Source organism: Sinohyriopsis cumingii, chromosome 6, assembly GCF_028554795.1.
Source record: "Sinohyriopsis cumingii isolate HCF-2022 chromosome 6, ASM2855479v2, whole genome shotgun sequence".
Lineage (NCBI taxonomy): Eukaryota > Metazoa > Mollusca > Bivalvia > Unionida > Unionidae > Sinohyriopsis > Sinohyriopsis cumingii.
The window spans coordinates 95,113,828-95,254,546 of record NC_142966.1 but is presented as its reverse complement, the minus strand read 5'-3'; the positions used below and the strand labels follow the sequence as shown (position 1 = coordinate 95,254,546).

The 140,719-nt window shown below is 37.1% G+C and overlaps 3 protein-coding genes across 3 annotated transcripts; 1 reads left to right on the top strand and 2 right to left on the bottom strand.

Annotated features, from left to right (window-relative positions):
• Positions 1-28,832: 28,832 nt before the first annotated feature.
• LOC149797475 (transforming growth factor-beta-induced protein ig-h3-like) lies at positions 28,833-40,798 on the bottom strand. Its single transcript, XM_089960421.1, has 6 exons — positions 40,563-40,798; positions 39,804-40,012; positions 37,644-37,830; positions 34,758-34,856; positions 34,118-34,231; positions 28,833-29,115 (listed from the first exon to the last, which is right to left on the bottom strand). Exons 1-6 carry the CDS (start codon positions 40,714-40,716, stop codon positions 28,991-28,993), a joined length of 888 nt encoding a protein of 295 aa, XP_089816547.1. The 5' UTR covers positions 40,717-40,798; the 3' UTR covers positions 28,833-28,990.
• A 7,874-nt stretch (positions 40,799-48,672) lies between these two features.
• LOC149797474 (periostin-like) lies at positions 48,673-63,287 on the top strand. The gene is made up of 6 exons (XM_089960420.1): positions 48,673-48,893; positions 49,840-50,048; positions 50,658-50,856; positions 58,198-58,302; positions 59,811-59,924; positions 63,107-63,287. Exons 1-6 carry the CDS (start codon positions 48,743-48,745, stop codon positions 63,229-63,231), a joined length of 903 nt encoding a protein of 300 aa, XP_089816546.1. The 5' UTR covers positions 48,673-48,742; the 3' UTR covers positions 63,232-63,287.
• A 10,107-nt stretch (positions 63,288-73,394) lies between these two features.
• On the bottom strand, positions 73,395-134,559 carry LOC149797473 (DNA-directed RNA polymerase I subunit RPA49-like). The gene is made up of 12 exons (XM_089962285.1): positions 134,415-134,559; positions 128,612-128,721; positions 126,722-126,798; positions 122,041-122,126; positions 113,143-113,201; positions 108,114-108,273; positions 104,670-104,753; positions 96,773-96,869; positions 84,733-84,872; positions 82,240-82,336; positions 76,902-77,024; positions 73,395-73,603 (listed from the first exon to the last, which is right to left on the bottom strand). The coding sequence occupies exons 1-12, from the start codon at positions 134,464-134,466 to the stop codon at positions 73,450-73,452; spliced, it is 1,239 nt and encodes a 412-aa protein (XP_089818411.1). The 5' UTR covers positions 134,467-134,559; the 3' UTR covers positions 73,395-73,449.
• Positions 134,560-140,719: the final 6,160 nt, after the last annotated feature.

The window sequence follows — 140,719 nt, the reverse complement described above, 5'->3', positions numbered from 1 at the left end:
GAAGAAGTAGCAGCAAAGAAACAAGAGGGTGAAAATCAAACGGTCACGGTACTGTTGGACATTTTAGCGGAGTTAAGAAGTCTGAAACAAATGTATCAGACTTCTTTATCACGACCGAAGAGAATACGACCTTCCCGAGCCAAACACTTCAACCCTGTGACTAAGCCTACCGTACCACCCTTAGTGATTTCAACCAAATCAACATCATCAACAGTACGCAGTCCAGAAGTAGGCCTTGGCCGTGGCAAAGGCTTAAGGCAGTTAAAGTTGATTGCTTTAACTCACCCCTACACCAAAATAGGCCCTTTTCAGGGCCACCCACGTCTCTCGAAAAGAGATACACTTTCAATTGCCAATAACTCAACAAAAAAAATAACCATTTTACCCTTATAGTACGTGTCTGTGTATGAGTGTGAGTGTAGGTTCTTATTTTAAAATCAAAACTCAAAGACACTTACCTTATACAATTAATTTATTCTTTTCTCAATAGTTACAATACAATTCACAATTCACAACAGAACACTTTAAAAAGTTCATTGACTTCTTCTATCTCATTGTTTACTCTCTCTGTTTTTTTTTTAAATTTCTTCACCCTCCTGTCTTTTCCTCCTCTTCCTCTTCACTTTCTTCCCTTCTTCTTTTCTTCTCCTGTTTCTTTTTCTTTACCTGGCTGCTTTCTTCCTCTGAAGAATCCCTCTCTTCTTCTGAAGAATCCCTCTTTTCTTCTGACTCCTCTTGTTTCTTTTTTGGGCAATCTGGAGACCAATGTCCTTTTTCTTGACAATAATAACAGGTATCTTGACTTTTGTCTTTTCTAGCCCCTGTTTTTTCTCTTTTTGACGGTCTGGACACTCTGAAGACCAATGCCCTTTCTTCTGACAGATATAGCAAGTATCTTGACTTTTATCTCGAAAGGAAGGAGAATAGTCCGTCGGCTGGTCTGAAGAGAATTTTCTAATGACCCCTCGCAAAGCTCTGATGAAACGTTCGATTTGGCTAGTCTCTTCCATCGTTGTGCAAGGTTAGAGAGTGAAATGAATAGTGAAAGGACAAGACACACACCCTTTTATATACGCTGGTTTGCTATGACTATAAATTAGCCCATGGTGTTTAAACTTGAGTTATTTGACGTTTTGCACTCAAGATGAAACGATCCTATTCATTCGAGAAGAAAGAAGAAGAAAGTAAGAGGCAGAAACGTGATCTATCGCCTCGTACCAGGGCTGAAGTCTTGGCACAAATTCATGCCAGTGATTTTGAAGAGGACATGAGTGAACCAGAATCCGAACCCTCTAAACAAAGTTCACCACCCTTAGTCAACCCTGAAAAGTACTATTCCATTCGAGAGACAGAAAAGCGCTTCTCTAGAAAATTTAGAACCACGGCTTACAAATACACAGTGAAGTTTAAAGATTTCAAGTCCGACGTACCGTTAGAGAAAGCAGAAGGGTTCATTACTGGGGTGTGGGATTCTTTGCTCACCGCACTCAAGCGACAATGTCAACCCAAAGAAGACGATCGCTTGAGACTTTCCATACAACACGACGGTTTGAAATCCCCTGTTTGGATCGAGTTTAGCAGACCCGCAGAACTAACTGCTTCCAAAGTCATGGACAAGATTCAACACGTGCAGCAATCCAATGACCAGTTTGACATCACCGATGGAAAAGCCACACTGGACATGACCCACGTCTCTCCTCCTCAAGGGACTGGACGCAATAAGGTGTTACTGGTGAACGACCTTCGCAGTACCAAAAAGAGTCTCGTCCAAATTCACAATTCTCAAGACCAGATGTGTTTAGCCCGAGCCATCGTGGTGGGACGAACCTATGCCAACAAGAACGACACGACAGAATGGAAAAGAGCCTGGAAAACTATTCAGCGATCGGACCGAGCCAAACAACGAAACGAAGCAGAACTCATGTTACAACAAGCTGACCTATCCAAAGACACACCCTGCGGCATTCCTGAAATGCAAAAATTGCAAGATGTCCTAGCTCCACGCTACACCTTGAAAGTGCACACTAAAGAAGAGCGTGGGCCTCTGTTGTTTCGAGGGAAAGACTTTAAGGTCGGAAAATACATTCATGTCTATTATCACGATGAACATTTCGATACCATTACCAGTATCACTGCATTCCTGGGATACGGTTATTACTGTGAGAAATGTGACCATGGTTATAATAATCGAGAGCAACACAAACATTGCGGATTGAAATGCTCAGGATGTTTGGCCTCTTCACCCTGTCTGAGCGAAGGACAAGAAAGAGTACATTGTCCTGCTTGTCTGCGCACGTTTGTCAGCCCTGCCTGTTACCAACAACATCTGAAGACGCAAGGTTCACAGCAGAAATGTGCTTGTCAACTCCTGAGATTGTGCCCTACCTGTGGACAAGGCCTATGTACCAATACTGTCAAGGCACACGTATGTGGTGGAAAGAAAAAATGTCACATTTGTCATCACATCGTGGACTTGGAACACCAGTGCTACGTGCAAAAATACCAACCCCCACCAGAGAAAGAGGACGGTCACAAGAAGAAAGGCAATTTCATCTTTTTTGATTTCGAATGCATGCAAGAGACCGGCATTCACATTCCTAATTTCTGCGTGACTCATCGAGCGTGCGAGAAGTGCATTCAGGAACCTATCTTCAGTCATTGCCCTCACTGCAGCAAGATTCCCGGAGGGCGTGAAAAAATCTTTCGAGGACCGAACACGTTAGCCGATTTTGCACAATGGATCTTAGATCCCATCGACAAGACGTGGAGCCAAGAGGACATCGAACGTTACGGAGATTGTCATCGTCATGCCACAGTGATGGCTCACAATTTCTCCGGATACGATGGACAGTTTCTTTTGAGGTACTATACGGAACATGGCACCGAACGTCCTAAAGTCACTTTGAACGGAGCCAAAATCTTTTTCATGCAAGTGGGACAAGTGCAGTTTAAAGATTCGATGAGTTACTTAGCTATGCCTTTGAGCCGAATGCCTAAAACGTTTGGAATGACAGAAATGGCTAAAGGGTACTTTCCACACTTTTTCAATACGGAAGCCAATCAACACGCCGTTCTACCCCATTTACCTGAGGCTCACTATTACGACCCCGACAACATGGATACCGAACAACGAGAAGCTTTCTACGCTTGGTACCAGGCTCACGCCTCCGACCCTTTCGACTTTCAGGAAGAAATGTTAAAGTATTGTCGTTCCGACGTGGACATTTTACGACGTTGCTGTGGAAAATTTCGAGAACTGTTCATGGAACACGGAGGGGTCGATCCTTTGAAAGAAGCTTGCACCATTGCCAAAGCGTGTTCCTTAGTGTATCGACAACGATTCATGCCTGAAAACACCGTAGCTGTCATCAGTCCTCAAACGACCCACTATGTCAAACGTCAATACTCGGTCAAAGCGCTACGTTGGTTACATTACTTGTGCGACAAGGAAGACAAATGGATTCAGCATGCCCGCAACGGAGGGGGCGAAAAGACCATCGGAACGTATTCGGTCGATGGCTGGGACTTAGAAAACCCCAAGATCGTGTACGAGTTTAACGGTTGCTTATTTCACGGATGTCCCGTCTGTTACCCTGACCGTGGCACTAAAAATCAGTTTTTAGAACGAACCATGGAAGATTTGTACCAGGACACTTGTCAGCGACGCCTAAAGTTAGAACAGGAAGGATACCAAGTGGTGGAAATGTGGGAACACGAATACGATCACCGTTTGACAACCGATCCCGAATTTAAACGCCTCGTGGAAAGTTACCAGTTCATCGACCCCCTGAACCCAAGGAATAGTTTGTACGGAGGAAGGACCAATGCCACCTGTTTGCTGTACCAAGCCGACGAAGAGAAAGGAGAAGAAATCAAATACTTGGACGTGTGTTCGCTGTATCCCTACGTGTGCAAATATTGTCGCTTTCCTACAGGGCACCCACAATTGTTCACGGAACACATCGACCTGAAAAACATTCGACAATACGAAGGTTTGATCAAGTGTAAAGTTTTGCCTCCCACGGACTTGTACCATCCCGTGCTACCTCACCATTGCCAAGGCAAACTGATGTTTCCTTTGTGCTGTACTTGTGCCGAAACGTGCAACCAAGATCTGCCTTGTCAGCACACCCAGGAAGAACGTGCCTTGACGGGAACCTGGGTCAGCGTAGAATTGTTCAAAGCTCTGGACATGGGATACCAAATGTTAGAAGTGTACGAAATTTGTCACTTTCCCAAGACACAACAATACCACAAGGGTGACCCCAGTCAGAAAGGCATTTTCGCAGACTACGTGGATGCCTTTTTGAAACTGAAGCAAGAAGCCAGCGGCTATCCTTCCTGGTGTCACACTCCCGAAGACCAAAAGACATTCAAAGAGAAATACTATGAACAAGAAGGCAACACTTTAGATCACATCGAGAAAAACGAAGGCAGGCGATCGTTTGCCAAAGTGATGTTAAATTGCTTGTGGGGAAAAATGGCACAACGTCCGTGTTTACCCAAGACGGAATATTTGACAGAACCTTCCCGCTACTTTCAGATGATTCACGACAAAACCAAATACATGAAATACGTGGACGTCGTTCGTGAGGATTTGATCTTGGTCAATTACGAAGAAGATCTGGACTTTGCACAAGACGACCCCTTTGGAAATGTCATCATTAAGGCTTACGTGACAGCCCATGCTCGCTTAAAATTGTACGAAGCTTTAGAACTGTTAGGGGAACGCGTCCTGTACTTTGACACGGACAGTTGCATTTACATCCATCACCCGAGTCAACAGCACCCTGATATCGAAGGAGACCGTTTAGGAGCCTGGACAGACGAGCATCCCAACGACAAGATTCTAAGTTTCGTCAGTGGCGGTCCAAAAAATTACGGCTACGAATACCGGGACCCACAAGGAGAAGTGCACACGAAGTGTAAAGTGAAAGGATTGACTCTGAATTATCGTACCAGTCGAGTGGTCAACTTTGGGGTACTGAAAGAAGCCTTGCAGTCTGGAAAAGATCAACACTTTAAAGTGACCACCTATCAACCGAACAAGATTGTACGTTTACCCACTCACCACATCGTCAGTCGACCCTTGGAAAAAGTCTATCAAATCGTGTGCCAGAAGCGAGTGCGACTACCCAACCACTTTACTTTGCCGTATGGACACGTTGGTATAAAACATTGGTTGTAAGAGGATAGCCACCCAGCAGAAGAATGACTTCGCCACAGCAAGAATCGAGTGAGAAACCCGATGAGAACTCCAAGTTCAAATCCTACCATTTTCCGGTTTTCTTGCCTGACTATTGTGATTGTGCCCGTCGATTGGACACGTTTCAAGCATGGCCTACGGATAGGGAAGGATTACCTTCTTCGCATGTTTTAGCTAGAACAGGATTTGTCTACTTGGGACCTGAGTCAGGATTGGGATATGAAGTACAGTGTTTCGCTTGTGGCCTGAAGTTACGAATGGATCTATGTATCTATAAAGATTCAGCTACTTTGGAACATACTCGATGGTCTCCGCACTGCCTTTACCTTTCTATGGCCTTTCCACCCATGACATTACGGTACAATGATGACGGTACCTTAGAGACGGTACCTTCCAAAACAAGACATAAAAAACAAAAAAGGAACGATGTACAAGCTTGAGACTGCATTGCGACTAGTATAAAAAGGGGCTATGGTCAAGATCGATAGTTCATTGGGACTACCAAGACCAAGCGAACAAGATGAATACTTTCAGAGAAACACAAAACAAGTTTAGACAGGCACAATTCAAGTGTGGGGCTTCGGAAGTGGAATGAGATTGTGAGCCTTGCGATGGGTACGATGCTGTACGTTGTGACCTTAGCGATGCCGTAAAGCATCATGGGAACTTTGTTCTCACTACCCCTATCATGGAAAGTGATGCTGTGCGTGCCAAACCTGAGGGATGAGAAAGCGATGCCGCTCGTCCTCTTGGACACTTTACTGGGTTTCGTTTTAAAGGGGAATGTTCACCTTCACGTCTTTCCCCCAACGGATGTCATCCAGCCCTGAGCAAACTCCTGCCCATGTCACTCAACCCTCATCGAAACGAACCTGTGAAAGACGAATATTCGTTCCCTGTACGTTTGTCGGAATACTGCGACTTTGAAAATCGTCTTCAATCGTTCAAAGGAAAATGGCCTAAGTATCTGGGAGGACCGACCCCCGAAGAATTAGCCAGAGCCGGATTCTTCTACTTGGGCGAAGGAGATAAAGTCAAGTGCTTCAGTTGCGGTGTGTCACTTCACCACTGGGAACCGCAAGATTCGGCCTACCTAGAACATGCTCGTTGGTCACCGAATTGTCATTACTTACCCTTAGTGGGACCGAGACATTGAAGGAACTTACCATGTCGTTGACGAAGAAGAAACCAGTTTGGCTAGGAGTCAAATGTTGGACATCACCGAAACCAGTATTTAAACTTCATTTCAAAAACGATATTGAATCATTACCTAAAGAACTGCAAGAGAAGATTTACAAGGAAGTTTGGCAGGGGTTTGCCAGAGAGAAATCTCAATGGGTGACTGTAGAACTTTTGTGCCGAGAAATTCACAAGAGGAAAGTGAAAAAAGTCAACCAGTGTATTAGATTTCTCTGGGTCAAGGGTGCATTCGTCTTATTGTATTACTCTAGACCGTTTACATCAAAAGAGTTCAGTGACATTCTTGGACGTTACCCTGAATGGCAGTGGTCAGAAATTACTCACTATGTGGATTACTTTTGCTCTAGGAGAAGATTGTGAATTGTACTGACTGACCTATTCGTGGATACTTTACAAGAGAACATTCGTGCTTTACCTGTGGAGTTGAGACAACGCATTTACCGAGAGCTGGTCAAAATACAAGTCAAACGTAAAGAACAATTGCATCCGTTACGTCACCAGATCTTTAACCACTGGTACCTGAATGGTATAAGAGAACTGAATCGACAGAAATTGTTTCAGTGGTCAGACCTTGTTAGTGAGTTAGTGAATGAACGAAATGTTCATCATTTAGGTTACCTCGAGATTCACCTAGAGCAACGCATTGAGGAAGACGAGTTAAAGGATTACGAACATATGTTACGTGGAATCTGCTTAGTGGAAGAGAAAACTTCTAATCGAAGTTTGAACTGTAGGTTACAGTATTCTAGACTTCCTACTGGAGAACGAAGATGTCTGGGTAGAATGTACGTGTATTGCTTCCGAAAAAAAGACAGTATAAAAACAGGAATCCATGCCACGTCTTATGTCACAAGTGATTGAACAGATTCCGTGGAAGGAACTCAATGAACATATTCAAACCGTGGATCATTACCATCGATTATTACAAGAACTGTATCCATTCAATTTGGGTAGACAAGTGGTGTCTGTCTTAGTGACTTGTTTTCTGGAATTTCGTATACCAGCCGATTCTTTGTGGACTCTTTACGAACAGTACTTACCACCCCATTCAACATGAAAGTGGTGCCTTTAAATGTTCACGAGAGACTCCTTTTGCTCAAAGCCTTACGTTTTCATCTGGATACTTCTCGACCTCTACGAGAAAAAAAGATTCGTCAACTTTTAGCTACCCAAGACGTGTATGACGATGTGTATGTAGCTTGTGACTTATACCCCCATTGGACAGATGTCCGTGCCTGGAAAAAATGGGATTTTGAGGCTTGGACCCAAGAAGTGGCCAGTATGCTCGAGAGTTGTGATCCTTCCTTTCAACGTCCAAAGAAAAAAGTTAATTTTCAACCCGTGTTAGTGACGGTGCCAGAAGAACCCGTCACCCAGGACAGGACTGTCGCGGACAGGCCTGAAAGACCCTTTCGGTAGGACACTTGTGTGACCTTACCCCCTATAGAACTGGTCAGAACTTTACCCAAAACATGTTCTTCAGACACTCCTTTTTATTCCACGTTAATGATTTTCATGTGCCTTTTATCCTTGTACTTAAGCCTTTGGCTTTTATGTATTTTTGTCTTTCGTATTCATGTTTAAAACATTCAATAAACGTGTTCTGAGAAAAGTGTATAAACTCTCGTCTTGTTTGTTTTCGTGTCACAAGTGACATTCCTGACACTATGGCTACCTCTGCTGTCTCTGCTCCCTCTTCCTCCACTGTCAAAGTCATCGACGAACACTTAGATCGTGCCAGTTGGGAGGCTTTGTATCTTCGCCATCCCTTTAACATGCTCATTGCTGGACCTAGCGGTTCAGGCAAAACCGAATTCGTCAAACGTTTGATCGAACATAAACATCATTTGATCGATCGACCACCTCAGCGGATCGTGTGGTGTTACAAAGAGTGGCAATCGGCGTACAGCCTCTTGCGAGAAAGTCAAGGCGATTCCATCGTGTTTGTGGAAGGCATTCCTAAAGAAGACGACGGCATCGTCTCTGACTCCCGTCAAACCCATTTGGTCATTTTCGACAACATGTTAGGAGAAGACGAAGAAGAAATTAAACTGTGGTTTACGCGCAAAGGGCATCACCGTAATGCCAGTGTCGTTTACATCACCCAAAATTTGTTTCAACAAAGTAAAGCCCATCGCACCATCAGTCTCAATGCGCATTACGTGGTCTTGTTTAAAAGCCCTCGAGATAAATCGCAAGTGCAAGTCTTAGCCAAACAGTTTGGAACGCCTTGGCTGACTCAGGCGTACGACGATGCCACTCAAACGCCACACGCCTATTTACTCGTCGATTTGAAACCTACGACCCCCGATGATTTGCGATTTCGTACCCACTTGTTTCACCACTGGTGCCAAGACGGAGGGCCTGTCTTGTATACGTCTCCGTCCTCGACTTAACTTCACTCCACAAAAAATCTATAAAAACCTCAGACCCTTTTCGTCTGTCTCACACAACGTCAACATGACGTCCCTTCAGTCGCATCTTCCCGTCAAATTGATTCGTGCCTTGTATGGCATCAGTCGAGAAAAAAATCCACAAATACGAGCTCGTGTCTTAGAAGCTAGTCTCAAAGAAGTCTTACGATGGTTCACGGTGACGGCACGTCAATTACTCCAAGGAATCATTCAGATTCCTCATCAAACCAAACGCTTTTTCGATCGAAACAAAGTCGCTTTGACCCAACTGGCCGATCCCCGCATCGACACTCAAACCAAAAAACAAATCATTTTGAAACCTGGAGGGAGCGGTACTCTAGGAGGGGTCATCATTCGCTCTCTCTTAAGATGGGATCCTAATGCCTCCAAACTTCTCCCCAAGAAAAAAGTCAAACGAAGCTCCAAGAAAAAGAAAAAGACCAGGTCCCCAAGGAGAACTTCTCCAGTGGCGGGACCCTCCTCTTACCAGACACCACCCCGGAAAAAGAAAAGAAACCCCCAGAAAAAGAAACAGAGAAAAAGTCTCCAGAAAAAGGATAGTCCACAAAAAACTAGTCGCAAGAGAGGCACTTTGGCCAGGACGCAACCTTACACTCGCAAACCACGACCAGCCACGGCGGTGACTGCGTCTCCGGCAGCCTCACGTTCATCCACTTCCCCGTTGATGACACCAAGAACTGAAGAGTACTTGGAGACGTTGATCACACCAAGAACTTCTCCGTTGATGACCCCAAGAACTTCTCCAGTGGCAGGACCCTCCAATTTAGTGATAGTGGCTGCTGCTCACAAAGTACCTTCTCCCAAAATCAAAGTCCAAGAAAGATCGGGCATGTTACAAAGTTTACTGGATTTGTCCAAGCAAGAACTGGCTCGATTTAGTCCGTTACGTACCCCTGCACGACGTGTCATGCCTGTCCTGAAGTTGATACGACGTAAAGACAATCAGTGGCGACGCGTTCCAGTATAAAAAAGGTGTGTGACCAAGTAGGGTATCAGTGTTTTGGTGCTCCTGAAGATGTCACCCTCCAGAAAACATCCCTCTTCTAAACAACCCCAAGGAAAGAAAAGGAAAGGACTGCCTCCTCGTTTAGTCAAGCATGGGGACATGTTATCTGTCCTGTCCAAAGCTTCTCCACCTCTACGAAAAAAACTCATTCAATCAGCCTGCAAAGAGGTCATCGATACCGTGTGCGAATGTTGTTTGAACGTCTTGAAAGGCACGTTCCCTTTGTCCAAACACCAGAAACAATGCTTAGGCAAACATCGTCACGTTCTTCGCCAAATGGTTCAAAAGAAAATTCCCATTCGTCAAAAGAAGAAGATGTTGGTCCAACGTGGAGGCATTTTACCCCTCTTGTTAGGCCCCTTACTGAAAGGAGTCTTGGGAACCATGTTGGGAGGACTGGTGGGAGCAAGATAAAAAGGCCCTCGGAAGTCCCAAGATCTCAGAATCGACCCCTGACAACCCCATGGAAGGACGAAAACTAGCTTTAGTGCCTTACAAACGATGGATGGAATACCATCGTTGGCAAGAACAACGCACCCCGCATTTACCTCCCAATCCCAATTTGAGCGAGATGTCCCAGTTACAACACGAATTGCAGTCCTTGATGGATCGCCAAGATTTGTCCGAAACAGAAATAACGCAAAAGTACGGTCAACTCTTGCAACGACTGCAACTCTTTCACCAGAAAGCTTTAGACGAAACAGCTCTACCCACTCTGAAAGATTTTAAGACCTTGATGAAAAGTCCAGCACCATCACTAGTACCACTACCACCACTACCAGTGACCAAGACAGAAAAAGGAGAAGAAGAAGAAGAAGGGTTTCAAACTCCACCAGAAAAAGTACGCAAGTTAACAACACCACCTACCTCCAGACTTGGATGGATTAAAAAGATGATGGCCACCCCTTCTTCATCACAAGAGAAAGAGAAAGTGAAGACAGAAGTGAAGACAGAAGTGAAACAAGAACCGATATCCCCTGTTCACACATCCTCCTCTGCGACACCTATTGCCGGTCGCACACGCAAAGCATTGCAATCCAAGAAAATACACCAAGAGAAAAAGAGTAGCATCCTCCAAGAGTGGGTGTCCGATTAACACACAAACACAAAAAAATGGAAAAAGTCTTAACCAGCATTTACTACGATCCCTCGCATCCTACAGGTTACGCAGGAGTTTAAAAATTGTATCGTGCTGCCAAAATGCGACTGAAAAGTCTCCGTTTACCTCAAGTGCAACGATGGTTACAAGAACAAGCTACCTACACTTTACACAAACCCATTCGACGCAAGTTTGCCAGAAGTCGCACCCGAGTGGAAGGCATCGATCATCAATGGCAAGCCGATTTAGCCGATGTCTCTCATTTGGCCAGCTACAATTGTTTTGTGTCATCGACGTCTTTTCCAAATTTGCCTGGGTCGTGCCCTTGACTTCCAAATCGAGCAGCGAGTTAGTGCGAGCCCTGCAACGGGTGTTGAAACAAAGCGGTCGTCACCCTCTTCGATGGCAAAGGCACCGAATTTCTGAACCAAGCTTTCCAAAAAGAATTAAAGAAACGTGACATTCATTTTTTTTTACCACCGAGAATCCCGAAACCAAAGCCAGCATCGTGGAACGTTTTCAACGCACTTTGAAAGAACGCATGTGGAAATATTTTACGCATCACCACACTCTGAAGTACATCGACATCTTACCGCACCTGGTGCAAGCGTACAACCAATCTTACCATCGAAGCATCGGACGTGCCCCGCAAGAAGTGACTCCCGACAACGAAGTGCTGGTGTTTGAGCGCCTGTTTGGTACGTCCCCGACGAGGGCTGTCCTCAAGAAAAGTGGAGAGTTGACCGTAGGAGATTGGGTGCGCATTGGCAAAACCAAACGCACTTTCGACAAAGGTTACTTACCTAACTGGACCACCGAATTGTTTCGTGTCACTGGACGAGTGCATGGCCGTCATCCTACCGTCTATAAATTGGAAGACATAAACGGAGAAGTGCTCAAAGGAACGTTTTATTTGCCCGAGTTACAACGTGTCACCAAAAAAGAAGACGACGTGTACGACATCGAAAGCATTCTCGAACGCAGAACCCGTAAAGTGGGCAAACGACGTGTCAAAGAAGTCAAAGTACGTTGGAAAGGATATCCACCCAGTTTTGATTCTTGGATCGACGCTTCGCAAGTCATCGACTATGAAAAGAAATGACCATCATGCCCTTTCACACAGACGCAGCCACGTCGACCACTCCTTCACCTAGTTCTTCTCTGCAAGATTTACAAAAACAACCTTTGTGGGTGTGGTGCGGAGAACGTGTGCCTAAAACGCAAATCGTCTTTTTCTGCCAAATCTTCGTGGTGTATTGTGTCATCGGGGCAGCCATCGCCAATTTGAGTTTGCAACAAGGAGACAAACAATTGTGGACCATTTTATTGAGCAGTTGCATCGGTTACCTGCTTCCCAATCCCTCCCTGAAATTCTCCTCGAACGGGAACAACGGGAACCTTGTTTCCAGTGCCAGTGCCAGTCACCACTCCAATAACAATAACAACCCTTTCTTGGGCGGAGACAATCCTCTGACTTCCAGTAACCCCTGGGACATCCACAGAACTCTGGAATTATGAGTCACCAAAACCAATTTTACTTAACCTTACCCAGTGACAGTTCCATGGAGGTGTTTCCCCACAACACGTTGTGCTGTTACACGGCCAAATTACCTCAAGCCATCCCATTAGATCACGAAGCCCATTGGGAAGTGGCTTTGGTAGAAATGATTCACCCAACACAAATCAAAAACATCACTGAAACTCAAAACACTTTTGACGTCGAAATTCTGGACCCGACAGTGCAGCAAACCATTATGACCACTTCTCAACATAAATCACTTCCCAAGACCCCAATACCCCGCAGCAGCAGTGACCCTTCTCCTCCTTTTTACGTTTATCACTTTAAAATTAACTCAGGCCATTATTTTAGTGGTCAACATCTGGTGGAGGCCATCTCTGACAAATTCTATGCAGTATTTGACAATGTTCTGACCGGACTAAAAAAACGTGTCACCATTGAGTACCATAAACTGTCTCACCGTCTACTCATCAAATTTGAAAGTGAGGATAGAAGTACACGTATTAAATTTTGCCCTGAACTGTATGACATTTTGGGTGGAGACCTCAATATGGTCACGGATAAGCACTCCAAAAAGATTGAGAAAGCAGAGATTGACAACAACGGGCATTTTGCGAGGTATTTTCGTTTCCCGGTAGAACTGAACTTGAATTTGATCTTTGTGTACTCCGATGTGGTGGAGTACAACGTGGTGGGACACACCTCCGTGCCGCTACTGCGTGTCATTCCTTTCAAAGTAAATTCTGCCACGGTCACTGACGAGGAAGGTGGAAACATTTACCACGTCCACCGCGAATTTGTACATCCTCATTATTTGCCTGTCAGCAAGTCGTATTTGGACACGGTCAACATTGCTATAAAAAGAGATCTGGGACAAAATATTCCATTCACCAAAGGAAAAGTCACGGTGAAACTCCATTTTCGAAAACGGTTCTCTAGCGACTCGTAAGTCATGTATCCAGTGTACCGAGGGGTTGCTCGACAGCGAGGACACGGTTTAGGAGATATGTTGAAATCGGCCTTTCGTTCGGTGGCTTCAGTGTTGAAACCGATGGTGACACGCGGATTGCACGCCTTGAAAGATGCGGCACTGACGCAAGGCAAAGAATTTCTCCAAAATGTTATCATCGACAAACAAAACCCCAAAGAAGCCTTCATGAGGGCAGGCAAAAATGTCTTGCTGAAAACGGGCAAAGACCTTTTGGGCCGACGAGACACACCTATAAATGCCCTGCACGCTACCGAGTCAGGCATTCAGCAAGGACAAGGCAGAAAGAGACGACGAAGAAAACACCCTTTCACCAGACTTCACACGTCTAAAGCTAGAAAGGCCAAGAAAAGAAGAACCGTCCGAGACTTAGACGTTTTCGATTATTGAGAAACAGCAACAAAAAAATGATGCACCGAGAGTCATGCGCCTGTTCCAAGTCGGAACTGGATCTGTTTGCCATGCCCCCCACCATGATGACGATGCAAGAATCCCAATGGGTGGAATTTCACCCTGTCTCCTCATTGACAGATTCCGCTCCCATTGAGTTTGAAATCAAGGGACAGCCCGAAGATTACATCGATCTGAATAGCAGTTACTTGTACTTGAAAGTCAAAGTTCTAGATAAGGATAATGGTGGAATAGATGCCACTGAGGATATAGCTCTTGTCAACAATTTCATGCATTCCTTGTTCAGATCAGTGGACTTGTACTTGAATAACAAACTGGTCAGCAGCAGCATGGATACTTACCCTTACCGTGCCTACCTGGAAAATCTCTTGACGTACGGAATAGATGCCAAGAATACTCATCTCAATGCCTGTGTGTTATGGGAACCTGACGAAGCGACCAAGTTTGACACATTAGAAAAAGACAATGACGGCTTTGAGGAAAGACGAAACAAAATCAAAGATGGAAAGAGTTTAGAACTGATGGATCGTTTGCATTTGGACATGTGGTTGCAAGAGAAATATTTGCTGAACGGTGTAAATGTCCGCTTGAGACTGAATCGCAGCAGTGCCGCTTTCCATTTGTTGGCTGATGATGATGCTACTAAGACTGGCAATCCTAAAAGCAAAATCGAGGAGGCCAAACTCTACGTACGACGCGTGGAAGTGTTACCTAAAGTGGGAAATGACATCAGTCAAACGTTGAGCAGAACGACCGCCAAGTATCCCATCCGACGCGTGGAAGTGAAAACGTTGACCATTCCCCGTAACCATCAATCCATAATCGAAGATCATCTGTTCCAAGGACAGTTACCCAAGCGTAAATCCTTGGTATGGTCCTGAATTCAGCCTTCAACGGAGACTTCAATGAAAATCCTTTCAACTTTCAACACTTCAACGTGAAGAAAATCGAAGTCAGTCGCGATGGCAAAACCTTGTGTACCCGACCCTTTGAGCCTAACTTTACCCAGAACAATTACTTGAGATCGTACTTGTCCCTGTACGAAGCCACCGGACAATTAGGAACCAACACCAGTCACGATATTACGTACGACAATTACGCAGGAGGCTACGCTTTGTGGACTTTTGATTTCACCCCTGACCAGGGCAGCGACGAGGGACATTTTCACCGTATAAAATCAGGCCAGATTCATGTGGAACTTCAGTTTGCAGACCCACCCCCTGATGTAACGGTGAACGTCATCCTGTATGCAGAATTCGATAATACCATAGAAATCAACAGTTTGAGAGAAGTCATTCTAGACTATTAGAAGCCATGGAAGACTGTTATCCCTCTTTACCTAGTGGAGAAACTTTGGAGATGGAATGTGAGGAGACCGTGGAAGAAGAATCTCAAGACAAAGACGAAGAAGTTGTCATGATCAAGTCGAGATGGCCAGAACAAGAAGCGCATTTAGTCTCCTGTTTTGCCAAACACTTGGTGGAAAAAATGACGGAATTGATCAAAAAAGAGTGCTATGGATGTTAAAACGATCATCCCAGTCAAATTCAACACGATAAATGCCTGATGTTGAGTCAAGAAGAAAAATTGGACGAGTATCTGGACGAAGCTTGGAGTCTCATCCCAGACGAAGTCGTGTTGCATCAGTGGTATAAAGACTTGCGTGAACATTCTTGTCCACCATTAACCACTCAAGAGATCGATCGTATCGAAGCTCTCCTGAATCAAAGTGAGGAGACGAAACGAAGAAACGGTTATTTGTCAGACATTTTCAAGCAAAAGGTCAGGATCGAATTGATGACTTATTATTACCTGTGGAGAAGAAAAAAAAACATGGATACCTGGGAACTTTATTACCTTTTGAACCACAGCTCGTATACGGCTTCTTGGAATCCTGTCGTCTGTGCTAAAGATGAACTCCCTCATCGCAAACCTCAAGACCATCTAGCTTATGTGATCAACACGGACGACAGTCATCTCCCAGGAACCCACTGGGTAGCCGTTTACTTTCCTCAAGAAGGATGTGTGGAATATTTCGATTCGTACGGATTGCCCCCTTTGGAAGACGATATCATTGACTTTATGAGAAGAAATGATCAGACCACCCGATTCAATAATGTGAAATTACAAGGCACAGATTCCTTGGTGTGTTGACAATATTGTGTGTATTTTCTGCATCATCGCAGCCTGGGTTATTCCTTAGAACATTTAGTGACTCATTTTGATCCTCGTTCTTCTTCTAGAAATGATGTGAAAGTAGATCAATGGTTTTGTAACCATTATGTTTATCTTTTGTCTCAAGCTAGGAAACGTAGTGTCCATCAATGGCCTAATGACTTCCAACAGTGGAAATCACAATTTCATTCACAACGTTGCCAACCCTGTCCAAAATAATGTGTAAATTGAAAAAAATGTTTGATGTTATATTGTTGGATTATTGTTAAAAATGTTAGAGTTGTTGGTTAGTGTTAAGTGATTTTGAATAAAGAAAATGTTGTGTTTTGAAAAAAAAATGCCTTTGTCTTTTGTTTGGCTATAAGAATGTTGATTCATGCTCTTTGACTTCTTACTATCCCTCTCATGACACTCATTGAACGTTGCGGCTCGAAAACTGTAGAGGGATGTTTTCCTTCACGTCCGCGCTTTGACCGGGGTAATTTCCAGTCTAACCATCCATTGTCGACTCATCCTCCTACGAAGATGTGCTCCAAACTAGCTAAGCTAAACGAAGCCTACGTGAATTTGCATAGGGTCAGACACAGTCTGATACCGAAACCAGAAGAGATAGAGAATGTGAGAATGCTAAAAGTCACTGAAGACCTGATAGAAGAGCTCTTCAGAGAAGAAGTGAACAGGGAGATAGAAGAATGACAGAGAAGTACAGACTTCAGAGAGAGCAGCAACAGCAACAACAACAACAGCAGCAACAACAGCAGCAGCAGCAGCAACCTGAACCTGACAGAGGCTTTGTCGATTGTCGTATCGACACCAAAGAGTTCTTCTTCTCTTTCCGAAGAAGCAGACCTATCGTCAGAAAGTCTATCCTCAGAGGACGTCGCATTCTTAGAAACTAAAAGATTGCCATAGCAAACAAAAAAAAACACAGCCCTTTTCAGGGCTACCCAATACTATAGAAAAGAAATAACAATCGATTTGCCAATGTGTGTAGGTAGAGTAGTGTGAATATAAACACTGACTCTTTTTTCTTGTGTGTGTGTGTGTGTGTGTGTGTGTGTGTGTGTGTGTGTGTGTGTGTTTGTTTGTAAGCGCTGACGTAGGTTTGTGTGGATAGTAGATTTGGGTTTCATTTTAATGCTTTGCGTGTGTAAATAGTAGATTTGGGGTTTGTTTATTGCTGCTTTACGTATGTGGATAGTAGATCATATGAAATGAGAAAAATAGGGATGTTTTCCTTCACGTCCGCGCGTTGTTAGGTGATGATCTAGGTAATATCAATTTTATGTCTTAGGGGGATGTTTTCCATCACGTCCGCGCTTTCACTATAAGAACCCACAGTATTCGTCGTTCAAACCATTCCACAAAGAATAAAAAAGAAGATGGAAGTGTCCCAACTGTTCAATGATTTAAGGCATGTTTATTTTTGGATGGTGGATGGTGAATATGGAGTTGAAAGTATTGAAAGAGATTGGAGGTTAAGAACCAGTGTGCACTACGTGAACGAACTAAAATTAGCCAGAGAGATGATAGAAGTATTAATTGAAGAAGAAGTGAAGAGACTGAGAGGGCTAATAAATCCCCCTTATGTGAGAGTGGGGACATTAAAAGAGGCCCTGGAGAAGGTAGAAGAAGTAAGAAGGTTTTTGGAAGAGATAGAAAAAAGGTCAGAGTGGCCCTTTGTCAAAAGGAGTGTTGAAAGATTGAAAAAAGGGGAAGAAAAGATGAGAAAGGTGATAGATGAAGAAGTGGAGAAAATAAAGGACAGGTGGGCAAAAGATAGAAAAGAAGAAGAAAATAGAAAGAAAAAGGAAGAACTAGAGAAACTGAACGCTAACTGGATAAAAATCCAACAGAAGTTCCGAGCCATGGGTCACCCGGACTGGATACCGGAAAATGAAAAGAAGAAGAAGAAGAAAGGAATGATGGAAAAAATAAGGGGATGGATAAAGAAGTGGAAGAGTTAGAAGAAGAAGAAGAAGAAACCCAAAGGCCCTTTTCAGGGCCACTCATAGGTCTCGAAAAGAGAATGACTTTCCATTGCCAACCCTTTTTTTTATTTACTTATTTTTTTTTTTTAAAATCCCATGTTCATTTCCCATTGTCGCTATATAGTCCCACCCTGTTTAAATTCCCTTGACGCTATACAGTCCCATATTCCCATGTTCAATTCCTCTTGTCGCTCAACAGTCCCAAAATATATTTCCCATGTTAATTTCCCTTGTCGCTAAACAGTCCCACGATTTTTCTCCATGTTAAATTTACATAGTCGCTAAACAGTCCCGGGGGGAGTCTGTAATGCTAATTCCCATTGTCGCTAGGGTATCCCTATTCACTACCTACATTTCAGTATTACACAATTATTGAGATCACATCAGTTTAAACAATAGAAAGCCTGTGTGGCCAATGTACAATTTGTTTCATTTGTATTCTTTAATAAAAGACAGAACTAGCAACCACGTCATATTTCTAGCAGCCCCATGTTTTTTTTTGATGATGTTAAAAATGAACGAAATGTATTCCAGATTAAATATCTTGTTTCAGCTTTTCTTAAACACAGTGTAAATTATCAAGATATCTCTATTAAAACCAAAGCTATTGCAACTTTAAGTGACAAAACTAATAAATTAGTATAGCTGGTTGTGTCTGATTTGGATTCTTAATCTAGCTTTAACATATTTTCAGTCATATCGGTACGATATCTGCACTGGGGCATCATGCCGCAGATATGTAGCATCATGTCCATCCCAGTCACATTATCCTGACAGCAGGTCAATCAGTTCTAACATGAAACTCAATACTGAGCGTGTTAATATTACAATCAATCTCTCCCGGAGTTTGTATAACCATTGATGCACCTTCGTAAAACGTGACATTTTATTCAAGACATCATAATGTAGCTATTATGTTATTTCGATCTAAGCAGTAAGAACTGACTTTACAATGTGGGTAACTTTAACATATGTATGTCTATTGCACTGATTTTAGAATGTGGGTAACCTTAACATGTGTATGTGAATTGCACTGATTTTACAATGTGGGCAACCTTAACATGTGTATGTGAATTGCACTGATTTTACAATGTGGGCAACCTTAACATGTGTATGTGAATTGCACTGATTTTACAATGTGGGCAACCATAACACGTATCTATGAATTGCACTGATTTTACAAGGTGGGCAACTTTAATATGTGTATGCAAATTGCACTGATTTTACAATGTGGGCAACCTTAACAAATGTATGTGAATTGCACTGATTTTAGAATGTGTGTAACATTGACATGTGTATGTGAATTGCACTGATTTTATAATGTGGGCAACCATAACATGTGTCTATGAATTGCACTGATTTTACAAGGTGGGCAACCTTAACATGTGTATGTGAATTGCACTGATTTTACAATGTGGGCAACCATAACATGTGTCTATGAATTGCACTGATTTTACAAGGTGGGCAACTTTAATATGTGTATATAAATTGCACTAATTTTACAATGTGGGCAACTTTAAGACATTTGTGTAACATGCCCCAAGCATCACCACATAGTCGTGACATACTGTGCCAGTAAATAATGGTGTGTGCTGTTCTACTAATGATTTCATGCACACATCATGGACTCTAACCTGCCAGTACATTATATGATTTCACACAGACATGATGGCCCTAACCTGCCAGAACATTGTATAATGCAATAGTGGGGTCAACACTTGTGCCGGTTGTTGTTTGTTGTACGAGAGTACATAAGGTACATTCGAAGGAAGTCCAAGCTTTAAATGGAAATTAATCTGTAAGGATATATCCACCTTTTGGTACATAAGGAAATGCTTAACAAAGTAAAGTGTAAACATTGAATTGTCATGTATGACGAAGCCACATGTTGCAATGCAAAACGTTTTAACTTCACTAAGGAAATATTACAACTTTAATCTTAAGATTTTAATGACAGCAAGTTGACCTATAAGTGTTTTGGTTCTTTATTTTGTTTTCATCTACAGTCAACACAACTTAGCTGACTTTAGAAAGCTTAGTCTAGTTTGGTAGCAGATGCTGCTTCCATATTTACCTTTGCAATGAACACCCGAGAGTTACGTATTGGTAAGTCATTGTCTTTTGAATATATGTGTGTAGTTTTTCAGCCTTCTTGCGATTCTGAACCGATAACAGACACGCGAGAAAAGTCGAATCGAGAGGAGGGTTGTGGTCACGCTTGCACCCCTTGTGTTCATTTATATTACCGATAAGGTGAATTCATGTTGTCGAGATTATGCCGTACTTTATTGATAAAACGTCTGACTCCTGTGACTACTGGGTCCATTAAATACTGACCACAGAGTAAACAATGTGGCAAGTTACCGAAAGTTGAGGGGTTTAGCGCTGTCTTTTTCAGTTTTAGATAGGTCAATGTTTTCTATCCCTCATGACCATATTTCATTTTAGCTAAAATGCCACATACTATGCGCAACCTGTGGATTAATAAATGAAAATGAAGTTCCCAAAACAAGTGGCCAGAGTAATGAAGGATAGAATAGCAGTGACCTATATAAAACCGAAAAATATCCCCAAAAACTCCCATTATGCCTCTACTTCAGTCATACAAGATAGCCACGGTGACCTGGATCAGAAGAAACTATTACACTACTGTAGACGTTTAACTCGACTTTGTGTCTGTGAATCCACTACTACCCTGTTCTTATCTGTGCTCGGAGTTGTCAGTGATTTTCCTTTTCATCCAACACGGGCGCCTCGTACTCGGCCATTCTAACAGACCTTTACTCGAGATGATAGATCGGTCTGCCTACCAAATTTCGTGCCATGACGATCTGCTAACTTCCGACAAACATACAGCATTTGGCACCAAAAAAAAATAATGTTTCAGCTTAGGTGATATGTTTTTTTTAAAATGATTTGTATTAGTCTTAAAAATGTGAAATTACAAAGTTATATAAATTATACTGCAGCAGACAATATTTATATTTGTACTTAAAGTATTTTTTCTGGCTTGTATTTATGTTGCCGTGGAAGTAAATAATTTAAAAACTTAATAACAAAATCGTAAATAATTACTGTTTAGAAGTATACTATTGTAGATACTGAGTTGAAAGTTCTACTGTTAGTCAGATTGAATTTTGATCAATGATGTATGTTGATGTAAACATGAAAATGCATGTTTAATATATCGAACGATAATCATCCGAAACCATTGTTGTTGTATTTCTTTATTATTACATTATCGTATCTCCACCTCTCGTCCAGCCCAATTCCATAGTAAAGAGTCACTCAAGTGTCTGAAAGATCGAGATGATAAATCATTATCTTTCGTAAAAGCGGACAGGCAGTCCGCGGTTCAGTGTTTCCTATACAAGAAAAAATAATATTCATCAAAGCCCGAAAGTTAGGTTGTTGTTGTTGTTGCTGTAGGGTTTAACGCCATTTTTCAGCACACGATAGGCTATACGTGGCGGCCAGTATTAATGGTGGAGGAAGAACCCGGGAAAACCCCGGAAAGAACCACCGACCCACGAGAAGTTACTGGCAAGCTTTCTCACATACCCACATTAGCCGAATCCGAGACTCGAACCCACGCAGACAGAGATGAGATGGCAGTGATCCATAACGGAGAGCGCTTTAGACCACTCGGCCACTCGGCCACTCGGGTCCCCCGAAAATTAAGTAGTTCTCCACCCATATTGCAAGTTTGTTTTCTTCAAGCCATCGACGGGACTTACGTTTCTACATACTTTTATGCAAACAAACAGGTTGTAATTTCCGTCAATCGGTTGCATATTCAGCTGATCGGGCACGCGACCACAATAAAAGTCTTTATCCATCGAAGTTTAATCTATGTTTCGGGAAAAGGATTAAATCTATTTCCTCCGTTTAGACGATCTGACGAAGGCTCCCACTGACTTCTTTTCATCCTTTCGGATCGAAAATTCAACAAATCATTGCGAAATATTTAAATGATTATCGTAATCAAATTCATTATTGCCACAAGCAGCTTGTCGGAGTAAAATGCCGGACGTAAGCATTGCGTGGAGCTGTTTCTAATTTACGCTCGCTGATTGGTTAATTGACCATCATGATTGACAAGTGGCGATAGGTCAATCATTTTATCATCGATAGCAAGTTTACTAATCGTGTTGAGACTAATTTATGCCGCTACAAGCAGATCTGAATAGACATATGCTCGTGAATTATTTTACCTCACCACCCACAACGCCTGTTATCATCGATGTATCCCCGACAACAATTCCTATTGGTGCATATTATTGTTGCCGTGGTTCAAGCCGCACCCAGACCAACAGTTGTTGCCGCGGTGCATCCACGATTCATTAGCGACAAAACGTGTGTTTGTATTTTACAAGTATCGCGGTATTTTTTATCATTTCATTTTGCGGTTGCAATTCCGCCTCATATATTTTTTCACGTAAGTAACTTTGAGATTCCATCATCGTTCTTTTATTAATAATGTAACTGTATAATACAACTGTTAGATAGGCTGAACTTGATCAAGTGCAACACGTACAAGCTCTTCTAACCAACTGCTCATTTTTTACTAGCAAAACTGTCATACAATTATAGAAAATATCTGATTGGAAATTCCGGGGATTGTAGGTTCTGTTGGGTCTAGCACCCTTTTCATTTAAAAGCAGTCTGATTGCACCACTGAATGATGTCTGAAATGAGTGTTTCTTGCTAAATAACATTCGATATATTTTTGTCACCGGTGAGTCAGTGATGGTGTAACATCGTTGGTGAACGTGACCGGGGATCGTACTGTGGTGAATTCCAGTTAGTAGTTGTAGAAATAATCCCTAAGTGTTTTCATAGCTAGTGGTGCCGCCAGCAATTAAATGCTTTCACGTGCTAATGGGATTACTCGAAGATGGTCTCGAGTTGGTAGTGACGTATCAGGGTGGTCCAAATGGTCGATTTCTATTTTGTGTTTAACAAGATTATATTATAGTGTACACGAGGGTCTGGTAACTCCACTCTGACGCAGATGTTCATTGACAAGTGGAACAAAATTATTGTCACCGTTAGCATCCGCTGTCAGCTGATACAACACCCCATCGGTAAATTCCGCAACCTAGTCAAAATTCATTACTGGTATTTAATGACAAATCTAGTTTTAAACACAAAGATGTTTAGGTATCCTCTTGAGTAAATTTTGAATACGTCGAACTTAACTTTATCACCGAAGTTTAATGTTGTTGATACTGTAAATGTCAAAAATTATTGGAGTGTTTCGTATTTTACTAGCTATTATCAGCCATAAAAGACCAGCACCCCGATTTCTTTCTTTTCATCGACATAAATATTCTACCTAAAAACAAACTGAGTTCGGTTAAAATAAACTTATATGATCCGGACTCAATTACCTTGAAAACAGGATGTTCATGTCCATCAAAACCATTGGGGGTAGACTGGAAAACAAGTAGAAATCTTAATAAGGTTAATTGTTCAGCCTTTTTCTGTCCTTTTGTTACTATTCCTTTAATTCTGTGCCATGAAGTCATCATTAGTGGTAGTGGGGACAAGTCAGGAATTTATTCATGCAAGTATTGTTTCGTTGTACAACAGCATTATGAACATAATCTGATAAACGCAACCGACACACCAGAGGCTCTGATTCGACCATTTAAGTTAATCACAGCAAAATTATGTGCGAGAACGCCTCTCAACCTGAGAACAATATCTTGAATGTCCAACTTAGTCGTTGACAATTTCATCAGTCCTCTATCTTGGAAAATCACAACATCGCCTGTTTTAACATCTCCAACAATCCGGCTGGTAAACACGGCCAAATCCGTCTTGGTGGCATACCTACTTATATCAACATTATCACGTCTTCAGGCTGAGAACGTTGGTAAATGTTAAAATACATTTTGTATAATATTAAACGTGGTTTAATGTGAAATAAAAAAGTGTGTGCGAGGTTGGGCGTAATGAAGTTTTGCTTCCCGCCAATTCATGCAGTGCTTCAGCAAAAAGATGACCACATGTGGGGCCATCAACGACGAGTCTGTAACAGCAGAGTCGAATAAAACATTAATTGTTATATACCATGAGCGCTAATGGCCTTCGTTAAACAAATAACTTCAGCTGGTGGTACAAGTCCATACGAGACAAAATACAAAAGATGTTGACGTGTTACAACGTATGCAACCCAATGAGATCCAGGTCATGTTGTCAAATCAAATTTGACATTGCCAGTTTCACGTGTGCATGCAAACATTGATGCAGGTTGATTTCTCATGAAGACAATATAAAAATGGTTGATTTTTCCATCGCGATTTAATCAAGATTGGTCAATGGATCGGTTAACTGCGTGGCCTTCAGTCTGTTATACCGGGAAATCAAAGACATCTAGTAATCCTTTGCCACCAGCCTTTTTTAAAGCCTTCCCAGATGGGGTTCCAACAACCCTAATGCGACCTCTTTTGCAACCGTTGGAGCCAATACTGGAATAGCTCTATGGAATGGAAATATTCCACCAGTCTAATTCAATTGCATCATCTCTGATATGGTTAATTTCAATACCACTGAGGTACTATTGTGTTTAGCTGTATTAATCTGATCGAGCTGTGTTTGAGTCACCACATTACGCTAAACTGCATCGTTGAAGTTGTTCTTACGGGTTAATGTAACAGTATGTTTAGCTCCAAAATTAACCTTGCGAACAATTTCTTTACAAACCCCAAATATGTGACTGATGGGAACTTATACATACAAATCCTAATGAGACTGCACGAAGATGTCCATGACACTGTGCGAATCCATTGCTGAAAGTATCGTTAGGACCTATAATTACAGCTTGTACATCAACAGTAGTGTTTCCTGCAAAGTTTCTAGGTCGTCTAATACTGCTGAGAATCCACATTATCAGATGTATCATTGATAAACATCATAGTTGGACCCGCTAACCTTGAATCATCACTGTATCTAACAATTCCAAGAATTGTCGTGGCAACATCGACGTTTTCTCGAATTGATTCGATTTCTTTTGAATCGATGGAATAATAATATGCGCTTTAAACTACGCCATTATTCCTTTGTTAACAAATCCGACTGATGTATTAGCTGGAAAATCGGTACAGCCAGCGCCATACAAATTTTCCTTCAATTTCCAAGAGTACCTCACATAAAAGTAAAACCTTAAACTTTTCCTGCACTTGTAATTATATTATTGTTGATCAGGTACCCTAGTCGGGTATAAGTAATACTGAAAATCATTTTTGCTTCGATCTACTAACACAGGCGTGGCGATGTCATATGGGGGATTTAATGTATCTTTGAACTGAGACATTGATGATGCATTATTGATTTAGTCTAAATATGCAGTCCAAATGCACTTCCCATTGTCAGATTTGCAATCACCAAATCGAACGGTCGTTGTTGAGCGACTTCATTAAGAATTTTACTAACCACAGCCTGCATTGTTTCCGTCGATGGTAACGTCATCGCTTTTAGTGGAATGTTTTTGGAGGGATGTTGTTCTTGTTCATCTGGCAACTGTAGCTTTGCCCACTTTTTCTTTGTTCGTTTATCTATTTATATTGTTCTACCATTGCCTAAAATGCGAGATTAAGGTGTTGCACTATCAAATTCATACTTTTTTCGTGCTCTCTATCAATTTAGCTTGTTCTTCTGGTGTATTTGCAGGTAATACTAGTTTGTGGTTTCTTATATGCATGTTATCGTTACTGTTGCTCATTAAACTCACTAAATACCATTTTAGATCATTCAGTGTTCATGTATTTATCATGTGCCTTCGATATTAATTTTACCATCAATTCTTTCCAGTTGCCGGGTCTGTGAAGAAAAAAGAATATGGGATGAAAGAAACATGGGGAAGTTCTTGAAAGTATTGAGATGGTTTCTTGCAACTGCGACTTGTACTAAGGTTGTACGTCTTTATCAAAGCAACAGTCTCATCTTCGTCTTCTTTGATTTCAGTCATCGTCTGTAGCAAATACGTAATAGTTTTTGCAGGTTTTCTTGTTGCTTTCTTCATATCTTTTTTCCGTTTAGCAATTTTCACTAATTGGACTATGTTCTTCTTCTTTTTCCGTTAGAGCTGCCACCTATTTCACCGTTTCTGTTGTTGCCTTTTCAATATCCTCGGCACGTTCGGCAATTTCCTTTGTGGGTTTAGTCAGCGGCGCAAATGTTTGTTCAAAGCCCACCTTGAGGTCCTCTCGCGCTGTTTATCGCGACTGTAACATGTCTTTGACACTTTTGCGACCTTCTATAACTTTGTGAATCAGTTCCTGGTATTCAAGAGAGGTTTTACGGCATTGCTTTCCGTACCATTTAATAACATCACTGCTGGAAAGTTTTTTTTTTATTATAATATATTATTTTATTAAATTTTGTGAGACACGTTTTCATCCAGACCCGCCCGATATTTTTATTTCGGTCCATTTGTCAAAACTATACGGGTCCATAGTGATCCTTGCAAATATGTCATGAATTTCATCCCACGAGTGGTAGAAAGCAAACGAAGTCCAATGAATATTTGAAAGGTCATGATCGTCAGTGCTTGAAATATCAAAGGAACATAACTAGCCATGATTATTGCCGTGGGCAAAGTCGACCTATTTACCACCACAACCCCGCCCCCGACCCCGTGTTGAAGTTCGAACCGATATGAATTCAAACGACGGGGGTGGACCAATCAAATGTTGTCAAATGCGAGCGGATCTAAAGTTTTTAAGCTCGAAAAGGCACCACTCGTAAGGAAAAATTTCACTCAGATTTCAGTGGGTTGAGACTTCTGGAAGAGTTAAATCACAGTGTTCCAGGAAAAGGAAACTGTGTGGTTGAAGTGAATTCTAAAGAAAGTCCACCCCGAGATTTGTTTTTACTAATCTCATATAAGGGAATTACAATTGGAATTTAAAAGTGTCGAAAGGTAGGACGATATATTGGCCAAATTTTGTTCTTGGTTTGAGTTAATTACATTGTGTACCTTCAATTACTTGTAATTATCTTTTGAATTATATTTATTGGATTGTCTGAGGTCTGAGTTAGGATGTGGATTTGTGTGTATGGGAAAGTAAAGCTAGACCTGATTAATATATAGAAATGGGCACGAAAATAATAATGCGTTGTTTGGTAGAATTAGAACACTGGAAGAGAACACGATAATAACTAAAATTAGTTTAATGACAAAATCAAACGTATGCCAGGATATATATTGCATTAAGAATTTCTCATCGTACCGAATTATGATTATTCTGGTGATATTGAATTAACTATGTATCAATCCGAGGTGGGGTATGAAGCCATACCAGCATTACCTTGTCTAGCCCCAAATATTTATATAATAAGGTATCTTTGATATTGTTTTAAGCTAACGATTTGGACATTCGGTAATAGGTATGGATTTATTTATGCTCCGTCGCGATTCGTTAAATACAAGTATCATACGATAGATGCCTTACAGCAGACTGTTACTCAAGTAAAAATAATCAAGATTATATAAAATTCTTGCGAATTTGGTGACATCAAGTATTAGTATTAAAAGATAAAACTCATAAATACAACAAATTACAACAGCATCGTTTTTGATTGGAGGAACAATAGCTAACAGTCTATCAAAGCAACTATTTGTTCAAGTCTTTGTTATTTTTTATTTCTTTCTTGTTTTGTTTCTTTAAACTTTATTGTAATGGAACTAATGGAATGATGTAGTTATACCAGAAAGAAATCTCATAATTCAATGCAAACATAACTCTTTACTGAATAAGGACTAAGTAAACAATATTTCTTGATTGAGTAATTGAACAAACTGGATAATGCTTTTTCTCCATGCTCAAAGTAATGGTGCCTAATACGATTCGAACAACCTGGACGGTAACAAAAAACTTAAAATAAACAACCAAGTCAACAAACACCAGACGATTTCTACAAATGTTTTGCCGATCGAGTAAGGTGCAAATACATTTTCATTGCACTTATAATGGGTATTGGTGTATATACAATAAAGTATAAGAATACCTATTCACGATTGTTACGTTAGTAGTAATAAAAAGTAAAAATGTCGTGCACCTTTGGTGCAGGCTCGCTGCGCAGCGAAAACGTTGAGTGCCGACGTCACGTTGTGTGCTGGACACTTCGCTAATTATTTTTTTTTTCGATCTTATTTTATTCTTTCATTCGATCTGTTTCTTTAACGTACCATCTGTATACAGCGAGGCGGTTTGCAGTTATTATTTTTGAGGTTATTTTTTTTTAAGAGCAATTTAATCCTTTATTTTGTAGTGTTTTTACTTCCTCGATCTTCTTATTGGTTTCTTGTTGTTTTTATAGAAATTGTTATAAAAGATATAACCGAGTGACATCTGCACCAAAAGTGAAAACTTTATATACCAGTAACAAGTTAATTAAGTTGTAAAACAAACGTAATCATTACACTCAAATACGTTTCTCCGTCTAATCAGTACTTTTATTGCATAAAATAATCAAGTTATGCCGTGTTTATCATCGTGGAAGAACTAATCTGAAATTAACGAACCTGCTCGGGTGTCTTTTTTTTAAAACCCTTGCACGAGATGGCACTGATTTAAAATTTACAAGTATGCTCACTCTGTCAATATACATAGCCAGTACAGCAAGTGTTCTCACTTTGTCAATGTACATAGCCAGTACATCAAACGTGCTCACTGTCAGTATACACAGACAGTACAGCAAGTGTGCTCACTTTGTCAATGTACATGGACTGGTTAATTAGGATTTATCAGAGGATTATTTTATAATTTTATTTATTGTGCTTGGACCAAGCCCACGCGTAAGCAATGGTGCTATTTAAATATGTTTTAGTGTTAAATAAGATAAATAATTTCAAGTAGGATAACTCTAACATGAAAATGATTTCCATATCGGGCTGTTTCTTGTTGATAACTATTTTGGATTTATTGATAAATTAGTACAGCGGCTCAGTCTAAAGAGCACTTATCTCGATTTTCAGGGAGGACGGGATTAGGACGTGGTCGATCATATGAACCACTCCGTTGGTGGCACTTATGTCGCTCATCAGAACACGGCTTCCATCAATAGCAACATGGCCTGAAATAAATAGGCTGACATATGATCAACCATCGGATTGCCTCATGAACAAAAAATACAATACGAACTAGCTGCATGTAACTAACTAAATAATCAACTAACTAGCTAAATAACTAAGAAATCAGCTAAGTATTCAATTCAGTAATTAATCAACTAAGTAACAAATCTGCTACTTGAATATTAATATACGAACTTAATGTAAAGCTAACTAAATATTAGAAACTCATCAACTAACTAACCAACTTGCTCTCTAACTTACTCTTAAGACGAATGTTTAGCTAACTGATTGACTCACGATCTAATAATTGAACCAGTTATATTCAACTGATAGGCTTACTAACTCGTACATTGACGAGCAGAAACTATAACTGAAAACAAAAACAGAAAGAAGTTTGCTTTAATTTGCTGGTCCTAACGACACATGTAGCACATTATTCGCTATATCATGCATGGGGATTTGTGTGTGTGTGAGAGAGAGACAAAGACAGAGAGAGAGAGAGAGAGAGTGAGAGAGAGAGAGAGAAAGAGACGGAGACAGATATATGTTCGTTTCGGATGAAAGAAAAACTAATAGAATTTCTACAGCAAAAGAGATTCACGTAACTACACACTATTCTCGAAATGTTTCGAGTACAAAACTTAAAGCTCAGTCTCAAAACTTCAATGATCAGGTATGATATTTGTTGAATAACTTTGTCTTTTAAATTAGTAGTCGAACAGATTTGCTGACCCTGCGACACACTTTTGGTATTCGTGAGTATCAACCGTCTTATTGAAAGTACACAATATGATATTGGTTTGCCAGTTTAAACCTAATACCAGCTAATCCTGAAAGGGGTCCAAGATTAAAATAAAATCATGAATGTTATATGAAAGTTATATTATTTTAAACTTATTCTAATTGCAGTCGCAGACAAACAACATTTTTGGAGCTTGCGTGTCATGCCCAAGGTTTCGATAGGACGAGGTATAATGAGGCGATCATGTTCGTATAAACACATGACTTCGCATATAGTAATCTTGTGGCCAAAATTTAAGTTTGACTAAACATTTGCCCAATGAATGTTGAAAGTCTAAACTTAAGTTTATGACTTATGTTGCTAAAAATGTGGTTATGTTCTCGACACCAAGAATTATAGATTACTGTATTTGTATGGGAAAATATGAACGTGTTTTTTTTTTTCTGAGCAATTCTGCAAGGCCTTGAGAGTTTAGTATTAGTCCTGAAAAACCAGTCCATATTTTCCTATACAAATGCAGTAACCTTGTGTTGTATACTCATTTCGTTTACCTACCTAAGGCTTAATAATAAAGTGATACACTATCAGAATCAAGGTAATATTGAATTTATGCTATATTTCAAAATTAATATATAACAATGGATTCATCAATACACAATAACAATAACACTGGTCAACAGTGAAATCATTACTGACTTGAAAAGGCCCTAATCTGTAGTATTTTGGTGTGCCGAACACGAATATAACCGTGAAAAATTTGTATTGGCTCTCGTTTTGAAGATATTCATATACCTCATTTTCTATGTTTCACTGTGTAAATTTCTCCAGTAGGACTGCAGCAACATCCGGAATAATGATGTAAGATTGCATAATACCATCATGCTCACATCATCCACAGTTGATTGCATCATTTTCTGATGCAATGCAATACTAATGCCATGCGGCTGCTGAAGTAAGTTGACGTCAGCAGTGTACTATACATGTGTAGGCCTATTATACTAATGCCAGGCGGCTGCTGAAGCTGACGTAAGCAGTGTACTATATAAAGCCCAATCAGATAGGTTCAGCATTTAAAATATTTTAGACGTTGTGCGAGACAGTTCAAGCTACTGTTACATAAAACTTATTATTTTATCCATTTACGTACAATAAAGAACAGTAATGCCTCGAAAGTGTGTTAATACCGCGGACAATTTTTGCTATATTTGTGGGGAAGTGACATTTGCCAACCAGAAGAAAAGTATCAATTCTCAAGTGAAGAAGGCATATCATCTTTACTTCGGATGCAAGGTTGGTGACCAAGACAAGCCTTGGGCTCCGCATATATGCTGTGCTACATGTACAACACAGCTTTCACAGTGGTTGAATTGCAAAAGGTCATCAATGCCGTTTGCAGTCCCAATGGTGTGGAGAGAGCCAAGCAACCACCTAAATGACTGTTACTTCTGCTTGGTTCCTCCTCTTTCCGGCGGAATAACGAAGCGAAAGAAGTCGAGAATAGTCTACCCAAACATTCCGTCTACATTGAGACCAGTTCCACATGGTGAGGGACTTCCTATTCCAGAACCTCCAGCAGAATATTCTCTTGATTCATCTGACGAAGACAAAGGTGAGTCGACCTGTTCTTCTCCTGGTCCATCAGCATGCAGTGATCCAGATTTTCACTGTGGTGCATCATCAACCCCACACAGAATAACACAGGAAGAACTAAATGACCTGATTCGTGATTTGGACTTATCAAAGAACAAGGCAGAATTGCTAGGATCAAGACTCCAACAATGGAATCTTCTAGAAGAAGATGTCACAATTACTGCATATCGAAAGCGCCACCAGCAATTGGAGCCTTTCTTCAGAAAGGAAAGTAATCTGATATTCTGTTCCGATATTGAGGGCCTCATGAATGCTTTAAAAATCACTCATGACCCACAAGAATGGAGACTATTTGTGGACTCTTCGAAACTGAGTCTCAAGGCTGTGCTTTTGCACAATGGAAACATTCTTCCATCTATTCCAGTAGCGTATGCTGTCCACATGAAAGAGACATACGATAACTTAAGGCAGCTACTGAATTCCATTGAGTATAACAAGTACAGCTGGCACCTCTGTGGTGATTTGAAGGTAGTTGCCCTTTTAATGGGACTGCAGCAAGGATATACAAAATACATGTGTTTCTTATGCGAGTGGGATAGCCGAGCAAGGGAAATGCACTACATGAGGAAGGAATGGACTCACAGGCAGAATGTAGCCATTGGAGAGAAGAATATCCAACACCCAGCTCTGGTTGAGGCTCAGAAAATCTTGCTACCACCCCTTCACATCAAACTAGGTTTGATGAAGAACTTCGTGAAAGCCATTGACCGGACTTTGCCAGCATTCCGATACCTGCATGAAAAATTCCCTCGACTCAGCGAAGCAAAGATTAAAGAGGGAGTTTTTGTGGGTCCTCAGATTCGAGAGCTTTTCAAAGATGACCGGTTCAACAACTTGCTGGAAGGTGACGCGAAACAAGCATGGAATGCTTTTCGCCTAGTTTCTACAAACTTCCTCGGAAATGTTAGGGCAGAAAACTATAAGGAACTAGTAGAAGACATGTTGATGAAGTATAAGAAACTTGGCTGCAATATGTCTCTAAAGATTCACTTCCTTCATTCCCATTTGGATTTCTTTCCTAGCAACTGTGGTATTGTTAGTGATGAACACGGCGAACGTTTTCATCAAGATATCGCAACAATGGAACAAAGATACCAGGGAAAATGGTCCACTACAATGCTGGCTGACTACTGCTGGACACTCCTCAGAGATGCTCCCGAACAGCTGTACAAGAGACAGGCGAAGAAATCTAAGATGTAGTCAATGACTTGATTTTTTATAGGTAGGCTATTACAGTTGACCTTTTACTATTGGAATGCATTTCGTTATGTAAACATTAATTTCTTGCAGATTACAAAAAAACTAGAGCCAATTTTGCAATTTGACTGTCATATTCGTGTTCAGCACATAAAAATTGATAAGAATTGACTAATTTTATTTCAGTAACATGACTTTTGTAAAAATTTGTTGTCCAGTGTAATCAGTGCGCACAAAGCACCGCCCAGTGACCTTTGAACTTAGTCGCACGCTAGACATTACTATAAAAAAATCTCGTGTTGGTCTACTTAAACTTGAAATTTATAGTCATATTTTGAATGACGCATTGAACAAAACATTTCCGGTCGGTCTGGAATAAATGAATCTTGCTTTTCTGTTGATTCAACTCAATTATGCTTTTCTGTTTATGATGGACTTGATTTATTAGGTTAATTCTGTTCAGTATGGAGAATGTCATTTCAGTTGAAAATTTAGTCGAAATTACAGTACATTTTTGGTGTGTACCAGGTTTTTCAGGTAATGGGTTTGCAAAACTAAGAAATTACATTTTGAGGAAATTCAAGACGCATAAATGTAAGTATATTTATTACCATTCTTATTACGAAGTAAAGATGACATATGTTTATGTTCTGTAAATGATCGCTGCTGGAAGGAAGACCCCAGCTATGATATATACAGTGTACGTCTTATTTCGCTAGCCTAACATTGTATCAAAATAGTTAACCTAGGAAAATTGCAAAGCAACTGCTGCGTGACATTCCATTAAGCCAGCGGAAATAATACTTTTCCGTTGTCTTGATTTATCGGCTCTAATGCTCTTAGTTTCCTATCAAAACCTTAAGGCGCATTTTGTTTCTCGAATTCATTGTTATAACTGACTTGTAAAATGGTACGTGTCTGATAGATATATGCGATAGCCCTTGGCCTCATTATGCTTCTCCGTGCTATTTGTCCAGACCATAGAGAGCATCTGTCATAATCTGAACAATCCTGTTTGTGAAAAGTTACGAATATTTCTCCTAAATCACTGTTTAAATTATCAAAATGGTATTTCCAGTTACTGTATCTCTCAATTTTGTTGTTTCTTTTAAACTTGCGAATACCACGTTCATTTGTTTGCTTGTTTCAAAGTTGCGTTTGTGGCTTAGTTTTATCATCTCTACTTTCAAATAGATCAAAAAGCTTGTTCAGTTCATTCGCAAGAAATCTAAGCAACCAAAAGCGTTTACTACATGGGTGTACATGGTTTGTTTACAAAGTAGTTCCTAGCACACAATATTGTTTTTAAGGACATGTGCCGTGCAGTATGAAGCCGTATAGTATCGAAAAATATTGCACGATCCTAACGATGTAAAGTTGAAGGAGACAAATAAGCATGTAATAGCACAATTTACCAAAGAAAAGCGGCGAAATTTTCTCTCTATCAACTTCCTCCAGTGTGTGGAAAGATCCCGAATGCATTCCAGACGTATACAGAGTCCCGTGAAGCACGTGGTACATCAGAATTTCTAAAATATCGAAATAATGTGTTCGGTCATTTTCACAGGCACACAAGCAACATACAGTGCGCGAAAAAGAATATTGCACTTTTTTTACTACGAATGTACAATATGTATAATATCTACTTTCCGTGAATAATTGTTTACTAGTATATCTGTAAATAATTCTCTATTTAATTGTTTAGATATTGTTTTTAATGATCATTGTCACTATGTGCCTCAAGATGCTACCGTCAAGTAACTATTGATACTAATTCATTAAAAAAACAAAATGAATACACAATTGACTTATGCAAACGGTTAAAGGCGCTGACTAATATATCTTTAAAATATGGAGTACAGGCAGGGATTTTCCTCCTTGAATGCTTTTTTATGTACCCTATTAAGACTTTTGTACCAAATAAGATCGAAAATAGGGACAAAATGGGTTAGCAAACACGGTGTGTGAAGGGACAGATGGACAAACAAACCTATATGCACAAGGACGCCCAAGTGAATACCATAGCTGACCCTACAACATGTAGACTACGCTTACGTTTCAAAAGATCTGGTCTGGCGAGCAGTTTCTGCACTGTGTCTGATCCGAGAGCGTTGAAAGCAGCATTGTTTGGTGCCATTAATGTGTATGGTCCCTCTGAAATAACACGAAGAAATTGTCTGTTTATCTATATTTACCGGCACAAAAAAGTCTATTTCGTTCGGAGCCTATGGTGGTAAAGCAACTTGACCAGATAAACAACACAGCAGCCATCACAGGCTGATCTAAGGGGGATTCGAACCCGCCATCTTTGGCCTGCAAGTCCAGCACACTAAAAACCGCGGCTCACAAACACGAAAAGAATGCGTTGCCTAGAGACAGTTTTTGAACGAGCTTCAAGCTTTCTACTGAATTTCCATATAGATTATATTGCTACTGATCATACAATAGAATTTCGTCTTGAAAAATCTCTTCGAACAAAAACATAAGTTGTGTTATCAGTTTGATCCCTGGTGTACACCTCTTCAAAATCCGACGTTTGCCAGCAAATATGCTGCTAAAAGTTGACCATATGACTGAATAATCATATAACTCCTGCGTCTACATCAAGTAACCGCGATATAAATCACACTTTTAGAGGAGTAATAAATACAGAAGGTTAAAGCAAAAATCATTCATTCAAAGGAAATCGATCTGAAAGGAAATAACTGTCCTGTACCTTGGCTGTCAGATATCACCAGCCACTTATACGGGAGGGAAAAATATTACCGTGAACGTGCATATGTTGTTCCTTCCAACAACAACAAACCCCCCCCCCCCGACTGTATCACTATTAGTTACTTCAATGTTTAAAAAATGCAAGAAACAAAATAAGCCCAAACCTTTCAAAGCGTTTTCCACTTGATCTCTGCGAAACAAAAAGACCAAAAGGCTTGCCCTCACGCGACTTTCAAGATACAGCAAACAGACTGACCACATTACATTTAGGAAGAATTGGAAAATTCGGTATTTATGGAACAGGTGATATGAGACTTATGGGGATTTGATCCTTGGCTTTTGAGTCCATATGCCTGGGATATTAGTGGACCCAGTGCTTTCGTCTCCATACATCTGGGAGATTAGTGGACTCCTGGCTTTCGTCTCCATATGACTCGAAGATTAGTGGACCCATGATTTATTTCCTCTCCATGTGTCTGGGACATTAGTGGAGCCATGGCTTTCGTCTCCATATGTCTAGGAGATTAGTGGACATATGGCTTACGTCTCCGTATATCTGGGAGATTGGTGGGCTCATTCTGTTATGCCTGAGCGGTGATCAATAATGCATGATCATTGAATTGAGCAATATTCATGTTACTATATGAGTCTCTGTTTAACCTATCGTCTAGATACGGAATGTTCGCATTACTAATTGAGTAGTTCTTCCTCTGTTCTGGGTAGGGAATGCTTACAATACTATTTGAGTATTTCAACCTATTTATCTAGAAAAGGAATGTCCTCATTACTATTGGAATAGTTAAATCTGTCTTCTGGATAAGAAATGCTCACATAATAATTTTTGTCGTGTTCAGTCTGTCATTTAGAAAGAAACAGCGTGTAACATAATCTGTGTCGTGTTCAGTCTGTCATTTAGAAAGAAACAGCGTGTAACATAATCTGTGTCGTGCTCAGTCTGTCATTTAGAAAGAAACAGCGTGTAACATAATCTGTTCCTCGACTAAACTGTGCTATTTTGAGTTAGTCAGACATTTAGACGTAAGAATGAAGCTCTTTAAATGGTGAAGTCTATGTTGTTTTTACATTCCATAGTCTACTTCGTATTCTTTGGACAGTATAACTTTTTTAGTGGAATGGAGTTATAATACAGGCAATTTAAACTTGTATCTTTTCCTGCTTTTGGTTAAGATAATTCTTTAATTTGAAATGAAGCATTTATTGATTTAGTGGTCATCCATATATGACGTCACGAACATTTGGCGATTTTTGACACCACCAGCCACTGTCACGTTTCTTCAAAAAAACTGAGACCCCCTCACACATAACATCACATAGCTATGACCTCCCCCAAATAAACTTTCAACAATACAATCCCTGTATTCAAAAACACACAACAATATAACACGGAGTTCTAAATTATTATATACTTTAAAAAATATATGTCTTGATCAATCCGGGTTTATTCCTCTGAAAACCCACACTACAGAGAAAATGTATGGATCGAAAAAGACTTGAAAATCCACGGAATAAAGTTGCAGGCATTTCATCTCATAAATTTATTTCTTAAAGTTCTCTTCATCACATGGTGACAATGTGATGCTACGTTGTTCACCTTTTCTGTAATAGATGGCACTGTTTTTGTGATGTCACATTTTCAGAGAAAACATACCCAATTACTCCCAACATGATACATCGTCACGTATGTCGTGTGTGACATCATATATGGACGGCTCCTCACTAGTAACACCCGAATTCTCTCACTCATGATACACTTACAAATAAAACTTCAAAGAACACTACTTTTACCATCGTCGCTAATCAAGGGTTCTTTGAAGCTTATCACACCCTTGGGACACATAGAACAAATTACTATGCAGCATCTGTTGTGGCGTGATTTTATAGCTACATTAATTAAGGGCGGAGCTAATTAAATATCACGATACAGATTTAGGATACATTTGTAAGTCACCCTTTATTTCAATAGTCAGCAAAATTGAGTAATTCTGAATAACCACGGCAAAAACATCGTAAACTTTCTCGAAGATATATTTTTTTGAGAAATGTTAATCCGTTCGTCAGAAAAAAGTAAGATTACAGCCTTCTTTGCTCATCTGACAAAACATCTTATCTGCTATTCAGCTGATTGTTGCATTAGCGACATAGTGTATTGTCATTTCATTCACTTATTCAAGAGCCTAAATCAAAGATATCCAGCAGATGACATACCAGTCAAGGCATTCGACAATCCCGCCCTATCCACGGCTGACTTCAGGGTGCTGAAGTTAGTGTTGCTGCTGATAATATCAGCGATGGTGCCGTTTGCCTGTAACATGGGTCTGGAAATAAAGTGCACCACGCCATTAGAGGCGAGTTGGTCTGGGCGTACAATTTGTGACCCCTCTACTGTAATAACCTGAAATTATAAAATATGATATTAAGTTCGCGAATTAAATATTGTTTTAATCATCATCGTAGTTATATTTTCAAAATGTACATTAATTTCCGTTCAGACTTAGTGCATACAACTTATCAAAATATATGAGAAAGTGTCCAACTAGCCTATTTACACACTGTTGCTGCAGTAAGGTTAAAATGGTTACAATGACAATGGGTAAATATATAGTAAAAAGGTTAATTCTTAAAATAAAGATAGAAAATGTCAAGAGATATCATCCAAATACTAAAAAATGGAAAGGATAACACACAACGCGTGTCAGGAGTTCCATGTTATGATCCAAATTATACAGTTCTTTATATTTGACCGACAGCAGCAAGTAATGCAATAACAGTGATACGCAACGTTTCAAAGATCAATGCTTATATAAACTTGGGACCATGTCAAATGAGAATGTTGCAACTTCTTTAACGTATTCGACGTAGTACCTACGCTTTTCTAAACATGTTGTCGTTGATGGCAAATCTCAGCTATAGAGTTTTCTTCCATATTCACAGTATACAGTAGATCTAGACACGATCGATATTACGTTAAGCCGATAAATGAGGAAAAAAAGCCTGTAAGCAAAATTATCAACGGTACCATTGGCATTACATTAACTATTAACCAGAGAGAAAACCACGCGAGACTGGTTTTAAAATCCTTGTCAGAGAGAAGAAAACAAAATATAAACTTTTCGAGCCTGAAGCAACCAGGTCGATAAAGATGTTAATGTTGTAAATTCAATCCCATATAGACCTAAAAGTCATTTCAAAAGTCCAAAAGTAGAGTATTCCAACTGAATTATAGTATTGAGTGTGCTGATGTGCCAATAGTCCTGGATTAGCTTGATGTAACACAATGATGTCATCCCCAATCTCTTTAAATGAATTAACAATAATCCTAAAATAGTAATTTAATCCAGAATGTCAATGAGCGTTTTGTAATTCCAAGTAATAGTTTTTAAATAAATGAGTCCTCTCAAATTAAATATGAACACAACTAAATATGATTCCAGATATTGGACTTAAAGTAGAAATGAATAACTGTTTAATTGGTTGTCTTTATATACAGACTGCTCTCTGATTTGGACTTGGGTCGTTTCCAGTGGAACTTCCGCAAGGTCAGGTCTGTGTAATTAAATTTTAGCAAAGAACCCGACAAAAATTAGGTAGACCGTGTTTTTTCCAAGGGCAAAATCCCAAGTAAACATGTTGTTTACAAACGCTCATTATTATCTTAAAGTATATTTTACAATCATCATATATCTATATATACATAACTGAAACGGCATCCATCGCCTTGCCTGCACACACGAGCCCATATTCCCTTACGGTGTTATATACGATTGAGTAGCATCATTTTCTTTGGTGATGTGTGCTTAGTCGTTAGGGAATATGGGCTCGTGTACAGGCAAGGCGATGGGTGCCAATTATCCGCGGGCCTGGGTTTGAATCTCCGAAGAGTACGAATTAAAAATTGTCTAACCTGTATGATAGTATTATTTGTATTAAATATTAATTCTGCCTACTATTATCAGGCATTCTTCTATAGAATCCAGGGATAGCACTTTCTGTTCTGTCTGGTTTATATTTATAATTCTCTATAATTAATACTATATACCTTGATTTCTTTCATAGAAATCCGGAATGACTGTGTAGATAGATGAGAATTAATTATTGGGCCGTCACGCGAGTGTGTCTGCTTCACAAGAGCGCATATAACGCCGATGGAGTTGCATCATTTTTGGTGATGTGCGCTTAGACGTGGGGGAATATGGCTGGGTTCGAATCTCCGTAGAGTATGAATTAAAAAATGTCTAAGCTGTATGATAGTATTATATATATATATATATATATATATATATATATATATATATATATATATATATATATATATATATATGTGTGTGTGTGTGTGTGTGTGTGTGTGTGTGTGTGTGTGTAACTTACCTTGTTAAAGAGATAGTTATTGACCCTTATTTTTGCTCCAGCCAAACTGTCCAGCATCATTTCGTTGATTCTCAGGTCATCCATCATGTACTTGCCGCTGACCACGTGGTACTTGAGGAAATTCCCAAGGGCTTGGGTATCATTCTTCAGAGCAGCAATGGTTTTGGAGGGAATGCTGTAGTCGGGTGGAGCAAACAGCGTGAAAGGCCCTTTGAATCGTGAAATTCACAAATCATTGAATATGTTGAACTTAAAAGTATGATTCCATCGAGAGGTAATTTTAAAAGATTGAACATTTTCAAAACTGCAAGGCATTTATCAAAGAATCGTAATATATTTTTGTAAAACGTAAGGTATTATACATTTAAATGCTTCTACGCGACACAGCCGCGAATCAAACTGAAAATTAATACAATTAAAAAGGACAACGGCAAGAAAAAGGAACTAAACAAAACCTACTATTATATTCTGTTTAATCAAATGTTGGTACTAGGGATGGCAGAAGGGAAATACATGCTACACATTTTTAACATTGTGATGACTTGGTTGTACATAATTTGATCGTCACGTGTTACCACGTTGTCTTTATTCTATTGAACCTGTTAACAAATGTAATTCTAAGCCTAACGATTTCATACTCTTAACTAATACTCTATAAATACATGTTGGTAATAGTGTATATATTTTCAATTTCACACTAAAGGAAGCCAACATCCATAATTATCACTACGTTTATAGGCACAATGCTTCAACAAATACCTCCTGTATTTAGGGTGGCATCTAGACCAGCTGTTTGGATGAGATCAGTGAGTATATGTTGGCGCCCTATGATCCCCAGGATGGACTGTGTGGGTAAGGCCCCGTGAACTGCGGTGAACACAAGGGCCAAGAGAAGCACAGAGATTGTAGCCATCTTGTTTGCTGTCTTCCAGCTCTTCGAATGAAGGTACTTTGGAAGACGTACATGTACTATCTGACTTGACCTGGATAGCTTTGACTTGCCTGACAGCTGATGTGGCTCTCATGACGACAAATGTAATTGGTTTGTCCTCTTCTGTAGTGTGATATTATATAAGTTACTCAAATATTAAGTTCTTTGGAGTTATCGAGATTTTACTTTTGACCATTTTTTTTTAAACAAATATTGCCATTTGACAACCATCTCAAAGCTGCATATAGCTTCAACAACGAGGTAAATGAGCAGGATACAGTTGAAATTTCAACAAGCATTATAATTTGCCAAATAAATAATTTAAAAGATTGCCATTTTAAATTAAACTTTAAGCAAAAACAATTTCATTAAACATTTAAAATAGGATTACTCGACAACTATCATTGAACTTTCAACTGATACTTTCTCACAAGACCAACTCCTCATATTGCACTGAAAATGATTTCCCAGTGATGAAGAAACAATGTTACATATAATAAAACTATGCCGTCGTCCAGCTAGTGATGACCGCAATTGTCTCCATACATTTCGGGAATATCCAACCGGATATCTTGCACGTGTAACAGCATGAATGGGTGCTTGATATTTTACAGTAAATGTGATACTGTGTAACAGCATGAATGGGTGCTTGATATATTATAGTAAATGTGATACTGTGTAACAGCATGAATGGGTACTTGATATTTTATAGTAAAGGTGATACTATGTACCAGCATGAATGGGTACTTGATATTTTACAGTAAATGTGATACTATGTAGCAGCATGAATGGGTACTTGATATATTACAGTAAATGTGATACTATGTAACAGCATGAATGGGTACTTGATATTTTACAGTAAATGTGATACTATGTAACAGCATGAATGGGTACTTGATATTTTACAGTAAATGTGATGCTATGTAACAGCATGAATGGGTACTTGATATTTTACAGTAAATGTGATGCTATGTAACAGCATGAATGGGTACTTGATATTTTACAGTAAATGTGATACTATGTAACAGCATGAATGGGTACTTGATATTTTACAGTAAATGTGAACCTATGTAACAGCATGAATGGGTACTTGATATTTTACAGTAAATGTGATGCTATGTAACAGCATGAATGGGTACTTGATATTTTACAGTAAATGTGATACTATGTAACAGCATGAATGGGTACTTTATATTTTACAGTAAATGTGAAACTATGTAACAGCATGAATGGGTACTTGATATTTTATAGTAAATGTGATACTATGTAACAGCATGAATGGGTACTTGTAATGTGATACTATGTAACAGCATGAATGGGTACTTGATATTTTACATCATCATCTTTATTTCCTTCCATGGAAGATTACATGATATAAGAATAAATCATCTGAATACAATCAATAAATATTTTTAAAAAAAAAAAAAATGTTCTATATTGGAATACAAATTCTTACACAATATCAATCAACAAAGTGTTCGTCAACTCATAAGTTGCAAGTTTCAGTACCTTATTTACAGAAGATAGCTGCACACTGCATGACAAAGTATGCTGCATACAGGACGAATAGCTTGGAGTTTTCTTTGTCGATTACTCCTGATGGTAACCTTTTACCTAAAAGATATTGTAGTTGCAGCTCATCTTCTGCATTAAATAACGTAATGTGCAGGCTCAGGGGAAATTTATCAGTAAGGAAATCCCAGAAAGAATTTCGAAAGTTCGACATATAAGGACAACTAACACAACAATGAAGTATCAAGTCTGTATAAACATTCCCACATCTAATACACATATCAAGCTGTGTTTGTGGAACAGCAGCCCATAGTTTAGCTACATATGTAAATACCTTAGTGTGTTGTCTGGTTTTAGCCGACTGCCACACTGAGGCAGGTCGTAAGTATTCGTGTATCGAAGAGAATCTATCAAAATCTGCTTGATTAGACATACGAACTCTCCAGAGGCTATTTTCAAGACCAACAATTTTTGACCTTACAATTTCTTTCCAATTATGTTTATCTGGAATTTCAGAATGATGTAAATAATCAGTTAGATACCCGAGCAAGTCAAACTTCTTTGAGGTATAATATAAATTTGAAATTAACCCGCAGCTTGACATGCATCCGCTCAGAATGAAGTGAAATAACGCAACGTTAAACACACGTTTAGTATGTACATTGTTAGGCATCAAACACAATCTGTGTAAAAACATCAATTTTCTTCTATCAATTTCGGACTGCGCTGATGTCCATCCTAGCATTCCCAGGGCAATGTCTGATCTTGTATGTATTGGAAAACCTTGTAAATGTTTGGCAAAATACCTCAGAGTTTTATCCAATAAAGCGAGGTCACTTTTTGAAATGTTACACCATAATTCACTTCCATAAAACATTGAAGGGAAAATTACCTTTTTAATTACATTTGCAGCAACCAAAGGATTTAAACCATTCGGTTTAATGCCAATACCAAACAGACCGTGAAAAGAATTTTTTCCTTTCTTGCATGCATCGAGTATTGCGTCATGCGACGTCAGCTTTGAGTTAATCCGGTGACCCAGGTGTGTTGCCGAATCGGTAACCGGCAAACATGACGGGCCAAGATACCATTTCATATTGATAAAATTCTTGTATTGGGGTCCGAAAATGATAATGTATGACTTTGTAACACTAAGCTCGAATCGCCACTTATTACTGTAGTCGTATGCTATATCTAACAGCTTTTGTAGATTGCTAGGATATATAGCCAAAAGTGAAATATCATCAGCTAGGGTTGGATTTCCCACAGCTAAGGATCCAATCTTTGCTCCAAATCCACTATTTTCTAACTGTAGCAGCAAGTCATTTATAAATATTGTGTACATCAAGGTTGACAAAACACCCCCTTGTCTCACTCCTTGGCCAATTGAGAACCAATCTGAAAATTGCCCATTTACAAGAACTTTACTCTGTAAATTTGTATACATGTTAAAAAATATCAAAAGGGATTTACCCGTAATTCCCAACGTGAATAATTTAAAAAGCAGTCCTTCGTGCCGCACGGTATCAAATGCCTTTTTTGTATCAAGAAAAGCAGCAAAAACCCGTGAAACCATGTTTACATTACATTGTACTGATTGCAACAGCACAAAACTCGCTGTTGTGCAGCCTAAACCTTTTTGGTAACCATGTTGTTGTGAACTGGGTATACTAGAATTAGTATCTTTGAGCCAAGTTACCAAACGTTCATGAATAATTTTCTCAAAGGTTTTGTAGATAACAGGCAGTAAAGTAACAGGCCTGTAACTTTCGAGGGAGTTCTTTGATTTTCTGTTACCTTTGTACAGTGGTATTACTAACCCTTTTTTGCAATCTACAGGTATGTAAGATTGATCAATCATCCGAGTAAATAAAATTGTCATACACTCGATGAGGTAGTCGCTGCCATAGATCAAATGTTCATTGCAGATTTGATCATGGCCCGATGCTTTTGATTTCTTTAGACCTTTAATGATTTCTCTTACTTCATTTAAACTGATACTGGTCTGTAAGGCCTCGATATGGCTTACTTCGTCCTGTAGACCCCGATTTAATTCTCTCTCTATAAATTCATAAAAGTTTCCGTCAAAACTATGGTTTAAATTCGGCGTGTGAATGTCCTCATAGTATCTAGCAAAGCCATTTGCGATGGAATCATCATCACGGACACAAACTCCATCAGTTGATAGTTCCTGACAAAAATTTGTATTGTTCCCTCTCTTAATGTTGATCATTTTCCAAAAGTGTCTTACATCGCATTCATGTGCTTTTTCAATTTCTTCATACACCTCCCCCATATATTTTTCCACAGTCAGTTTTTGAACGTTTCTAAAGTCTCTCTTCTTATCTTTATATTCTCTGTAAGAATTAAATTGACTACCCCTCGGTCTTCCCTCATTTATCCAAGTATACCTAGCTTGTCTTTGAAGTTTATGTGCTTCTTTGAGTTCATTTGACCAATATGGTTTGGCATGATAATTGAATTTAGACTTTGGAAGCGCGATGTCGCTTGACTGCTGTATTGCAATAACAATGTGCTGGTAAAAGCTATCAACATTGTCCGAAATAGTATCTATATCTAAAGTTTTCAGGCGAAGGTCCAGCTCAGATTGATAGTTTTTCAAGATATCAGCGTTTAATTTATTCCAGGCTATGTTGTTTCTCTTCATAGACTGTCTGAAGTCTCTCCCACAGGTCACTGTACGAAGGGAAGTAAGGATAGGGAGGTGGTCAGATATCGCGTGCTCTTCGTGATCTGAAACAATGTGCACACTTCGTAATCTACCTATGCATTGATCCGACAGTACAAAATGATCAATCATCGTTCTTGCTGGGGTGAACGTATAGCGGGAACCAGTGCATATTATTAAATGTCCAGCACTCACTAGATTATTATATCGCAAGAACTCGTGAAATACTCTATCTTTGTAATCTCTGAAAGTGGCTGGTTCAGCTACTGCATTGAAATCACCAGTAAAATACACGTCCCCCAGCTGTGAGTACTGATCATAGAGATTTTGAATCATCTCAATTTGCGCTTTGTAACAATCTATGCCATATAATAGGGTCGGCATATATACACAAAAAATATATACATTTTGCATATCGGGAAATTTGAATTCTATGCCAACAACTCTGTCACTATTAACTTCATCTATAAAGTTAGCATATCTCATGAGAGAAGTTTTGCGGAAGATTGCAACTCCTCCTTTACCACATTTTATTAACATACAATTAAAGGAAATATCCTCTGCCTTAGCAGTGCATTTATAATCAGAACGAATAGTATCGCAAAATGGAAGTATGTGCTGTAATAGTTTATGTTCAGTTACGCAAGCTACGTCAACATTATATCTATCCAGCATTGCACTAAAGCTAAGAGCAGAGGACATAATTCCTCTAACATTCCAGGTCAGTATATTAAGATTCATGTAAATGTGATACTATGTAACAGCATGAATGGGTACTTGATATTTTACAGTAAATGTGATGCTATGTAACAGCATGAATGGGTACTTGATATTTTACAGTAAATGTGATACTATGTAACAGCATGAATGGGTACTTGATATTTTACAGTAAATGTGATACTATGTAACAGCATGAATGGGTACTTGATATTTTATAGTAAATGTGAAACTATGTAACAGCATGAATGGGTACTTGATATTTTACAGTAAATGTGATACTATGTAACAGCATGAATGAATACTTGATATTTTATAGTAAATGTGATACTATGTAACAGCATGAATGGGTACTTGATATTTTATAGTAAATGTGATACTATGTAAAAGCATGAATGGGTACTTGATATTTTATAGTAAATGTGATACTATGTAACAGCATGAATGGGTATTTGTAATGTGATACTATGTAACAGCATGAATGGGTACTTGATATTTTACAGTAAATGTGATACTATGTAACAGCATGAATGGGTACTTTATATTTTATAGTAAATGTGATACTATGTAACAGCATGAATGGGTACGTGATAGTAACTTCGACATTTAAACGAGAGCTCCAGTGTGAGAAATGACGATTTACTATGTCATAAATCAATTTTTAGAGTAGTTAACTTGTACCATAACGGATATTGTCATATCTGCAATTGATAGTCTACTTTTGTAATATAGTTAATCCTAAAAGATTCATCAAGCTTAGGTAAAATACTGCATTGTACGGTTGTGACATCAGCTTGTGTAACGTTGTGTTGTGACGATTCCTTCTAGTCAGTTGTATCCGGTACTTTAACACATTTTGTATAGTGTTGAATACATAGAGGGCTGTGTCCGCAATCACGTCTTGAAAATGCAGAAACAATTTTAAATAATTGGTGCAAAATCTGTATTGGAAAGTTTTAATCTGGTTTAAATATTTTTTGTGCCCCAAACATAAATAATAGCGATATTATACCATCAACTAAACATAAATAATTCCGAAATTGATAGAGGGTTGACTTTTTCCTTGAGTATTATCAATATTCCTTACGTTTATCCTTGCATGTGATGGCAAACATTGATGCACCGTGGTGAAACTTAATCTGAGAGAAAAATGAGATTTATATGATGATACAATTTAAATTTATTGACCTAAGTACCTATTTAGGATTAGATATATCCATTGAATGATTGAGATGTGTCAATCATAATCTTGTTATGCAAATTAAATTTATATTGCGTGCTTCATCTTCATTTGGAAGAAAGCACAAAAGATTTCTGGAGAAAAAATAACAAACTGATGTAACTACAATGGATGTTAAATTTAGGATGCAAACGGCGCTTTTCTTCTACTTTATGTTTTATTTAAATTATAGTCCAGACCAAATCCACCACCTCAAAAATGAAGTATATACCTACCCAAATATTCTAAACAAATATTTAATGTAACCAGAATCATGCATATTTTTTTGGCCTAAGACGTCGGTGTGGTATGGTATGACCAATTGTGAAAATAGTATTCATCTAAATCCTTGCATAATTCCATTGAAGCAGCGGTTAATCAAAATCTCCAATTAGAACTTGAAAAAAGATTTAGGGCATTATTCATTGAGAGATAGCAAACTTTAATAAGCATATATTTGGTCAAAAATGTGTATGCGTGTGTGTGATTTGGATTTTTACGTAGCTTTAACAATTTTCAGTCATGTCACTACGATGTCTGCAGTGTGGCAGTTTATAGTGATGTCTAGCATTGGGCATCATGCCGCAGACATGTAGCATAATGTCCCACCCAGTCACAATATCCCGACACCAGGCCGACCAATCCTAACTCTAACATTTTAATGCTGAGCGCCAAGCGAGGCAGATGTTAGTACCATTTGTACAAGTCTTTGGTATGACTCGGCCTAGGTTCGAACCCGCGACCTCCCGCACCCGAGGCAGTCGCTCTAACCGCTAGGCCACCTGAACGATTGGTGTTATATATTATTATTATTATTACTATATATATATATATATATATATATATATATATATATATATATATATATATATATATATATATAATATTTAAAACATTTCGTCTTAAATATATCCAATTACACCAAACGCAGTTTGAAAGTTAATAACATAAGCATTCAACTAGGCGCACAGAAACTATTTTGTCAACTACCATCTAGACCTGTAAATTAAATCAAAAAGTGTGTGAGAGCATCCATTCGAACGTGTTGAAACAGTTCAAACAATTGCGCTTTTAGGTTATTTGTGTACTAGTATATAACTAAGCCCATTAAGAACTCGGACACATCTGTTGACAAAAATATGTCTGTCGAGCAAAATTATAAGTGAAGTATCAAAAGAAAATCTTTCCCGACCATGTTGCTGATAAATAATATTATATTGGTTACGTTAAGCCCAAACATCATCATATTTCGAAATGATGATATTATACATGGCCAGTTTCGAAAGGGTCTCCTTTTCTTATCATGTTGAGAGCTTCTTAGCCTCGTGACCTGTGTGACCTATCGCTATCGGTTGTTCCTCAGAATGCCAGATACCCGTGTATAGGTCAACAACGAAGAACGTAAATCACGATTGACATTTAAAGTTTGTTTTTTCAAGAAAAACTACAAAGTGGAAGTGGTTATTTTGCAGGCTACTACACCGTTTACATGGGCAACCATCAAACCGTTTGAAAAGGACAGTATCTAGCACTTAACACGAGAAATTATCGCATCAGTTACATATTCAATTATTTAGGTAGTGTTGTGATGATGGACCATGAAAAAGAAACCAAAATATCAATCAAAAGACATCTCTTATCTGCAGAATAATACAAAAGGATGTTGTCACGACATTTTCACAGTTGCAATCTTGAGAAATTTAGTGTTTTGTTTTTAAAGACATTTATAGTAAGTAATAATTAATGGAAGGACACATCTGGCACGAGAAAGGGTAAAATGACACGTTATATGTGGGGGCATCATAGCTTTAAACAGTGAGCTATCTATTAAGCCTTTAACTGATTTTCAAGTTGAACTGCGAAGATTGAAAATGAGAGCCTTGTCATTAAGTTCTATTTTGTGCCTCCTTGGATGGGCCCATTGCCTCCCAAACCTCATGAACCTCATTGCCAGCAGCAACGCTTCCACTCTTATCGGCCTCATCAATAAAGCCGGACTTGCAGATGTTCTCACGGACCAAGGTAGATCTGTTTGGCTCCAGCTTCACTTAACGTCTCTAATCTCCTTCCTGAATTTATGAGTGTTAAATATCTATAACTTAACTGAAATTGCATCTGTAGTACAATAATCGGAATCATTTCAGTAAAATTAGATTCATTGTTATTGATTCCTGCTTAATTCCAAAGCAATATTGTGCCATACTAAATATAAGAAACTAAGAATAAAAGACTTACAATACTTACACTGTAGGCTGTCCATTTCTTGCTTAATGGTTCGATTGAAAGCCAGCGAATAATAGTCTCTGTGTATGTTACACGTTATCATATATATATATATATATATATATATATATATATATATATATATATATATATATATATATATATATATATATATATATATTCCTTATATTAAGCATTTTGTCATAATTACTTACAATAAATAAATAAGATGGTCCTGAAGCAATTTTTAAAACTTATTACTTTATGTATATGAGTTAGCATATTTATTACATGTAATATACAGAGAAACTATTTATATAAGTATATATATATATATATATATATATATATATATATATATATATATATATATATATATATATATATATATATATATATATATATATATATATATATATAAAGAGAGAGAGAGGGAGATGTAAAAGGGGCATTTTGAAATTCTCGAAAACGCATTGGGAAGTTTTTACATTATTTATCCGTTGTGAACTGGTTCGAGTTGAAAATAACTTCTAATATATTGTTCAAAACAGGGTAAAGTTGATAATAGAATCTCCAACATCCTTCAAGAAATATTGAAGACACTGATATTAAATTTCCATTTTGACCTTGTACTTTCTTCATTTCAGTGAAAATGTATATTCCAAATCATATAACTTACTAGGCATACAACACACGTTTTTAAGCATATAATGATTTGCCTAACGAACGGTATTTTATGTTTTAGGACCCTTTACGGTGCTGGTGCCAACAGATGCCGCCTTTGCAAAGATACCCCAGAGAGACCTTGACCTCGTTGAGTCAGATCCAGGCAAACTCGCCGATATGCTACAGTACCATATTATCAAGGGAGATGTATTCACGTGGGATCTCGCTACATCAGAACATCTTCAGAGTTTGAATGGTCACGTGATCAGGGTCTACACGACAGGGAATGTGAGTTTTACCTAAGGGACAAGGTAACATTTTTATTTCGTCTCGTCTGCGTTAGCAGATGGGAAAGCATATCTATCACCTTCTGGAGCTGAGGTTTGCAGTTTTTAAAGATTTAAAATTTTATTTTTTAGCGTTGGATTTGAGACATTTCTCTTGATGCTATTAATAGCAGACAAGAAAGAGCTTCTCGCATGATACTTCTCTTGCTTCAGTCTTTCTCCGATCGTCTGTTCAGTGACCTGGATGTTGAAGTTTGCTGTTGTCTTTGTTTTAAGCGGTGCTTACGTGTGACTTAACAACGTCTTTCGGAGTATGGAAGTCAGATAGCCGAACATCACGCCTTTAGATCACTTTTTATTTTTAATTTCTGGTAAATTGCAGTGGAACCCATAAGTGGGGAGGGGGATATTACTTTACATACCTTCATGATGAAATGCATTAAGAAAGTAATACATGTTTAAAATTTGTCATGACAGAATGTAATATAACTTGTTCAGGAGAAAATAATTTTGTCTTGATAATTCGTTTTCCATATAAGTCGTGAGATGTTTGTTTGGTCGAACAGTTTTGAGATTTGAATTAGTGTTATTACATTGTTTTTTTTTTCAGAATCACTATTTCAACCAAGCAGCCGCGGTCAAGGAGGAGCTTCAAGCTTCTAACGGAGTGTTGTACCTGATAGACGAGGTCCTAAACGTTCCTGAGGGCATGATTGCCCAAGTTCTAGCAAATCCAGACTACAATACATCAGAGTTCCTTAGTCTTCTCGTAAAAGCCCATCTCGCCAGTTACTTCAACAACACATCATGTAAATATATTAAACGCAAATAATAGCGCAAGGATTAAAAGAGCACATAAAACTAGGCACAAAGTGTCGTTACTTGGTTTAAGGGGGGGGGGGGAGGATATTTGCAATGTTCCGGATTTTCTAAGAAGTCAACCAACAAGGTGTTCGAAAACATTGACCTATGTAATGGAAGGATCAAGCATTCGAACTCGGTATGGTAATGTTCTATTATTAAAAGGAATCCTAAAGGGATTGTAAATAACGAATTACAGCTGAAGAGATTTAACTTTTGTTTTATTCCAACTGTACTCAACAACTAACGTTAACTCTATATCATACATGCACATCAATAGCAGGTGCCAGATGAAGGCGGGGCAAAGTACTGAATACTACATCCCTCATCATAAATTACTTAAATTCTATACCTATACAATTTAACACTTGACAGCCGTTAGCGTCTATTGCAATTAAATTCGTCCATAATATCTCTGACATTGAAAGCATTGAATAAAGGGGTCATTGAAAGTTCACGAATGTTTACATTAGTCTGTGCTGCTATGATTAAGTGCAAATAACTTTTGGTCAGTTCACAGTGTCTAGAATTTTCCTGGTACCGTTTTTGCAATGTCATCAAGCTACACTATTATTTCTCGCAATTTGATTTGGTTGTAAAGAACTGAACACGATGATTATTAGCACTAAATGCAAGTTTTGATGTGCAGACAGGTGTTGTTATGACCTGCGTTTTTAAGCATTAAATTAAATTCGAGGTCTAAATAAGGCGAGCAGTGAGAAGCTTTACACAATTGGCCGGGACAAAGTGTTTCAATAACCTTCTGTATGATAATCCCTTAATCAGATCTGATAACACACAAATGATCAGTTTGGTTAAACGGAGTGTCAATTTTGCTTTTACACCGCTGTTTTATCAAACCTAACTGCCTTGTTTTATAATGCCTGGTCTCGGTTTTCGTTTCTGGTAAGTATAACACTTGTGTTTCCTTTAGATCGACGATCCTACTCCCTGATGTACCAGTTATTAGGTTTCACAATGGACATAGACAGTCTGGTTTTAATTTTCAAGGAAACATTTTCTCAGCAGGGGCGAAACTATTTGATGGGTATGGCGAACTCCAATAATTCAGTAGAAATGTATTTAGTTCATTTTTCACATTCAGTTTTCCGGGATGAGTGTCTTTATCGACTTTTGTAATGGACTCATACATCTATTTTATATTGCGTTCCCCAATGGATGCACTGGACAGATTTTCATATGTTCGAACCCTTCGTTATTGGTAAATTCTCAGAGCATTGAATTTCTGATAGTGGATGCAAACAGCAAATATTAACAGAATATTTGGCATAGCCGACCTAAATTTTCAACATTTAGGAATCTGCAGTAATCATCAATCATCACCATCTAATAACCTCCTGATGGGAACGGTATAAAGTCTATAGACATTTCGCTCCAGACATTTTGTGGTAGCTCGCTGACTTTGACAGGATCTGATGTAGATACTGGCGATGCCACTAAGCACGCGATATAGTTTTTGCACATGGTATCGACAAGTAAGGATATCAGCAATTTCCCCTTAACTACATTTTTGCCCTCGACTGGCGTTGGTGGTAACCGTGAGCTATTGGTATTACTTGCCATTTCATTGTCTCTGGTATGCACAGGGCCAGATTAAGGTCCTTGTAGGCAGCAGACACACAGGTATAGATTATTCAGTATCATAGTGCTCGTAGGCCCAAGGTGTACACTTTTCAGTATCATAGTGTTCGTAGGCCCAAGGTGTACAATTTTCAGTATCATAGTGTTCGTAGGCCCAAGGTGTACATTTTTCAGTATCATAGTGTTCCTAGGCCCAAGGTGTACATTTTTCAGGATCATAGTGTTCGTAGGCCCAAGGTGTACATTTTTCAGGATCATAGTGTTCGTAGGCCCAAGGTGTACATTTTTCAGTATCATAGTGGTCGTAGGCCCAAGGTGAACACTTTTCAGTATCATAGTGGTCGTAGGCCTAAGGTGTACACGTTTTAGTATAATGTTGTTCGTATGCCCAATGTGAACACTTTTCAGTATCATGGTGTTCGTATCCTCTATGTGTACATTTTTCAGTATCATAATGGTTGTAAGGCCCTTGGTGTATACTTTCCAGTATCATAGTGTTCGTAGCCTCTATGTGTACATTTTTCAGTATCATAGTGTTCGTAGCCTCTATGCGTACATTTTTCAGTATCATAGTGGTCGTAAGGCCCTAGTTACAGACTTTCCAGTATCATGGGGTTCGTAGCCGCTATGTGTACATTTTTCAGTATCATAATGTTCGTAGCCTCTATGTGTACATTTTTCAGTATCATATTATTCGTAAGGCCCTAGGTGTACACTTTCCAGTATCATAGTGTTCGTAGCCTCTATGTGTACATTTTTCATTATTATAGCGTTCGTATGCACACACGTATACCCTTTTTAGTATCATAGGGTTCGTAGGCCCCATGTATACACTTTTCAGTATTATAGTGTTCGTAGGCTCAAGGTGTACACCTTTCAGTATCATAGTGTTCGTAGGCACTTGGTATACACTTTTCAGTATCATAGTGTTCGTAGGCCCCATGTATACACCTTTCAGTATCATAGCGTTCGTAGGGACAAGGTGTACACCTTTCAGTATCATAGTGTTCGTAGGTACTTGGTATACACTTTTCAGTATCATAGTGTTCGTAGGCCCAAGGTGTACACCTTTTAGTATCATAGTGTTCGCAGGCACTTGGTATACACTTTTCAGTATCATAGTGTTCGTAGGCCCCATGTATACACCTTTCAGTATCATAGTGTTCGTAGGGACAAGGTATACACCTTTCAGTATCATAGTGTTCGTAGGCACTTGGTATACACTTTTCAGTATCATAGGGTTCGTAGGTCTCATATATACACTTTTCAGTATCATAGTGTTCGTAGGCCCCATGTATACACTTTTCAGTATCATAGTGTTCGTAGGCTCAATGTGTACACTTTTCAGTATCATAGTAATCGTAGGCCCAATGTGTACATTTTCCAGTACCATAGTGGTCGTAAGGCCCTAGGTGTACACTTTCCAGTACCATAGTGTTCGTAGCCTCTATGTGTACATTTTTCATTATCATAGCGTTCGTAAGGTCCTAGGTGTACAGGATTCAGTAACATAGTTTTCGTAGGCCCAATGTGTACGATATTCAGTGTCATAGTGTTCGTAGGCCCAATGTGTACACGTTTCGGTATCATAGTGTTCGTTGGCCCAAGGTGTACACTTTTTAGTATAATATTGTTCGTAGGCTCAATGTGTACACGTTTCACTATCATAGTGTTCGTAGGCCCAATGTGTACACTTTTTAGTATCATAGTGTTCGTAGCCTCTATGTGTACATTTTTCAGTATCATAGCGTTCGTAGGCACACGCGTATACAATTTACAGTATCATGGGGTTCGTAGGAACTAGGTATAAAATTTTCATTAGCACGGGCTTCGTAAGCCCTAGGTTCACTTTCAGTATCATAGAGATTGTAGGCCCTTGGTATACATTCTTCCGTATCACGGGGTTCGTAGGCCATTGGCATACACTCTTCTGCATAATGGGATTTGTAGACCCTTGGCATAGTGCCTACTGTGCCTGTTGGATAATACGGTCTTTGGTATGCAGAACCGTGTTGTACTGAGTGGCAGCACGGAGCACTGTTTGTGATAATAATTGAGAGAACTCTGACAATGGACCGTAACAATGAAAATCGTTAGTTTTGCTACATTCCTGCTCGCTTCGTTCGTTTTCTTTTTCCGCAGTTTCCGTAACATCCTTTAACGTAAACGATTCAAGGAGGGCATTATCTACAAAAAATCTAACACTGTTTTTACACGAGTACGAATGATAATCAAATATGTTGATCCCCCTCCCCCGTGATATTTCACTTTGACACGGTAAATCTTCAGTTTTAATCTCGATCTTTCGAGCCATACTAAGTGAATTTGCTTAGAATTGATGACTATCGATTTGAGTCGACGATAGTCGGTGATCATCGTAAATTTCTTCTCTCCCCCCCCCCCCCAACAAAAAAGAGTCTAGCAGGGCTGGCCTCTACCCAAAGATCTGTGTATTTTCGCGGATCAAAGTATTCATAACTTTACTGCATACCTTTAAAGGCCTTCACTGAGACAAATGTAGTCTATCCCCTCACCCACCTTCCATTTGAACGAGTGTTCTGTTTCATCAGTCTTCTGAGGCAATTTTTTGGTATTGATGAGTAGTTCTCAACGAACCGTGACAAGTGATTTGTCATTCCCACGAAGCTCTTCACATCAGTTTGTTTCATCGTGTTGAATTGCTTTAACTTTTTCATGATCAGCCGATCATCCTTATTCTGAGAACACATACCAAAAGAATGTCACTTTGGAAACGCCAAACTCACATTTGCGTTTCTTTAGAGTTGACTGCTTTGAGATTTCTGTCATGTTCGTCGTCGGATTTCCCAGATATTATTATGTGTTAATGTGTATTTTATTTGCATTGTTTAATATTTTTTATTCAATATATGATATAGATACTGATAGTTTGGACTTAACCTTGTCCAAAAATCAAGTTATGTTGTTCCTGATTAGAATCACTAATGTTGATTTTATTTTGATAAATATATAATACATAGCTAATATTTTTTTAACGTGTAGTAAATAGTATGATCATTATCATAGTCTGAATCAATGACAGTATGTTTACAAAGTTCTTTTGTATAATTTTAGTAACATATCTTGTCAAATTACAACTTAGATTGTTCTTGAAATGAACTTTTGTCCTACATCCTGGGTCCTCTTTTATCTTAGTTTTTTCATAACCTTGTTTATTTGAGTAATTACTCATTCCTGCAACAAGATTTGAAGCAGAAATAAGTCATATTGTTGTGTTCAGTATTTTATTTGGGTTGGAATTTATTTATTCAAATTATTATTTCTTGGAAATACAAAATGCTAATCTATACTATTCTTTGACAGGAACATGATTGTGTAATTATATATAATTCAGAAAAGGACATCTTGGATTATATAACTGTGTTTGATTTGAAGACTCTCAGCACATCATAACACTTTTTTTTGTATATCCTCCTCAAGACCCTCGAATTCCTGTTGAACCTTTCCGCGAACATGGAAGGGCATCCATCGGTACGGTTGGATAATTGGAGCCACATTTTCATCAACATGAAATTTTATTGTTCTGTCCCGTACTTTTTCAAACTCTTACATTAGTGTATTTGTTAGAAAGGTTGGAATATGTATATGTTTTCACAGACTTTATAGTTGGTATTTTTCCGAGCTACACGGCTGTATCATTTCTCATGACTGAGTCAATGTTTCCTTGTATTACGTAAAAGCCAGCTGTTACTAATTGTTTCGATGCATCCAACGATGGGAAGAGGCTGTTCCTGTCCTAAGTCGTGTGCTTTTGTTTTTGCTTCCTGCATGATACTGAGACACTTCGCATCAACGACATTAATCGAGCTTCCTGTGCCGACAAGAACGCTTGATGTGTAACTGTTAATTTTGACTGTCGTTGCGGAAGCTTTGTTAATTTTTTTTTAAACGTTGGCACCTATTGATAACGAAGCTTCTTCTGGTGAAATGTAATCGTTGTCATGTACGTTCCCACCGACATTTTCATAATCTTCATGCAACTGTTCTAGGGAACGTGTTTTTCGTCACTTTTTATTCTTTTTGGTCACACGAATCTCAGAGATTCTGTATTCGCCAATACGAGCAAATCATTCTTATTGCTGGACACTCCCCATTAAGTTGGAAATATCCATTATTGATGTTGTTTTATGTAAGATCTGATCGTTCGTTTGTTTTATGCCGTAGTTTTTTTTTCTCTCTCTATCCACTGAATTTAATTGGTCACTTCTTGTTTCATCGGAGTTTTCCATTTTGAGACCCGTTGATTTCAAATTTTCAAGTGTCATGGCTATTTCCAGCAGATTTTTTTATGGCATCTCTTCTTTTAGTGTTTTCCTCCTCAGATTACTTGACCTACATCCGTGAGTTGTTACTTAATTTCCCGCTCGACACTGGCAAACTGGCAAAGTTTCTCCTTTAACCTTAACCGCGTAACAAACTGTATTTCCAAAGAATTTTGTCTTAAATTCCGGAATTCAAAAGTTTCGAACTCTCCATTCTTTCTTGGATCGAAATATTCATTAACGACTGTCCTCACTATGTCGTAGTCCTTGCTTTCATCGGTTGAAAAATGTTGTAAAGTTCAAATACGTCATGTCCAAAATAGTAGAGCAAAATAGCTTTTCATCGTTCCTTGCTTTCAACGTTCGAGGCGTCGGATAAATTCTCCAGCTTCATGATTAAAGGCTTCCAACCTTTCTTTTGTAAGTCTTAATGTCTCAGAATCGGGAAGGCTTACTCCTGCCGTTGTTACAATATATTCATGTTAATCATGTGATCATCAGATCTGAATTCCACATAACTATCATTGACTGTTAATGTACGTTTGTTTAATTCGATATAATCCCATCTTCGTCTCCATTCTAATGTTCTATAAATATAATGAACCCTAAAGGGATTGCAAATAACGAATCAAGTTGAAGAGGTTTAACTTTCACCTTCTTCCGACTCTTCAACTAGAATTAACTGAAACTCCATATTCTGCCTGCTACTTCACGTGCAAGTGACATATAAAGGTGGAGCTAAGTACGATTGGCCAGTACTGACCACAACAGGTATATCCAGCTATACGGTAATATTTCGTTTGCGCAGGATAATAATAATAATAATAATAATAATATTGGTGGTGCAAACACTATTTTGTTATGGGGCCTAAAATTACTAATCTTGAGAATTTATTAAAAATTAGCTATTGGACCAGAATCAGTTTTTAGCTACCGTTCAGCTTTTAAGACTATATTAAGACTCGAATTTGTTCTAAGGCAGCAAATAATCCTTAGTCACTTCTATGGCAATCTCAAATAATATTTCTGCTTAAACGGTAAAGTGCCCTTCACATGGAGTCAATTTTCAAGAGGGCATAGACACTATTGTTGTTGATACATATGCTTGCCGTCAAATAGGTAAGATGACCAAACTTTTGTGTTTCAGAATCTGGTGACAAATGTATCGGTAGCATTGCTGAAAATGCAGCATGACGTAGTTTTGTAATAAGCTTTAAATTGTTCCAACAAAATCACCATCGCAGAGCTATGAAAATGGCTTTGGATATGCTTAAAATTCTTCTGCATGCCAAAAATCGGCATTCTCCACCAAAAATAGTTGCATGTAAACAATAATATGATCAGTGTCAATTATTTGACGTGAGTTGTTTATGAATCTTCTTTCAGCCACTTCTGAGAGAAACACAGTATTCGTGCCTTCCAATGCTGCAATCAACGAACTCCCAGATAATGTGAAGAGCACAATTACGAATAATATAAGTTACCTAAGAAGTGAGTATATCTTATTGAGAACTACATCTCGATAAATATTTTAAGCTTGTCAATGTTCAGTTTTTATTATAAATATTATATGAACTCGGCAAAGTTATTCATCTCATAGCCGCGATCTGCTTCTCCCATACTAATATATCTACTCACCAGGCTTACCGCATATGTGGCGTTTCCACCATTTTTTCAAATATTTCGTGAGAGGTGTGGTTATGCGAACGGATGATTCAATAGCTGCAACACTACATTACTAAGCTTTTTAATTCTTTCCATTTCTGCATATACTATTGATCTTTTCAGTCCGAAAAAGCTGATATTGGACATATTGTCAGCTGAGGAGTGAATTCTGGGAGAATATTTATCAAATAATAACTACCTCGAAACGTTGATACTAATGTTACCAGTGTTGATATTAGTTTTCTTCAAGTGCTGATTTATTTTTTTTTCCAAATGCGGACAAAAGTTAGGATTGTTTTTTAAGTGTGTGTGGTTACCCTGACATATGCCTACTAGCCAACCAACATACAAAGACACATTACGCATGCGTTGAGAAAGACCGCTGATATGAAATGACTATAAGGAGGCTGCATTTCCTAATGGAACGTCATTTCCTAATGGTACTTGTCACAGACCAACTGAAAATGGTTAAGTTTTATCTGAATGTTCCTTTTTCAAGAAAAATTAGAAAGAATAAAAGAAAGAAATAGGATAGATGATTTAATAAATGAATCTGAAGAAAGGAAGGAGCAATAATTAATGTATGAAATGGAATTTTGATTTATGGGAAAATTATGCAGATTTATTAAACTTCTAGCTCTCTTGGTTTCAGGTAATATCAACCCGATCATGGTATGGTCTTCCGATCACCTGTTGTTGTTCGTTATCCATTGTGTGTCCATTCTATTTTTTTTTACTAACTGCAGACATTTCCAAAACTGCAGAGACAATTTTTTATCAAGCTTTCTTGAATGTGTCCTCATGACATGCTTATACAAATTTTGTGTTTCCCTTCTTGCAACCATTTGGTTTCCATAGCAACCTAAGTAAAACTAACTTTCAGCGTATCGTCCAACTACCATTGTAAAATTTTAATTATATATTGTGTCAATAATCTGCTTGACATAGTATCCAAGTTAACGCTTCCTATTGCTTCCTAGGAGCTGGTTGACTTCGTTGTTTTTGGTTTTGTTTTTCGATACCAAATATCTAACTTGTTCAACGGTCCAGTCCGAAAAACACTTATGAAACATATGGATCTTTTGAAAAGTAGGTCCATCTTTATTATTCTGTTTTTGTTTTATTTTGGAGAAGTCATTTGATAATAGATATAACCGCAGGAATCATTCAATGAAAACAAAATTCAGTGGGGAAATAAGCTTTAGCATCAAAGAAAATTAAAACGATAGAGAAAAAAGAAAATAAACATGAAAAGTATCAGTGAGTCAACATTGCAATAGAATATTCATTAGAAATATAAAGTACCTAATTATTATCATCATTTCTTGTTTCAGTGCTAATTGACTACCACGTCCACCCAGGAACACTACATGTCTCTAGTATAACCAAGGATGGCATTATATCGACCCGATATCCTGGACATTCAATTGGAATTAAGGTGGATTCAAGTAAGTTTGCACATTTGTGTTCATTTTTCTTTGACCCTTCGTTATAACATTAGGATAGAAAGATCAAGTGGTATAAGAAGAGGAATATTTTGAAGACAACGAAGCGCAGATTATCGTGTTTTACTTCTCATTACCTTTAAATGGTAATTTCACTGTATCTTTCAATCTTGGTAGCGAATATACAAGTCTCACATGTCCACGTTGAGTTCGAGTCTCGGCTCAACCAACGTTGGTATGTGATAAACCTTGCCAGTAGCTTTCGCGGGTCTGTGGTTCTACCACGTGGATAGGTGTGAAAGCTAACCAGTAGCTTCCGTTGGGTGGTGTTTCTTCCCGGGTTTTTCTCTACAAATATAATGCCTGCCATGCATAACCAATCATGTGTTAAAATGCATTATACCTCACAAAACCCCCCAAAAGTCAAGCTGAATGTTCTTTCATTGATACCTCGCTTGTCCTGGCCACAACACGCGTCCAACAGTAGGATTTTGATTACAGATATTCTGTTTGTAGAAAGACTTAATGGAAAAGGCGATACGAGAAATACTTCTGTACTCCTTCATTTCATTAACAAAAGTTATTTCCACTATTCTCTAGAACAAAAAAAATTCTTTCAATCAGCGAGTAAATATCTGTATCCAATATAAGTAAACACGAAAAATGACACTTTAATCGTGATGTTTACTAAATTTCACCCTCTTAATTTCTGAACAAAATTATAGTAAAAGAAAATGTTTAAATAACCTGTCTGCCCCATTAACTTAAATGAAAGTAGCAAATTTGACTTAAAAGATTTTGAATTATACAGAAGAATTTTGAAAAAATATGGCAAGTCTGTCAATAGACAAGACTGAATCGTTCAGGTGATGGGAAAATCACCCATTTAATACAATTTACAGATTCATGTTTGTTTAATATATTATCACGTAGTACAAAAATACACGTATTCTCCTATTCAGAAAACAGGAAATAGACGTATACATTATTTCAAGTTTTCTTTGATATATCAGTTTTTTCTACTTCAGATTTTGTCATAGAAGTAATATACGAGTTGAAATAAATTTGCTTTAATGCAGTTTATTACATGCAAATCATAATTTATACGATTATAAATTCAGCATGTGAATTCAGTATAAAAAAAGAAAAGGAAACAAGGATTTTGCTTGTGTTGTTTTCATACGTTATTCCACTCATCTGTAGTTACTTTTCTGTTCTGTTCTTGTTTGTTTGGGCTTTTTTAAATTTAGCTGTAATAAACGCTTTGCAACGTCATAAGCTGTCAGAACACCATGGCGACAGATTATCTAAATACCTTTACTCGAGCTGCAGAACTAATTGAGAGTGAAATCATGCGCGTGTGAGACAAGCCGTCTGCTCAACAATCAATAGAGAATAAATTATTATTAGTATTATTATTGTTGTTGTTATTGTTGTTGTCATCGTCGTTGTCACTGATGTGCTGAACAGAAGTTTTTCTGTTGACAAATTAATTAATGATATGATAATAAATTACTTATTACACCTTCGCATTTGTTTGATTGTTTATTTATATATTCATTTATATACCTGTTGATGTAAGAATTTCACAAAACTTTAATTAAAATTAGTTTGCTGATGAAAACTAAAGAAAAATAACAAACTAACCAGACGAAATTTTAAGTGAAAATGCCCATATTTTATCCACAATTAAACTTTTAGGAACCCACCACACGAAATATTGTTTCACAGTTACGTGTTGTAAGTACTATTAACTTTAAATATTTTTTCAAATAAATTGCATTTACAATAAACGCGTGAGAAAAACATATGCAGTAGATCCAGGAAGATATCAGTACGAAATGGCGAAATGTTGTTTGATACGAATAATAGATACGCCCTTTAATATCACAATGTAAAGGTCTAGGTTGATGCACTGCTCTCGTTTGTATAATGGTGTGATTGGTGTGAGACCGATACATTTCTAATCGTTCTACGCGTTGTGTCATAATGGTGAATGGATCTTGTTCAGGGTCTGGTTGGCTGCGCCTCGTACAAAAGCTCTTGGTCAGATGTGCCTACATACAATTAAGAAGATCAATGCATTGATCTGAAATGAAAACAGCAATAGATGTTACGAAGTTTCTGCGCTGCAGTTTCGTCATGGGGGTAGATTGTTATTCAGTGGAGATCAGTTGTTTCCTCTTGAATCCAACAGGTACCGTCGCTATATATAAAAAAACTGGTCAAAAATCTAAGTCCGTATCTCATTCATGATTTATACTGAACAAAAATATGTCTCAGTAATTTACAGCAAACTTTTTTTATACATTTTTGTTTGCCGGAAAATGTCTTCGAAAATAGATTATATAACCAGCATTGTTCAACAATCATTCAACAAACTAATCCGGCCAGTAAATAAAATGCCTTATTACATCCTCGCATGATTATGTATGGTAATAGCTGCGTGCTTCTTTTTCCTACGGAGCTATAACCCCTGATATAAATATTTTCTAATCAACATCATTCATATTTTGGTAACAAGAAAGGTTTCGCAAGAATGCAACATCTGTTGGAATATTTTAGTACGTGATCTTTTCTTTAGACAACTGAAATACGGAATATAAAAGCGTTTGTGCTTCGAAACGAGCATTGTTGGATTACAGAGCCGGCTTTGAAATTCACTTTTGATAAATGGACTATGTGTCGGTCCAAGATACGTGTTTCAAACACTTATCTGTCATTCCCCAATAAGGCCAATAAGTTTCAAAGGCATTTGATTTCCAGAATGTCAGGTCTTTGTATCATCATGCAATTAATGATTCTGGCAGGCAGTGCAATAAATTGTTTTTAGTAACTAGATAGCCTTTTAAATTACAAAGTAGCTACGATTTCACCTGGCAGATATGTCACAAACATCGACTGAAATCCGGCCAAGCTTACTTTCAACCACTTCTAAAATATATATTTAATGTTTTTACTGTCGCTCGTTGAGTAAGCTTGTAACTCGTCCACTTATTAATCTTTAAATTATAAGACTATAGACGGCACTAGTTATGATTATGAATATGAAAAATTAATCAATTTAATATATTTATTCATTCTAATGAGACAGGTTCTTAAAACACGATGGCAACATCTAAACTTGTCGGGGAAAGTGCAGACTACGATTTATCTATTGCCACTGTTATCCGCATTTTTTGCAGATGGAAACGTGAAGCTGAACAACATTGCTGAAATTTTACAGACCGATATTGAAGCTGATAATGGCGTCGTTCATGTTATCTCGCACGTGCTCATCCCCTCTTCACTGGCACCCATCGTGGGATAAACACTGTGTCTAATACTGTTGTTTAGAAATCTGGCAATAAATTGTTTACAAAAGTCTTGTGTGCTCTGTTTAACTTGGCACACGCACGCATACACACACAGGTACTTGCATACAATCATTCATGCATACGTACGTACGTACATATACATGCATACATACATACATACATACATACAATGTAGGTATGTATTGTTACGATCATTTGGTCTTAAAACTATGTAACGGAAAGAAGCAAAACCAATAATTTTAGCAAATTCAACAAACAATTTATTTTTCTATAATACAAAATGAAAAATTTGAAAGGAACTTACAGAATTGTGAATTAGACCCCAAATAATCATAGATCTAACTTGTAGCATAAATGAATTCCAATACTGAATGTGCCAATGCACCAGTAGTCTTAATGTAAAATCACAGATCTAAACTTGTAGCATAAATGAATTCCAATACTGAATGTGCCAATGCACCAGTAGTCTTAATGTAAAATCACAGATCTAAACTTGTAGCATAAATGAATTCCAATACTGAATGTGTCAATGCACCAGTAGTCTTAATGTAAAACAATGATATAATTAAGAACGCTTTTAATGGGTTCTTAATAATCCCAAAGTAGAGATTTAGTCCGAATGGTCAATGATCATTATATAGTTCCAATGAATAAATTAATAAATGATTCCTCTCAAATTCATCTGAACAAAACATAAAGGAATTCTACAGACTGAACGCAGATAAGAACGAATAATTTTGTACACCTCACCCTTCTATATCAACCTAAGACACAACAGAATGGCCAGGATGTCTGTTAAAAGATCGCAACTGGAACATTCTAAGTTTGTAAATGAGGATCGGCCTTGAACTTAAATATCTGTAAACAACTTATTTATTATCTAAATTCATCGACAAAGGTTTGTTATCTAAAAATTGTTTTTGCAAATGACATTTAGATAAAGCAGAACTTACAATCATGGAATACAGGATAAACACATATACATAAAAGTATATAATAATAATAATAATAATAATAATAATAATAATAATAATGAGGACTTTGTATAGCGCCTAATCTTTAGAAGCTCTAAGCGCTTTACAACATTAGACAACACCTGTAAGAAAAACATGCTGAGAATATTTCAGGTAGGAAACATTATTAGGTCTTTAAATTTGTTCTTGCAGTCGAAATAAGCGAGTTTTGAGAGCCCTCTTGAATGTGATCACTGTGTCTTTGTGTCTAAGTTCAGTGGCAATTCATTCCACATTGCTGGGCCCTGGTATGCAAAAGAGCGCTGTCCATATGACTTTGTTTTCATAGAGGGAATACTGAGTATACGATTGTCAGAAGAGGAGCGTTAAGTATCTTGCTGTTGTGTACACATGGGTGAGGCTGGATAGGTATGTTGGACTGGAGTCCGTCAGTAAAAAGTAGCACAGAAAACAAATTTTGTATTTGATTCTTGATCGAATGGATAGCCAGTGTAGGGTACAGAGCAGCGGGGAGGTGTGCTCTGATCGTGGTACTCTAAGTATGATCCAAGCTGCTGTGTTTTGAACTTTTTGAAGTTTTTGGGATAGATATCGAGATGAACCAGACAGAATTGAGTTACAATAGTCCAGTCTTGAAAGTACTAATGAACACACAAGTGTTTAAGTGGCATCAACTTTAAGATATTTGCAAATTGAGCTGATGTGTCTCAGCTTAAGATATGCAGCCTGCATATGTTCATGACATGTTGGTGCAATGTGAGAGTACTGTCCAGAGTAACAACTAGGTTTTGTACTGATTGTGTGAATTTATGTTGGTGTTGCTGATATTTTTATTGTTTGAGGTAAAGGATGTGAATGAGAAAGTCTTTGTGTTGTGATCAGAATGGCCTCAGTTTTATCATCATTCATCTGCAGATTGTTACACGTCATCCATGATTTCACATCAGAAATGCACCTCTCTACACCTTGGATGGTAGCATCAACTTCAGTTGGGTGCCTAGATTTGTATATTTGGGTGTCATCAGCATACAATTGGTGAGACACTGGATGATGATCTATGACACATGAGAGTGGCTGAGTGTACAGAATGAAGAGAACAGGTCCAAGAACAGACCCCTGTGGAACACCACAACATAGATCAACTAGGCTGGAGTGTATTCCATTTGCATATACAATTTGTGTCCTGTTGACCAAGTAGGAATTGAACCACAGTAAGGCTGTATCATGAATGCAAAATACATGCTGCAGACGGTCAAGTAATTTATCATGGTCTATTGTGTCCAATGCTGCAGACAAATCAAGGAGGGTGAGAACTGTAATCTTTTTGCTATCCAACGCAGAGAGAATGTCATTAACTACTTTTAGAAGGGTAGTTTCAGTACTGTGGCAAGGTTGATATGCAGATTGTACATTGTTAAAGACTTTGAATTTAGATGAGATACAAGCTGGGATAGAACAACCTTATCTAAGATTTTAGATATGAATGGGAGATTAGAAACTGTGCGGTAGTTCTTTAAATCATTATGGTCTAGTGTTGGTTTCTTCAGCAGAGGCTTTACAATGGCAGTTTTGAAAAATTATGGGAATTCCCTTGATGAGAGAGAGGTATTAATAACATCAGTTAGTGAAGGCAATACTGGATCTAAGCACTCAAGCAGCAGTGATGTTGAAATTGGATCAAGTTCACATGACTTTGGTGCACTCTTCATTAGGATTGTACGTACAAAATCCATAGAGATAGGTTCAAATGCTGCTAATGGTTGCGGCTCAAATTCTGTATCCCAACTGAATGGTGACGACGAGTCAATTGAAATTGTGGTGTCAAGCTTATCTCTAATGGTTTGTACTTTGTCACGGAAGAAATTTGCTAACATGTCCGGAAGGTCGACTGGAGAGAAGGTATTTGGAAGTGGTTCCTTGACATTAGCTTGTTAGTAATCTCGAAGAGCTCTTTGCAGCTGGAACTTTCCATGATCTTAGTAGTGTAGTGGGCTGATTTTGCTGCATGGACTATATTTGTGACATTCTTCTTAGCGACTTCATAGATTTGCTTATGAATAGTGAGTCTGGTGGAAAGCCAAAGCCTCTCAGCTTTACGGCAGTCTCTTTTAGCAGTGCAAAGCTGGTCCCTAACACTGCTATACCATGGAGAACACTTTTGAATTGATACTCTGCACTTGGTAGTTGGGGCATGTTTGTCAAGCAATTAACGCAGGCAGTTAGTGAGTAGGAGGTAAGCAAGTTGTTAGGTTAGCTTGGATGTCGTGCATTAGTTTGGTTCTATTTATCATACGGAGGTTTCTCTTAGTAGCAGATAAAGGTGGAGGGTTAGGGACTAATACGTCAAGATGGCATATAATGCAGAGATGATCTGATGCAAGGTCATGGGATACCAGGGAGGACCGTAGATATATGTAGGTAAGCAGGTATGCACGTATATCGTGTTACGGATATCGATAGCGTATGTTATTTTCTATTATAGTTTTTATTTAAGTCATCTGGGTTAGTAACATTATTTTTATGATTGGTAATTCTAACATTACAGAAAGCGTTTTAATGGTGAGGTCACGTCATGTGTGTTGTGTTGTGTACATGTACAATATGTTGTGTGTGCGTGATTATCATTTTTAACATTTGTCATATCGTTACGATGTCTGCAGTGTGGCAGTTTATAGCAATGCCTAGCACTGGGGAAACATGCTGCAGACATGTACCATGATGTCCCACTCAGTCACATTATCGTGACACCAGGCCGACCAGTCCTAACACTAACCTCTTAATGCAGAGCGTATAGCGATGCAGCTGTTAGTACCATTTTTAGAAGTCTTTGGTATGACTCGGCCGGGGATTGAACCCACGACCTTCCGCTTCCGAGGCGGACACTCCAACTACTAGGCCACCGGAGCAGTCAGTTTCAATAGTTAATGTAATGTCCAGTTGATGATAATTTAATAACAAAGATGTGTTAGACTGGTAGGAAATTATTGTATTATTCCTTCTAATACATGTAAAAGCTGCCTCTCTTGGTACTCAGCTTTAAGATGTTTTAGGACTTGTTGGCCTGGTGTCAGGATAATGTGACCATGTGGGAAATGATGCTTCGTGTCTGCGGCTATAAGCTGACAGCAGACATCGTAGCAATATTTATAGGTTACTGTATTTGTATGTGAATATATGAACGAGTATTTCAGATGGAATACTGCACAACCTTGGGAGTACAGTATATCCATCTGACAAAATGAAAATGGCGTTTTTATCTACCTAAATTTGAGGCGTCATATTGTGAATGAATGCGTTTGGTAACAAATTTTCCATTTGATCTGGAATAAATAGATTTGTGTATTTTTGAGGAAATTCAGGACATAAAAATAAGTACATTTTTTGCCATTCTTATTGCCAGCTAAAGAAGATAGTTTATACCTCATCACCTGTATGTTATTTGTAAGGACCCTTTCTGGCATCTAATGTATAGCTAGCCTAAATCCGAAACATTGCATCAGAAAAGTTAACGTGGAATGTGCTAAAGCAGCTGGTATGTGGCAGACCACGAAACATTTGTTTTACTTCATTCAAAAACAAATTTTTCTTCATTCAAAAATAAATTTCATCAACCAAAACGTAAAATGCCTACTACGCGAGTGTACATGACCATCTGCTGTAATCTTCGTTCAGGCTTTATTTATTTTCTTGGATATTTACCATTTGTATCCATCTTACCTTACAGGCTTCCATCTACATGGATGATAATTATGCCACTGAGCATGACTGTTCTCAGGTGTTGTGGTTCACCAACTACTATCCATCTCTTCTCTTGCAAACCGTCAATGAAACCCAAATTATAGAGTAAACTTATAGCTTTCGCTGACCAGAATGGTCTTAACACCCCCCTCCCCTAAACAACATCCATATGTATGGAATGAACAGTGGAACAGTTGGTAGACTGGTTTAAACCTATCAGCAGCAACGTTTATATTCATAGAAATCCAGATTAAAGTTACATCATTCAAGTTAAATCTTCACATTGTTATTTATATCAAATATGTAAATTCTTATATTGGATTAAAAATAACTAAGTAGGGGCCCCGAGTGGCCGAGTGGTCTAAAGCACTCTCCGTTACGGATCACGGCCATCTCACCTCTGTCTGCGCAGGTTCAAGTCTCAGATTCAGCCAATGTGGGCATGTGAGAAAGCTTGCCAGTAGCTTCTTGTGGGTCGGTGGTTCTTTCCGAGGTTTTCCCTATCGTGTGCTGAAAAATGGCGTTAAACCCATAACAACACCAATTAACATGTATATTTATCTATTCTCCCACTTTTTTTATTGCTAGATAAGTCTTGTGCAAACAATGACCATCTATCAGTTAATGAAGATATGAATTAATTGCATAATCTAGCCAGTTTAAGCTGCGTCATTAAGTGTGACTCTGACATTTACTACTTTTAAACATCATACACCACTCCCTCGATAACTCGCACACAATGGGGTCCACAAACTTAGACTGCTCTATAAGCAAAGCGCAAGTTACCGAGGGACCTCCACAAATTGGACAAAATGGCTTTGACATCAAGAAAACCGGCTGGGGGGGGGGAGAGAGAGAGCGGTGTTATGGAACTGGACTATTTATTGACCAAACCCTCATTTTACAATGAAGTTGATAATCATTTTTAATAACGCGCTTTTTCTAATGAAGTTGTTCGTTATTCTGTTTAAATAACATTTATTTTAAAAATGTCCAACATATGAAAGATCGTTCCAACTGGTTTCAACAACCATCACGTGTATGTGAAAAAATATGTGTATTAAGTCACTGCTTTTTGTTTTCTTGATGAGTCTGTTTCCCATACTGGTGTTTAATATTATCCTGACAAATCGGGAGTTGACAGAGCTGGGAACTTGACTAACTGTTGCTACACCTCCAAACAAGATTTCTTTTTCATTTAAAAAACACGTGACATTTACTTCATGAGACAATCGTCTACGTTAAAGCTCAATTTGTGTATTGCTCAATTAGTGCCAAACTGATGTTGTGATTTCATTAGAATTAATAATGAACCTTCTCATCATCCTTGATGATATCTCTAAGTGCCAGTTCAAAAATTCTCTGAAACTCGCCTGCCCAAAATGGTCCGTATCTGTGAAAGCGAGCTCATTATTTTAAGAAGTATTCATTTTGCTTGGCTGCCTTGTTAGCTTTGATCACAGTTATGAAAGAGTCAATTAATTTAAGGTAGTTTATGTTACATAAACAATAACATTTATAAGTGTTCGATTGATCAAATGAAGTGAGTTCAACCCAACATACGGCCGGTGCCACTAGATTTTAAGTTTGTAGGATTTTCATGCCTTTTAACTTTTCTTTAATTCCACCTCCTTAACTTGATTCAAAAGACAGAATTAACGTGATAATACAAAGGAGGCCAGCTTTTAATTCCATGCAACAATACAACAAATACTTCTGGAAGTCAGTTATCAAAACACAGTCGGAACTTAATTAGGTTCTCAAACGCTTCTGGACATAGCTGTTACGGTAGATTGATGAATTTTAAGTTTAATTACAAGAGGGCATATAGCATTTACGACGATTACACTTTAAATGAACTAAAAGATAGAACCAGAACACAAATTTCAATTGATAAAAAAAATGATTTAATTTGTATTTATTTATTAAAGTACTGCCTCCACTCGGAGTAAGTGACATTTTCATTGACTGAAATTTCCTTACATATCTTTAATTGCGTTTAGTAGAAAAGAAAATGTAAAAAAATTATATGACCTAATTTTTAAGTTTGATATTTCATTGTGTTGATTAAAATTTCCTGGTCCTATCTACCGTTTTCGAGGATAAAACAAAAGATATATCAAAGTTTCCATTACCGATTTTGATCACAATTTTCTTAAAATTCAACAAATAGGGATCAATTTTGGGGGTATTTTCTGTTTAAAAAATGGGATCCACACCTGACCCCGCATTATAAGCGGGTTCGTGAGTTATCAGGGCACTAGTTATTGAGGGAGTGGTGTAGTTGAATAACTACATGTGTTGATTGTAAGCAGTAGTTCGTCATTATAGAACTTTTCATAGAGGCAGTTCATATAAAAATAATTTTGTGATTGTTTGTGAATAAAGAATTCACATATGGTTTGCAAAACTCAGTTGTTGGAGCATTCAGGATGAATGAATCTGAAGCTGAATTAGCATCCGGCAAATCTCACATACTGTGTGTGATCCCTTTTGATAAACCTATGATCAGATCTCACATACTGTGTTTGATCCCTTTTGATAAACCTATGATCAGATCTCACATACTGTGTGTGATCCCTTTTGATAAACCTATGATCAGAACTTGTGAGGAGAAATTGTCCCCTTGTGATGTGTATCGTAGATAAAAGGATTTGTAAAATGTCACAAAGCTATAAACACCGTTGAATTCAATGCAAAAGCTAAATTAAAATACCAGAGATGTAAAAAATGTGTACAATCAATGAGATTAAAATGATATTACAATGCGGGAAATGAAAAGGACTGAATATATCAAAATGGCAAAAGACGCTCAATGCAACTGCACAAGAAAGAACAATTTGAAATGTTTTAAATCCAAAAACATAAATACAGTAATGCAGTAAAGATATTAAAGGACTGCAGTCTTAAAGTAACAAAATCTATTCCATAATAGGTTCTACTTCTAGCTTGATTATGCCTTTGGCAGATGTGCAAAGCATGATGGATATCAGATTTAAATGAAAATGCACACTGCACCTTATCCTGCAATTTAATACAATTAATTGTTCAACTTTCCTTAACCATGGCTGCATACCACATATTTTATTATTAGATGAAATTTTCAAATACAAGTCTTTAAATTTGGGAGTTATACTCTAAACTTAGATAGTGAAGTTACACTCAGAACAGTGTGACATGAAAAAACTTTAACATTATCAACTAAACTTGGGCAGGAAGGCAACAGCAGCTTGTGGGATTCCATAACGGCATTTAAGTGTTCTGGAGTAAGTCAAGTCTTTTTAGAGGTTTAATGTTCACTTTTAATCAAAATGAGAAACTTATACCAGAATGCACTTACCTTTATCAAGCAAGGATTTTTTTTTATCTAACCAACACTGACATACAACAATGTAATTTAAAAAGAAATAAATATTAACATTCCACCAATTCATGACCGGAGATACATTAAGGGAAAGAATAAAAAGGTCACAGATGGTGATAGGTACTACTGGAATGCATAAAATGAATTCTCCGATTTTTAAACGAACATACAACTATTCTAACAGATAAGCCAACAAAGAGTAATAGTCTGACAAACGGAAGTAATGAAAAAGTTAAATCAAATAACAAGGTCTTATATAACATCTATGGTAAGTACACAGGTTTAAACAAAAGATCTTTTAGTATGCAGTTGGTTTTGATACTATCAGGAACACTTATAACATTAACTGAGCTATCAATTCTAGGTTACAGTTCAAATTCAAAAATGGAATTAGACTGTGTACTGTTGATGGTGTATTTCTGTTACCAAGTGACATGGTAATTAAATGGGTATTTATATCACTGGGCATAGCAACACTAGCTTGAATTAAACCCCATAAATAATAGCGACCTTGCGACAGATGGTATACCAAATACTGATAAACAATCTGTATGCCTATGACAAGAAACTGCAGAGGACAAAAACAGAGATAATGTGAGTTGTTGTTGTTGTGGGGTTTAATGCCATTTTTCAGCACACGACAGGCTATGCATGGCGGCCAGAATAAATGGTGGAGGAAGAACCCGGGAAAACCCCGGGAAGAACCATCGACCCACGAGAAGATACTGGCAAGCTTTCTCACATACCCACATTGGCTGAATCCTAGACTCAAACCAACTAAGTCGGTACAAAGTATCAAATGGAAGGATGATGAAGATGATAGTCATTCTATCAATAAACTTACAAAAGTTGATACTGGAATATTCTTAAGACATTCAGCAGATAAAAAAGGTCAAAACAACACTGAATATGTCAATTATATATCTTGATACTAAAGGTTGTTGGACCTGGTGTACTTTATTTTTAAGCTAGGCTGTGAACTTTTAAAATCCTTTTATGACACACTTTTGATCAAATATGTAAATAAAAAGTCCACTCATATTAGAAGTAACAAAAAAAAAAAAAAACATGTTTTGCAAGAAAGAAATGACTTGTCCTGCTGTTTTAGAAAAATCTAATTACACTGATGCTGTTTCCAGGAAATGCTGATGTGACATTTTTAATTATCAACATTTATCAAGCCCTTCTCAATTTACTAATTTACTAAGCCCTTCTCAATTTACTAATTTACTAAGCCCTTCTCAATTTACTAACTTACTAAGCCCTTCTGAATTATCTTTGCCTCCTGAAGGACAGCAGTACCTCCCCTCATCCAATTTTAATTTTTCTACAACTTCTGAATTGTTTTTTTTTTTTTTCACTGCTTTCCCTGAAAACTTTTTTTCCAATTCTCCTTGAGTTACAACAAATTATTTTTTGCCTTCAAAATATTCTGCTGTTCTTTCCATAAGACTCATGGCAAAATTGTATGGATCAACAGATCATGTATTGTATTGTACACATAACACTACCATTTATATTTGCTCATAAGCAGGGTCCAATTGCACAGATCCTAATATGCTGGCAGATTAGGGTCTATACTGTTTGTTTTACTTATCAATCCTAACAATCTGCAAAGATCCAGATCTGCCAATGTGTCATGCAACAGCAGATCTGGATCTCTGCAGTTAGCTATTGGATCTGATTTGAGCTTGAGTATACATGGTAACATGTAGTGTACAGATTTTCTGATGAAGGGAGGTAATTCCAATATCATGTCAATCACCTGTTGATTTTTGCCTGTCCAGAAGCTGCACTGTATAGCAATGAAAGCTGAATCATACTATATTCTATTAACATTATTCATTTCAGCACCACTCCAGATGTTGCATCTATACATACAACTGTCTAGTCATGTTGTTCACAAGCACACATACTAGCAGGAGTGACAACAGAATCCATGCCACTACAGATGTTGGGGTAACAAACTTCCTGTATTAAACTGGACTTTACCTGGTGAAATATAAATCTATACTTGATCAGACTGCCTTTCATTTTTAATAAAGTTTTTTTGTCTCTCAGTGAGACTAAACTAAATAGATTGGTCCAACAATAAATTTTATTGCATATTTTTTAATCTAAGTTTCTGCTGCTGATTATTTCCTGTTCTTTCCAGTCCTTGGTTTCATTTCTGGGAATACCAGCGGTAGTTTTAGCAGTGCAACTCTGGATTCTACTTTCTGTCCATCTCCAAGAGAGATTTTCTGTGTCTTCATTTGACATCCTAATGCCTGGAAATGAGTTTGCATCCTGAAATGTACACAAAGAAATAACGAGAAAGAGGTAAAGGATGTTAAGATTATTGATGAAAATATTATGAAGTAATGACTATTACAATTGGGGGGGGGGGGGCAAAATATGTCTTCCTTGAAAGAAAATTTACTTGACGCAATAATTCAGTCTATCCCAAAAAAAAGGAATGTCTGCTATTTAGTGAGGGTGCACACATATATATTCTTGTATCTGTATGGATGACAATCAGTGCCAGGGGTAGTACATTAGCTTACAGTACCTCTACTATGTAGATGCAAGCTAAAAACTGATTGCTGACAGACAACTCATACCAGATATTGGATCATACCATAAGACTACCTGTCGTTGAAAAATCACCAGATAAACAGAAGTTCAGAAGAATGAGAAACTGTCAGATAATGTTGTTGTTGTTGGGTTTAACGCCATTTTTCAGCACACAATAGGCTATGCATGGCGGCCAGTATTAATGGTGGAGAAAGAACCTGGGAAAACCCTGGAAAGAACCACCAACCCTCGAGAAGCTACTGGCAAGCTTTCTCACATACCCACACTGGCTGAATCCGAGACTCGAACCGGCACAGGCAGAGGTGAGAAGGCAGTGATCCATAACAGAAAACGCTTTAGACCAGTCGTGGCCCCCAAAATTGTCAGATAAAAAGAAATTCAGAAGAATGAAAATTTTTCAGATAAACAGGAGTTCAAAAAAAGGAAATATTGCCAGATAAACAGAAATTCAGAAGGAAAAATTGCCAGATAAACAGGTGTTCAAAAGAATGAAAAACTGTCAGATAAACAGCCACAGAAGAATGAAAAACTCAGATAAACAGCTCAGAAAAATGAAAAATTGCCAGATAAACAGGAGTTCAAAAGAATGGAAAATTGCCAGATAAACAGGAGTTCAGAAGAATGAAAAAACTGTCACATAAATAAACAGTTCAGAAGAATGAAAAACTGTCAGATAAACATCTCGGAAGAATGAAAAATTGCCCAATAAGGAGTTAAAAAGAATGAAAAGCTGTCAGATAAACAGCTCAGAAGAATGGGAAAAAAAACCCCAGATAAACAGGAGATCTAAAGAATGAAAAACTGTCAGATAAACAGTTCAGAAGAATGAAAAACTGTCAGATAAACATCTCAGAAGAATGAAAAATTGCCAGATAAACAGGAGTTCAGAAGAAAAAATTTTCAGATAATCAGGAGTTCAGAAGAATGAAAAACTGTCAGATAAACATCTCAAAAAAATGAAAAATTGTCAGATAAACAGTTCAGAAGAATGAAAAATTGTCAGATAAACAGTTCAGAAGAATGAAAAATTGTCAGATAAACAGTTCAGAAGAATGAAAAATTATCAGATAAACAGACGTTCAGAAGAATGAAAAATTGTCCGATGAACATGAGTTCAGAAGAATGAAAAACTGTCAGATAAACAGGAGTTCAGAAAAATGAATAATTGCCAGATAAACAGGAGTTCAGAAAAATGAAAAATTGCCAGATAAGCAAGAGTTAAAATGAGCAAAAAGCTGTCAGATAAAAACCTCATAAGAATGAAAAATTGCCAGATAAACAGGAGCTCAGAAGAAAAAATTGTCAGATAATCAGGAGTTCAGAAGAATAAAACGCTGTCAGATGAACAGGAGTTCAGAAGAATGTTGTTGTTGTGGGGTTTAATGCCATTTTTCAGATAAACATCTCAGAAAAATTAAAAATTGTCAGATAAACAGGAGTTCAGAAGAATGAAAAATTGCCATATGTAACAGTGTAAGAATCCTTGCATTGTGTAACAGTATAACAAACCATTCTATTATGTAAAAGTATAACAAACCATTCTATTATGCAAAAGTATAACAAACCTTTATATTGTACAACAGCATAACAAACCTTTATATTGTACAACAGTATAACAAACCTTTATATTGTGTAACAATATAACAAATCTTTGAATTATGTAACTGTATAACAAACCTTTGTATTGTGTAACAAACTTGTATATTATGTAACAATATAAATAAACCTTCATATTGTACAACAGTATAACAAAACTTTATATTTGTGTAACAGTACAACAAATCTTTGGTTTGCATAATTGTATAACAAACTTTGGTATTGTGTAACAGAATAACCACCATTGTATTATGTAACTGTATAGCCTTTATTGTGTATAACAAACCTTTATATTGTGTAACAGTATAACAAACCTTTGTATTGTGTAACAGCATAACAAACCTTTATTTTGTGTAATAGTACAACAAACCTTTGTATTGTGTAACAGTATAACAAACCTTTGTATTGTGTAATAGTACAACAAACCTTTATATTGTGTAACAGTATAACAACAAACCTTTATATTTGTGTCACAGTACAACAAATCTTTGGTTTGCATAATTGTATAACAAACTTTGGTACTGTGTAACAGAATAACCACCATTGTATTATGTAACTGTATAGCCTTTATTGTGTATAACAAACCTTTATATTGTGTAACAGTATAACAAACCTTTGTATTGTGTAACAGCATAACAAACCTTTATATTGTGTAACAGTATAACAAACCTTTATATTGTGTAACAGAATAATAAACCTTTATTTTGTGTAATAGTACAACAAACCTTTGTATTGTGTAATAGTACAACAAACCTTTGTATTGTGTAATAGTACAACAAACCTTTGTATTGTGTAACAGTATAACAAACCTTTGTATTGTGTAATAGTACAACAAACCTTTGTATTGTGTAACAGTATATAACAAACCTTTGTATTGTGTAATAGTACAACAAACCTTTATATTGTGTAACAGTATAACAAACCTTTATATTGTGTAACAGTATAACAAACCTTTGTATTGTGTAACAGTATAACAAACTTTTATATTATTTAACAGCATAAACCTTTATGTGTAAATGTATGACCTATATACTGAATATCAGTATAATAAACCTTTTGGTTTTGTGTAACAATATAACAAAACCTATGTATAACGTAACAATATAATCTTTCTATCATGTAACAGTAGAGCAAACCTTTTTGTATTATGTACCAGCATAATAAACCTTTGTATTGTGTAACTGAACAACCTTGATACTGTGTAACAGGTTAAAAACCCTTGATACTGTGTAACAGTACACAAACCTTTATATTGTGTAACAGTACAACACACATCTGTATTGTGTAACAGTATAACACACATCTGTATTGTGTAACAGTATAACACACATCTGTATTGTGTAACAGTATAACACACATCTGTACTGTGTAATAATATTAAAAAGCCTTTGTATTATGTAACACTATAACAAACCTTTGTAAGCCAACTTTGGTATCCATCTGTAAATCGCCTACTTCAACACTGAAATCATCAATGATAAGTGCCAGGACAAGTATGTGACACAACAACTTGTCCTTTAGTCGTGCTGGAATACACCTGGAAAACATGGACAAATCATATTTGAATTTTAGATCACTGAATTAAGTGAGGTGAAAAAATACCTTTATATATGATTTCATTACTGATCGCTTGAGTGAGCAATGTGATGAGAACAACTAATCCAGACCTACCAACCCAGACAAGTCCGTCTCAGTAAGGCACTTGATTATTTTCCGTTAAGTTTGACCAGTTTTTAGTAAGGTGCAACAAAATATCATAAACTGCTTATGTAAAGCTGGAAAACATAATTAAAAGTTCTGTATTTGAAAACATGCAGTGACAAAAAACATTATGTTCAACTGAAGTTTGTGAAGTCAGCATGGACTTTATTTACGGTTGCACAAACTTTAGTTCCAGACCCTATGCAGCTCAATGGCTTGGTGCTGTCTCAACTTGAAGTAATTCTTTGAAATTCTTTTTCTATTTCACATGATGACGGCAATCATATCTCTCTCCACAAGTCATATTCAAATTGGCATGTGATGTCCAATGAAAGTAATTGTGTCCCTTCCAGCTTTTATTCAGAGGAATCTGAATATTACTTTTTTATTCTTCTGTGTTGATTATTAACACTTTTCAAGAGGCTTATTTTCCCTTTCATCTTAAACATGCATCGCTTGCTGTATGCCATTTTTAAAAAAATTATATAATCACATGACGTCACAAAATGTGTGTACTTTAATATCTACCATTTTGATTCTCTAGCCACACAAACTGGCACCTAACAACATTGTTCATCCCACATAATTATGAAGGCATGTATCATTTTGTTCGCAAGGATATAATATACATCACATTCTGTTCTGCATAGCAACTGCAAAAGACAAAATTCGTGACTTTTCCCCTTTTCTTTAAGTAAAACATTGAAATTCCAACCATCTTCGTTATTCATTCATAAACAAATAGACCCTTCAATAAACAGACGTATAAACAAATGGATAGACAAACAAGTAGAAACATGTAATGATTTTCAATTTATATGGGCTGAAAACAATCATTTGATTATATTTCAAGTTAAAAAGCCAATTGTTAATATATATTTTCATAAGTATTCCAAGAATAATCCGTTTTGACATTCGGAACAGTCATGCTCTGTTAGGCAAATGTTTCGTTTTAATGCAATGAAGATGAAATTTCTTTGAACGGTTATTGCTTACATTCAATATCATACTACGTCCATAATCTCCACCACAAATACAATTTTTAATCCTACTTATTAAAACTGGTTTGTCAGCTGTCTTTGGCACATGCACATGATTGCGAAAAGCATTTGTACATAAAAGTTCTGGCATAATACATATGCTATGAAATTTTATTTCCTTAACTGTCATTGTATCCCGAAGATTATTGTCCGGAAATACTCTTTCAAGGTAACAAGCTTAGGGACATCACACAAAATATTTTTTTAAAAACAACAATACTGTCTGTTTGTATAAAAAAATAACTTTATTTATATTTTATAGCAATATGCTTGATTACGGTTCAACTTCACTCTTCTGTATTTCGATATAAGCCAGGTAACTTACAGTTTTATTTTTATTTTTGTGCTATAGGGGCACATAATTTCAAGTATAATCTATGTATCATTTCGATTAAGTAAAATCCTAATCGACAATTAGATCAGATTATTATCTGAATATAAGTGATGACTCGTGTTGATAAAGGTTTGTTAGGGACTCAAAATGGCAGTGCAAGATACACGCTCATTGCACTGTGGGTATTTGTGTACACAATCGTGACATCTGTGAAAAGCATTTAGGTGCTGCTGTAAAGTTAGTCTGGTTCCCTGACTAATTTCACTAAATCTAAAACGAAACTAGGATCCATATCAAACATGAATGAACAAAATTTCCGGAATTTTTGGCAATGATCATTTTTCCATAGTTTTTGCTTTCATGCCGTAATCTGTACTTTAAGGGTAATTTTCTTAACACTTCCAGCAAATTCGTAAGGGTTGGCAGGTCTGCTAATCAACATCCACCTACCTACCCACTACTGTACTATTATCTATCAATCCATCTAGCTATATATCAACTAATGAATGTAAACCTATCTACTTGCTTACCACTATAAATCCATCCATATATATAGCTAGCAACTAATCAACATCAACCTATCTACTATCCATCCATCAACCCATCTATCTAAACAATGTCAACCTGCCTACCTACTAGTGTCCATCCAGCAACCCATCCATCTAAACATTGTCAACCAGCCTACCTACTACTGTCCATCCAACAACCCATCCATCTAAACAATGTCAACCTGCCTCCATACTACTGTCCATCCAGCAACCCATCCATCTAAACAATGTCAACCTGCCTACCTACTAGTGTCCATCCAGCAACCCATCCATCTAAACAATGTCAACTACCCTACCTACTACTGTCCATCCAACAACACATCCATCTAAACAATGTCAACCTGCCTACATACTACTGTCCATCCAGCATCCCATCCATCTAAACAATGTCAACCTGCCTACATACTACTGTCCATCCAGCAACCCATCCATCTAAACAATGTCAACCTGCCTACCTACTACTGTCCATCCTGGGGGCCCTGAGTGTTTTAGTGGTCTAAAGCGCTCTCCGTTACGGATCACTGCCATCTCACCTCTGTCTGCGTGGGTTCGAGTCCAAGCCTCGGCTAGCGTGGGTACATGTGAAAGCCTGCCAGTAGCTTCTCGTGGGTTGGTGGTTCTTCCCTGGGTTTTTCAGGGTTCTTCCTCCACCATTAATACTGGCCGCCATGTATAGCCTATCGTGTGCTGAAAAACGGCGTTAAACACTACAACAACAACTGTCCATCCAGCAACCCATCCATCTAAACAATGTCAACCTGCCTACCTACTACTATCCATCCAGCAACCCATCCATCTAAACAATGTCAACCTGCCTACATACTACTGTCCATCCAGCAACCCATCCATCTAAACAATGTCAACCTGCCTACATACTAATGTCCATCCAGCAACCCATCTATCTAAACAATGTCAACCTGCCTACATACTACTGTCCATTCATCAACCCATCCATCTAAACAATCTCAACCTGCCTACCTACTACTGTCCATCCATCAACAAATACATTTAAACAATGTCAACCTGCCTACATACTAGTCCATCCAGCAACCCATCCATCTAAACAATGTCAACCTGCCTACATACTAATGTCCATCCAGCAACACATCCATCTAAACAATGTCAACCTGCCTACCTACTAGTGTCCATCCATCAACCCATCCATCTAAACAATGTCAACCTGCCTACATACCACTGTCCATCCATCAACCCATCTATCTAAAAAATGTCAACCTGCCAACCTACTAGTGTCCATCCAGCAACCCATCCATCTAAACAATGTCAACCTGCCTACCTACTACTGTCCATCCATCCATCCTCATACCATGCTAACTCTGGCTATCCTCTAGGACAACATTAAAAAAAAAACTTTCATATGAATGCAGTAACAAGAAAAGCATCAACAACTAGAAAATAAATTACATATGCAGGGATTTACAAATTCTCTAAAAGTCAACATGCCTTGGGTAAGCTGACTGGAAGTTTGAACTGCCCTTGGGAAAATTTATCTTGCCCCCTAAATGGTCATATAGAAAATGGTTTTGAAATAGCTAGATTTTTAAGAGAGACGGAGATAGAGATAAATATTTTAAACAGCGAATAACAGCATTAATTTAATTTTAATCATGTTTTCATAACAAACATTATTCTTTATCTTTCCAATTAAAACTCAAATGACCATACAGATTTTGTTATTTACCCCGGAGGAAAACAATGTAAAATTTATTCCATCACTGAAATGGTCACCAAATTGTCAATGACTTTGCTCAATCACTTATAGGAGGTGTTTTCTCCTCTCACATGTCTGCTTCCAATCATCATCTAGTCATCTTAAAATCACCAACAGGCATCAATAAATTTGGCAAGCTAACTTTGAGATTGAGAATATTTATTTTTATCCATGTAACTGTTTGCCAAGCAGTATATATCAGTCTCTTGTTAATTACCATATAAACAACTGATCATAAACACTGCAAGTGAGTGTTACATTTCTGGATCATCAATCATGCTGCTGAATGAAATCCTGGTGGTTAATCATTAGTGACAAGTGCCTTTTATTTCCAAACACACCTGTCAATCATCTACAATTAACACCTTCCTCACCTATAAATTGCAACATGCATCAAAATCTTTATACTCAGCCAGCTAACAAACTATCTGAGGCTAGATTAGGGACCTGAAAGTCAGCTAATCCTGGATATGTACAAATATTACAAGTAAAAATGTAACTGATGTTAGAACAGCAATATTTATTCCTTATTTGTCAAAAACAGCTTCAGTTGGAAATGGAATACTAACAAACCCAACTCAATTTTTTGGGACTTTCCCATGGGGAAGTTATTTGCAAACTTGAGCTTGCCCTAGCCAAATTTAAGCTTGTTCCAGGAGTTGGGGAAGTTGATTTGTAAATCCCTGCAAATGGTATTATTAATTTCATCAATTAATCTATATGTTGTAAAAGTTAATACAATGAAACAATTTTCTGTCTTGCCAAAAATATCACATTACTGTTGGGATTTAAATTTGTAGCATAGGGAAGGGCTCTAAATGTTTCAACAAAAACCACAAGATACATTACCAGCCAAAATAATGTCAATTTACAGCATTAGTTGCTTAGCTGGATGGGTGTAGTTGCACTTTTAATACACTAATGGCTACATTATGCCGAGGAAATGGGATCAAAGTGTCTTTCCCAAACGACACACCAACACAGCCAAGTGGGCTGGTATTAACCTCGTGACTTTTGGATTACAAGTCTAATGTTCTAAAACTGAGCTACCCTAGCTCCATGCAACATTTGATAAATCCCCGTTTTGAAAGTTGTTGTTGCTGTAGGGTTTAATGTGATTTTTCAGCACATAATAGGCTATACATGGCGGCCAGTATTAAGGGTGAAGGAAGAACCCTGGAAAGAACCAATGACCCACAAGAAGCTACTGGCAAGCTTTCTCACGTACCCACATTGGCCGATTCTGAGACTCAAACCCATGCAGAGGTGAGATGGCAGTGATCCACAATGGAGAGCACTTTAGAACACTCGGGAGGAAGAACCCGGGAAAACCCCGGAAAGAACCACCGACCCACGAGAAGCTACTGGCAAGCCTGTTTTGAAAGTATTCTAATGCTTACGTTATTATCTTCTTCCCATCATTTGTGTTAACTTTGACTGTAAATTTCTCATATATATTCCTTCTGATATGGTTTGGCCATTCTCTAGGTAGTGGGTCTATAAAAAAGGCAAAACATCAGAGTTAAGGATGAACACATGTTAAATAATGAAGAATTTAACTTTGTGGGAAAAAAATTATATTTTAAAAAACTAAAGTTCCAAACAATCCAAAAAGCTTAAGAAAAGGAAACTGCTTAGTGTGTATATTTCTTCTGTTACTCTTTACTGTATATCAATCCCCAAGAATTGGTCATATGGGAAAAAAATATATATAAAAAAAATATGGGAAAATATGTACAGGTTGGTTATTCTTTTGTTGTTATTCTGGTGTTTAACACCATTTCTCAACTCAAGACAGCTGAAACATGGTGCCCACTATAAATGATGGAGGAAGAACCTAGGAAAACTCCAAAAATAACCACCAACCCACAAGAAGCTGCTGGCAGCTTCTCACTGATTACCCTTACTGGCCAAGCCTGAGACCAAAGCCCATGCAGACAGAGGCAAGATGGCAGTGGTCAGTATGTATAGGTTGGTGTGCATTTTTCTCATGCTACTCTTCACTGTCACCAAGTTTGGTCATCATAGAAAAGTATGGAAAGATTCAGGCTGCATTTTTCTACTGCTATTCTGCTGAACATCTTTCCCCAATTTTGGTCATTGAACAGAAAAATGTGGAAAGATATACTCTCATTAACAGCCCATAAAATAATGGCTTAAGGAGTATTTAAAAATTAATCAAATTTGCACAGGTTGTTGATCAAAGCCTGCTCTTATCAAATACACAAAGATAAAGGTTTGCTGATGAATAATATATTTCAGTAGGACACAATTACTGAGATCACATCAGTTTTAACAATAGAAAGCCAGTATGGCTGAATATATAACAGGTCAATGAAGATTTCCACAATAGAAAGCCTGTGTGGCTCAATCTATAATAGGTCAACGAAGATTTCCACAATGGAAAGCCTTTGTGGCTCAATCTATAACAGGTCAATGAAGATTTCCACAATGGAAAGCCTGTGTCATGTCCAGAAATTTTAATGAAATGTGATGAAGGAAAAAATGTTGCATTCCTTTGCAACTGTTTGAATCTAGAGGAGAAGAATGTTTAGATTTTAAACAAATCTGATGGTGGGAGGGGCAGTCAGCTGAGGTAAGTGGACCATTTTAAAATGGAAGATGGAATATACAAGTAAGAAAAGCATGCTTGGAACATGCTACTTAATTGCCCCCCACCCCAATGGAATTAAACAGAAGAGAACTAATTTTACTCAACAAATAATATCAACCTCACCATGTCTACTATCTATATTCCTAATGGCAATGATCACACAAGATGTTACTGCAGCAGCTGAGATATACAAGTCTACTGACTGTCCAGCCTCGCTGGATTGGACCTCTTAATCTAGTGGAATGTGACCCTGACTGATGACCTGGATTTGATTCCTGGTGTGGTTTTGACTTTTTATCAACTGTCATAACATATGGTGGCAGCTTGTAATATGATGGCATAGTAGAAAGTACAGTCTGACTGCTATCTGGGTTATGGTAAAAATTACTAACAACCTAGTAGCCAGTCCAGATGGTTCTAACCTCTATGTCCAATGGTACATGTACCTGACTGTAAGTTAAGATAAACCAGGTTTAATTCACACTCATGACAGACTTTGTATTCCTTTATAACACTAAATTTCATCTGTGAAACATCCTACAAGGTACGCCCCAACCATACCCCACTCCATATGGCTATCAAAAACATGAACACAAAATCTTCACAATGAACTGCTGCCATTACTTAAGTCAAACCTTTGTTTTCCCACCTGATAAAGGCAGGCTACACTAATACAATAGGTCATACATGAAGAGAGAATGTTGTATTTGGTAATAGTGGGGATTAACAAATTACATAGAATGCTGATGTTGTATTTGGGGGTAGTGGAGAGATTAACAAATTACACAGAATGCTGATGTTGTATTTGGGGGTAGTGGAGATTAACAAATTACATAGAATGCTGATGTTGTATTTGGGTGGAGTGGGGATTAAGAAATTACAATGTTGAGGTTGCATTTTGGATGGAGTGGGGATTAAGAAATTACACAGAATGCTGATGTATTTGGAGTGGTGATTAACAAATAACACAGAATGATGATGTTGCGTTTGGGTGGAGTGGGGATTAACAAATTACACAGAATGCTGATGTTGTATTTGGGTGGAGTGGGGATTAACAAATTAACTATAATGCTGAGGTTGCATTTCGGATGGAGTGGGCATTAAAAAATTACATAGAATGCTGATGTATTCAGGTGGAGTGGAGATTAACAAATAACACAGAATGATGATGCATTTATGGAGGCTTGGTGATTAACAAATTACATAGAATGCTATGCTGCATTTGGGGTGGAGTGGGGATTAAGAAATTACACTGAATTTGCTTTTCACTGCGCATTACCTTTCTTTCTCAGGTCCTTTGCTTTCATGTTGAACAAATTAATCAGATAGTTGAGGTAGATTAGACATTTTGCCTTCAACCATCTCTCCTTCTCTCCAAGTGGTAAGGATGACAGGTGATTCACTATATACTTTGGGTAACTGTTGAAAGAAAGAGAGGTCAGTGCATCACGGTGTCAATGAAAAAAAAAACCCACAAAAAACAACAAAATATGACAGAAGTTGATGAATTGCCAAGCTTAGTTTCATGTTCATATTCATCATCCTTAAAACTCAAACACCAATCATTCCAAATACCTGGTACATATACCAGGGGTAATGCTACCAGGCAAAGTGGGCAAATAAGTTGCCTAAAATATGTAAACTCAGTCTTGTCCTGTTAGGAAAGCAAAAACGATTTCACCCTGTGATGTTTTTTTAAAGTACAATGAGTGACAGTAGTTTATGACTACTGAGAGAGTAGTTTATGACTATATTGAGCGAGTAGTTTATGACTATTGAGATAGTTTATGACTATTGAGAGAGTATTTTATGACTACTGAGAAGCTCCCTATCAAGAGCCAGTTATTTATGCTAGTTCTGACAGTACTGTGTTGTAGTAAATGGCAAAATGCATTGTTGATGGTGCTGATGTGTGTGCGTGATTTGGATTTTTTAATGTAGCTTTAACAATTTTTCAGTCATATCACTACAATGTCTGCAGTGTGACAGTTTATAGTGATGTCTAGCACTGGGTCATCATGCTGCAGACGTGTCCCGCCCAGTCACATTATCCTCACGCCAGGCCGACCAGTTCTAACACTCACCTCTCAATGCAGAGCACCTAGCGAGGCAATTTTTAGAAGTCTCTGGTATGAGAGGTGATCCGTAACAGTGAGCGCTTTAGACCACTCGGCCACTCGGGGCCCCATGGTATGTTGTTGTTGTTCTAGGGTATAACGCCATTTTTCAGCACAAGATAGGCTACATGGCGGTCAGTATTAATGGTGGAGAAAGAACCCGGGAAAACCCTGGAAAGAACCAATGACATATGAGAAGCTACTGGCAAGCTTTCTCACATACCAACATAGGCCAAACCCGCAACTCGAACCCACGCAGACAGAGGTGAGATGGCAGTGATCCATAACGGTGAGCGCTTTAGACCACTCGGCCACTCAGGTATGGTATGAAGTCATTTGTGAATTTGCTCCATGTACATGTTACAGCGGATGTTACAATGGTTGTTTCAAAACAGTTTAGAAAACATTCTGACTGCCATTTTATAGTGAACTTTCAGAAAGTAAGAAAAAATGTTTAAGTTGTAGTTGGTAATTTAATTTTACCAACCTGCAATTAAAAGAATGTAGTCTGGTTACAATTATCAGTTAAAATTATTACAATGTGTAGTTTCAGATGTGCCACTGCTTTGTCATAGGTGAAACATGTCAAACATACAATTAAAGGAACAAAAATATAATTATATTTTGTAACATTCCCTATTAATGTGACATACAACCATCTTGAAAAAAAAAGCAGATAAAGTCATAACAAGTTTCCTTGGGAATTTCCATTTATTAATTATTTACGTAAATTACTGATACACTGGTACTGTGAAAAAGTACCATGACACATACCACAGGATAGCAAATTTTAAGTAAATTGTGTTTCTCCAAGAATTCTTACTCAATCGCATTAATGTTAGGGATATAAACCTGATACCTCGCAAATCAAACTCTACTAAAAGACAAAAATCATCTTTTCCTGTCCATCTCAGATACACAAAGGGCAATAACTGTTACCATTACTTCCCTTTGCCACCACCAGGTTCGTTAGTTTGCAAGTTGAACAATATATGAACAAGGATGCTAGTGTGGCAGGTTGGTTAAGAAGCTTTCTAAGTAATGTGACAGGGCCAGTATTCTCGGAGAAACACAATTTACGTGCAAATGCAATTTCTCCTTCAGGGGCCCTGAGTGGCCGAGTGGTCTAAAGCGCTCTTCGTTACGGATCACTGCCATCTCACCTCTGTCTGCGTAAGTTCGAGTCTCGGATTCGGTTAATGTGGGTATGTGAGAGAGCTTGCCAGTAGCTTCTCGTGGGTCGGTGGTTCTTAATGGGGTTTTCCCGAGTTCTTCCTCCACCATTAATACTGGCCGCCATGTATAGCCTATCGTGTGCTGAAAAATGGCGTTAAACCCTACAACAACAACAACAACAACTTTCTCCTTCAAATACCTTCCTCAATCACATTAACATTAGGATAAAAGGTAATTGGAGGAGGGAATGCTGAGCATCTGACCTCTACCTCAGGTGTCCTTCTAGAATGATGGCTAGATTCCAAATGAAAATGATAACTCATTCTTCTAATTACATAAGCAATACAGCTTAGGGTCACTTGATCTGTGATCCCTACATATGGTCTGATGGTCATCTGGACTGTTGTCACTAGAACTACAGGTATCGAGGTTTGCTCTGTGAAGCTAAATCTCAAGAAAACTCAAGAGGGTTGACTCTACATGCCAGCCAACAGCTTCTACTATAACTCGGATCAAAACATTGCATTTGAATGCCAGGCTCTCAGAGATGACTCTAATCTCATTAGCAGTAATCTGATTCATGCCATTATTCCCACTTGGGGTTTCTTCAGTGGGATCCCCATGGTCAGCCTCCCTGGGTTTCACCACTGATGCAGGAATGATCATATCTCAGGTGTGATCAAGACTGCAATCAGGAGATTTGAAAAGGGGCGCCATTGTGTTAGCAATGTTATTAGTGACAAACTCCATACCCAGGTGGACAAAAAGCTGAAACAGATGGAGGCAGGACTTTTCCCAGTTCACTAGAAAGCCTAGATGATGTAAAAGTGAGAGAATTGGAGTAATATTAAACTAACCATATGCTTCTAGAGGATATCATCATGGTGATCAATCAGAACATTGCAATCCATAATCTTGATATAAACCCAAAGACTGATGTTCAGGCCCAAGGGCAGGACTTTGAACTGATAAAATGTTTCATGGTATGTAAAATGGATAAATTTCTGTGACAGGGGGTGGATAGGGACGTGAAAATATGCATCAGTCAGGTAAAGACTGATGGTATACTTGTCCTATCAGAGATGGATTGAACTTCTGTCTTGAATTTCAGTGGCATATGTATTGGTTGAGGTGACTCAGGCTGATGATCGGCATCAAATAGCTGTTCACATTCTGAATAAGAAACTGGTTTTCGATGAGTGACCATATCTCCTGTTCCATAAAGGCATCCTTCTCCCTATCTGATGGTACGTCCATGAATGGGGGAGAGGAGTAAAGTGGAGGGTATTGGATAAATGAAATCCAAAGCCTGTCTGAAATAAACTGGATCAGCCATTCATTCTGAGAGAACTGGGTGATCCAGTGAGCCTGAAATTGAAGGAGGTGGCCACCCACAGGCAGGCTGTATGCGAGAGGAGGGGAGGGTAGGTCAATGTCTAGAGTTAGGAGGTTTTACCACCTGTGTATGGTTGCTTCCTAGATTGGCTAGACTGTTGTCTCTTGACATTTGGGCTGGGATCCATATTGCACATCTGACTGAAATATCCCTTGTCCCATGTCTGCTTATTTAACACCCACCCACCCAGCAGTGGCGAGAACTAATTGTTTTGAAATGCCAATGTGGGTTAAGTGGCGAATTGGAGGGGCAGTTCCTGAGCTGCCTGCCACAGAACTTCTTCAATTTTTCCTTCAAAGAGTAATGGTGACCCGACCCAAACAGGGTCATTCATAAAACCAGGTATGATGAGGATTGAGAGACATGGACCGCAGACTTATATCACACCATATCATGTCTAAGTCGGCTGAGGTAATCCATGAAATGGTGAGCTGCCAGGTTAATGACTCTAGCAATCCTGGCCATTGACTCCCAAATGTGTTCTTTTCCGGATTTCTCTGAATCGGAAAATTGCAAATAAGGCCAAATCTAACAACGAAGACGTAATAACTATATTCCAGAGTAGCTTTGACACGACATGGACCACATTTTTGAGCTACTTTATAAAACAGTAGAGTGGACATGTGAACAACTATTAGATTTTGTCATGGGCTGGGAGATCAGTACTGAAGAAATCTGAGTTTTATACCAGAAAGCTGAGAATGTCACTGGAACTTGGCTTTCTGAAAAGAAAGCCTTAGAATTCTCTGGGTCACCAATTCTACACAACAGCTAGACAAAGTCCATGATTTCCTTAATTTTAGCTGATTGGGAAAGAAGCCAAAAGGAAGGAATCTCTTCCTCCTATCTAAATCTACCAATGCTTTAACTCTTTAATCTTATCTTGAGTAGTAGTAGGTGGAGAGCATTCAGAAGTTGCCAACACCCTATAAATTCATTCAACAGCGGCCTTGAAGCTAAATTCAGTTTGTTCCATGGTCAAATCTGAGTACAGCTAATTTGTAGGAGCTTCATCCCACTCACTGTGTCAAGTCCTAATCTGGTTCTGCTTGCAGTTCTGGATAAACCATACCAGGTGGCATTATGGACAAAATTCCGTCCTCTTTGAAAATGTCACTAACACTCCCATGTGGATTTGCAGTGTACATATAAAAGTCTGGAATTGCTGGAATGTATGGCACTGCTAGAACAGCTGGCTGGTTTGCCTGTCGTATTATCAGTCTGGATGCTGGCCGTATAGAAGATGATCCAGCTATCACTGGTACCAGCTGCTCCAAGGCCCTGGCTGAACAGACTGATTTCTCACTAAAATCTCTGTCATAGTAAGGGTATGTCGCTGACAGTTCAGCAAAATGGATCTGCAACTAAGATTCCCATAAATCATGGATGGCTGGACAGTTTTATCATAAAGTCCTCGTACTGGGATTGTTGGATGGCCAATGATGGCAAGGCCTTATTATGAAATGGATTCATTGGATCCATCACAAACTCCTCAAATCTGGACTTACAGGCCTGAAGGCCATGCTCTGACATGCATCCACTGGGCAGCCTAAAATTGGAGGGACACTCCCCCAAATTGCAAGTGATGAACTTTAGGTTAAGGGGGAGGGGCAACATCCCCACAAACCTTGCAAAAGAAGTTGACTTCTATCGTCTTTCCTTCCCTTAGATGCCTTCTGGACTACTGCTTTGAACTTTTTGCCTTTCATGCATTTAGTTGACATTTCTACTGAAATAACAAAAGAACAGAAAAGAATGCATAAATTAGCAAATTCAGCATGTTGCAAATTAGCTAATACTGTAGCCCAGACTTCCTCTGTCCACATATCACACGCTGCATGGCACTGACAATGTGTAGTTATTACACATGATGCAGGAGTTATAGTTGACTTTCTTGGCATTGAATTGTTTGCATTTCATGCATTTAGTTAACATTTCTACTGATATGACACAAGAAGAGAAAACAAAGCATAAATTAGTAATTCAGAATGTTACTAACTCTTGAATACCGCCCCCATTACAAATGGAATAAGCAAAAGTAGAGTTGCACTAACTTGTAAATGAAAACATTAGTTCCATGATAGTGTGTTGTAACATAGTCTTAAAAAGACTCTGACTCTAAAGATGATAAAGTCACTCAAATTTGTCAAATATTGTAAAAACAATGTATAAAGCCTGTAAAAGAATGTTTGTGCTTGTGATCTGGATTTTTAACGTAGCTTTAACAATTTTTCAGTCATATCGCTACAATGTCTGCAGTGTGGCAGTTTATAGTGATGTCTAGCACTGGGGCATCATGCCGCAGACATGTAGCATGATGTCCCACCCAGTCACATTATCCCGACACCAGGCCGACATGTCCTAACACTAACCTCTTAATGCTGAGTACCAAGTGATGCAGCTGTTAGTACCATTTTTGTAAGTCTTTGGTATGACTCAGCCAGGAATTGAACCCACAACCTCCCGCATCCAAGGCGGACGCTCTAACCACTAGGCCACCAGAGCGGTCTGTAGAAGAAAGATTGTCTAACACAATAAATTCAAATTTAAAGTTGGATGGTTCAATATGAACACCAAGATGGCTTGGATTGTTGCAGGAAAAATATGTATTATCAGTACAGCTGCGAAGCTTAAAAATTGTCGACAACTGGCAGTGGCAAAGGCAGATAATGGGCAAGAGTTATTGCCCTTTGTCTACATGAGACGGACAGGAAAAAGATTTTCATCCAGTGTTGATTTCACTGGAAAATGAACAAATGCACAAGAAAGCAAATCTCATATAAATTATGTTTCTAAGACAATACTCAACGGTCACATCAAAATTTGAAGAAAAAATCTCGAATACAACCTGAATCCAGCACTCACGAAACATGAAAAATGTATACTTATTTTATCTATGTGTCAAATAAACATGGGAATAAACTTATTCCCTCCCCTTAACAACAGCAATGTGGTGCCAGTTGTAAGCTGAGCAATACATCAACTTGATAGTATGTTGGAAGAGTTTTATCATCCACTGTCTGCTTGTCGAGTTCTGCATAATTCTGGCTGTTTCTAAATCTGACAATGTCCATCACAAAATGAGAACAGGAAATGGAAGGGGGCTAAAAACAGTTAATCTGAACAACTTGCATTGCAGATTCATTTTACTAAAACAGGTCAATCTAACAGTGATGGAAATGAAGGAGTCTGACACCAACTGGTTGGCTGTCTGAGGACAGTCAAGGTAGTAAACTGCAATTATTAAGAGCCTTGCAGAAGGAGAAACCCTATTTCTTATCCCAATTATTAAATTGGCTCCTAAATAGAGAAGCCTCTTTGTCTCCTGAAACTTGCTTGAGGACAGAACTATTGCTATTGATGGGCAGTATTTGGCCTCTTATCTCTTTGCTGAAGATCATCTCTCCTTTGTGAACAAGAATGATTTGAGCATTAAGCATGGCAATTTGGAGGGGCAATTCCTGTGTAGCCTGCCACTGGTGTGACTGTAGCGATAATGAGCAAAGACAGGCATCTCATCTCACCAAATCTAAGTATGCAGAAGCTGCCAGAACATTAGAGTATGATGTATAGCCCTGTTAATGATCTTGGAATTCCTGGCAGTTGATTAACAGGTATGCTGAAAAAAATGGCTACCAATGCTAGGTCACACATCAGAGAGATGTTCCACAACATTACAAATGAGTTCTGAGGTGGCATTAAAATTACTCTTGTCCACCTAGTGAAAGATGGATAATGATACTGACTGCCACAACATTCTTATCTACCATTATTGGTAGACTACCATTATTGGTAGATAGGTGGTAAAAGTGTTGGAATATGTTCTATATCAATGTGACTAAAAAGTTGCTGGCAGTTGACTGAGAAATGGCTTAGCACGTCCCATATCCCACATCACCAATTTATTCTGACAGACAGTTATGAAATATCCTTTCTAACAACAATTGCAGTGGTGCACAAAGAGATATTTCTCCTCATCTTCCAGGTCTAATTATGCCTTGACCTTAGAGGCCTGGCTCTCAGCTGCCAGTGGCAGTCATTTGGAAGCTGGCAAGAAATGGTATAATTCTTGAATAGCTGCACTGAAACTAAACTCAGTCCATTCCACAGATTGATGAGTGTTTCAAGGTGTTATGGTCATCCCTACACTCACTGTGTAAGTCATCATCAACAGGGCCTATGTCCAAATCCATGTAACATAACCATCATTCATAAATGTACCATAGTACCGTTTCAAAGCTTAAACCATAAATAAATGACTTGCCAGTTGAGTAAGTGTTGCCAGTATGAATGGCCAAAGAGTAAGATGGCAGGTGGCTGAACAGTTGGCTCAATTGCTAGTTGATCGAGACAAGAGGGGAGAAAACAACTTGAATGGACTGATAAACAAGTAATTTTCTAATACTGGTCCATGTTTGAACAAATACCATTCAGTCAAATACACCTGTAATGTCTTCCCTCTAGTATGTAGTCATACTTTCAATGTTAAAGTTACAAAGTATCCTTTTTAGGTCAACTGCCTCCACAATTTTTGGCTTATGTACCGCTATTACACACTATTAATTAGTTGGCATTACACAGTAAGGGAGGCAAATCATGAAATCCAATAGATGTCGCTAGGACAAAGCAGTAAAATATCTGTTCAATCTGCCAAGGTGCAGATAGAATTATCAGAACAGAATCTTGGCTAGTGAAGATGGCAGATCTATAGCTTCACAAAGTGACAGATCTACAGCTTCACAGTCACAGATCTACAGCTTCACAAAGTGACAGATCTATAGCTTCACAAAGTGACAGATCTATAGCTGCACAAAGCAACAGATCTACAGCTTCACAAAGTGACAGATCTACAGCTTCACAAAGTGATAGATCTACAGCTGCACAAAGTGACAGATCTACAGCTTCACAAATTGACAGACCTATAGCTTCACAAAATGACAGATCTATAGCTTCACAAAGTGACAGATCAATAACTTAAAAAAGTGACAGATCTATAGCTTCACGAAGTGACAGATCTATAGCTTCACAAAGTGACAGATCTACAGTCATTAAATAGGTACAGCCAGCTGGATGACCAGATTGACTGATTGGCAATTGGAATGGTGTAATATGGCTTGAGAGAATGTTGAAATATATCATCAAGATCTGTGTTTTTTAAAATGCACAAGCCCAGATGCAAAGGACCAAAGGCCATGGTTGGAAATGCAAGGGGGAATTAAGCTCATTGGACTGCCTAGATATGGGGAGAACACTCCCCCATAAGCTCAAAATAATCCATGGAGATTAGTCATGCATATATGGGCAAAAACTGTTCTAAAATAGCAACTAAATCATTTCTTCTCACACAAGTTGATGCATCTACATATCTAACAGTGTCTGGGAAGAATTGGAACCCAACAATTCTGCAACCTCTTGTTCCTCCAATTCTGATGATGTAATCAGTGCAGTCAGCATCATACATCTGGATGAGGGAGGTGCATAATAATGTCCTCCACTTAAAACTGGACTGTCTTTGGATGAAGGCTCAATACTTCACACCGTTCTGAACAAGACTTCACATTTCCACTTGCTTTCTGTACTTTTATGCTACAATGCAGACAAGATATTTTCTGACCATAAAAAGCACACATTGCAGGTTGAGGATGAGAACAAGGATGAGTGAAGCACATCTCTCTAACCACAAAAAGCACACACTGCAAGCTGTGGATGAGAACAATGATGAGTGAAGCACATCTCTCTGACCATAAAAAGCACACACTGCAAGCTGAGGATAAAGCACGTCTCGTAGGTGACCTCACTAGCTTTAAATTTCTTGCATTTACTGCATTTCATCGAAATGTTTAACTGAACTGACAAACACAAAACTTGAAAGTGGACTAATAGCTTGAAAGTGTTCACAAAATCACAGCAAAATTTGTTACTTATGCAAGCAGAAATATATATGCAGTGAGCCCTAATAACAGCCAACAAAGACATACAAATGATATGATACATTGTTGAAGTACAACATCAGAATAAACAAAGTCAATATTGCATAAAAATTTCACATCAATTTTGATAAAAAGTATTAAAAAAACAAAGTTTACTACATATAACATAAACCTTAATATACTGAAGTAAACAGACTTTCTTTATAGGATTCTTGAAATGAAAGATATTCAAAGTCTTCTGGTAAAGTAGTGAAAGGTTTTTTTTACTGATACCATTAAGCAATGGTGAAGTGGAGGAAATGGGTATGGGTTTCTTACCTTTTTCTTTATGGCATTAGACATAAAAAGATTATTTTTTGCCTTTTCAGGTGGATTTGGCAGGAAGTCATGTTTATTTCCTAATGTTAATAAGATTGACGAATGTATTCAAAGGAGAAAAGTGGTCATGGAACATAAATGCCCCCCACCCACCCCATAAACATACATGCCAACCCCTAGTGAGGAAAAAGTGTAATCAAGTGGACAAAAAGAGTAATCCAAGCAGAAAAAGAGAAATCCACATATAACATAATAAAATTCAATGAACATATGTACAAAATGATTTGTTTACCCCTTTTGGTCTTATAACATCAATAACTGCTTCTAATTTTCATATATAGCACTCTGAGCTTTAAAGAGCAACAGTCTCTCATATTGCATTTCAAAATACTTTGTACCAGCTGAGATTATGAATGTTTTGCATGCCAGTAGAGAATCAAGTGCTGGGTTACAGAGCCTGGATCTGAATTCAGTTTTATTTTTGTTAACAATGCTGAACAATCTCTCACGGTCAGCATTAGAATGGTAAAGAACCAATATTCCTTTCATAACCTGACAAAGAAGAGGAAATATATATCTTCCAGTTATTGGGTCTTTTACTGGGAAATAAGATGAAAAATATCAACTCTGTCCGCATGAAATACATTGTCAGGTAGAATGCCAACTTGATACTTCAGGGGTTCTCCTTCTAATTTATCAGCAGCCTTTCCTGCAGCAAGGTGCATCATATGATAGGGATAACCTGATATGTACAATGATGGAGACATTTTTCAAAATATAGAATGCAACCCCTTTATGAATTCCAGTTATCACTGATGCATTATCAGCTGAAAACCTCATATAGTTCTGCCAGCTTATGTTTATTCAAAGCATTATCAAGTAAATAAAAAATGTTTTCTTCAGTGGAATCTACTGTTAATTCTGGTAATGAAGTAAGAGGACTCTGACTTTGCCATCAGTGCTCATGTCAGCTGCAATACTAAATGGCCCAATTTTCATAGCTTCTGCAACTTTTAAGTGAAACTGCTAAACACCTAACCATATTAGATGATTTTGTTTTTGCACATGCAAATTTTCTGCAATTTCGGAATCAGGAAACATCCGTTTAAGCAAAGGACCAACATAGTCTTCTTCTATATTATATTAAGAACTTGGTAAATAATGCCTCTGCATGAATTAGTTCTGCTTTAAAAAAGAAGTTACAAGTTACCTTAGTATTGGAGTTTGTAAAATGAGCTAATTCAAGGTTTCTTTGTTTTACCACCATGACCAATATTAAAACCCTTTACATAAAGCCTGCAATGGGCATGAAGCTGCCCTAGAATGGAACGCTGTATTGTGTAATTCATGTATTCATCTCTGAATCAGTTTTTTGTCTTTTTCTAATCCATCTGTGAAATTATTTGAAAAACATTTTTGCCATAATACATGCTTCTACTAGAATAAATCTTACTTGACTTTTAGTGCCAAATACCTACAAACTGGTTTCTGTATCAGATATGAATTAGAACAAAGAATCTGCAGGCAAAGATTACAATTTAGAAAACCAGTCTGTTTTCTCCTAACTAAGCCATACAGCTGCTATAAAAAGAAACCAAGGTCAAAAGTAAAACCAGCTAGTTTCTTGGAAATAGGGCAGCTGCTATAAATAGAACATAATACTGTTAGGAAAGTGCATGCAAGTCTTCAAACAAGTGTACTCTTATGTCATAGATACACAGAAGCTGTCTTTTCTAGAATACGGTCTGAAAGATTAGTGGGATGTTAATAAAAATAAGAAAACAGATTATTAATTTTTGGGGGAGAAGGACATACCAAAAATGCACAATCCGAATAAATTTACACGTAAGGTGTAATTTAGTGAAAAAAAGCATAATGATTATGCCAAATGTATGCATAAATGACTTAAAAGTAAACCTAACCAAGGTGTGGACAGATGAACAGAGAAAGGTAACATTACATGCCCTACCACTGTCTTGGTGGGACCTAACAATAAAGGAATACAGTTGATTAATAAAAGAAGCCATTAATTAGTCAATTCAAATAAAAAATTTAATGAAATTACAGCATCCTCAGTTTATATAATGCTAGCTTTTGATTAAAACCTATAAATGGAAATGTAGAAAATACAAAAAAATCTAGCATAGCTACCGCCTGAAAAAAAAGGGTCAGACCAATATATTCCATCTGTATCAAAATCAGTAATTTCAATCTGTACATTACAACCAATGTTTATAAAGAATGCTTCCAGCTTGTCACCTGAGGAGTCAATACACTGATCTGACTGTACATTATATACAATTCAAACCTGCCAATTATAACTACAATTTGTCATGAAGAGGAACATGTTGTTTTATGTTTTAACTGGATGTGTGGACTTACACTTTGTCAGCTTTCCATATCCTGATATCTGTAACTGTGGAATCAAAAAACACTTTTGCACTTGAAGTAAGTTCTTCTAACTCTGTTCTGCTGATGACTGCAATTCAAACAATTCAAAAGTATCATTATTGTCACTGTTAGATTTCCTAAAAATATACTTCTACCAGACTGCTGACAATTAGGCTTTCAGAATGAATATATGTCACTTTAATGTATGCATCAGCATGTTATAATGACATGGCGTTGGTTGCCTTCTAGAGCATCTGAACTACAGTAATGTTCTTCCTGAGAGTACCTGCTCTATGAAGTAGGGTATTTTTATGTACTCCACTGAAGATAATAATTGGTGCAATAATAATTGCACTCTAGATGAACAACAGTACCATGCATGGGACATTATACACCTGACGTGTTTAATAGTCATCTATGCAGGCACTAGTAGGCAGAGTGTTAATTCGAGAGATTACTGACCAATGAGTATCAATGACCTTGACCCAAGGTATGTGGTCTTAAACTCTGAAGCTACTATTTTCCTATCAGACTTACCTTGACCTTAATATCTGACCTTGGACCCCAAAACATGTTGCTTTATTGCCCCATTTAACTTTTGATTCAAAAATCAGCAGACTTCATCCATACCTTAAGTGCAAACACAGCACACACTTTTTTTGGTCAAAGTTCTCCATCTACAACTAAAGATATTATGCACAGAATATTTTTTCTTTCAGTCACAGTGACCCTGACCTTTGACTTTTTTTAAACCCTAAATTCAATCAGTTTCTTTCTTACCCAAAGTGAAGGCCATTAATCTTGCCCTCAAAATAAAAGTTTTCTTCTATAAGCCAAGCACAGCTATAAACAAAGTCTGATCCTGGTTTGATCTATAATTTTGTTGTGCTGAAAACATTTTTCTATTTTCAGTCACTATGACCTTATTCATACTTCTTCCATATCCATAATTGCAATGGTTTATGATAGAGAACTCTAGTCACTGTACAAAAATGAATAAGGAACAGATGGATGGAAGGACATTACACAATGTTATGCTCTGCATTATGTTAGGCATAGACAAATTGGGATAAATCATAATATTAGATAATGGTTATTTTTTCACTGGATTATACCATCTATATGAGGAAGAGAAGGGCAGACAATTGCCATCTAGTTTTCCAATGGTAGAATCATTCTGGAAGACATTTCTTATTTATGCAAAAGCCATGTGTGTCTTCATTATGATTATTCTTCCAGGATATTTAGATGTATTTATTCATTCCATGAATCACAAGAATTCTGCATATTTTTTTTACTCAGCATGATACAGTGAAATGGAATGACATCCCTTGCTGGTATAAATTCCAGATGGTAATTTTAAAACTGGCTACACTCAGTGCTAAATGGAATGACATCCATTGCTGGTATAAATTCCTGATGGTAATTTTAAAACTGGCTACGCTCAGTGCTAAATGGAATAATGTCCCTTGCGGGTATCAATTCCAGATGGGAATTTTAAAACTGGCTACATTCAGTGCTAAATGGAATGACATCCCTTGCAGGTTATCAATTGCAGATGGGATTTTTAAAACTGGCCATACTCAGTGCTAAATCAGGGCTGAGCAAATTTTTTTTTAACCACTAGTCCAGGACAAGTGGTTTCAGAAAATTCACTAGTCCCACCCTTCTCTTCTCTAGTCCCACCTTACTCTTCATTAGTCCCACCTTACTTTTCACAGGTCCCAAAATGATAATCACTTGCAGAGATTTGATGAGAAATATGTACTTAATCCATAGAAAAAAAATAATATACAACATAATTATTTCTTAAAAGAATTTAATTTTTCTAAAACATTGGTTGTTATACATTTGGCTTCTTCAGGTTCATGTATATATGTTTTAGCTAATGGATTTGAAAATATGTCCATGTATATGTCTGCCACCTGCACCAGTACTAAAGTCCTCAAGCTCTGGTCCATTTGCAGAAATGTTCATTAGCATTTGTAAACTCTTTTGGTTTAGGGAATTCCTTAAAGAAGTCTTGATTAAGTTCATTGAACTAAATCCTTGCTCACACTCTGAAATAGCCACCGCACACTCAGTATCCATCTTATGTTTTATCCCTCCATTTCCAAACAAATTTACCTTCACCGAATCGCCGTTATTACCTTCCATGCGAAAATAATTTAGCAAACTCATTTTATCCACAGAGTAACTATCAGCTTGCTTCACAATGACTTCTAAAGGGATCAAAACATCAATTTTCTCTTTTAAATATGAACTGAAACAGCTCATTAATTAGCATAATTGTTTCGCTTCAAACACAATATCGCATGTGGAAGTTAATCATCTGTATAATCAATTATAAATTAAAGAATCATTACTGTCATTTAATCAGTTCATAAAGGAAACCAACAATGATGTCAGTAAATTACCTTTCATTTATTTAAGTACACTGACTCGCTGGATTAAAATCATTGTGAGCCGCTCGTTATGATCTAGATTGAGTAAACTCACTGCAACTAAACCGCTTACAAGACTGCCAATTGATCACACTGGCTTTCTTTTGTTTGACGTGTTTTGATTTGCCGATAATTTGGTTGCTTAGCCCAATATGCAGTCAAGTGGTAACAGGGTGTAAATGTATACACGAAGAGGGGTAGAATCAAGCATTCAGTACGCCCAGAGGGCATGATTGGCCAAATAAAGGCAGATGTAGTGATTAAAGCACAAAAATAAGGACCAGCCCAACTTTTTTAAAAAGCACTTGTCCCGGACTAGCGACTTGGAAAATTTTACTTGTCCGACTTCAAAAATGACTAGTTCGGGACATTGGCCTATGGGATTTGCTCAGCTCTGTAAATGGAATTATGTCCCTTGCTGGTATCAATTCCAGATGAGAATTTTAAAACTGGCTACACTCAGTGCTAAATGGAATGACATCCCTTGCTGGTATCAATTCCAGATTAGAGTTTTAAAACTGGCTACACTCAGTGCTAAATGGAATCCCCAACTCTTACTGGTTGAAATCACGTACTAAACAATATTAAGTCCAAATATATAAAACAAGAGTCCCTTGAAGGGACTTGCATTTAAGTGGGCAAAAAGAATTTCCTGGAATTCAATATAAGATCATTTCTTCCTTTCTAATTGTCGAGTGTTGAAACTACCTCCGATATCAGCAATGAAAACATTTTCAAATACTGGATGTCAGTTTGGCACCATTTTCGTTTAGGTCAAAGTAGACATCATTAGAGGTGTCCTGGTGAAACACCATGTATATTGATCCCCATGCTTTCCATACTTCGAGAGGCGAAGTGACAACAAGACTTTGAAGATAGGCACACTTTTTATTTAGCACCGTCTAGACAGCATAAGAAATCTTCAAGTAAAAACCCATGCAGGAGTAGTTATAGGTCTTTCAAGACAGCCTATGTGATGACAAAATCAGCTATCAGATTAGCACTGTTTTAATTTAGAACCTACTAAACATGATAAAGAAATCTCCAAGTGAAAACCTCATCTTCATATGACCATCGATGTAGAAGGAGCAGTGATAAAAAGATTATAAAGATGGCCACAGTGGTGTTCATATTAGATATCATATTGGCACCATTTTCAATGAGGACCAACTAGACATCATCAAAAGAGCTTTTGTTAAAACCCCATTTTGATGCAACTATCCATTCGGGAGGAGTAGCTATAGCAAGATTTTCAAGAGCCTGCTGTGCACCATTTTCAGTTGAGACCAATTAAACATCATACTAAATCTTTTAGTGAAAACCTCATGTTGATAAAGCCATCTATTTAGAAGGAGCAAAGATAAAAAGATTTTCAAGATGCCATTGTGTGGTGGCCATATTAAATGTCAGATTGGCATTGTTTTCATTTAAAATAACTGGTCTTCAAAAGAAGGCTCCTGGATCAACATGACATCTTAAATGTTTTAGTGAAAATCACATGTTTATATAACTATCCACTCAGGTGCAGTAACGAAAGCAAGATTTTCAAAATGGCTGTCCATGATGATATCACTGTCCATACTGAGTATTAATAAAAAAAAATTTCAAGATAACCACTGTGATAGCCATACTAGATATCAGAATGGCACCATTTTCATTTAGGACCAATTAGACATCATCAGAAGTTCTTTCAAGTCAAACCCAATGTTGAAATGACCATCTTGGAGGAGTTGCAATGACAAGAATTTAAAGACAGCTTCAACAGTGGCCATACTGGAAGTCCAAGAAGCAACAGTCTGGTCTACGACCAGTACAGATAGTCTTAGTTACTACTTTTGTAAACCTGATTTCTATCAATAAGAGTTTGGGGATTCCATTCAGTGCTGACACACGACATCTGTGAACTTCACTCTCTTGTTTTCTTAACTGATGCCAGCAAGAAATGTTTTATCCACTTACAATGTTTCATGTAGAGTAAAATAGCAACGGAATCATGTACTGCATGGATGAATGAATATGCTTAGCCAACCAGGGCCCTGATAAAGAAAAATGTAAACACTAACATCAAGCTCATGTGTGTTAACTCGTATCAAGTTGATGCCCAAAACAAACATCTTGAATGTTACCATTTTAATACAGTAAAGCACTGGAAATTTTAGATTTGGCAGCCCCCAGGAAGGCATGGAACCACCAAGGTAGTGCATGGTTTATCATCATCCCAAAACAGGCTTAAAGACAGTACTGCATGATGTACATACAAATGTTATAAAGTACTATGATTGATTTTTGTTATTATTTTGCATGTGCATATTTTCTCCAACTTGAAGTTAAATAAAGGTAAGTACACACTTCATAATTCGAGTGCTGCTTGAGTTTACCAGGGAGACCACGCTGAAATATAATCTATAGTACTTACAAAGTGCAAAGCGTGCATAGCGTCACTTAAATCCTTACTTATTCCCAAACATATTATATGCAGATTTTGCTTTATTCATTTCCCCCAAAACGTGCCCTATTGTCATATTCTGGTTAGCTGTGGTCAAACTGCACAATAGCTAAAGATTACCCTTAAATAAACAAGCGAGAAAGCCAGCGTGACTAATTAAAAGTTAATCCTTATCCATGCAACTATTTTGTGAAAACCTCTGGCCCTCTGTCGTAATTCAAAGAAACCATGTTCAACACTATTGTGTGTTATGCAAGCACCAGCAACTGATTGGCAAATAAAGGATTCCCAATCATGTTGAACTAAAGGTACCAAAATAGCCAGCCTCATGTTATACCATTTGCTGTGCTCTGGGCAACTGAATTTAGGCTGGACAATCACTGTTTTTGGTATCCAAATGATGTTGAAAACTAATGTACCCTGTCTTTTCAACCTAATTCCTGTTTACTAAGTCTATAAAAGTTTTTGCCTACCTTAAACACAAGTTATTTGATTAAATTAGCTGTGGTTGAAAAATGGGGAAGTTAATCTTTTTTCTGAAACAGTCAAAATACTACTCTTTTGTTTCACTGCCACATTACAATGACAGAACATATTCCATGCTGATTATATTTGTTATTATCACTGACACATTACAATGACAGAACATATTCCATGCTGATTATATGTGTTATTATCACTGCCACACTACAATGACAGAACATATTCCATGCTGATTATGTGTTATTATTACTGCCACATTACAATGACATAACATATTCCATGCTGATTATATGTTATTATTACTGCCACATTACAATGACATAACATATTCCATGCTGATTATATGTTATTATCAATGACACATTACAATGACATAACATATTCCATGCTGATTATATGTGCTATTATCACTGCCACATTACAATGACATAACATGTTCCATACTGATTATATGTGTTATTACTAGGGCATAACCGACTTTTGATCCGGAAATCGGATTCCACCGGATAGTATGAACTTCCGATTAATTGGAGTCGGACAAGGCAGGAACGACCGATTCGGATAATAAAAATAATAAAGTTGAATTTCTATAGCACCGTGTCTAACACTGCGTGTCATTCGATAGTGCGTTAATAAAGTTAAATAAGAAGTCAGAAAAGTCCAATATGGTCAACACAACGGGGTGAAACAATAATACTTGAGTTAGACTGAAAGATTTAAATTTATTAAAATATATAACACAGTCCTACCCGTTTATGTCAACATCCTCAATAATGAAGGCATAATATTGAATACATTGACACATGCTAATGAGGTATTAAAAGAAAATGATTCCGCAAGAGGCCAACTTTATAGGACCAAACAAAAGCCTGTTTTATTTTTATTTGACCGCGACATTAAAGCATGGCGGCAAGATCAACTAATTGTTGAATAAAGTACAGGATGGAACTGGCCGCTTGCCGACATAAATGATTAAGGCGGGAAAATAAAAGCCTGGCGGCAAGATCAACTAATTGTTGAACAAAGAATGGGTCGGAACTGGCAAAAAAATAAAAAATTTCATGGATTCTTTGTGGCTTTGAACTTCGTTGCATTTTGCTATAGTCCTGCCATATCCTTCCCCTTGTGACATCGGTGTGATATGCAAAACGTGTGTAACACGGTTTAAAAAGTTAATTTGAAAAACCTTTTAATTTAGCATTTCCGATTAATTGAATCGTATCCGGAATCGGAAAAATTTCATGCCCAAAATCCGGAATCGGAAATCAGTAGAAAAATGCTAATCGGTTATGCCCTAGTTACTACCACTGACACATTACAATGACATAACATATTCCATGCTGATTATGTGTTATTATCACTGCCACATTACAATGACATAACATATTCCATGCTGATTATATGTTATTATTACTGCCACATTACAATGACATAACATATTCCATGCTGATTATATGTGCTATTATCATTGCCACATTACAATGACATAACATATTCCATGCTGATTATATGTGCTATTATCACTGCCACATTACAATGACATAACATATTCCATGCTGATTATGTGTTATTATCACTGCCACATTACAATGACATAACATATTCCATGCTGATTATGTGTTATTATCACTGACACATTACAATGACATAACATATTCCATGCTGATTATATGTGTTATTATCACTGCCACATTACAATGACATAACATATTCCATGCTGATTATATGTGTTATTATCACTGCCACATTACAATGACAGAACATATTCCATGCTGATTATGTGTTGTTATCACTGCCACATTACAATGACAGAACATATTCCATGCTGATTATATGTGTTATTATCACTGCCACACTACAATGACAGAACATATTCCATGCTGATTATGTGTTATTATTACTGCCACATTACAATGACATAACATATTCCATGCTGATTATATGTGCTATTATCACTGCCACATTACAATGACATAACATATTCCATGCTGATTATGTGTTATTATTACTGCCACATTACAATGACATAACATATTCCATGCTGATTATATGTGCTATTATCACTGCCACATTACAATGACATAACATATTCCATGCTGATTATGTGTTATTATCACTGCCACATTACAATGACATAACATATTCCATGCTGATTATATGTTATTATTACTGCCACATTACAATGACATAACATATTCCATGCTGATTATATGTGCTATTATCACTGCCACATTACAATGACATAACATATTCCATGCTGATTATGTTATTAAAAGTGCCACATTACAATGACATAACATATTCAATGCTGATTATGTGTTATTATCACTGCCACATTACAATGACATAACATATTTCATGCTGATTATATGTGTTATTATCACTGCCACATTACAATGACAGAACATATTCCATGCTGATTATATGTGTTATTATCACTGCCACATTACATTGTTATTATTATAATATTACTAGTCTCATTCAAATAAAAAAATAAGAATTTTTATTTTCTTACGGTCATGTAAGTTGTAAACATCTTCAACTCTCTGTGCATCCTTGTTACATGGAGGAATTAAAGAGGATTCGGTGCCAAAGGTATCTGAAATTTCATAAAATGAAGCTTGAAAGCAACCTAACACTGAAATATCACACAGAATACAAACTTTAAGATATAAAGTAACATAACAGTTAAGTACCACAAAGAATACAAACTTTAAGATATAAAGAAACATAAATCTGAGGTTTCAAATATAATAGAAATGATTTTGCATAAACATGAACTGTTGGCATCAAAAGTGGAAATCTGTAAGAACTGGTGGGGAGATCATGAATGTGTACACAGAAGAAGAAGAAGATTTTTTCAAACAAGTAAACTAGATTAACTACATTAGTTTATGTTTAAACCTTAAAATTAAGTATCCTGGCTTGCATAGGTAAAATATGGAGTTATTTCAGTGTTGATACCTTATTTACATATTCAGTTTAGAATAGAATCAGACAGGGTAGAGATAGACGTTATGCAGTATGAAGGTAAATACATAAATATACATAGATATACCTTATGCAGTGAGAAGGTAAATACATACACATAAACAGACAGACTTAATGCAGTGAGAAGGTAAATACATAAATATACACAGACAGACCTTATGCAGTGAGAAGGTAAATACATATACATAGACCTTATGCAGTGAGAAGGTAAATACATAAATATACAGACATACCTTATGCAGTGAGAAGGTAAATACATACACAGACATAGACCTTATGCAGTGAGAAGGTAAATACATAAATATACAGACAGACCTTATGCAGTGAGAAGGTAAATACATACACAAACACAGACAGACCTTGTGCAGTGAGAAGGTAAATACATATACATAGACCTTATGCAGTGAGAAGGTAAATACATAAATATACAGACAGACCTTATGCAGTGAGAAGGTAAATACATACACATACACAGACCTTATGCAGTGAGAAGGTAAATACATACACAAACACAGACAGACCTTGTGCAGTGAGAAGGTAAATACATATACATAGACCTTATGCAGTGAGAAGGTAAATACATAAATATACAGACAGACCTTATGCAGTGAGAAGGTAAATACATACACATACATAGACCTTATGCAGTGAGAAGGTAAATACATAAATATACAGACAGACCTTATGCAGTGAGAAGGTAAATACATACACAAACACAGACAGACCTTGTGCAGTGAGAAGGTAAATACATATACATAGACCTTATGCAGTGAGAAGGTAAATACATAAATATACAGACAGACCTTATGCAGTGAGAAGGTAAATACATACACATACACAGACCTTATGCAGTGAGAAGGTAAATACATACACAAACACAGACAGACCTTGTGCAGTGAGAAGGTAAATAATACATATACAAACTGACCTTATGCAGTGAGAAGGTAAATACATAAACACAGCCTGACCTTATGCAGTGAGAAGGTAAATAAATACACATACACAGATAGACCATATGCAGTGAGAAGGTAAATACATACACATAAACAGACCTTATGCAGTGAGAAGGTAAATACACACACAGACATAGTCAGACCTTATGCAGTGAGAAAGTAAATACATAAATATACATAGACTGACCTTATGCAGTGAGAAGGTAAATAAATACACATAAACAGACACACCTTATGCAGTGAGAAGGTAAATACATACACATATATAGACCTTATGCAGTGAGAACGTAAATACATATACATACATAGAACTTATGCAGTGAGAAGGTAAATACATATACATAGACCTTATGCAGTGAGAAGGTAAATACATAAATATACAGACAGACCTTATGCAGTGAGAAGGTAAATACATACACATACATAGACCTTATGCAGTGAGAAGGTAAATACATATACATAGACCTTATGCAGTGAGAAGGTAAATACATATACATAGACCTTATGCAGTGAGAAGGTAAATACATAAATATACAGACAGACCTTATGCAGTGAGAAGGTAAATACATACACATACATAGACCTTATGCAGTGAGAAGGTAAATACATACACAAACACAGACAGACCTTGTGCAGTGAGAAGGTAAATAATACATATACATACTGACCTTATGCAGTGAGAAGGTAAATACATAAACACAGCCTGACCTTATGCAGTGAGAAGGTAAATAAATACACATACACAGATAGACCATATGCAGTGAGAAGGTAAATACATACACATAAACAGACAGACCTTATGCAGTGAGAAGGTAAATACACACACAGACATAGTCAGACCTTATGCAGTGAGAAAGTAAATACATAAATATACATAGACTGACCTTATGCAGTGAGAAGGTAAATAAATACACATAAACAGACACACCTTATGCAGTGAGAAGGTAAATACATACACATACATAGACCTTATGCAGTGAGAAGGTAAATACATATACATACATAGAACTTATGCAGTGAGAAGGTAAATACATATATATACATAGACCTTATGCAGTGAGAAGGTAAATACATATACATACACAGACTGACCTTATGCAGTGAGAAGGTAAATAAATACACATACATAGACCTTATGCAGTGAGAAAGTAAATAAATACACATACATAGACAGACATTATGCAGTGAGAAGATAAATAAATACACATACATAGACCGACCTTATGCAGTGAGAAGGTAAATACATACACACACATAGACCTTATGCAGTGAGAAGGTAAATAAATACACATACATAGACTGATATTATGCAGTGAGAAGATAAATAAATACACATACATAGACCGACCTTATGCAGTGAGAAGGTAAATACATACACACACATAGACCTTATGCAGTGAGAAGGTAAATAAATACACATACATAGACTGATATTATGCAGTGAGAAGATAAATAAATACACATACATAGACAGGCCTATTGCAGTGAGAAGGTAAATAAATACATATACATACATATACTGACCTTATGCAGTGAGAAGGTAATTAAATACACATACATAGACCTTATGCAGTGAGAAGGTAATTAAATACACATACATAGACTGACCTTATGCAGTGAGAAGGTAAATAAATACACACACACAGACAGGCCTTATGCAGTGAGAAGGTAATTAAATACACATACAAAGAGAGACCTTATGCAGTGAGAAGGTAATTAAATACACATACACAGACTGACCTTATGCAGTGAGAAGGTAATTAGATACACATACATAGACTGACCTTATGCAGTGAGAAGGTAAATAAATACATACACATACAGACCTTATGCAGTTAGAAAGTAAATACATATAAACACAATAACTTTATGCAGAGAGGTGCTAAATATATACACCTACACAAAGAGACCTTTTGCAGAAGCTGGGTTAAGTGTCTCTTGTCAAGAAGTCATTTCCTCAAGAGTGTTATCTAACAAATGGATAGAAACAGCCACATACACACAGACCGACAGACCTTGAGTAGAGGTTGGATTCAGTCTTTCTTGTGAAAGAGCCATTTCCACAGCTGATCCCATAGCTTTTTCTAGTTCCTTTGCCTCAACTTTATTACGAATTCTTGACTCCATAGCCTTGCGTTTCCTGGAACTTCCAAATGCACTGGTAAGTTTATCTTTCTGAAGAGAAAGTGAAAGACTCCGTTAATGTAATCGTGTTGGCTGACATACTGATCTTAAGATGATAAGCATTGGAAAATTCAATCGGAGCATCCTCGTCTCTTCCAATGAGAGTTAAACAATTTTAGCTGTCTTAAAGAGAATTGTTAGTAAGCATACTGATATAGTGATTAGAGGTCTCGCTAGGATTTTAAAACTAGGAGTCCAGGACTCCCATTTTGGTAAAAAATAAGAGTCCCACCATCAAAAGTTGCAGTCCCTTCCTTCCTACAGAATCAACACAGACGTGAGTGCATCTGTTTTTAGATGGAGAGGTTTTTGTAATGTAATCACTCACTATAATATAGCTTCATTACAACAGTCCATTGACGGGATCGCAAATTTATGGTTTATTTATTTGTATATGTACTTGTAGTAATTTCAGGCAAATAAATAGTATCTGATTTGCTGTTTTTTATTCGTATTTTCGCAAATACCTGTCAAGTCAGATAACAGCTTAGACTTTAAAGCGCATCTTGCAAATTCCACAACATAGCATTGTCCCATATGTTTCTGACCTACATAATTTGTATTTTAAAGTTAAATCTTTAATAAAATAATACATAGGTTTTGGTTTCAATGATTTGTGTATTTTTCCTAAATATATCTGCCCGATGATTTAAGAAAACAGACAATCTAATAAGCTGGTATATCCCAGACTTAGCACAGTCCGCCATTATTTCCCGTTAGGCCTACTGGTTCACTTACAGTTTCAAACTAATTTTATGACAAAATAGTGTAGAAGAGGCAGTTAATATATATCCAAAGCACTGATTCTGATCTTAAAACACAAGTTCGTTTGTTTTATGATCAAAGGATAGCATGCAGGAAATTGATAGTTGCTACCTTACTCGGAAAAGGGTTAATGGTCAATCAGCTATCAAAACATAATGCTTGTGAATGGGTGAGAGTTTGTCAATGTAACTGACATAAAAACTAGGCCTAGCTACTGATGCCTTGATGAATACATTTCGCTACAACACTAGAACTAACCAGGCCAAGGTGTGGGGCATTTTAAAAAAATATGCGATGGTCAGTCAATGTACCTCTTAAATAATCACAGGGCAAAGTCGTTTTCGCTTTCCTAACAGAAGAAGGCAAAGTTTACATTTTTAGGCGGCTTGTCACCTACTTTATGTACTGACAGCCTCCCTTAAGACGTGTAGCACTTTCGACAGAGCTCCGTAAAAATGATCATCTTCTACCAGCTATATCGTCATTGTTTGATGAACCACCAAAATTACAATTTGTGCTGAAATAAAGTTCATTTCTTGCTCTTTTTAACTGTTTGTTTGGTTTGTTGATAAAAATAAGTGAATGAACAGTAATTTTTATCTAAAAAAGCCAGTTTCACTGTTGGGCACGATTCGGTCAGCTGAATGCCTCGCAGTGAAAGCAAGAAATATTGCATTCGCTAAGGAAATTCCATTTAAACTCCAAAGTCACCAGGTCAACACCTAAAAATAGCACCACATTGTAGAGCAGGGAACGGCCTTTATTTTCATAGAAGTTTGAAATATATATGTTTAAATTAAATTTTCTTGGTAAGCATTCAAAAAATAGGTTCATTTTTCCAGCTAAATATCTCGGCCATTTTTAAAAATTAATATATGATACCTATATGCGCTGGAAAGCCCAATTTTCGCTGAATTTAATGATATACATGGCTTCAAGATCTCATTAAAGGCAGCCAATTGCAAGCGTGTAAACCGCAAGGTCATATTCAAATGTCTCAAGTCACGCACTGCGAGGTGATTCCGAAAGAAATGGCTGACTTCTCATCAACAAGTGGTCCAGATTTTGGTCTCGTTTGTGAGAAATTGCAAAGCACATTGGTAAGTATTGTTTTTCTTGCTTTTCCAAACATTTATGAATATTTTTATACATTTCTTTTATTTTTATTTTAATGGATTAAATAAGATACTCTTCAATAAAATGTGTGTGTACTGCGACAGGAAGTTCACAATTACCGTGTGTTAATCTATCTTGCATTCCGAGACTGCGAGAGTGATTTAATTTTAATAAATAATAACTACCTTTATTGATTCGATGAATTAGTAAAATGAGTGAATAATTAATCACTCTGTTCATAAATATTTTGTGTAGTGCTTGTTTTTTGGCTCATTTCCTCACAGTTATTGGACGTTTATAAACCGGAAGTTGGTTTCTCTCTTACGATGTATCTCTTCTTTCTGTTGTTTTCATCAAAATATTTTTCTTGGTCGAAGTTTCATTGTTATTTTTAGTTGGTCTCTTTGGGAAATCAACACTTTTATACTATTATCATACATCAATAGTAATTAATTTCTGTTATGTCTGTCTGTTCTTTGCTATATAAATAAATAAAAAACACATTTCAATGTCATGATTTGGTATTATGTATAAATATATCAAAACATTTTTTGGAAAAGCAAAACAAAACAAAATGTGCTCACAAAGTTAAAACATCTAAAATTCTACGACCTGAAGATCTCAATCTAGAATATACAAAAAAATAACTTAAAATTTTGATAATTTTTTTTTTACAATGTTTAAGTTTCAAACTGTGGAAGAAAACATTTCAGTTTCCCAAATCTTGCACTGATACAGGTCTTATAAATTATTAACTGTGCTGTTTTGTACTTTTACAGAGAATGAAGACTTCCACCGTATGTCTAGGTGGTTGATTAAAAAGGGCAAAGGGATAAAAATAGCCCTTGAGCATCAAGAGCAAGATGTCATCAACTTCAAGTTTTTTGATCCAGCTCCATCAGCTTAAAAGTAAATTTCCTGTCACTTCTGATCAAATTCAAGAACTTTTTGAAAAGATTTGCTCAGCCTCATGTCAAGATGATTTTAGGCATACAAATTTGCAGAAGGAGATAGATACATCATGCGCTGACAGCTGCTGCAGGAGCAAATTTAGAATCGATTTCTGAATCAGATGATTTGATATTGCTTAAAGCTTTCCTGCTGTATTTGTTTTATTGAAATTTTGATATTATGCAAAGCTGACTGGGGATTTTTAAAAACAGACATGACATTTTGATATTGAATTTGTTATATAACATGCTTTATATATTTCATTAAAATTTTGTTATTGGTTGTGCTCTTCTGCACAGTGCAAATTTTACTTTTTTGTGTGGTTGTATGTTGACGTTGTGTGAGTTCTGCCCAGGGGGTAGGGAGATGTTTTTAAAAAAAATTGTTTTAAATCCTCGGAATATAGAATCATTAGATAGATTGCAGCAGTCTGAACACAATACACCTTAAATTTTAAAAATTGAAAAATAAATGGCCAAGATCTTGAATTTTTAATATTTGCAGCTGTATTTGCCATTGACCAGTTTAGTGAAGATCGTTAATTTGGGCAGTCTGCTACATTGTTATTTCAGAGAATTGAGTTCCCACAAAAATTGAGCAAAGTCTCTGTATAGAATGTAAGAGATTGGGAAAGTTCCAGACTTAAACTGCAATTAGTTTCAATAATATCAAATACTTAATTTGGCCATTTATGCAATTTGACAAATTTGAAGAAAATCTCGGCATTTTATAAAGAATATTTTTACCCATAACTTTTGAACCAGATGAGGTAGACATTTGATCTTTTTTTTTGTTCTTTTAGTTTTATAAAGATCTATATATTGGTTATAAAATCCACACAGAATTTCTAAGTTGAAATTTTGGCTGCCAGTACATACCTTCTTACGAATGGCATTTTGTCAAAGTCTCAAATTGATTCTGAGGTCACGTGCACTGCTTATTCCGCTACATTCGGAAATGAACACAATAACGAAAGCTAAAGTTGTTTATTTGATGTACTTTTATAAATGACCACATGTACATCTCTGGGTCTTTCTGCCTCTGAATTTCAATCACTGTAATTATCAGTACATTTTCCCACCCAGCTGCCAGTCAAAGCCTTTGAACTTGCCATCCGGCTATTGCATCATGTTCTTTATTATGTACTCGTATAAAATGGCAACATGTTCATCAGGGGGTCTTTCAGTCACTGAATGCTGTCATTGTAAATATCAGCACAGCTAATTGATCAACACATTGTCCCACAAAGCAGGTAGCTGAAGCAGGACTGGCAAGTCTTTGAATTTTGCTGCACATCTATTACGTGCGTACGGAGGACTCACGCATCAGTGATTTTCTGTGTCCCAGATCAAAAATTGGTGTCCAAATATAACGTAATTAAGCATTTCCGAGATCTCTGGTGATACCACTCATATGTGTATGTTTTTTGGTGGACAAATATCCAGCGAGATATGTGAAGAATTGACTATCATAATTAAAAACAGGCATAGAAAATAACATTAAATTTTAAAAGAATCAAAGAAACTAAAGCACTTTCAATTTTTTCTTTTTTTCCTCAACATCTGTATGAAAAAATCATAAGGTATAATTAAACTTTCATTGCCTAAAATTGTTAATTATGCCACTTTCGGTGACAACACATCATCAAGTCAATGTGAAGTCAATAAGTTTATTATGATGTTACAACAACTATGGCCTCTAGGACAGTTCAGAAAGGCCACAGGTTTTCTAAGTTAAAATGATATTTAAAAACAAATGTCAATCAATAAATACAAAAAACATACAAGTATATACAGTATATAATAAACAAAAACATCTTATTGGAACTGATACCTAACGGTATGATTTCTTTGCTTCAGTAACTGAATGACAAGTTCTGGGAACATATTTCCTCTATAATTCTTCGAAGTGATTGTTAATCAAGATTTATAAGACTTCTTAATCAAGATTCCTCTTTCATCCATGTAAAAGATATGGAAACAGTCTCTGGATCAATTGCATTGTACAGTAATGAAACTCAACACATACCTTTTCTATGTACGATAGATCGTTCAACAGACTGGTTCCATTACTTTCCTTCTCCACGACTGTACAAACAGAAAAAAGACATACTACTATGTGTCCCATTATGATTACTGCATCACAAAAAAGATCAATGTTGTAAGTTAAAAGTCATATGAGAAAAACAAATTTGTGAAAGAACAAGGTACATTTACAAATTTGCTTAAAACACTATTATGTAAACAAGTAATTAACTTGCCATTTGAAATTACATAGTCTTTTTTTTAAACATTTTCACCCCCTCCCCCGGACTGGAATATTTTTCTAATATTAGCAAAATCTACTATATATACTTGCTTACAATGTAAACTGCAAACAACAAAAATCCTGATCCGCTGTAGCATAATGTGCCTGCAAATCTGGGTCTGTGTTGTTTGCTCTATTGATAACTCCTAAAAAAATCCACAGACCCTGATCTGTCAGTGCATAATACAACAGCAGAACCGGGTCTGTGCAGTTGGACTCAACATATAAGCATGTATATACGGGATATAAGTTTACAACTTAGAATGGAATGGAAAAATAGTTTCACATTTTTGCACTACTGCATATTTAATTGTCACCATAGTTTTTTAAATTTAAAACATAATAAAACTTTATGCAAAATTACCACCAACTGTTCTGTGTAAGGACAGTTATTTTCACATTGGACCCAGAGGAAAATCATATTGATCCCTCTTTCTGTCCAAATGACTTTTAAGCTACACAAATTATTAAAACTACTTTGAAATTTTTGTTACTATGACTTCCAAAGTTAAAACCTAAATGAGAACCTCTCAAAATTAATGACTTTCTACTGTCTTAATGCACATTTTTTAGTAAATTATGTTTCTCTGAGAATATTTACATAATCAAATTAACATTACAAAAATAACTTCACTTCCTACCAAATCCAGCCTTCCTGAAAAGATGACAAAATTTGTCTTTTCCATCTATATAACAGTTAGAAAAAGGAAATACATTGATGCTCTTATCCATTATCTAAACTTAACACTGATGATGGCTACCCAGGTTGTTTAGAAGTTTTCATTTAATTGATACATCAACTACAATGCTGACATTTGTGGGAGGTGTGGGTGGAATTTAGAGTAATATAATCTGATAGGTTTTTCTGCATGAACATAATTTACTGAAAGAATTTCCGTATTCCTTCAAACAGAATTCCCTGATGACATTAACATTAGGAAGGTAGGTAAATGGAGGAGGAAATGCTGAGCATTCTACATCTACGACAGGCACCCTTCAAGGGAACAATGTATTCTCTTATGAATGACAACCTGCTCTCCGAACATGAAAGCAACACAGTATGCAACCACATAACCCATATGGACGAGTGGTCTAAAGCGCTCACCATTCCGGATCACTGCCATCTCACCTCTGTCTGCATGGGTTCGAGTCCAAGGCTCGGCTAGCGTGGTTACGTGGGAAAGCCTGCCAGTAGCTTCTCGTGGGTTCTTCCCTGGGTTTTCCAGGGTTCTTCCTCCACCAGTTATACTGGCCGCCATGTATAGCCTATCTTGTGCTGAAAAATGGCGTTAAACCCTAGAACAACAACAACCACATAACCCATAATGATCATACACAGATCAGAGCATAATGGATTCTTCTTAACAACAAATATTCCAGGAAAATGCAGCAAAAGCACTAAACCCACATCTGTGAGGTTGTGCTGAAATCAACTGGACCTGATGGTCATATGAACCTCAGCCACTGGACGCATTAGATTCATTATTTGCCTTTTGTCTCTGCAGAGCTAGCTCATGGAGATAAAAACAAAAATGGTTGAATGTGCATGCCAGCAAACTTCTTATTCATCTTGGATTGAAATGTTGCATTGGAACATGAGTTTTGCAGAAACCAGTCCAAGTTCAAGAGTAGAAACAATTTAGTTATTTTGAAACTTCAGAGTACATTTGAGGTGTTATATCCTACTTCCCAGACCTTCACTAGAAAAATAGGGACATCATGTCCCATAACTTTTCTCCATGTGTTTCATGTAATGATTGAGGAAGGGACTGTGTCTTGCCTTGCCACCTCTTCTGGCATACAGACCAATGAGAGATCACTCTTTCATTGCCCACTGACAGCATCCTATTCTCACATACAAAGCCTGGCTGTCATCGGACAACTGAACCATCTGATCTGAAATTGAGAAAGTTTAGGTCCCCTGAAAGGGCATGCAACTCACTCACTCTGTGTATCATAGCTAAAGCTAACAGAAAGCAACATCTCCTATGGTAGAAGCTTCAGTGAGATTCTGATTAAAGCCCCTAACTGATTTGAGTTGAACCATTTCAAAGAACATAAAAGGTTCCATTTACGAATGAGGGTATGAAACTTTTGGCCAATTAAACCTTTTAGACCTTTATCATGGTCTTGATGTCTGAAATTGAATTTTATGTTATGGTAGTCTTTTAACAGCAACTAAAGTTGACTCTTTCTCCTGAAAAACCTTGAGAAAAAAGTCAGCCAACTGCAGGATTGCAGCACTCAATAGGGAAAATATTGTTGATCATGCAACACTCCCTGAAAACACTCCACTCAAAAGCCTTCAATGTAGAGGACCTTCTAGTTTGCAGGATTCACTCTGCAGCTGAAGCTGAAATTCATGTCTTAAAAAGACTCTCCTTACAAAAGCCAGGTATTAAGCAACTCATCAAACAGATCATTCACCCTGGAGTTGTCTCACCTTAGTTACTTTTGGTACCAAAACTGGGGAGGGGACCAAAACTCTCTCAATTCAATGATACTCCATCTACATCAATGGATGCCTCCAATCCACAAAAATCCAAAGAAAGACTGACCAATGATATGACCACTTGCTGAGAAGGATCTGGTCACTTATGGATACTAAGGAAGCCAAGAACTTGAGCTTGTTGAAAAGATGTCTCATCTGAACAGTTATCTTTAGCTGGGAGCACCAAAACAGAAATTACAAATCAGACTACCCAGGTCAGGTGATTTCATCCCCACCAGGAAGTAAGTCATCACTTTTGAGTTGTCCAACATAAGAGCTACTTTAATGCAGGGCTGGTCCTCTAAAAAAAAAAGACTTGACTATAGACTTAATTTCTAGAGGCTAATGTGATGAAGTAGCCCCACCTGACATTTATCATGGTGAAACAGGACAATAGATGGGATCGCCAACAACACAGACTTGCATCTAAGCATACAATTACTGAAGGCTGGGGCTTTCCAGAGGGGTTACTACTGTAAGCCAATTTTAGCTGTGCCACTGACACTGAAATAATGGTACTTGGGCCATGATCATAAATCACAGTCAGAATCAAGTGGAAATGTGGTGCCAATGGGCCAGCAGGGACACCTGCAAAAGGCACATGAAAAGACGAGAAGAATGAAATCTGCTGCCATATTATGCAAACCAATGAGTTGCAAGACCTTCTCAATGAAATCAGCTCTTACTGAAGTCAAATCCACGAGTTCAATAATTTAATCAATACCACATGTATATTTAAGGGGACAGACAACACTGGTCAGACACTCAATGCCAAAAAAAGACTACATGAATCCTTACCTTTTCCATTTCACTAAGGGGCCTACAGTACCGAAAGGGACAGAGGATCAATCCTGACTTCACCAAATTACTCTTATGACTATGACTTTCTAAGGTGTCCAGATATGCCAAGTTTGCTGTTGGCTAAGTCGTCACAACATAGCTTTTGTGAATGCCCATGTACTGATGAGGACACTGAAAGGGAGTGCAAGAAATCAGCATATTTTTCCTTGGTAGGTAAACTGAAGGAATTTGCATGAAGCCAGGTGATTAGGAACATGGAAATATCATTGGTTAGGTCTAGACCAACTGCAAATTTGGCACTGCAATGTGTATTGTTGAGCTGAATGAGGTCCATGACTAGCCATTTTTCAAATTGGTTCTGGGCACTAGAAAAAGCCTGGAGTAACACCCCTGAGAGATTGTTTTGTGAACTGTACCCATCGGCCACTTTCCATGTAATGCCTTGATTTCCTTCTGCAAAATTTCACTCAATTTGACAACATGTCTGTCATGAAAGAAAATGGAATGGATGATGAACAAAAGAAAATCTGAAGACCCTCATACAACCTGCATCACTCATTCATTTTGCAAATATAGTTCAATCCGATAATGTTGGTAATGAAGGATCCTGATGCCAATTGGTAGGCTGTCTGCTGGTGGCACTTTGCATGTCGAAAGCATATGTAGAGATGCTTGGGGAAGGAGAAACCTCAGCTATTCTTTTTATTAAACTGCCTCCTGAACTGAGGTGCCTGTTGCCACCAGAAATCACATTGAGGAAGAAAATGCAGTTGTTGGGCATATTCATCCTCTTACCTCTTTGCCAAAGATCATTTTTGCAGAAGTAATGATCTGGCCTGATACCAATGCAGGTGGAAGGCAAGATGCAGCTTTTGTAACAGTTGATGATGTACGACCTCAATTCTACTGCCAAATAGTAACAGAGACCCAAAAGGTGCAACTCCTGCCTGATATTTTCACAAGTTGAAAAACGGCCAGCTAAATTTTACATGGAAAATATTGCTACAATTTTTAAGAACAAACTTTGCAGACCTGCCAACCCTAGAGACAATCTCATTAAGGTAGACAACCAAGCGAAACAAATACTTAGCAAAAATAAATAGCTTGGTTTCACAGATACGCTCCATTGTGGGCAACTGATTTTCAGAGAATTTCTTTACTGGCACTTAGTGATATCCTCAAGGATGATAAGAAGTTTTAGCATTACTCTCAATGAAATCAAGTCATCAATATTGTACTAATTGAACAATACAAAAATTGAGCTTTGACGTAGGCAATTGTCTCACGAAATAAATGGTGCTAGTTTTTTTAAAAAAGAAATGAATCTTGTTTGGTGGTGTATCAACAGATAGTCTAGTTCCCAGCTACTTTGGCTCCCGACTTTGTAGAATACTAGTTCACACTAATCCGGGAACCAGGCTAACCATTAAAACAAAAAGCAGTGATGTAAAATGTATTTTTTCGCGTATACGTGATGGCTGTTGAAACTAGTTCAAACAATCTTTCACATGTTGGACTTTTGAAAATAAATGTCATTTATACAGAATAATGGACAACTTCATTAGAAAAAGGGCATTTATTAACAATCATTGTCGATGAGATTTTAAAAGTTAGATTCAGTCAATAAATAGCCCAGTCCCCACCCCCTGCAGTTTTCGCAATGTATAAGCAGATTTTTAAAAAAATGTTGAGGTCCCTCAATAACTTGCGCCTTCGCTTATAGTACAGTCTATGTTTGTGGACCCTGTTGTGCATGAGTTATTGATGGAGAGGTGTGGTGACACCCTCTCACAACCTGCATTTGAATGTAGAACAATGAATACTGCCTTCGTGAACCTAAACAATTTGTCTTCGAACTGGCCAGTTGCAGCCTTGAGTTTATTGAAAAGATCCCATCACTTGTCAACTGTTTAGTGTATAAGATCTCTGGATCAATTTGTCCACTTGGTAATTCAAAAACTAAAGATATCTTGCATGTGGGTTTCTTTGGGTTCCACACATGCAAATCTCCTTGGGAAATACACCACACTGCTGAAATCATTCACTGACATAACCAACCATGCTGCTTGAGAAGTTCTTTATTCATGGAAAACCTCTTAACTACGCAATCAAATTTATGTAATGGTCCCTTACATCTATATAGAATTCCAACTGGACACATATATAATAGTCCCTGACATCTTACAGAATTCCCATTGGCCACATATGTATTATCCCATATATCTTTATAGAATTCTCACTGGCCATTTGTGTAATGGTCCCTTACATCTTTATAGAATTCTCACTGGCCATTTGTGTAATGGTCCCTTACATATTTAAAGAATTCTCACTAGCCACTTGTGTAATAGTCCCATACATCTTTATAGAATTTTCACTGGCCATTTGTGTAATGGTCCCTTATATCTTTATAGAATTCTCACTGGCCATTTGTGTAATGGTCCCTTACACCTTTATAGAATTCTCACTGGCCACTTGTGTAATGGTCCTTATAGAATTCTCACTGGCCACTTGTGTAATAGTTCCTTATATCTTTATAGAAGATGCCTTGGCCAATCGTGTAATAGTCTCTTATATCTTAATTGAATTTGCACTGGCCACTCATGTAATAATAATAATAATAATGAGGACTTCATATAGTGTTAATTGCCAGTCCAACAAATTTCATGCTTGTCCTGCCATTCGGACAGCTGAAGAGTGTGCTGGATGGTTGATTCAGTTGCTGACTAAAAAAAGTATGCACAGCTGTCAGATGGAATATAGGCTCTTGAACTGCCCATATAGAATGTGCAAGCAAACTGGATGGATCAGACAATGACGGTTCCATATACCATGAAACTGATGTTATGCAGCACAGCTAGCAATGTTAACAGACCACCTTAAAGCTTAAATATGGTAAATATATGGTTGATGGGTAACCACATGGTGGTGGTAAGGGGAGGTAATGTATCAGCATTTCTTCCCCTTGTCTATATGATACATTGACAGAAAAGACATGGGGGGTGGGACAGGAGGGCGGGATTCAGGAAGTAGCATAGGTTTCTATTCCCAACATTAATAAGATTGAAAAATGTATTCAAATGAGAATAAAATTTCCAGGAATCCATGTTCATTTTTTCTGTCCATTCACTCTTTTTACCTGCAAAGTACTGAAACTATCTCAGATATTCTTCAGAAACTCCAACATAAGAAACACATTAAGACCAAACATTTTCTCATAAGCTGGAGTTAATATGTTTACAAGAAAAGCACAGTACAAAAAAACTTTTCATGGTCGGTGACCTTTAACTTAATATCATCAATATTAGACCAAAGAAATTATTGTACAACCTGTAAAGGTAAACTCAAAAGCTATTTTAAATCCATAATTATGAATTTTTTATTTAAAATACTGAAGTGGCATCATTTGTTGTATTCTTTGGATACAACCATAAACAGGGTTTTATAAAAATCCAGTCATACTTGTTAGTGCTATTGTACACATAAACCACTATAGATAAAGCTTTAGCCAAAAATAATTTGGCCTTCAAATCAATGTCAGAGTGCAAACATTTGGCCTTCAAATCAGTGTCAGAGTGCAAACATTTGGCCTTCAAATCAATGTCAGAGTGCAAACATTTGGCCTTCAAATCAATGTCAGAGTGCAAACATTTGGCCTTCAAATCAGTGTCAGAGTGCAAACATTTGGCCTTCAAATCAATGTCAGAGTGCAAACATTTGGCCTTCAAATCAATGTCAGAGTGCAAACATTTGGCCTTCAAATCAATGTCAGAGTGCAAACATTTGGCCTTCAAATCAATGTCAGAGTGCAAACATTTGGCCTTCAAATCAATGTCAGAGTGCAAACATTTGGCCTTCAAATCAGTGTCAGAGTGCAAACATTTGGCCTTCAAATCAATGTCAGAGTGCAAACATTTGGCCTTCAAATCAGTGTCAGAGTGCAAACATTTGGCCTTCAAATCAGTGTCAGAGTGCAAACTCTCAACAGGTTTGCTGAATGAAACTAAACAGAAAGTATATTCAAAATTCATATGCATATAGGTAAGTCACCATGGCTGCAGAAAGTGAAGAACAAAAGTACAAGCAGTGAAATTTTACCTGACCCCAGGTCCATTTAAACTATGTTAAATAACAAGACCAGTTAAGATTGTGCTTAAGTTGCAGCTTCTCAAAGTTACTGGATGTTACTGATCATTTTCTTTTCCAGGTTAGAATGATCCTGACCTCCCCCATCTAGACCCCTATAATTCTAGGATCATTGGTATTCTTATACTTGTAAGGTTTGATAAAGGATATGCTCAAACCATTTCCAGATCACTGTAACCTTTACTCTCATAGACCCCTAATCAATCCAATAGGTTTCATATTCATGCAAATGATAAAATACCAGGCAAATATTATGTGAACTGATTGATAATGTAGAAACAATAGTCAACATCTTGATGGACTTGTTCGGAAACTGAATAGGTAACAGCTTGATGAGCATCCTTGGAAACTGAACAGGTAACAGTTTGATGAGCATCCTTGGAAACTGAACAGGTAACAGTTTGATGAGCATCCTTGGAAACTGAACAGGTAACAGTTTGATGAGCATCCTTGGAAACTGAACAGGTAACAGTTTGATAAGCATCCTTGGAAACTGAACAGGTAACAGCTTGATGAGCATCCTTGGAAACTGAATAGGTAACAGCTTGATAAGCATCCTTGGAAACTGAACAGGTAACAGCTTGATGAACATCCTTGGAAAATGAATAGGTCACAGCTTGATGAGCATCCTTAGAAAATGAATAGGCAACAGCTTGATAAGCATCCTTGGAAAATATATAGGTAACACCTTGATGAACATCCATGGTAAATGAATAGGCAATAGCTTGATGAATATCCATGGTAAATGAATAGCAACAGCTTGATGAACATCCTTGGTAAATGAATAGGCAACATCTAGATGGACATTCTTGGTAAATGAATAGGCATCAGCTTGATGAACATCCTTGGTAAATGAATAGGCAATAGCTTGATGAACATCCATGGTAAATGAATAGGCATCAGCTTGATGGACATTCTTGGTAAATGAATAGGCATCAGCCTGATGAACATCCTTGGTAAATGAATAGGCAACAGCTTGATGAACATCCATGGTAAATGAATAGGCAATAGCTTGATGAACATCCTTGGTAAATGAATAGGCAATAGCTAGATGGACATGAGCAGTAGATAATACACCTTACATTGTAGCAGACATTTAAAACAAAACAAAAACATTTCAAATTATAAATCATTTGATAAGCGTCTGTGAAACTAACCACATACTATCTGCAATAACCACTTACCGTTGTGAAATGGACGTAAATTGAACATTTCTACATCACAAACTTTCATTTTCCCTCTCTTCTTGTCAAGGACTCCAACGTAGTATCTAAAACAGAACAATTAAACTTATGGAAAGAGATGTAAATCATAGGACCAATTCTCGATTTTTACATTCTTCTACTCAGTATAATCTCCACTTCTTAGCTGTTCACACAATGCCTACTAAAAACTCAATCTATTAGCAACAGTGGGTACGTCAATAAGAATTAAGTGTACAAAAATAATAACACAGAATAAACTGTTATAGCAAATAATGGAGGTTGCAGACTCCATTTTAAGTCCTATTTGTTCTCTCCATTGCTGTCATTTGTATAATGCATCATACTGTAGGCTTTTACTATCACAGAATATTTAAGCAATCTGGTATACAGGATGTGATGCTTGCAACAGATAGCTTCTGGAAACCAGAGTATATCAATGGTCAACAGATTTTTGTGAAGTTTAACAGATCTACTGTACCTGTGTCCAAGGACAAACTCTGGTCTATAGATTTCATACAACAAAAGTAAACATTCACAGCAAACTGATGCACGGTTTGCTTTAGCTCATACTTATAATATAGTGTCAAAGTTGGCCTTATAATGGTCTATTCAAGAAGGAGATATCTCTGTAGGCCTGATAATGGTCTATTCAAGAATGAGAGATCTCTGTAGGCCTGATAATGGTCTATTCAAGGAGATATTTCTGTAGGCCTGATAATGGTCTATTCAAGAATGCGACATCTCTGGAGGCCTGATAATGGTCTATTCAAGAATGAGACATCTCTGGAGGCCTGATAATGGTCTATTCAAGAATGAGACATCTCTGGAGGCCTGAGAATGGTCTATTCAAGAATGAGACATCTCTGGAGGCCTGATAATGGTCTATTCAAGAATGAGACATCTCTGTAGGCCTGATAATGGTCTATTCAAGGAGACATCTCTGTAGGCCTGGTAATGGACTATTCTAGGACCAGACCTCTCTGTAGTCCTGATAATGGTCTATTCTAGGACCAGACCTCTCTTAGTCCTGATAATGGACTATTCTAGGACCAGACTTCTCTAGTCATGATAATGGACTATTCTAGGACCAGACCTCTCTGCAGACCTGATAATGGACTATTCTAGGACCAGATTTCTCTGTAGTCCTGATAATAGACTATTATAGGACCAGACCTCTCTGTAGACCTAATAATGGACTATTCTAAGACCAGACCTCTCTGTAGCCCTGATAATGGACTATTCTAGGATCAGACCTCTCTGTAGACCTGATAATGGACTATTCTAGGACCAGACCTCTCTGTAGCCCTGATAATGGACTATTTTAGGATCAGACATCTCTGTAGTCCTGATAATGGACTATTCTAGGACCAGACCTCTCTGTAGACCTGATAATGGACTATTATAGGACCAGACCTCTCCGTAGACCTGATAGTGGACTGTTCTAGAACCAGACCTCTCTATAGGACCATACCTCTCTGTAGTCCTGATCTTTGTCTTATTTAGAACCAAAACTGTAGGCCTCATACATTATATTATCTATTCTAGAACAAGAACTATATAAGCCTGGTACATGCTTCTTTCTAGAGACAGACTTCTATGTTGACCAGATACATGCTTTATTCTAGATTACATTACAGACTTCTATGTTGACCTGATACATGCTTTATTCTAGAGACAGACTTCTATGTTGACCTGATACATGCTTTATTCTTGAGACAGACTTCTATGTTGACCTGATACATGCTTTATTCTAGATTACATTACAGACTTCTATGTTGACCTGATACATGCTTCATTCTAGAGACAGACTTCTATGTTGACCTGATACATGCTTTATTCTAAAGACAGACTTCGATGTTGACCTGATACATGCTTTATTCTAGAGGCAGACTTCTATGTTGACCTGATACATGCTTTATTCTAGAGAGAGACTTCTATGTTGACCTGATACATGCTTCATTCTAGAGACAGACTTCTATGTTGACCTGATACATGCTTTATTCTGGAGACAGACTTCTATGTTGACCTGATACATGCTTTATTCTAGAGACAGACTTCTATGTTAACCTGGTACATGCTTTATTCTAGAGACAGACTTCTATGTTGACCTGATACATGCTTTATTCTAGAGACAGACTTCTATGTTGACCTGATACATGCTTTATTCTAGAGACGACTTCTATGTTGACCTGATACATGCTTCATTCTAGAGACAGACTTCTATGTTGACCTGATACATGCTTTATTCTAGATTACATTACAGACTTCTATGTTGACCTGATACATGCTTTATTCTAGAGACAGACTTCTATGTTGACCTGATACATGATTCATTCTAGAGACAGACTTCTATGTTGACCAGATACATGCTTTATTCTAGATTACATTACAGACTTCTATGTTGACCTGATACATGCTTTATTCTAGAGACAGACTTCTATGTTGACCTGATACATGCTTTATTCTAGAGACGACTTCTATGTTGACCTGATACATGCTTCATTCTAGAGACAGACTTCTATGTTGACCTGATACATGCTTCATTCTAGAGACAGACTTCTATGTTGACCTGATACATGCTTTATTCTAGAGACAGACTTCTATGTTGACCTGATACATGCTTTATTCTAGAGACAGACTTCTATGTTGACCTGATACATGCTTTATTCTAGAGACAGACTTCTATGTAGACTTGATACATGCTTTATTCTAGAGGCAGACTTTGTTGTTAACCTGATACATGCTTTATTCTGGAGACAGACTTCTATGTTAACCTGATACATGCTTTATTCTAGAGACGACTTCTATGTTGACCTGATACATGCTTTATTCTAGAGACAGACTTCCATGTTGACCTGATACATGCTTTATTCTAGAGACAGACTTCTATGTAGACTTGATACATGCTTTATTCTCGAGATGACTTCTATGTTGATCTGATACATGCCTTATTCTGGAGACATACTTCCATGTTAACCTGATACATGCTTTATTCTAGAGACGACTTCTATGTTGACCTGATACATGCTTTATTCTAGAGACATACTTCCATGTTAACCTGATACATGCTTTATTCTAGAGACGACTTCTATGTTGACCTGATACATGCTTTATTCTAGAGGCAGACTTCTATGTTAACCTGATACATGCTTTATTCTAGAGACAGACTTCTATGTTGACCTGATACATGCTTTATTCTAGAGACAGACTTCGATGTAGACCTGATACATGTTTTATTCTAGAGACAGACTTCTATGTTGACCTGATACATGCTTTATTCTGGAGACAGACTTCTATGTTGACCTGATACATGCTCTATTCTAGAGGCAGACTTCTACGTTGACCTGATACATGCTTTATTCTAGAAGCAGACTTCTATGTTGACCTGATACATTCTTTATTCTAGAGACAGGCTTCTATGTTGACCTGATACATGCTTTATTCTAGAGCCAGACTTCGATGATGAAATAATACATACATTGTTCTAGACAGACTTCTATGTTGACCTGATACATGCTTTATTCTAGGGCAGACTTCTATGTTGACCTGATACATGCTTTATTCTAGAGGCAGACTTCTACGTTAACCTGATACATGCTTTATTCTAGAGACATACTTCCACGTTAACCTGATACATGCTTTATTCTAGAGGCAGACTTTTATGTTAACCTGATACATGCTTTATTCTAGAGACAGACTTCTATGTTGACCTGATACATGCTTTATTCTAGAGACAGACTTCTATGTAGGCCTGATACATGTTTTATTCTAGAGACAGACTTCTATGTTGACCTGATACATGCTTTATTCTGGAGACAGACTTCTATGTTGACCTGATACATGCTTTATTCTAGAGGCAGACTTCTACGTTGACCTGATACATGCTTTATTCTAGAAGCAGACTTCTATGTTGACCTGATACATGCTTTATTCTAGAGACAGGCTTCTATGTTGACCTGATACATGCTTTATTCTAGAGCCAGACTTCGATGATGAAATAATACATACATTGTTCTAGACAGACTTCTATGTTGACCTGATACATGCTTTATTCTAAAGACAGGCTTCTATGTTGACCTGATACATGCTTTATTCTAGAGCCAGACTTCGATGATGAAATAATACATACATTGTTCCAGACAGACTTCTATATTGACCTGATGCATGCTTTATTCTAGAGATATACTTCTATGCAGACTTGATTCATGCTTTGTTCTCGAGGCATACTTCCATGTTGACTTGATGCATGCTTAATTCTGGAGGCATACTTCTATGCAGACTGGATACATGCTTTGTTCTTGAGGCATACTTCTTTGTAGATTTCATTCATGCTTTGTTCTCGAGGCATACTTCCATGTTGACTTGATGCATGCTTTATTCTAGAGGCATATTTCTAAGTAGACTGGACACATGCTTTGTTCTAAAGACATACTTCTTTGTAGACTGGATACATGCTTTGTTCTAAAGGCATACTTCTTTGCTAACTGGATACAACATCCTTTATTCTAGAGCCTGAATTAGCATAAATGATTTGAAATCAGCTTGCTGTTTTAGGGTGAAATACAACTTTACAATCATTTTGTCATAACCAAAATTCTAAATATAAGACTATGACTGCATGCATGTTATTATATGCTAATGGTATCACTGCCATTCTTACCTGCACAAACTTTTGGCCTTGGGTGCTGACTCTCCATAGTTCTTTCCTGTGTAGAGCATAGCATCTGTCTCTGCAACCTGCAGTACAGATTTTCAATTCTCAATGGATGATGATAAGCATGACAAGAAGGAAAATGTACATTACTGCAAACTTCATTAAATCTCTGCTTCGATAACTGATACTGAAGGTATCTTCAATTATTGAATTGCAAAGAATAAACACAACCTTTACATTGTCAGAAACATGCAGTATGTTTCCATACTGCACTGCTTCATACAGCAGAACATGTGTCCAAAAATAGTATTGTGTGTTAGGAACAACTTTTGATTCTAAACAAAACAATGTACACTCAAGTAGATTTTGATTGATTTGTTTGTTTGTTGATGAACTAAACAAGTTGTTTGGGCCATTTGAAAGTAGAGATGATAAAGTTAATGATGGGGATGAGTTCATAGAGTGACAACACTTTCAGGTAACCAAATGAATGAACGTGATATTCAGTGTCCACAACAAAAGTGAGACACAGTATTGAAAATAACATATTGACTATTTAAATAGACATTTAGGAGAAATGTTCATAACTATTCACATATAAAATGGTTCAGACACAACCTTTACTCTCATGGGTATATTAAAATAGCACAGAGAGGCATATTGTAGGCTATCTCATCTCCATCAGAGACACATTCATATTTTCCCACACATATTCAGTAACTTATAAAATATTAATTTATATACAAAAAAATTCTCCACTAACTTAAAATTGTTAAAATGGGGAACTACATTTTACTATAAACAAACAATGCATGCTCCAGTAGCAAATGATGTAATTTGTCTGGGATCAAATAAACCAACTGTTAGAGCTATACAAAAGAGATTTGTAAATAAATTTCACGAAAATAAAACAAACCCCCAACAGCGTTTCCCCATAGGGGAGCTAGACTGACAGTCAATTTCTGCCTTTGTGTCAGACTGAGTAAATATGAAGCCTTGGTATCAGAACTTTATGAAAACAAGGTAGAATTATAATTATGTTTCCCCAACTGGTACAATAAAGAGGCAAATGTATTGTGTCAATGGTGAAGATCTGTGTCCTGTATTTGTGGACCTTGAAACCTCGTCAATCCATCTGATTTGTGTTGAATGGATAATTCCAGTTTGCATGAAAATGTGTGAAAGATTGACACAGAACAATGGATCGAAATGTTAATTCAGGTGTTTATCTGAAAATTAGTGAAGTGTAAGCTTCAATACTTGTATATATGTAATGTTTCATTAGTAATTGTGCTTCTAGTATGTTACAGTTACGTTTTTCACTGGGATAAATCATGTATGGATAAAATGAGATTTGCTTGTTGCCACACTGAAATTTTTCAGGAACAGTTTCACTGGAATGAAAAACTGGTTCCAATAAAATCTCTTGTTCATATACAAGTATCATTTATTAATATATTTTTATATTTTCATTATTACTAGTGTTTGAATGTTTTTTTTCACTTTTTTTAAACTTACCTACCAACATACTGGTTTAAGGCAGTTAGTAGAAGTTACAGAATGCAGACACTGCTTGTGCACGTGTGTGTGTGTGTATATATATATATATACACACACACACACACACACACATATACAGTCATGCAATATAGTGTTTATAATTCTTTCTTTAATGGATTAAAACTAACGTTTGAAAAACATTTAAAAGCTAGCATTTTACTACCAAATTACATAAATTACGCTGATTTATCAAACAAATGTTTTGCTCTATAGGAATGAAACAAAGGAAAAAAATAGGGACAGGTGTCTTACGTGGCTAATTTGTCACGGGTCTTTGTATTCGTTGTTCATGTCAGTGACAAAATCCACAAAAATGATTGATACTACAGTACTTACCAGTTGTTGATGAATGCTAAGCTTAGGATTATCTTTGTTACTCCGTCTGTATAAGCCAAACCTCAATTCCTGAGATGTATCTTTTCTGACTCTTCCATTCTCAAAGCTTGCTGCAATCAAAAATTCTATTTATATATATATATATATATATATATATATATATAATACAAGATGACATAGTACATGTATCTAGGGCACATCAATATTGCATCCATAATAAGCTTTTCTCACATATGAGTGTTCGAACAATTGGATAATTACTTTACAAAATGCACTCTAAAATAAAACTTCTTGCCTAACCTACCATGTATATTTGCATATACTGTAAATTGGGTCCAACTGCAAATAACATAGCCTCTCATCTGATCAAGCTCTATGTTGTTGATTCTACTGACCTAGACCTGTAAGTGCATTCTGCAATGCCAGATCTGGGTCTATGCAGTCTGTAGTTATATCAGACGTATAAGAGATGTATGTATGATACTGCCAATGTTATAGAAAGAAAACTTTCAATTTATTAGTTTTTTTTTTAATTGTCAGTATTTTTCCCCCCAGAAAATAAACACTGAGAAGCCACAGTCTTGTTATCATATAATAAAAATAACAAACAATTAACAGATAATCTACAAGTGTGACAAACTAATATGACAGAAAAACAAGACAAATGCAGATTTACATAATTCTGAAAGGGAGAAAGATTTGTTAATTGCTATAGGGTTAAAACCATTTTTTTTAGCACAAGACAGGCTCTACATGGCCACCTGGTGGAAGAGCAAACATGCCAAACCCGGGCGAGAAAAAAGTAATCCAAGTGGACAAAAAGAGTAATCTGAGCAGAAAAAGAGTAATCCACATATAACACAATAAAAATTCAATAAGCATATGTACAAAATTATTTATTTATCCCTTTGGACTTTTAACATCAATTACTGCTTCAAGTTTTCGTATATAACAATTTGAGTTTTAAAAAGCAACAGACTCATATTGCATTTCAAAACACTTTGTACCAGCTGAGACTATAAATGTTTTGCATACGAGTAAAGCACTAAGTGCTGGGTTATTACAGAGCCTGGATCTGAGTTTTGTTAACAATGCTGAACAATCTCTTACAGTCAGCATTAGAATGGTAAAGAAACAATATCCATATCATAACCTGACAAAGAAGATTAAATTTATATCTTACAGTTATTGGCTCTTTAGCTGAGAAATAAGATGAAAAATATCAACTCTGTCCACATGAAGTACATTGTCAGGTAGAATGCCAACTTGATACTTCAGGAGTTCTCCTTCTAATTTATCAACAGCCTTTCCTGCGGCATGGTGCATCATATGACAGAGACAACCTGATATGAACAATGATGGATACATTTTTCAAAATATAGTATGCAACTCCTTTAAGAATTCAGGTCATCACTGACGCAACATCAGCTGAAGCAAATAAAAATTTGTTTTTCGAGTGGAATCTACTGTTAATTCTGGTAATGAAAAAAGAACACTCTGATTTTGCCCTTTTCGCTGTCAAAGTCTCTTACACAGACTGGGTACAACTTTATTGTCGTCATAATCAGTACTCCTGTCTGTTGCAATACTAAACGGCCCAATTTTCATGGCTTCTGCAATTTTAAGTGAAGTATCTTCTGTTAAACACCTAACAATATTAGATGATTTTGTTCTTGCACATGCATATTTTCTGCAGTTTTGGAATCAGGAAACATCCATTTGAACAAATAACCAATGTAGTCTTCTACCGCTAGGGGTAGTCCATGTTCTATTAAGAACTCGGTAGATAACGCCTCTGCATTTATAAAAATTGTGTCCACAATTTAGTTCTGCTGCAAAAAAAGAAGTTACCTTAGTACTAAAGTTAGTAAAACAAAGTAACTCAAGGTTTCTTTGTTTTACCACCATGACCAATATTAAAATCCTTTCCACACAGCCTGCAAGGGGCATGAAGCTGCCATAGAATGAAACACTGTAATACGTTTTTCATGTATTCATCTCTGAATCGATTTTTCATCTTTTCTAATCCATGTGTGAAATTATTTGAAAAACATTTGCTCTAACACACACATCAACTAGAATAAATCTGACTTTTAGTGCCAAATACCTACAGACTGGTTCTGTACCAGATATCAATTTGAACAAAGCATCTGCGAGCAAAGATTACAAGTTAGAAAACCAGTCTGTTCTCTCCTAAATAAGTCATACAGCTGCTATAAATAGAAACCGAGGTCAAAAGTTTGAAAGTAGAACCAGCCTATTTCTTGGAAATAGGGCAACTGCTATAAATAGAACATAATACTATTAGGAAAGTGCATGTAAATCATCAGACTAGCATACTCTTATTTTCATAGTTACATAAAAGTCGTCCTTTCTAGAATACGGTCTGTGGGATTAATGGGATGTTAATAAGAATGAGAAAACAAATTATTAATTTGTTTGGGAGGGGAGATATACCGAAAACGCGTAATCTGAATACATTCATACGTAAGGCATAATTTAGTGGGGAAAAAACGTAATGATTATGCCAAAAGCGTAATGGTTGGCATGGAAGAGGAACACAGAAAACCTAGGGAGAGAACTGCCAACCCACAGGATGCTACTGCTAAGCTTTCTCACATACCCACATTAGCCGAGCCCAAGACTCAAACACACACAGACATAAAAGAAAAAGAAATATGAACGATTTTTCAGGTCTGTACTCATCATTTTCCAAAATAATACTCGAAAGATTTAAAAACTTTGTTTTTTGAGGGAAACAGAAAATCTCTTAAAACCCCCGAGTCCCCATGAATATGAACTGTGTAAGCTCTTCCAAGCTTGTCAATATGCATCTTGTATTGCATCTATACATGTATTTATCTTATATTGCATTTATACATGTATTTATCTTATACTGCATTTATACATGTACTTATCTTCTATTGCATTTATGTGTACATATTTTGTATTGCATTTATACATGTATTTATCTTATATTGCATTTATATGTGTACATATTTTGTATTGCATTTATACATGTATTTATCTTATATTGAATTTAAACATGTACTTATCTTCTACTGCATTTATATGTGTACATATTTTGTATTGCATTTATACATGTACTTATCTTCTATTGCATTTATATGTGTACATATTTTATATTGCATTTATACATGTACTTATCTTCTATTGCATTTATGTGTACATATTTTGTATTGCATTTATACATGTACTTATCTTCTACTGCATTTATGTGTACATATTTTGTATTGCATTAATACATGTACTTATCTTCTATTGCATTTATGTGTGTACATATTTTGTATTGCATTTATACATGTACTTATCTTCTATTGCATTTATGTGTACATATTTTGTATTGCATTTATACATGTACTTATCCTCTATTGCATTTGTGTACATATTTTGTATTGCATTTATACATGTATTTATCTTATATTGCATTTATGTGTACATACTTTGTATTGCATTTATACATGTATTTATCTCATGCTGCATTTATACATGCACATAATATACATGTACTCTGTATTGCATTTATACATGTACATACCTGTACTCTGTACTGCATGTATACATGTACTTGCCCTGTATTGCATTTACACATTTTTGTATTATAAGTATACTTACTTGTACTGCATTTATACATTTCTTATATTATACATATACATGTATTTATCTTATATTATACATGTACTTATCTTGCATCATACAGGTAGTGATCCTGTACAGCATTTACACCTGAACTTATACATACATGCCATAACATGATGTGATGTGTGAAAAAAACACTTTTTGACTCCTCCTCGAAAAATCTTAAGGAAAAAGAAATAAATTAAGCAAATATTGTTTTGATCATCACTATACATATCCAAAACAGAAGTCTGTATCAACAATAAACATTCCAGCTTAAACCCCATACAAAACTACCCATGATCATCATGCAGTCAATTAAAAATGAAGGCGGTCTGTGATAAGCAATCATCATTTTACATTTTACTTAAACGGATAGTCTTGGATTTCACCACTGACTGAAAGGTAAGATCTGAACAACCTCGAGTCCACAGTAAATATCATTAATGTACATTGTGATGCTTTTTAATTTTGGTGGAAAAACAAATATTGATTTTGGTAAATGTGGATATTGAACATATTTTAACAATTTGATAATCAGCATTATCTACATTACTATGCTTATTGTACCATGGCACAATAACATTATCCATTTATTTCCTTGCTCTCATCTGCATGTATGTAGCGTTAACTACAGACTCAAGATTGTTCTCATACTACCTTTCGGTCAATGGTGAAATCCATGACTATCCAACTGCAAATGGCACTGCCAGACCAATTCTTGTCCAGACATCAAAATCGGCGAACAACTGTTGCATTTTCTCCAATGTCACCAACTGAGCAAAGTGTGTCGAGCTGTTCTGAAATTCCCAATTATGTCTGGCATAAGTTGGAAATTAGAAGACACAATTAAGATAAGCTAGCAGGGTTTGAACTACCGAGGGGTACAGACTCGTGTCTTCCTTTGTGTTATATTGTTACATTTTAGACTCCTAATTTTCTTTGTAATGAACCCCTGTGCATGTAGGACTAATCTTGACATTTGCTGGCCATGTCACACTGAATTTTGTAAAACCAGCTACAAACCTTACCTAATTATTCGACTGAAATGCTGAAAGAAATAGTCCAAAGTAACGTATTTCATTTCCATAGCCCGATGGATAAATATTACATCTTTCCAAAGCTATGTGCAGAATTAGTCCTACATGTAAGACATTATCTCATGTTGAATTTGTTTAGTTGCTATGAATTACTATCTAAATAACGGCCTTGTATAGCATGTTCCAATGTTGTTCACATCGGAATGAGTGATCAAATTTCAGGAACATCTCACACACTTGGCAGCCTATATCAACACTCCTCCACTAATTTATGTGATTAATATATTTATTTAGCTGTCTTTTTCCTGGCGGAATGAAAATATGATACTAGCAGATGGACGCATTTTTACATTTCGTTGACATAATTTGAATTTGTTGCAATGCGACAGTAGTCGAGGTATGCCGATGTAAGTTCAAGTAGGTACATGCTGGGAACAAGTTTCTTGAATGAAATAAACCGTTGCTGACAGTTCCAATAGGCACAATATATTTTCATTCGTTTCGTTAAAGAATAATATTTCAACTTAACCCAATTTCGGCATTCCCGGCTTTAATCACCTTCCAGCTAACTGAAATGTAGGCCAACGAAACTTGAAAATAGGTCCATTTCTTTTGTGAGAATTTTAATTTATTAGAGAAAAGATATCAGAGTAAGTAAAATCTAAAACTTTGTAGAAAAGCGTCGTTATTTTAGTTCTCAGTTGTTTGAAATATTCCTGAAAATTTGACTTTCGTAACGATGTTTGTCAACATCAAAACACGCTACACAGTGCCGTTAGTTAGGCTGTAAGACCTTGACACCCACAACATAAATATCAGCGTCAGGTCTTACTTGTAGGACTATGTGCAGAATAACCCAACATATCTCGAGTCATTAAAACACAGGGATGTTATCTCGAGTGTCCAAAATTAATATTATTTTAACAGAATATTCTGGTGACAATTGCCTCTTTTCAACCGGTAAGCATTGCAGTATTCTATTTTCGTCAATCGGTCGAATTTCGGTATGCATTTTGCTTCAATATTGGTGGCGGAAACCTTAAATGCGCAGAAATGCCCGACAGCATTGAATGTGTGTTCTATATACCACATTAAAAATGGAAACGACATAAATATGGTACAACCTATTAAGATTTCCTTTCTGTTTTCATCGACAACAATATCTGCAGTAGTCATTGCTTTTCCTGTGAGAAATTATGCATCCAAGTTTACCGAAATTGTCAAACTACAAGACGCACACGTGTTGTTTATCACTGGGAAGAACGGAACTAGAAGCAGAAAATCTAATTTCGCCGTGGTAAAAGTACCGTACCGGAGGACATCTCAATGTAGCTCCAAAAACCGTAATATTTATTGTCTTAGTTTGACTTAACTTTATAATAAGGAAAACTTAATATCTTTTAAAAATAGGTTTATAAAATTAGAAGATTTAAATATACATATCAGTTTCAATTTATATATGGCCCACGTGCGTTTGTCGTGAATGAGTGAGCAATCAATCACGGTGCATGAAGGGGGCACTAGCGTCGATCCCATGCCACCTAATAAAAGCCCTTGGCACTTCTTTTGTCTTCGGAGGAATTACATTATAATCATGTTACTCTTGCATATAGTCCTAATTTTGAGAGAATTGTAACATTTATATATCTGAGTGTTCATGTCTGGTTTATCCTATATGTTTCATGTTTGTTAATAATCCCCACAACCAGCGAGTGCTGTAGTCATTTCTACCTATACAATACCCAACTCACAGATATCTATCTGAAAATACTGGGATTCAATGCATGGAATGGTCAGAAACTAATTTAGTGTAATAATACACTTATCTTTCAGTTAAATACAGCAAGAAATTTGGAAAATATAGGATTTTAAAATGCTAACACAAAACTGAAATATTGTTGACAATGATGAACCAGGCTTTCTGCTTTTGCAGGTGAGACAAGCAAAGCAGTAAACCATAATAAACCATAATAAATCAGAGACATAATTTTACCTTCTGAGCACATTATCTTAAAGTTTCAGCTGAATCTATTAACGTAGAAGAAAGGTGACTTTGAACAAGTTCAACTTTAATTTTTCTTTTCATTATGCTCATGCTGGTGAGACACCAGCAAGGGACTCATAGCATATCACTGCATAAACTTCAGACCTAAAATGATAAATAGTTTCACTTAAATTCACAACTGATGCACATGATACACGACTTTCAAAAACTTCACATCAAAATGTTGACAATGATTCCAGTGCCAGAAAAGCAACAACTGTATTAAATCATGCTGGTGTATTAAATCATGCTGGTGTATTAAATCATGCTGGTGAGACACAAAAACAAACCAAACTAATCATCTTATAATAAAATTCTGCTTCCATAAAATGTAACACCATCTTCTTGACAGCATACAAATGAAATGTAACAATACCAATTTGTTCAAGTTTATATAAATTTGGTGGTATCTCTATTATTTATATTAACTTATATTAATTTATATTACTTTATTCCTCAATAGATTTTTGAGTAAAAAAGGTTTAAGTAACAATTTTCCTCAAATATTGTGTTACAATCTGAATTTGAGTGACAGTGTAATGACTGACTGAGGAATATAAACTGCTATTGGTAGCAAGTGGTGATTTGTAAATATCAAATGACCATTAAACAGGCAAACTTCCCCATTTCCAGAATGTAGTAATTACTATAAAATTGACCAACATGTAACATTGCTAGTCTATAAAGAGAAATGAGATGCCAACATCTGGATCAATACCTGAAATAATATGCTTATAAGTTTGTACTAATTAGAATCGTTATGCACTGGATTTAAATATTGTTCAATGTGATGCAGGTACGACTGCAAGTCTTGCAAAAGCAAAAACAAGTTTCAAATTTAAAAATGTTCAGTCTATTTTCACAGACTGAAGTTTATGTAGTAACTTCAACTTTGCTTATTTATATAACTATTCTAGAAGTTTATGTAATATTGTGTGTGTGTTTGTGTGATTTGGATTTTTAAGGTAGCTTTAACAATTGTTCAGAAATATAGCTAAGATGTCTGTAGTGTGGCAGTTTATAGTGAGGTCTAGCACTGGGGCATCATGCCGCAGACATGTAGCATCATGTCCCACCCAGTCACATTATCCTGACACCAGGCCGACCAATCCTAACACTATTCTCTTAATGCTGAGCACCAAGTGAGGCAGCTGTTAGTACCATTTTTTTAAGTCTTTGGTATGACTCAGCCAGGAATCAAACCAACGACCTACTGCATCCAAGACATTCACTCTAAGTAATGAGGTTTTGCTTTTTTTTATTATTATGTATATTTAATTTGTATTGTGCATTTGACCTTTGTCCATGACTGAGGGTAGAGTTTTGGCCTAACTAGCTATTGTCATGACTGAGAGTTGTATCTACCCAATGTATGTCATGTTTACTAAATTTAAATTTCAAAACCTGACATTGTTCACAAGTTTGTAAAGTTTTCCAATAAAGACTGGCATGACATTCTGTATATAAAGGATGTGGTAAACAAATTTATTATTGTTTCATATCAGTATTTGGGAACCTTTGATCAGAGTTTTAGTAGTGTTCAGATATAATTTGAGTGGAATCATTTATTAAATTATTCATTAGAATTACAAAGTGCTCATTGACTTTTTGAACTAAAACACTACCTTTGGATTATTGTGAATTTATTCAAAGACATTCTGGATTATATCAGTGATACATCAAGGCTATTGGCAATTAAACACATTCAAGAATTCATTTTATATTTTGGGACATGTGATAGAACATTTAGGATTATTGGGGATCTAATTATATTAGCTGAAGACCATAGAGTTATAGCAGTATTACTATTCTAAGTGAAGTAACTTGTATAGTGGTTGTCACGTTGCCTGCCCACAATTACGCAAGTCAAGAACAAAGGAACTGGTTAGAAGCCATGTATATATTTTAGACCCCGTGGCTGTAGTAGTCCTGTTCATAATTGTTACAAGAGCCAGCTTTGTTGAGTGTCAAAAATCACATGTGGACGTTGAAAGCTTTGTTCAAAAACTAGGTTTGAGTCCAAGGCTAGGCTAGCATGGGTACGTGGGAAAGCCTGCCAGTAGCTTTTCATGGGTCGGTGGTTCTTCCCTGGGTTTTCCAGGGTTCTTCCTCCACCACTTATACTGGCCGCCATGTATAGCCTATCTTGTGCTGAAAAATGGCATTAAACCCAAGAACAACAACAAGAACAAAGACCCTTATTGGCGTCATAAATCTCACCATGTTGACAGATGGCCGAAGCATTGTCTTCTAAGTTGAATAGAACAGGGTAGAATCGATAGCCAATTGGAATTGAGAGAGGGTGTGGTCACCATTTCAATCCAAATTTAATTGAGTAATTTAAACTAGAAACTTCAGTAATTGTAAAACATCATGCTGGAAAGTTAAAGCAATAACTCCGGGAAAGCCACTCATGAATTGGTGGGAAAACATAGGAAATTCTAAGGAAAAACAAAGCTTCGTAAAGGTCAGTGAGTTATTTGCTCGATTGTTGCAGAATATTACGCCATTGTAATTGTAATTATGTGCAGTATGTATACTTCATTACTAGAATCGTTAGTACGTAGATTACCTTTGTAGTGTTTAATTTACATGCATATTTGAGAAATGAGCTCTGATTATGTAAAGAATTATGTAGATTGCTAGCTCGTGGTTAGAATTAATATTGTAATTTGCTATTTGGTTACTTCATAGTAAACTAGTGCATTTATTCATGTGATATTCTAGATTTTGCAACTGTTGAATGGAATTGTAACCTTGGAAAATGGTTACAGTGTGTAAAATTAGTTAATATTGATATTTGAATATTTGTGTACACTTGTGGGAGTGTAATGTACAGAAATGTGTCTGATTGCTGTGCTATTGTTCAGTATGAGATTAAGAATATATATACTGATGTGATGCAAAAAATGTAATAGCCTTTATCTGATGATTGATTGTTGGTTTAGTATGAGACGAGATGGCTAAGGAAATATGCTAATGTCCTTGTGTTTTCACAGGAAGCTTTTAGAGACTAGTGGAGAAGTCGCTTGTGAATCGAAGGCTAGTCGGAGAGCAGAGTCAAACAGGAGGCAGAAAAAGAGTCAAGGAGCAGGAATTAGAGAAGGAGCATTCTAGGAGAAGGAGTTAGGAGGGAAGTCGGAAGGAGAGAAGAAATTGGCAGGATAGGATAGATACAGATTAGTAGAAAACAAGGACAGGTGGAAAGCGATCTCACACTATAAATCAAAGGATGCACTAGTGATTGGGAAATTATTATCATTTGAATACTGAATTGTATTAAATTGTTAATCTTTTGAATTTCACCTTTTGTGTTGTCAATAATTTAACTGTCGGCATTGCTGACTGGGGGCTCAAAGCTTTACCTCTCTCTATCACTAATTTCACTCCCTATAAAATCAAGCCTGGGGTGGGACTTCTATGGTAATTTATTTAATAATATATTGGGAGCACCTCTCCCCAACTCTACCAAATGCCACAGTAGTATTACTATTCTAAGTGTTTATGATGTAACTTGTTTAGTTTTACTTATGTGTATTAATATTCTAAGAAGCTTGGCATATTATTTACATTTGAAAGAATAGAGTTTTTGGTTGTGTTTTTTTTTTACCTTATGTAAAATAAAGACCTTATGTTGAATAAAATCTTAGATTTCTTTTCCTGTGTGAGCATGTGTATCACAACTTAAACTACATCTCCATCTTTTATAAAGATGGAAAATATTTGTCACTAAATCCCTGGAATATGATAATAATTAGTTGCACCTGCAGACTATTATCTTGTGAACTAAGGAAGCTGGGGGAGATAGGTCAGATTTTACATTGATTAGACAAGTGATTATTACTGACCAGCCATGAGTACCACCCTCATTTTAAAAACACTTAATTGCCATCCACTTGGATTTCCAACCTTGATCATTAAGCCAAAGTATCCTGGAAAAATACAGCTGAATCCTGAAGTTATGTGCCCCTAAAAGATAATAGTCAACATTTTTCTTGCATCCAACACTTGGATGTGCCAACTGTTTATATGGTTCTTTTCTTACCTTCCAACCTCCAAAGCAGTGGGTGTTATAAACAATTCCAGTCGATTTTCTGTGTGTGTCTCTTTATGCTCAAGATATGTGATAAGCATGAGTGCCTATATGGAACTAACTTGCTGATTTCCAGGGATCCAATAAGAATTGTTACTTTTTCACTGCTGTGTTTAACCCATCTATGATATTCTTGAGAATGAATATGACTTTCAAGATGGGTGTTGTGGTGGCCATATTAAATGAAAGATTAGTACCATTTTAACCAGGATGGCCATAATGGAGATTGACCAGCACCATTTTCATTTAGGAACATCTCAACATAATACAGTGTATAAAGTTTTTTGGTGAAAACCCCATGTTGATATAATCATCCATCAAGGAGGAACAACAATATTTAGTACCAATAAGACATTATAAGAAGTATTCTGGTGAATAGCCATTGTGAATATGACTTTCCATTCTAAAGTAGTAATAACAAGATTTGTAAGATGGTTGCCATGGCAGCTACACTGAAGATTAGATCAGCATAATTAGCATTTGGACCAACTAGGCTCCACAAGAATTCTGTGAAAACTCCATGTCAATAAGACATTCCACTGAGTAGGAGCGACTGATGACATATTTTCAATATGGTTGCCGCTACAACTTTAGGTTTCAAACAAGTATCAATGAAATTATACCAACATTTTATGTAAAATAAACAAATTATTTCTTTACAGTACAAAGTGAGACACTAACAGTTTTGTGAATTAAATCCAAATAATCCTATCACATGTTCAGAAATATAGAATATTCTGAATGGATTCCATTAGATTTGAATGTCCTGACATAAGACAATGATTCAGTGCAGAATGTCTTTGAATGATTTCACCAAAAATTCCCAAGTTATTTACTTAGGCAATGAGCACTTCAGTAACTCCAATGAATATTTTAAATAATTCCTCTTGAATTTCATCTGACAAGCTGATTTATCACTGGAATGAATTATTTATCAAATCCCTGTTCATACACATTTATACTTGACCTGCATCATAACAGAATATGAAAATTTCCAATGGGAAAACCTAGCCTTGAAATCCTGCTACAAATAGTCCATTTACAACTTACAATCATGGACAAAAGTAAACAATATCAATTAAATATACATAACACTGCCAAGGCAATCATGCTGAAAGTCAGATCAGTATAATTTTCATCTTGAATAAGTAGACATCAGAAATGTTTTGGTTGTTGTTGTTGTTGTGGGGTTTAACGCCATTTTTCAGCACACGATAGGCTATACATGGCGGCCAGTATTAATGGTGGAGGAAGAACCCTGGAAAACCCCGGAAAGAACCACCAACCCTCAA

Bases quoted from the DNA above. Each gene is read 5' to 3' on its own strand.
- LOC149797474 (XM_089960420.1), top strand. From the start codon at position 48,743: ATGAGAGCCTTGTCATTAAGTTCTATTTTGTGCCTCCTTGGATGGGCC. The intron at 50,857-58,197 runs GTAAATATATTA...ATCTTCTTTCAG, and splicing joins TTACTTCAACAACACATCAT to CCACTTCTGAGAGAAACACA. The intron at 58,303-59,810 runs GTGAGTATATCT...TTCTTGTTTCAG, and splicing joins TAATATAAGTTACCTAAGAA to TGCTAATTGACTACCACGTC.
- LOC149797473 (XM_089962285.1), bottom strand. From the start codon at position 134,466: ATGACTACTGCAGATATTGTTGTCGATGAAAACAGAAAGGAAATCTTA. The intron at 128,722-134,414 runs GTTGTACCATAT...TTTTGATTGCAG, and splicing joins CAGAAAGGAAATCTTAATAG to CAAGCTTTGAGAATGGAAGA. The intron at 108,274-113,142 runs GTATGTGTTGAG...CTTTCTCTTCAG, and splicing joins ATCTATCGTACATAGAAAAG to AAAGATAAACTTACCAGTGC.
- LOC149797475 (XM_089960421.1), bottom strand. From the start codon at position 40,716: ATGGCTACAATCTCTGTGCTTCTCTTGGCCCTTGTGTTCACCGCAGTT. The intron at 40,013-40,562 runs GTATTTGTTGAA...CACGATTCAAAG, and splicing joins TGCCACCCTAAATACAGGAG to GGCCTTTCACGCTGTTTGCT. The intron at 34,232-34,757 runs GTAAGCGTAGTC...TCGATATTTTAG, and splicing joins CAGACCAGATCTTTTGAAAC to AAATTCTGATGTACCACGTG.